Source organism: Parasteatoda tepidariorum, chromosome 6 (assembly GCF_982258835.1).
Source record: "Parasteatoda tepidariorum strain Cologne lab strain chromosome 6, Ptep-v5.0, whole genome shotgun sequence".
In the NCBI taxonomy this organism is placed as follows: Eukaryota; Metazoa; Arthropoda; class Arachnida; order Araneae; family Theridiidae; genus Parasteatoda; species Parasteatoda tepidariorum.
In genome coordinates this window covers 69453333-69597511 of record NC_141760.1, presented here as the reverse complement: position 1 = coordinate 69597511, position 144179 = coordinate 69453333, and positions in this window count along the sequence as shown.

The window sequence follows — 144179 nt, the reverse complement described above, 5'->3', positions numbered from 1 at the left end:
TGAAAAAGAGAAAAGAAATTAAAACTATTTACAAATATACATGGTGCAGAAGCTCAGGTGGCAAGTTCACAGATTCCTATTCAAAAAACAAGTGTACACTTTTTCCACACTGTGTGTGGAAAAAGTGTGCACTTGTCCAGCTTTGTGTGGAAAGTTATTATTTCATATAGTTATAGTTAGTATTCATGTATAGTTAGAATTCATAGTACAGTTATTATTTCATGTCATGTCATCCATAATATCCAGACTCCTTTGTTAGGATTGATGCCGCACGAAATAATCAGAAGATCGGATGGCAATGTATTAAAATTCCAAAATATTTAATTGAATGAGATTTAGGCTTCATAAAGACATTTTACTGCGTCGAATAGATAAAGAGTGCATTCGATAAATAATCGATAAATAAAGAGTGCATTTCTAGTTAATTAACGATACTAACTAATTATTGCATACGCGAAGTACTTAGTTTATTGTGTGAAATAGATTATTTAATGCTCTCATCTGTTAAAAGGGCTAGTCTACATTTAAAATATATTTCTTTTTATGTTTAGTTTTAAGATCCCTTCTATTCTACTTATTATTTTAGATGTTATAGTTATATATATATATATATAAATAAATAAGTAATAGCATTCCTGAAAAGTTATGAAAGTTCTAATTCGTTAAATTATGACGGGTTAAAATGTTGCATTATACTTTCAATAAATGACCTTTCTTTATAATTTACATGTTTTCGCAGGTAGTTAATACACACATGCACACTTTAAAACTGAAAATGGGATAGAACATTTGAAACACGCTCATTATAAAAATTATAAATGTATGCGCAATATTTAAGGCACTTGTGTTTAAATGTTTATTTCAAGAAATAAACACTTCTAAAGTATTATTGCATATTAATGAAAATACACATTCAGTAATAACATCCATAAAAAATATATATTTTGGTTGAGCAATATCATTTAATATGCATTCGCCTGACTACTGACATTACGGAAAAGTTTCAATTCGAAGTTAAAAGTTCATTAAATATGAAGACGTTAAAAAATATTTTAACATGAAAAATTGCTCAAACTTTAATCTTAGTTAAACTTTTTCCAATCATATTATGATATATCAAAGAGCATACTATTCGAAAATTAAAATAGCTTAAATCTTGTTCTAACTTACTATCTAATTTCTGTTGTCAGAAAACTAAAACCTCAGATATACTGTAATTGTATCAGGATTCTATTGTTCCTAGTTGTATCTTTCTGTTGTACTCATAATTTTAAATAATGGAGAACTTAGAGGAAATTTCATTGGATATAACAGCCCCTTTTATTTATGTTTTCTGTAGAACTTATGGTGTAATTTATTTTTCTTTTAACAACACCTTTGAGAGTAACTTCTAATTAAATGTTATCCTTTCTTAGTACTTTAGAAATTCCTATAAACAGCAAAGCTCGAATTTAATCAAAAGAATTTGTTTTACTTGACAAAGAAGATGGCCTTAAAAGATTTCCTATTGCAACTATTTGTCGCACTTTTGTGAGATTATCTTTAATACCATTTTCGCAAAATGAGCGAGAGAAAAAAAGAAGCAATTCGATTCTTTTGTTGGTAATTAAACTGTCAGTGGGGAATGTTTTTTTAATGTATTTTTCACTTGATTTAGAGAGTTTTTTTTCTTCTTTTTCTTTATTTAGCCGTTAGAGCTGTCATAAAAAAGCAGAAACTTATGTCGTTTATATTACTGCAATAGAAAAATGAGAAATTAAATAGCTTGGTGATGCTTAGGTATTCAATTAGTCTGAATACTTAATTCTGTACATATTTGAGCAAAATTAATTCAGAACTGCAATAGATATAGGAACAATAATAATCCCTCGCCTTCAAGAAATTACAATATAATATCGATAGTATTTTATTCTTTACGGTAGATTATATTAAGAATTAGCTTAACATAACATGGGATTTAAACACGGCTTGATGGATAAAATGCTGAAGTTTTGAAGTCTTTTGAATGGTTAATTAAATTTTAAAAATAATTGGATTAGAAATCTAAGGTTAAGTTATACCTAACTCAATTAAAAGTAATTCGTAGATTTTAAGCCCGCTTTAATTATAATTTTTTTGAAAAACATTCGAAATATAGATTTTTGAGATTTTTTAATTTTAGAATAATTTCATGTTTTGCATTGAATCTGCATTTTTTTTGCTAAATAGCATTTTGGAAAAGAGGGAGACTGCAGATGTTAAAATAACTTTTAACAAAGCAATTTTTAATTTTTTGTGTAAAAAATAGATACATTTTGGTTCTTTTACTATATGTCCTTTATTATTTTATATTTTCCCGCAATTACTATTAGAAAATATTTAATTACAATTTTTAAAATGGCAGCATCCACCCCACTACTAGCTTAGCTCAGAGCTAACACAATTGCTTTTTAGTATTTTTTATTTCTTTGGCTATAAATACAATGATAACAATGGGATTACGTTTTTTGTCGCATTTATACAAATACTTGATCTTGCCTGATTCGGGTAAAGTGATTTTAAATCTGAAACTAGATTTGCTTCTAAAGATACAGATTTTTTTAGATCATGTTTGTAAAAGTTTAAAAATCTCATATATAACAAGGGGCCGTGTAAATTCTGCTAAAAACTTTTAGGGCAGTTAAGGAATAACATCAGAATTAATATTGCATAAGAACCCATGACCGGAAGTACGCCGTACGTGTCTAGGGGCCTTTTCCTTATTGGGACCTGTTAAGAAACACATGAAAAAGCAGTTCATAGAAAGGTAAGCACCCCTAGTGGCATATGACGACTTTTATGAGCATAGGTTCCTATGAAATTTTAATTCTTGAGTTCTCAAATTATTTAATCTGTTTCATTAAAGGAAAATAAGTAAAGGTACAATGTTTTCTTTCTTATAAAGCTTAAATTCGTTGGGAAGCATAGGTTTTTAATTTTATCTCACTATTATTTTTGAAATAAGCCTAATTTTCTTTTGGAAAGTAAAATATTCGAAAAATCGATGTTATTTTAGGTTTATAAGAAAAATGTTACCATAATTTTAAATAAGTCATTAAAGCAAATACTTATTATTTCCTTTTTAAGTATTTAAAAAATTATTTTACGCTTACGCATTGGTGTCATAATTTACATAAAATATCTCATGGATTGTTTAGATACGATTGTATCAAAAACAATTTTGAAATCTTTCTTAATTTATTTCAATTACAGAATGTCAGTCATTAAAGACAGATTGCGTGGTGATTGATTACAATAGCTGTTGTCAACTTTAATAGAGTAATATTCTGGAATTTGATAACACGTAAAACAAGTACATAAATGAATTACTAGCGACAAGATTTTCACATTGTTTAACTGTAAAAAAGGCATACTCATCCCAGTCAGTTATTAACAAAAGAGGTCAATGTTACACCATCTCGAAATAATACCAATGAGATACTGCTACTGCATGGTCTGCATTTAGCACCGGCCACATTTACTTTCAAGCACGCTAGGGCCAATTTATCTGAAATTTACTAGAATTTTTAACCGCCAACGGGCATGGAATTCTGGTCTTTCACCCCAGTGAAAATTCTAGCGTCTTAACTCTAGCATTTCTTTTCAAAAGTCTCTCAATATATCATTAACGTTACAAGATTAATTAAAATAAAAGAAATAAGTGATCTTGTAATATTTACTTAATATTTATAATATTTACAAAAAGATAAATAAAACACATAGTGGATAAATGATCGATGAAAAAATTGGCGACAGACAGACAATCTTTCAATCGCCATTTGTTGCATTTAGTCACCTTGTGGCTGGTGTTGATTATCGATTTTGCCCTATATACGTTTATCAATATTTATAAAAGCTGAATTTTAATGCAATCTAGAGATATAATATTTTAAAAGCTTATAAAGGAATTTTAGAAAATAACTCTAAAAATATTCATGGAAAAGATATTTTATTGATAAATCAAGACGTAGTCTTTGAAGTTGTGAATAGGCTGTAAACAAAAGGTGTTTTCATAATATTTTATGAGCATAAGACTTTTGATGTATTTTTAACTTAATAGCTTAGCGTTTGCATGTAATCTTTTCTTTCGTGTTTCAGTTTTCATGCTTTGGAAAATTTCCAAATACTTACAAATAATATTTTGAAGAAAAAAATACTTACATCATCGTTCATCTTTTTATGGATAAAACTTTTTTTGTACTTCAAAATTTTTTATGAGAGTTTCTTCAATAAGGAAATGATAAAGCGCGTTAAAGTAGGATGCATAAGAAAATTCTTTCAAATATACTTTAAATATTTCTGTCAGGCATTTACTAAAATACTTTATAATGTAATAAGTTTTTTTAAAATAAATCAATAACTAGGATATCAATAGTCATTGATGAAATTACTTTCGTAACTGTAAACATTAGGATCATTTTCTTTTAACTAACTAATATCTTCCATCACTTCATTATGCTACTATTCAACTAACTAAAACTATTCTTTTGTCTCCAGTAAAACATTGCAAGACGCGTTTTTAATTTTTTTCTAATTAAAATAACTTTAAAATAAAATCTTAAAAGGAAAATTCTTTTGTTTAATTTTCGAAACAGCGCAACTCAAAGAATTATATTACACATATTGTTTTTCTTTTAACTTTAAATATATCTTAATTAAAACTTCCACCATTACTTTATGTAAATCAAATAATAAAAATTCTCCTTTCTCTTCGTTCAAACTGGCAAAAATATATAGATTTTTTTAACATTTTTGTTCCGATGTTCAAAATGTGCTGTGTTTTTCTTATTTATATGGTTTGAAGCGTAGACCTTTACGTAGATAGTGTCTGGTGAATATGAGACGAGTTCTCGGTGATTGCTTTTAGTTACTTGATGCCGCTTTCAGTTATGATAGTCCCCATCACGTGATTGCTAGTCAGTATTTGTTCTCAATTTCGCAAGCTTGTAAACCTAAGTATACTTTGTTTGAAACTGATTTATTTGACTGCTTTCTTTTATAGTTTTCTATTATCCTCCTTTTTATCTTTTAAGTTAAAACATTAATACAAGTTAAAATATTATTCAATTTGAGCTAATAGCAGTGACAGCTTTCATTCTGAATTCTCCATAATCCTTATTTTTGCATGATTTTGCATAAATTAAAATATTATTTAGTTTGAACTATAGTTTGGGACCGTTTTCAGTCAGAAATCGACACAATTTTCCTTCATGCATGATTACAAATTAAAATATTAAGAATTTGAACTAATGTTAGTGGCAGTTTTCATTTATAGTTCTTCATTATCCTCGCTTTTGCATGATTACTAAAAATTGAAACTCTATTTAGCTTGAACTAATGTTGATAACTGCTTTTATTTAGAGTTCTCTTTTTTTCATGATTTTTAAATTAAAACATTGTTTAGTTAGAATTATAGTTTGTGCCTGCTTACATCCAAAACTCTCCAAAACTTTTCTTTTTGCATAATTATTAATTAAAATATTACTCAATTTGAACTAATTTATGCTACTGGTTTCATTTAAAGTTTTCCTTCCTCATCCGTTTTGCATGATTACTAAATTAAAACGTAATTTTTTCGAAACTGAAAAATTACATTTAGTACACATCACATTACCTAATCATGAACAAGCACCTAGACACTTTTTAGGGCTCTATCTTTCAATGGTCATGATAGAAATGCCACGATATCTTGATCCTGGTAAAAATGCCATGCAGTTTTGACGACGTGAACAGTGCCTGAGTTGGTGCATCTCACTCCAAACTTCCACACCACAACAACGAGATCTCTTTCAACTACGACAGATTTAACATGCATCTTGTTGAGTATTTACGCCGGTTGTTCTGTAGGCTGATATTAGGCATTATTTTTATACTACTTTGGTTATTTTAAATAACAAAATTCAAACTTTATTGTTTTTTAAATAGAGGGTAAAAGATTCACGAAATAAAAAGAAAATACTATTGAGAAGAATAAATAGAGAAATTACATCGAGAATCAGCATTACCCTGAATAAAAATAAATATAAAATCGAATTGCAAAAATTGGTTCATTCATTCGAATTTGAATTAAAGTTCTAATTAAGCTACTTTTAAAGAATAAAATTTCCTTATACATTAATTTATATCTCGTTGAACTTTCTGTGGAATCATTATGATTGCGATAAATATCAAATTTTCATCTAAAAGTAATGAATACCTTTTATTGCTTTTACGAAGTAGAAATAATTTCAAACTAATTTGCATTTTCTTTTGTCATTTCAAATACAGTACTTTAAGCAGCTCAATACAATAGATTTTTTATTTTAGTCTAGAACAAAGACATTTATCATTATTGGGATTCATTTTTAGTAATTAAAACTAGAATTTATTTGATAAAAATGAATTAAGTTTGTTATTAACTGGAGAATTTTCATTAACTAAAGGATTACATCTTTTGTAAATCATTTTTAAAACAAATGTTCCTCGTTCTAACTAAATTGCTTAACTTGACTTCATAATTAAAAATTTTTTAACATTCAACAATTAAAAATTCATAATTTGAAAATAAATTTATTCGAATCTACTACTTTTATTCTCCCTTTATTTTCACAAAAAAGTTAATTAGAAATATTACTAGGTAGCTATAATTAAAACTTTAAACACATTATTATATTATTATATATTAGTAAACAAATTACAAACATATCAGACAGATCATAAAATTGGACCAACCACTTCAGAGGGGTGCTAAAAGGGATGATAACTTACCACAGAACATGGGGTCGCAGATTACGTTGAGATAGTATAAATTGCGAAAAACCCATGTTTCGATTTCACGCTGGAAAACAACTATCAAAGATACAAGCTTGTTAATTACAAAAAGGTTTATTTGATTGATTTTTACAAGAGTTGTTTGAAGTAGCACTCGTGGATACCATTGTACCATCTACAACGTTGTGGAAACGATTTTCGGAAGCGCTCGAAGATGTCAAATGAGATTTTGATTGTCTACAGAAGCGACGACAATCCAAGCTATGAGATCCTCCAGTGAGTTCTCAGACGTTAAAAACAAACTACTGATTGAGGTGAGTTCAAGGGAAAACGGATCGTGATCTGGCAAAAGCGATGTCCATGCTATGAGTTCGAAGCGTCCCATCCATTTCTAAGCAATGCAACATCTAGATTATTGCTCTTCTAAAAGACATAATCATGTTTGGATGACATACCTTTTTGCACATCAGTCGGTACACTTTGCAGTAATTCAGGGAAGACCTGTTAAGAAAACAAAGTATGTTACATTCAGGTAAGTAACACGGTACCAACAGCTAATCACCGGCAATTTCTGCTCATACGCTGACAATAAATCTTTGTTGAGTTATCCACTGAAAACTGGCATGGGATTTATCCATCAGCTACACGTTTGCATTATGGGAGTTGAAAATGCATTCTCGCGTAAAGATGGTTTCGTTAGTAAGTAAAACAGTGCCAAGATATTAATGATTAGATTTAGAATTCCGGTTTTGCACAGTTGGTTAAGGCCCCACGCACACCACTGTTTAGAGGGCCAGAGCTAGTGAGTTCGATCCAGGTCGATGACAAAACAACCGATGTAGGTATGTTGCAAGGTGTACGTTAAATCTGCCATTAGTTGTAGTGTGTAGTGTATTTTTACCAATCGTTAGTTGTAGAGTGGAAGTTTAGAGTGAAGGGTACCAACTTAGGCGTTGTCCGCGGCCTTTGACCAGAATCAAAATTGCGTGGCATTCCTATCATGGCCGTTAAATGGTAGAGGTGTAGAAATCGCGCTAGATGCTTGGCCATGGTTGGGTGATGATGATGATGAATAGGAGGAGGCGGTGGAGTAGATTGCGAATAGCGTACTAGGGCTTAATTTAAGTAGGACAAACCTCAAATCATTATTAATCTTGTTTCCTAAGAACCAGTTTTAAAATTAACTCAAGTCAGATAAATGCTCGATTCCTAAACTTTTTACGGAAAACTAAGCACTGCATAAATTCCTTCTATCCTTGGTTCTCAAAGAGGGAAATTCTAAGCTTCCATCGTCATAATTGCTTAAAGTTTTCCAAACAAATGCTTAAAAAAATCTTCCCCAAGGAATTTCACATTCACTAAGCATCCTGCTTGCAAGTTCTGTTATCTTTCCACATTTTTATTATTTTGTTTTATGTTCATCTTTCTTTCTTCATTGGAGCTGGTTGAGTCATGAGTAGTAATATGTATGCATACTATTTGTTCTGATTCTTTATAGCACTGAGTGCTTGTTAACCCCAATTTTCTAATGAATTACGGGTCAGTAATGCAAAAAATAATGATGACGTTAAAAGCACAATATGAAAAATCCACAAAATCATGTCTTACCAACGGTAATCACATGCACCAATATTGGGAAGTTATGGAAAACTTACCAGGTATTTCGATGGGTTTCAAGTGCTAAAATTGCTAAAATTGCTGTGAAAGTGCTAAAATTGCTTGTTCACTGCCTCTAAGGGTAACTCACACCAATAAGGGTAACTGTAAAACGTTATAAGGTAAGAACTTATGCCTCTCCCTTGACAGCATTTTAACCAACAGTCCTTATTAGTAATAGTTGAACGTTTACTGATTAAGTAACTGCTGTTTGTCATCTTAACATTTGCCTTTTTTTTCATCAGAAATTGTCAAAGTAACTGCAGTTGACGGAATATAACATGTAATAATTTATCTTGCATTCTGAAGTGATTCAATGTAATATGGAGGGAGATCACTTAGACACACATAACTTTAACTATTCTTAGTAGAAAAAAAATAGTGGATTCTCTAACATTATAAAACGTCGTATTTTTGTTTCAGCGATTTCTTTAATCTGTATTCATAACGCTTTTAAATTATCAGATTGATATTTATGATGCAGTTTGGAAATTAAGAAAAAAACATATACTTAATTGATTTGCGCAGTCTACAGGCTGTTTCGTTATTATTAATTAAGGAAAAAAAAATGCGTAAACTGTATCAAACTCTAACACAAATCATTTTCAAAATAGATCACTCTATAAAAATGACTGAAATCATCAAAATACAGCTTATTTGTCTACTAATGTCTGATTAGACGAAATGCAATCGCAGTTTATTGGCAACTGGTGTTTAACTTTACCCTGAAACAAATTAGTTATTGGATTATAATTTGCTAATGATTAGTTAAAGCTTGATAACATTTTTTAGGCTTAAATTATAATTTGCGACCTTTAATGTGGACATTTAAAAAAAAGATTCCAAAATTATACGGGATGGCTCAGTGCAGTGATTACAAACGTAGGCAGGTAGGGCACATCACCCGAATTAATAACTACTATATAGCAACCCATGGCCGGAAGTGATAATTCTAGTGGTGCTTCTCTATCATAAATTTCCTCTTCGTGCCCCTTAGAACTGGTACTTTTATTTTTCTAAACTATCTTAATTTTAACTGTTCTAATAACTATTGTAGAAATTGAATTAAAATTTAACTCAAATATATCAGAAATAGCTTTTTTAGTTGCAATTTAATGACTTTGAGACCAATTTGGATTTTAAAATTCGATTTCTCAGGAATTATCCAACTGATTTCGCTCAAATTTTTTATTGTGTTATTTAAAACTACATAAAAGTTATGGAAAAAAATGTATACTTTGAATTTCAAAATTCTTTCAGCTATTATTAAATTAAATTATATAAAAAAATAAATAAGTTTTAAAAATAATTTTTGTATGGTATTATTTTTGGATAAGCGGATTTTATAATTGTGTGCGAACATTTAATTCATTTACAATTTTATGCGCTTACAAATTTCTCGAGATATAGCAAAACACACAAAAAGTAAAATAAATATTAATTATTAAACTTCTGACCGCTCTCCTCACCAAACTATTGAGATCATATTTCTCTGATTGTGACTACCATCCAAATCTTTGGGATCAAGAATCCAAAATCATCGAAAAAGAGTTATGTTTCGTCAGAGAAAGGACGTTTTTGTGTCCGATTTCCTTAAAACATAAACTTAAAACATCGTCTTCACTAATTAATTAGAATATTTGAGATCGGGCCCTCGAACCATTAAGATCTATCCCTGGTAAGTTTATCCTGGTAGGATCATTAAATCAATTTAACTTATTTAGGGTGGTTCGTTTTCCTTGGTGACTGTACACTTAACGCTTCGGATTTAACACTTAATATTTTAAGTGTGCTCACACATCTTAAATGTGGCTGATGAGCAACTCGTTCTTTTCAATTTAAGAATAATAATCCGAAAAAAAGAACACTTTTTGTAATAGGTATTGCTGTGATATTACTTTTATTCTAGCTCTTTTAATAGGCACTATTTATACTAATATAGGTTCCATGATACTTCTGTACGTAGAGTGGAAATAGTTTTTTTTGCGGTCTACCTAATGATATAAGTATCGGAAAAAATTGATGAATATGGAAATTTTTAAATAATGGGAGTTGGCCTCGAGCTATAGAATTATGCCAAATAATACTAAATAGTGTTAATATATACTTTGATGAGATGAGCCTCTTCTTTCTCTGCTTAATCTAATAACGTAAGACAACCAGGAAGGGAAAATGATAATAAATAAAAAAAAAGGGAATTGTTTTAACTGAATTAACTGTGCCAGCATATCTCTGTCAGCTTTGTGCATGATTTCGTAGTGTTGATGATTACCAGTTTATTGATTAATTAGATTGCTTTTTGACCCGTAAAAAGGATGAATATTCAGCTAGTAACTATAACAACGTACTGATAAACTCGAAATAATATTTATTTCCAACGTGACTTTCCTCAGGAAAATAACAATTGAATTCATTAACAGGGCAGTGTGTCTGCGATACAAGTATTACGAACCAAAAACATTAAAACTATTCGTTAAAATTATTTAAGGGATACTATTTTCCTTCTATTATTTCAATTATTAGTTCTTAAGTGAAGGCACGAAAGCTGCTGTGTGCTCGAAATTTTCGATTTTTTCACCTTAGATTCTTTGTATATCCCGCGTCTTGAGCCACTGATTTTCTAGGGTTGATAGGTAACTATTTGTTGCTAAGCGCACTTACCTTATTCTTGCATCCGAAAAGTACTCAACTAGTGCCACTTACCTCCTTCAGCTGAGTATCTTTGGAATTATTAGAGTTAGTGAACTGCACCTCTCAAAGTGAACTGCACTTAACAGTTTGTCCGTGGATAGAACTTTTTCTTGATCATTTTTAAATTATCTTTACTGAACTATAACTTCTTAAGCTAAATGTTAATATTCTATGAATATGTTAAAACGTTAAAATTTCCAGGAATTGAAAAGGCAAAATCCTTCGCTTTTTTCAATAAAAAAATAGAAACATTTATTGTGAGTCAAAAATATCTTAAAACCCATTTCAGAAGAAGAGTTTTAAATAATTTAGCTAAGTGTTTACCTTGAGAAATCGATTTTCACTTCAAAATTTTACGACGAGTTTATCTTGGCTTTATAAAATTGAAAAACTGCGAAAGGAGTGCACAATCTTTTGATCGAAAGGCCACTTGCACAGCAAGTTAATTAATGAAGGGTCATGTACATTTTTAGTCATGTCAGTGGCAAATATGATAATTTTTATATAGACATTAGGGTTCAAAGAACTAAATTTTTTATCAGTAAATACGACAATTAATTTATCAATATATATATATATATATATATATATATATATATATATACGTTTTAGATTAGCACATATAAACTGCTGTTTGTAGAAAATGCAACACCATGAAAGAATCATCAGAATCAAATGAAATTTAATGCAGAAACGACTTGTACTGATACAAATAAATGATGAAATTTTCAAAACAAAAGAAACAAATTAAGCGTCCGAAATCAGTATTTGGTGCAGCCACCACGCGCTGCAATAAGTGCTGCTATACGACGTGGCATGGAGTCAAACAGATGTTGAATATCTGCTTGAGGAAGAGAATTCCATATCGCTTGTATGCGCAACCAAAGTTCGTCTTTGGAAACTGCAGGACGCGGATCACGAGTGAGACGCCGACCAACCATATCCCACACGTGCTCAATAGGCGACATATCCGGCGAATAAGCAGGCCAAGGAAGAAGTTGCATGCGTTGTGCTGAACAGAAGTCTCTAACAGTCCGCGCAACATGTGGGCGTGCATTATCCTGCTGAAAGATAGCTCCAGGGATGCCTTGAAGGAAAGGAACGACTTCGGGCTGTAGCACTTCACGGACGTATCTGTTGCTATTGAGATTACCCTCAATTCGTATCAAATTGGATCGTCCATGATACGAAATCGCACCCCAGACCATAACTCCGGGTGCTCGACCACTATGTCGTTCAATAATACACTCAGGAAGGCAGCGTTGACCGGCATAACGTCTAACACGAACACGGCCATCATGGGTCCACAAATTGAAGCGTGATTCATCTGAAAAGACAACTTGGTGCCAATCAGCTCGCCAGTCTCTGTGCTCAAGAGCCCACTGCCGACGCAGCCGTCGATGATCCGCCGTGAGGGGAATCCTGTATAATGGCACCCTTGCACGCAATCCACGGCGCAGCAGACGACGACGAATTGACGAAGCCGACAATTGTACACCTGTAGCAGTAGACCAATGTGCTGCCAGCTGCCTGGAGGAAGCTGTGCGATCATTCACCGCCATGCGGAGCAGGTGTCGATCATCGCGCTCTGACGTCACCTTCTGTCGTCCAGTGCCTGTTTTTCGAGTTGTTCGGTGCTCGTCGGTCCACTGCTTCCAAACTCGCATCACTGTGGAACTGTTCCGCTGCATACGAGCTGCTATTGCGCGATAGGAAAATCCTCCTTCTCGAAGGCCGATTATCCTCCCTCGTTCAAACTCCGTAAGTTGCTTGAATTTCTTATTCTTCCGTCGTGGAGGCATACTCAGGTCTCACTAAACGTTTGCCACTAACAAATAATCATAGACTATTTTCAACGTCCCGCTACAGCACTTTATTTATACGCTTTCAGCATCAATTCAGAGGGCGCTGCGCGCGCCACGCACGCGCGATGGCTCTGAAACTTTATTAATTTGCATAATATCCTATAATTGACATTTGCTGCGAATTTCATTTGATTCTGATGATTCCTTCATGGTGTTGCATTTTCTACAAACAGCAGTTTATATATATATACATATATATATATATACATATATATATATATATATACATATATATATATATATATATACATATATATATATATATACATATATATATATATATACAGATATTATATATATATATATATATATACAGATATTATTCCAGATATTATTTAGATTTCTTGAATTATTAGAGGTTTTAAAAGTTTGAAATAGATAACGTTTTCTTTTCAGATTTTTCCTAAGAAAATCACCAAAGCTAAGAAAAATGTAAAACAAAATAAATTACAAACAGTGAGCAGTTACAGTACGAACAGTAAGCACTTGAGGAAAACTCGTGTTTTCCTCAAGTTTTTGAATTTTTCATTTTGCAATAACATTATACTAAAATATCGGGATTCCAAATACCTTGTGCGAATGCATGACTGTCGAAATGACGAAAAAATAGCTTATATTTACGATGAAATGTGCCCAAATAAATTGTTTCAAATACTGATTATTTTAATTCGCGATTAGGAACTCGCGTGACGTATTAACACTGTAGTTAAAGTAATGAGATCGTCGAAATCTCAAAGCAAAACATTGCAATAATTAAAAAAAAAACCATTAAATTTATGATTAAATTAGCACAAATAAAGTGCGCCAATAAGTAATTACTAAAATGCGTGATTTCAAATTCGCACGTCGCAATAAAAATCAGATTTTTTAAAATTACACAAGAATGCATCGCAGAAACTGCCAAAACAACTGATTGAAAAACAACTTGTATTTGCAATGCAACCGGCACAAAGCGATGACTTAAATACGCGATTCATAACTCACAAATCTCAGTAAAAGTATCGGAATATTAAAAACCACAGGGTAATTAGTAATTATAAATGCCAAAAAACGATCGAAGCGTCACATCGATTTTGGATGAAATCGACAAAATTACTTAAATTCGAAATCCGCGTATTGTAATATCGTATTAAAAAAATTAGGTCTTTTAAAATCGCGAGAATTTCGTAGCAAGAGCCAATGAAAAAGTGATCGAGAAACAGCTTTTATTTACAATAGAATCATTGCAAATTGAGCACATTAAAAAGTGATGACTAAAATATGCGATGCAAAATTTTCGACATTTTTCAATTTTCTGAATTTTTTTAAAATTGCATTCAGAAGCTTCCGTGGGAAGCACATCAACCATCAACGGGCCGCAGTTTGCGCACCCCTAAACGAGTACTCAAAATGCATGTTTTTGTTAGAACCCTAGAAGATAATTATAGAAAATGTTGGAGTGTGCATGATTGCTTAATATATATAATATTTCTTTCAGGATGTGATTTATTTATAATGGTATAAATCTTTACAAATATCTAAAAAAAAGAATCAAGCTAAAAAAAATGATTTCAGAGGAAATATAGTGAAGATAACAGGTTATATTGTCAAGTGAAGCAAGTCACACTTTATAGTACAGCTGATGAAATTGATTAGAAAAGAAATTTACTTTTCTCAATGCCTCCAAAGGGAAACATTATACTCTTTTGCAGTACTTATCTAGTAGCAATAATAATTAAAACCTACCCAACCGTAAAAGCCACTTTAATAAGTCGCAAGGGCTCACTAAAAGCATGAAAAATCCTTTTTACAATTGTATTTTATTCACACAATCTTTAATACTGCGTTAAAAACCCTGAAGCTCCGTGTTACATAATTAAATATTACTTCATGATCCTGTTTTTTTAGGTTTCATTTTAAAGGCCGCAAGCAGTTGGACTTGACAAAGTCTTCTTCCTTAGCATATAGTTTCGAAAATTAGTTCAAGTGCTTTTCTCATTTTGAGTAATATAAATTTTAGTTACATGCAAAGTTAAATATTTAAAGTACAATAATATGGAGTTATTAAATGTATTTTCAGTTAATTTCGATGGCTACGTCGAAGAATACTTCAGATTTTCTATGTGTTTGCAAAATTTTGCTAATTGAATCCAGGAGAGAGAAAAAAAAATTGAAGGTAATTCTATCTCAAACGTGAATGCACTCAACTTATTAATTAAATGAGAAATTCTTGCTTGCATTTTTGTTTGCTGAATATTGCATTTTTAATTTATTTTGCTTTGAAGCTTAATTGATCACATATTTATTTTGCTTTGATGGTATGTCATTTAAGGTCACAATCATAAAATTAAACTGTAAGAAAAAATAAGGCTATGCAGACAAACTTACATCGTTCAGCAATATTTCTCGAGTTTATTGAAGTAATATGAATAACTTTTGAAAAATTGCTCATAAAATAACAAAGCAAAAAATATGACTTTTCTCAACTTGATCCTATTTACTCTTATTAAGACACAGAGCTTTTTTCAGGGTATTTTAAAATTGCTCATTTTCAAACTTGAAATTGTAGAAGCAAATAAGTGCAAATCAAGATATTTACGCCTTATTTTTTAAATATTTTTTTCTGTACATAACTTTAAAATTTGTTCAATTTTTGACAATATCAGTGTGACTTTAAATAATGCTTAAAAATTTGTGTGTGCAGTAGCGCATTTTCTAAATTTAAGAAAATATAGCAAAGTTTAGGTAGAATTTCAAAAAATAAAATTTATGATTGGTTTTTATAGTTGACTAAATATATACATATAATTATTTTTTAAATTATTTCCCATGTCTTGTCTTACTTTCCTTACAATCAAAAACAGCTTGAGTTTTATTAAAGTTCAAATTATTTAAAAAAAAAATACAAATGAAACATTAATGAGTTAAATTATTAAAATAACTGTTTTTATAAGCAACACACTTTATGCTTTTTCAACATGTTTTTTATTCAATACGCTTTTAGAATTTAACCAGTGGCTAGTAAATAATGAAAGTTCGGCACCAGCTAAATAATGAATTTTTATATAATTAGCTTGGTTGCTTTGAAACTTCTTAAAGAATTCACATTGGTCTTATTTAACTGTAGTGCTAAATATAACAATTGCTTTATAATGAGATTTTCCTCATATGTTTACGAAATATTTAGGTGCTTGCAGGTAATTTAATCCTTACTGTGAATTTAATCAGGGAAAACACCAGGCTTATTTACTTGCAACATGTATATTAAAGTATTTAAAATCCAAAAATGAGTCTTCAAATTTCAAGCATGCTGTTGAAGTATCAGCAGCCTACAACTCAAATGCAGATTATTTCAAATGTTTGCAAAATTGGTACTTATTCATTTCAGTCGATCTTGAGAAACCTACCTTACTGTCAGTAGAATTTATTACTATAACTAGTTAAACATCACAGGTCGTTAATAATAATTTGGTGTTTTTACGCACCCTCGAAACGAATAAGTTCCACAAAAATTAAGAAGGTTGGTATAAGTTTTTTTTAATGAATAATAATGTACTATTGTAGAGAGTGCGTGACATAATTTGTTGGAAAAGATATAATTTTAGTTTTACTTCGCGAGACTGATTAACATTCCATATATTTAAATGTATTTGAAATTTTGACATATGACCTAAGTTTTTTGGAAACTATTGTATTTAAGAAAACATTCTCAAAAGTGCGGTTTAAATGGAAGAGATAATTGAAAAAATAAAAAAGCTAAGCATCTCGAATGGGATAGAAAAAAATGAAAGCAAAGATAACGTATCAGCACTTAAGTGCATAAAACAAATTGTTGATGAACTATTGATTGCTGAAGAGGAAGTCGATTTCGAAAAAAAAAGTACTAACGATTTAAGATGTACACCTTCGCGTTTAAAGTATGTAGATGGTTTCAGGGAAAAAATAAAATACTCTGATGACTGCTATTCCGTTAGTAAAGAAGCTGATGCACCTATCCAACAACTTTCTGCTGTAAGAAATGGAATTTTTTCGCATTCTGCTCTTAGTGGACATGAGTCTAATTCGAATAGTTTTTTTGATTTAAGGCGTACACCTTCAAGAATACTACGACAAAATAGCACTACAGTTTCATCACCATATGATAAAAAAGCAGTGGCAATTACAGATGAGGTTATTGAAACTTCATCTGAAGAGGATTTGAAAAGGTCTGACAAATTCAATGCAACAGCCAAGATGATTGCTATGACAGATAAAAAGGATTTTATAAAGGAGGCCTATGATTTGCGAAATACACCATCGAGAGAAATTCGCAAAAATACAGATTCCAAAATTGAGACGACAAATGATTCTGTTGAAAACAAAGACTATGATTTACATCTTTCGGCTAATAATGAAGATAGCGCATCCAGGCAATTATATTTTACTGTACAAGATGGCAATTTTGGTTATTCTGCTGCTAGGGGAAATAATATAAATTTGAATAATTCCTATGATTTAAAACTTACACCTTCAAGAATTTTGCGAAGAGTTGATACTACAGTTTCATCTACATCGGTAAAAAATCCAGAGGTAGGTAAAGACGATATTACTGAAACTTTTCCTAAAGAAGATTTAAAAGGATTGGGGAAATTCGATGACTCACCCATTAAAACAGATAAGAAGGAATTTTTAAGAGAAACTTATGATTTACGAAGTACGCCAATGAGAGAAATTCGCCAAAAAACAGAAACTTCATCTAATACAGGCTCAGAAAATGAAGCGAGAAGTGAGTCACCTGTAAAAATAAGTAAACAAGAGTTTGTAAGGGAAAATTATGATTTACGTGGTACGCCAATGAGAGAAACTCGCCAAAAAATAGAAACCTCATCTAATACAGTATCAGAAAATGAAGCGAGAAATGAGTCACCTGTAAAAATAAGTAAACAAGAGTTTGTAAGGGAAACTTATGATTTACGAGGTACGCCAATGAGTGAAATTCGACAAAAAAGAGAAACTTCATCTAATACAGGTTCAGAAAATGAAGCGAGAAATGAATCTCCCATGAAAACAGATAAAAAAGAATCTATAAGGGAAGCTTATGACTTACGAAGTACACCATTGAGAGAAATTCGTCAAAAAATGGAAACTTCATCTAATACAGAGAAGGAAAAGGAAGCGAAAAGTGAATCTCTTGAAATCAATATGAATAAATGTGTAGAGAATCCGAAGGAACTTTCAACTGCCGATAATTTCTTAAGTAAGGAACATGTTTCCAAACCATTTGCAGTTTCTAACTTTTCTAGCAAGAAGGGTAAAAAAGTGCTTTTTAATGAAAACTCTGTCAATAAATTAACTGATTTTGTCATGTCTTCTCAGTTTGGCGAGAAAATTAAGAAGGGAGTTCCTAGCATTGATTTGAAAGAAAACCACTTTGAAGCACCTTTGTAAAACAGTTTTCCTAAAACATTTATTTCAAATAGTTGCTGTTAGAGTTTAAAACAGAGGAATAGAAAGAAATATTAACAGTGATATTGTTTACTTACGATATTCAATTCCACATGCTCCACACATAATTGTGTTTAAGTATTTTTTAAACATTGGTTTTATGGTGAAAATAATCCAAAACGGTTCGTGATTGATTTTTGTATTGTTACACATCATCTGATTTACACTAGCCCACTTGTTTTTTTACTTAATTCAAAATTCGGTTTTAAAGTGTAGCAAATGTGAAAAAAAATATGAAGTTAACTTGCCATTTAAAAAGCTTGACAAGTTGAAATGCTGAAACTTACAACAAAATTCTGACTCTTTGCTACATATTTTCAATTGCAAAATTAAGACTGTACGCTTTACAGATAAACATTTCTGTTTCCACTTATAATCCTGTTTTATGGTATATGATTCTTATAATAATATATAATATATCTTATATAATATGCATTCTTTCGTTTATAATTCTGTTTTATGGTATAGTTGTTTGTGATTGCTTTTACTGTTAAGGTTCTTTGTAAGTATGCTCGCACTATAAAATCTGTATTTAATTTTTAAATTCTGTTTTATGGAGTTGTAAAAAAGTTGCTTTTGATTGTAATGTTGAAGTGCAGCTGGCTATTTATTTTGCAACTAAAAAGTTTAGAAAGTTACTTCAAAGTTATGATTTTGCTATACATTTTTCAAACTACGAAATTCTAAATTCTTTCGTTGGGAATAAAATGTAAATTGTTTGGAAAGTAAAATTTTATTTTGTGTACTTGATTGCTTTTGTGTAAACTTTCAATTGCATCTTACAGTAGTTACATCCAATCGAACCACCTTATTAATTAAAGATTGGTTACGTAAGCATAATTATATATCTAGTAATTTATAAGTAAAGTAGCTATTGCTGTTAGTTACATTTACATTTGAATATTTACAATTGATTCGAAAACTTTTAGCCTCATTCAGTCTTTGTTGTTTTAATATTTATTTATGATAATTATATAAATATATACAAAAGAATGCGGATATAGCACTTTTTTTTTACGTTTTTGGCAAATTTTGCAGAATTTCATGACAATATGCTATTTCAATTATCTCGTATGATATGATGTTGTTCAGATGTTTATTTTCTTTACTTGAACATGAGTTTTACGACTTCTTGGTATTTAAGTAGCGTTTCTTTTATTTATTTTGTTTCGGTGTCTAATTTAGTGGTACTTTCGTATTATTGCCCTCGAAGCTACAGATTTGGCGGTTTTTAAGTGCCGCCACTCTACACCTAAACGTTTTGCTGCAAATCATAAAATAAAACACTTTATTTAAAATCAAAGTGGTCAGTCAGATTTTGGTGAAAAATGTGCCGATATAGAGTTTAACATAGATTTAAAACAAAGACGCATTTTCGTAGCACTAAGAAATGGCGCCAAAAATCAGCAAACAACAAGGCAACAAGGAATCCAAAAGATAACTGCGTGCGTACAACGGGGTTGTTGTGTGCGAACAACAGGATCGCTCTTTATTAGAGCATTTGCAACTTCTGCTGTGGTGGCGTCAGTACGTAAGTACAAATTTAGTTTATTCCGTCATTTGAATCCACCACTTTTGAAATTCCCTCTAGGACCCCCCCCCCCAAATAGGAGCATTTTTATCGTGTTATTTAACAAGAAATTATGTCAAATTAATTTCCCAATAATTAATTAATGTACTTCAATATTTTTTTTCTTCACTTTGTTCATGTTAGTATGCTCTATTGAACCAGTTACTAAATTTTAAATTTTAAGTTAGCAAGTTTTTTTTTTAAACTGTTCAACATTCAATGTATTTAACCCCTTCAAGACCATATATGTGATAACATGATTCTCCCTTTACAGCTCGCAATATCATAGATGAGCCTTTTTTTTTCTCCAGCGGCCCACGATCTCTCGGATGTGATCTCAATACGGCTCTATAGTATTACATATAGTATTAGTATATATATATATATATATATATATATATATATATATATATATATATATATATATATATATATATATATATATGCATCCTTTAGTATCTATAAACTCTAAGTTTGCGGTCTGGAGAAGGGCTTCTTTCTCCATCTGCCAGTCCTGAAGGTGTCAAAACTAAAAATTACTAACGTAGTATTCAACATTTTGTAACTGAATTCAATAGGCTATTGGTACTTTTCGGTTAGCCAGGTACAAACGAAAAGTCACCAAAAATGTAGACCTGAGCCAACATTTTCTAAGAACCTTTTACAATTTATTTTATTTTATTCATTTTTTAAAAAAACTTTTTTCTTAAAAACTGCTTTTTAAAAATTAAATAAAATAAAAAGGTAAAAATAAAATAAAAAACAAGTTGAATTTCCTTGCATTAGGCTAACCGAAAAGTTCCAAGTTTATTTTTACTAAAAAATGACACAAAATATATTTAAAAATGTTAATCAGTGTGTTAGAGATTGTAATATGTTTTTATAGTTGGTGTCACGTGACTCTGACAGCTACTACTACTTTCATTTAATTTTTATTGTTTCACTTTTGTTTTTATGTTGGCAACCTACTTGAAATGTTTTTGTGTTGATTATTTAGTGTTCGAATTAGTTAGGTTCTGTAAATATCACTAAATTTAGATTGTTTTAGAATTAATAAATGTTTGTTAAGTTTTAATTCGTATCTGTTTATTCATCTGTAGAACTTGTAGTTCAGTTGAATAACACAAAAGGGCGTCCACAATATTCATTTCCAATTATTAGCTACACAGTGTAATGAAAATTATGAAAATTTTTAAATTTTTTCTCCATAAGATAACATGGAAGATACAGAATCCTAAAAATATGCCAATAAACTTGTTTTCATAGACGATTATACTACTAAAGAATATTCTTTACTAAATTTTACGTGCCAAAAAATTTTATGAAAGTATTATTAACACTTGTATTTATACACATGTAAGGTATATTATTTTTCAATTTAAAATTTCCTTTTGAGTAATATACAAATCCATTTGCATTCGAGACTAAAAGATAATAAATTCTCTTAAAAAATTACGAGCTGTTTTAAAACAAGTCTAATTAAAAAGAACCAGGAAAGTTATTTTGCGTCAACGAATAACCTTAGAAAATCACTCGCTTGGCTTCAATAGCTGAGGCACGGGAAGTTTATTATTTTTTTCTTTTAGGAAGAAATAAATTTCAAACAGCAGATTATATACATTAAGAAGATATGTAGATCCCTTTCCAAATCAATAAAAAAATAGCACTTAACCTGTTTCATATAATTTTATTGTTTCAGTTACGCCAAACTTTGTTTCAGACACATTCCTCTGTTAATAAATTTAAGTTTTTTTTAAAGCAATATCTCGTTAAAAATAAATATCATTTTGTGCTTATGCAACTTTTTTAGTACATTACTGTTATTACTAGCTGAATACTCGAGTTGAAGCAAAACTTATTAATCAATAAATTTGCCTCGAGCAAACTGAAAGAGATATACTGACACAATCATTAAGGTTAAAATAATTCCAGTTTTTTTTAATTTCTTATTATTTGCTGCTCATCCTTATAACTTTATGTCATTTGATCTAGCAAAACTTTTTTTAGAAGATCGTCTTACCAAAAAAAAAAAAAAATAGTGCGTGGAGTCCCTCCGCGCGGAAGAAGTTAAACTTCGTAACCTGCGACGTTAATTGTAGAAGAATCAGCAGTCGTAGAAGGATCACTAGTTCTATTCAACGACTCTTTTTTTTCTGCTCCGCTCGCTTCCGTGCTCTGTAATAACGGTAATATTGCGCATTTTTCCCTCGTGGACCTCTTGAACCAGTGGAAGTGCTTGTGGTTGCCTCATCATCTTGCCATGGAATATGTATTTGTATTAATAATGTATGTGAATGCGTCATAATGTAATTTCAAAAGAGAAAACTTTACAATCAATTGATATTCACAAGAGACGTACCTTGACATAACCTTAAATCCGTCGCATTGTCCGTGGGATTGTTTTCACTCATTTTTTACAATTGTTATCCACTAAATTTGAAAATAAAAAGTACTATCCTATTAAATTGTATGTGTATCAAATCAAACTAAGAAAATATGGGTAGACTATATTTGAGGGTGCCCCTTGATTCTCGCCAAGTTGTGATCGCGGTTGATCGCCAGCTTGGGCGATTTTGAAACCCAATCATGATCCTGATTAGTTTAGATTTTAGCGTTATTTTTAAATGTTCAACGGTACATGTAATTTCAGAGCTCCGTTAGTTCTGCGCTGGATACCGGCTGATAACGTTACTTTTGAATCTAGTCAATAAGATCGAAGGTATGTGGGCAGTCATAAAAAGGGATTTAAGAAAAAAATGTCACTGCTAGTCCGGTATTACAGACGCCATTTTCGATTCGTATTTCGTCGAATTTATGTGGCGATCGAAGTACACAGATTCTATTCATGATAAATTTAGACAGTATCTAACTGTTATTAGATAATTCTGTGCACCTAAATCTGAGAATATTCAAGCTTAGTGAAGAAGTGAGTTGTTTTTTTCCTTTTCTTTCTGCGCCTACTCCATTAATTTTTTTTCCGATTCAAAATCCTTTTTATTGGGTTTATTAATTTAGCTTATATTGGGTTCATTGCAAGTTTTGGCCGATGTTTCGTTGAAATTTTCCAATGTTTTATTGAAATATCATTATGTTTTGGCCGACATTTCGGATACCACGGTGTTCCGCGCAAACAGGAATAGTGCCAAACAGAAGTCACCAATTTTGCCAAGGGGCACCCTCAAGTATATTTTTCCCGAAAATATTTATACAAGAACAATACTTTTATTACTTTTATTATTTTTATGCTAGTGAGAACCAAAACAATCTGGAAATGATTGAGGGAAAACTGGATCCTACCACGTGATTTCCTGGCCAATAAAAATGTAGCGTTAAACGTATAACGCAACCTTGTTGGAAGTCGCATAAGAAGTATAACTTCAATAAAGATTGATCACATTCATTATTATTTGGTACTAGTGGGCTGCGCCCCCTGCTCGCTGACGCTCGCCAACCCCCGAAAATTGCTATGCAATCTTATATGGTTTGCTTCGGAAACCAAGCTCGCTTCGCTCGCTTCTAACTTAGGTACATTGCAAATGCACAAAATTCTAAGATTTCAAAACAATCATTCAAATCCATACAACAACTTTTTTTTTTTTTAAAAAAATTACATCTTTTTAGTAAATACTAAGTCATTAAAATAAATTTGAATTCAAATAAATGACGTGTAATTCGTTAAACCTATTAGAAATGTGCTATAGTATAAAATATCTAAATCTGATATCTCTTCAAAAAGGTTATAATTTTGGCTATAATTAAGTCTATTAAAAATTAAAATAAGTGAGTTGCAATGCTAAAACCTGCATAAACAAATAAATTCTAGTAAAACAAATAAATTCGTGATATAAATCAAAAATCGTCAAATAAATTCGTAATATATAAATTCGTGAAAAAAGCGCTTTCGACAAAATACTAAAATAGAGATCTATCGACAAAGACTACTCCCTTCTGCCTTGCTTATGTTCGCCTTGGTTATTTCAGTTTCCGTTTTTAAAAGTGCTATATGTTGAGCCACCTCAGCTAGATTTGGCATGTGAAATTTTTAGCGGCAATCATTGGTCGATTTTCTAGCGTTGCCATTCGGGGAGTTATAATGAGGCTTTTTTTTGTCGCCGTGTAAGAGAAATATATATATATATATATATATATATATATATATATATATATATATATATATATATATATATATATATGTATATATATATAGGTTGTATTGTACAATGCTTGAGGTCCATATATTGTATAGGGTACGAAAACCCCCCCCCCCCCCGGAACTTTTAATCTAGTGATCGGATCTTTACGTTCTATGACTCAATCTCAATGGTGTTCGAGGGTGAGGGCACCTCAAACATGCTAATTAGTGGAGATGATATTTCAAGTTTCGAAATCCGACACAGAAACGGAACTCTCTGAATAAACATGCCATTTCCTCGACGGATTCGGATTTCTGACTCCCAAAATATAGGGGTATATATAGAGAGTATTTTGGAAGGAGACATGATTGGCATTCTTTTATTTGTAGTAAATTTATTTATTCAAAGATATTCTTAAAATAAATGATAGTAGTTAATGATCATTTAAGTTGATTTGAACACATATAATTAACCTCATTATTTTAAATTGCATACAATTTTAACTTTCAAATAGCGAAACTCATCATGAGGGATTTTTATGTTTTGAAGCAAAAATGTAAACCATTTTATTTCAACTAATTAGTTCTACTTATTTTCTAAAAATATTTTACAATTACGGTTAAGAGAAAGTTTTTAATCTTTCTTTTAATTCCTTACCATCGAATAAAACTTCAATAACTATATTGTAATAAATAAATAATGCATGAATACTTGAAATTAAAGCAATTAATTAAAATAATTTTTTGATATAATCTATGTCTCACAGCGATTTTAAATTTAGTTAAAACGAATAAAGTTCTCAAACCTAATTAGTTCATTTTCTTTAATAAGATACTTAAATGCATGCTGCTAGGCTTTTTATTTAGTATCATCACATTGATGCCTTAGATTTGTTTGAGTTTTTCTGCACATATGAAATGAGGATTTTTTAATTAATTCAAATCATCAAATTAATGCTCAAATCATGCTCAAAATCTATAAAAAAAGTTGAAGATATTTATTTGAAAGTATTAATTTAAACCTTATGAATAAGTTAAATTATTAATAAGCTTAGAATAACAGGATAGTTTTAATTATCAGTCATAGCTACTCATTCTGGCAATCTTTTATATTTATTTACATTATTATATGTTATGTTATTATTACATTAATTGATCCTTATAGTAATTAAATGAACAATGTGTGTTTCTCTTATAACTCCAGACCCATTTGCACTGCTTCCTAAAATTTGGACAGTGGGCAAAAAGAATAGTCTTTGCCCTCGATCATCCTAAAACTTGTTTAAAATTTTCAATAAATCATTCAGGGGAGACATTGAAAAATATAATTTTTTGATTGGTTTAGCATTAGCCTTTGCTTTAAATTAAACAACTGACGGTTCTATTTTTCGTCAAATATTTTAAGTGTAACATCATTTTATTTTAAAACCGTCGTCTTACAGCCGACCCAATTTTGAATTAAAGACTATCAATGTTCATCTCCGTAGCTTTGTAATTTCGAACCTCATCCAGACGACAAGGCAATTCCTGGATCAAGTATTGGAAGAAATTTGCTTTCGTTAAGGACTTTTTGATTTAACTAAGCAATATAAAATCAGTAGTAAATGAAGAAAAAAACAAGTTAGGTACTGCAAATGAAGATAAATTAATGAAGAAAGGATATTAAGTTGCAAAAGAGAAACGCACAAAAATCCCCGGACCACAAATTTTTTGATGCTTTATTAAATTTGGTATTATGGCAATCGATGCAATTTCAAGTGACATCAAATATAATACAGGTATAATGAATTATATTAGTATAGTAGAGGGATGGGCAAACTACGGCCCGCTGGCCAACTGTGGCCCGCCGGAAGGTTTTATCCAGCCCACGGATAGAATTTTAACTTGCCGATCCGGGCAAATATGAACAACATACATCCATTTTCTTGTCGACTTTGTTTAAAGCTATTTCTGTTCTTTCTTTTTTAACAAAGTACTGATGACCTTTTAACTTTTTCTATTTTGTTCTACAAAACATAAATTGATGAAAATAGCACAGACAACTTCAATTGGTAAAATGTTGAAAGCAGAAGTTCTTTATAGAATAGTCGTAGATTGGCTCCAACTAGCGTTTGTCTTTCTCGAGGAGCAGACTTATGGAATTGTACTTCACATGCGGCAGACTGTGCATTTTAAGCTCCAACGAGTGGACAATCTAACAATCATTTGAAGCAATTGTTTCTAAATATGCCGAAGTTTGAGTTTTGCAAATTATTACCAAAAGTTAGTTTCCAAAATTTAACATTTCATGCCCAGAAAATCAATGCTATGTTTGCTTAATCTTATATATGTGAACTAGAGTTTTCAACTATGAACCTTAGAAAAAATCATTTCAGAAGTAGACAAACAGACAAGCATTTAGCCTCGTTCCTTAAAATAAGCACATTTCACTTCGAACCTTCCTCAATATCAGGAACTTTTAAAAAGGAAATCGCAATTTCATTCATCAATATTTAAATTAGAACTTTAAATATTTTATATTTAACTGGTAAAATGTTTTTTTTTAATTTTTTTTTTATTTTGAAGCTTTTATTTGGCCTACCAAAAATTTTTTTCTCAATTTTTTGCCCTCGACCACAAAAGTTTGCCTGTCCCTGGTATAGTAGGTACCTATTAAAACTGGGTTAATACTGTGCAAAGAGTTTTTAACGGCCCCTCGAAAGTGATAAGTACAAGAGAAAATCCCTTGGTCATGGTAATTTTTGAGTATCAAGTGTTGGCCTCGAGCAACAGAATTATGCCAAATAATATTGAATACAGTAAATTTTTATTTTGATAGGATGAACTACGAAAAATAAACAAAATTGCAATTATTTTAGTTTCATTTATTGTCTGTCAGTCTAATAATACAATATATGTCTTTCAGTCATGTGCAGTTATTATTTAGTATTAATTTACTTATTACTTACTTTTTTTTACCCTGTACGAAGAACAGAAATTCAGCTAGTTATAAATGATGTTTTTTTTAATCTATAAATTAAGTTCTTGAAAAAAATGGTTAGTATGAAACTTAATAAATATTCAAACGCTTTTTTTCTATCTTATTTTCAAAAAGTTTATTAAAACAGCAAAACTCTATCTGAATAACTTTTCGAACTGTACGGAATAAAAAATATAGCTGTCAATTTTAATTAATTAGGCTTATTTATTTTCTAAAAATATAGTATATTCAGAATTAAAAGTAAGCTTAATTTAATTTGAAAGCTAATTTAAAAAAGATAGTTTGCTAACATATGCAGTTCATTACATATAAAAGTATAAAGAAGCACGTGTAATTATGTAATTTTTGTTCATCATCTCAAGTCTCTTAAATTCCCTTCTGCGTAGTTATTATTTAAGTTATCCTATTTAGACCAACATAATCTCTGTTTTAGTGGATAGATGTATAAAAAAAAAACTTCATAATCCATAAGAAGCATATATTTTAAAGAAATTTCCACTTACTACGGTAAAACTACCGTGACTGCGGGTGCCGGCAATTTTTGCCGTAGGATCCATTTTTACCGGGGCATGTTACGGAACAAAAAATCTGATATACCGTAATTTTTATCGTAATAATTACCGTAAAATCGTTGAATCACTTTCATTAAATAAATATTACTGTAAAATTGACTCTATAATATTTTGCAGCAAAATATAGATTTTACGGTGAAATGGACGGATGATGCATCCAAAGTGCTATATAGTACCATAATTTCTACTGAAATTTTTCACAGTGTATTAGAATATATTATGACATTTAAATGTGTTATATTATTATAATATATTATAATACTATATTATATTATACTACTGTAATACATTATTAATTAAATTTGATTTAATCATACAAATTATTATTATAAAACGCCTTAACTATTCGAGCCGCTATTCTTATTTTCAAATAGTTTATTTTCAAACTATTCTGTAGAATTGAGTTTAAGCTTAATTAAATATCGATCATTATTAACGATATCCCTTTAATCATCCTCTCCTCTTTTGTAATATTGCTTAGTTTGAGGGAATTTTCAACCTAAAAATCTATAAAAGGTGTTTTTAATATGTCAAGGCACACATTAGCATTTTGTCAATTCCATTTTGCTTAGACGTAGGAATTAATCGAAGTAAAAACTATGTCTTTCTTTTATTCATATTACAAATTTTAATATTTAAAAAAAAGTTTGCCTAAAATTCAGCTTGATTTTAACTTAACTATTATTTGTTTTCTTAGACTGTTTTCAATACAATAACAAAACTTTTTCGTTCCTAAGCGTTTGTGACCAATAAATTTTTTGTTTTTGTTTTTAAAAAACCCTAAAATATACAAGCCTGCACTAGCATGCAAATGTCTTTGGTTAAGCTCAAAATTATAGATTGCTAATTCGAAAAGCAGTAAAATAATGTAAAATTCTGTTGATAAACTTGCTTAGTAGGTTTACTAAAAAAAGTGTTATCCTAGAATAGCCAACCTCGTGGATGCTCTTTGAAATTTCGCCAAGTTGGCCTAGCTGGGACCATCAACTTTGCTTTTTGATTACTTAGAACCCCCCCCCCCCACAAAAAAAATTAAATTATTGCAAGTTTATTAAAATATTTTTAATAGTGTAAAAAGTTACTTAAATCTACTCTGATGAAAAAAAAATTACGAAATGAAATAATAATGATAATAAATGAAATAACAGTTAAGAAAAATGATAACGATTATTCTAACAGAAAGAGAGCACAAGCATAAATAGCGAAAAAATAAAATCTTTTATCTTTTTTCTAACGAAATTCAACTTTCGAGTAGGTATACATATCAAATAACCAATCAAGTGAAAGCATTTTTGTGGTGTGATCGGATGTTCGAAGCCCGGTGGTTTGCGCTCCCGTGCCACAGGTTCGACCCTCGATCTCGGGCCGGGCAAGGTTGTCTCAGCCCTTCATCCCTTCAGTGGGTCGATGACTGAGTACCAAGCATGTTTGGGAACTAAAAACTGGGGGTTTCGCGTTCGGCTGACCACCTAACCGGAACATCTGCTCCTGCACCTCAGAGCCCAAGGTCAAGAAAACTGAGATGGGCACAGTAGGCCTTGGCTCTCTATGGGCTGTCACGCCACTGAGTTCAGTTTAGCAGATCGGATGTTCAAAATAATCTCCCCGAAATATCTTTAGGAAACCTAGTTAGACGAGATTTCAAAAACTTGCTTGGCGAGTTTTCAAAGAATCGCCACTGAGTGGGCGTCTTTAGTGGGCAAAAATACAAAAATCCTGAACATTGGATCAATGGAAGAATGTGTTTTGGATTGATAAATCAAAATTAGAATTGTTCGAAACTGAAAGACATCAATTTGTCCAACGATTGGTTGTTGAACGTGTAAGTCATAATTGTACAAGTTATTCAGAGAAACACAGTGGAGGTAGCGTGATGATTGATTTGGGTCATTTTTGGAGGCGGAGAAACTGGTAAATCAGTTCTAGTGTGGTCTATAATGGATTAAAAATGTTTATCATATATTAAAACATCATTTGATGTTATTTGGTTTTCGTAATGTTGACAAAGGAGTTCTCTTTCAACAGGATAATGACCCTAACACACACTTTAAAATTTATGACAGCCATTTTTTTTAAAAAAAAGTTGCAAAAATTCTTTTAAGCCCTGACGTGGCTTCCAGGATCTCCCGATATGATTCATACTGAAAAACTATCGGATGAATTGAACAGAAGGTCACGCATGAAGGCTTCAACCAATGTAACAAAGCTCTGGAAATGTCTGGAGGAAGTAAGGAGAAATTTACGCTGTGAAACACTAGAAAAATAGATTTCTCGGATGACAAATTTGTAAAAGACACCCATCCGTGCCAAAGGGATCATATTGACGAACGTAAAAATAAAATAAAAAAACACATGTGTAATAGTTTGTTAAATGTTTACTAATGTAGTAAAATATTATTTATTAACATGTAATCAATAAATTTATTTATTTTACATGCATATTTTGATTTTTAGTGATAATTCACTGGTTTACCAAAAATTTTTGCGTGCTGGTGTATATATAAAAAGAAAAAATCAAAAAAGTAAAATAAAAAAAATATGAAACTGAAAATTTAATACATTTTATGAGAATAATAAAAATTATTGAAACAATTTTAAATAAATTTCACAATATGTATAGTTAAGTAACCCTTTAGAAGACATAACAGAATTTCAGTTTCTTTTTTACAATACTCCAATAAATGTTTCCTTGACGTTATAAAACGAATTACGAAATAAATAAGCTTGGTTTTAGCTTTATACAGAGATAAAAACATATGATGTAGATTTTAACATAATCATTTAAATCGGTCTACTTCAAGAGTAAAAGAAACGAAGTAGAGTGATTGTTAAAATATGAAAGCAGTAATAACATTATAGTTATAAATGGAATACTTTCACAGTTTTGTGTTATATGAAGCATGATAAACGAAAGAAAATGTATGTAATTTAACTTAAATTTCTTTCTTTTATCATGTTTCATATAATTCGTTTATCATGTTTCATCTACGTCTCCCATACTATTTAAAAATTTTTTTTATTCAAGTTCGTAAATTAATTATATTTATTTGTCATTTTTCATCCAGTTACGGCATGAATTGTTAGATGATAACGTAATTCCTATTTGCTCAATTCCAATTATTTTTACGTATTCTTTTGAAAGATATTTCTGATATAACTTTTATATTATTAATAGGGCAAATTAAACTTTAAAAAAAACCTTGTTATAAAGTCTCTTACCAAGTTTTCCATGTCAGTTACCCGTTACAATAACAGCCACGACATGTTAAAGAAAAAAGTTTAGACTAATTTTCCACAAGATTAAGACTATCTAATAAGCAAAATTATTCAGCTGAACAAAATGTAATAAGTAATAGATATTTTGTTATTGTGTCATATCTATTATAAGTGATAGATATGACATAATAAAAAAGTACATTGAAAATTCTTCACTAAACAACATAAAACATTCAAAATAATTGCTTATATTATTTCCACAAGATTTAATAATCATAAATTTGGGCAGCAGTACTTAGTTTTACAAAAAAATGTTATCTTTTATTTAATTGACATTTATAAAATTCTTGGAAAATAATTCAGCGAGTTTAGCTAAATTCGAAAGTATGACAGTGTAGAAATTTCTTTTCTGGAGAGCAATTATGAGATGAAAGTAGAAGAGTTTTTGTTTAGCTGGGTTTTTCTGTATGGACATGCACCATTATAATTTCCGTTCTAAAATTATGATAAAATAACCGGGAGCAGTCTGTCCATCCAATTAACTGTAAAGTTTACGGTATACAACTTTTTTTTAGCTTTACGGATTCGAAACTGTTTACTAGTTCGGTTCAAAAATGAATACAAAACTATACGTTTTTTTAACCATTTACAAGTTGCATGGTTTCAAAACTGTAAAAAGGAAATTTAACTGGACATTGGAGCTTGACTTTTCGTTACGTAACTGGCATTGTTAAGCAGATTTATGATGCTGCGATCTGTGCGTGAATGAAAATATCGTATTCTAATTGTCTAGGTTCACAAATTGGAGGGCACAGGTTGCTGGAAACTCTTCATGTGTTAAATGGAAGGGAGCAATTATTGTGGTGTTAGCTCTGAGAAGCAAACCTCTTTTTTGTTGATTATGAGATTGATGGATTATACTAGGCTCTAATATGTATCCAGTGGCCAGGAACTAAATGGCTACATTAAGTGGGCCTAGTAGATGCGATAAAATTCTGGTTGTTTGATCGTATTAAGGGAAAGCAGTTAATAAACGGATTTTCTCACATTTAATAGTTTAAATGCCGTCTTATTCATGATTATTTAATTGTTTTGTTTGAATGGTAAAATAACATTTAAATAAATTGTTATTTAGTCTTTTTTTGAATGTAAATGGTAAAAAAAAACCGTATAGTTTTGTATTAATTTTTGAACCATACCAAGATCTCATAGACGTTGAAGAAAAAAATATTGATTTTTAACGTTGGAACTTGTTTGCTTGAACTCCAATTTTTTTTTATTAAGTCTTTGTTTAAAATTTAAAATGAAAGTGAATTAGCAAAATGAGTTTGCTGTATTAATTAAAGATTAAAGGCAAGGCGATTTTATCTTCTCTTATTTTAATTATTTAAAATTTTTTTCAATAAAAATATAAGTTAATGATACAAATAAATGTAATATTATTAACATAAATAAAACGTAATATATAATAGGTAATAGCTGTACATAAATAATATTTATGATTTTGATAATAAATAAGAGTTTTCAGCAGTTCGTAAAAAACTACAATTAAGAAAATTTTTAACTTTTCTTAAATCTAAATATGATTTTCAAAATTGAAATTTGATCAACCCATGAAAGAGGAGTTTAAATTTATAGTATTACGGAATAACTTAAACAGGTATATTTTTTGTTTGAAAAATGAATAGAATATCAGCTATCTCTTAATAAAATGTTATCATTAAAACAGATTTTGAGCGTTAAACTTCATTTATGACAATTTAAAAAAAAAAAATAGCATTAAAAATTTTAGCCTTAAAAGAAAGTAAACTTTTAATTTAACGCATGACATTTTACTCCACCTTAACCCTATTTCTTTAGAACAGTAATGGAATAATTTGAAAAAGAAATTGTTGGCTGAAAAAATTTTTTATTTTTAATTTTTATTATACTCAATCTCTTATCGATATTCGCATCAAACGATCAAGAAGGTTTAATGTAATGCAGATTTTGATAAATGAAAAACTTCTGAGTCAAAATTATTTTTAAAGATGCTTAAGAAATGGTTCTTATAAAGCGTAATGATAAGATTCCAAGTGAACTATCATGCGTTTTTTTTGCTTGATTCGTGTTTAAAAACGGTATAAATGATCAAAACTATTTTTTACATTGAAAAATTTCTTCGAAATTAAAGAAAGAGACACGGAGCAAAAATGAATAGATATTTTTATCTTTTTTTTAAAAAAAACTGGCAAACGGGGAAAGTTTTTGAACTTCCAAAAGTTAATACGAAGTAATTTAATTTTTATGAAAAAAATACATTGAGGGCAAAAATTATATTATAGAAACTAATTATTTATTTCTTCAATATTTTTCATTTTATTGAGTTCTGTTTGAAAAATAATTTGATTGAATTTCATATTTAGATGATGAAAGTGCAGATCATTTAAAAAACGTTACTGTTGAAGTGTAAACGAAATAAATGAGATTTTACTTTGACTGTAATTATTTATTTTTTCTCTCCTTAAAACTAGGATTTTCTTCTCAGCAATACTGTGATTGATTACCATTCATAATATTTTTTTCTGAAAAGTTGATAGATATTTTTAAAAAAAATATCCTTTTATCATTTAAATAAATTAATACAATTTTATGAAAAAAATTCTTTTGTTAATATATTAATCGTAACAAAAGGAACAATAATTCAATTTAAAAAATAATCACCATTAGTTGAAATGAAATATAACCTAGCTAAAACAGACTGTTTGATTTAATACGAAGAAATAAATGCGAAGTAATTTTAATCACTAACAACGCATAACAATTAACTTCTGTCTTTCTCAAATTATAAACGGTTCTTTCTTGAATTAAATTTCTTATATATTTTTGAATATTTCAATTTGGGCGTTAAGCTTAATGTATGGTAATATTTAATCCTTTCATCTTTATTTTTTCTGTTGCTTTCGGCATCAAATAAAACACACATTTGTAAAATAAGGATTTTCAGATAGAGAAATAAAATTCCCTGCAAAAATGGATAGAAGCCCATTATTCTCAAAAACACTATGCATACATCCCAGATAACAAAATAAGGTTTGTTTCCAGCAAGCAAAAACCTTTTAATGTAAGGTTTGTAATGAGGTTTACGTGTAAACCTTCTATCCTTAAAACGAGATCTGTGACAATTTGCTCTATTCTACGCACATTACCTTAATCCAAAACCTTGGAAAACAATCTCTTATGTAAAAACCTTAAATCGAGGTTGACTTAGGGTTTTCAAGCGTGATAGAAACCTTTATTAAAGCTAGTCTCAAGGTGCAAATAATCTTAAATCTAGGTAATTTTAAGGTTTCTTTTCGCAAAATCTTGTATGCTCAGTTCAAATCCACCTTTGTCAAGAAATTTTAATGGACAATGCAATTTAATCTCATCGCTAGTGTGACGTCAGCTAAAACGTCATTATAGACCTAAAGGCCTGGTTTCTTAGGACAAGCGCCTTATCTGGGCGTCAGCGTTAAGTTAACGTTACCCTGACGCCAACAAAATACTGGTTTGTTAGCTCAAGGCCTGGTATCTTAAGAGAAGCGTCTTAACTGGGCGTCAGCGTTAAGTTGATATAGTTTTGACGCCATAAAAATACCTTTTTGTTAGCTCAGCGTGAGCAGTCGGTCCAACACAGACATTATCTCGCATTGCGCATGCGTTAATAACGTAAACAAATATTTATTTTGAATTTGTATTGATTTTGTGATTGTTGACCAGTGCTTTAAGGAACAAATAATGACTTTGTCCAAGAAAAAACACATTATAGCTTAGCTAAATGAAGAAGAAGAGGAAAAAGAAGCTATGTTTAATGTTAAAATTAAAATCTTGGCTGATTTCAATGCTCTGTTGTTGGCTGTTGTCCGCCATTGCTTCTGTTGTTAACGTCACGTTGTAATCCAACTGCAGTTGATTTGAACGGCAGTTGTCGAGCAAGCTGAGCGTTCGATGACGTATGCTGTGGGTAGACTATACTTGAGGGTGCCCCCGCCAAGTTGCGATCGCGATTGATCGCCAAGCTGGGCGATGTTGAAAACCAATCGTGATTCTGATTGGTTTAGATTTTAATCGTGATTCTGATTAGTTTAGAATTTAGCGTTGTTTTTAAATGAATTTTTAAATGTAATTTCAGAGATCCGTTAGTTCTGCTTTGGATACCGGCTGGTAAGGTTATTTTTGCTTCTGGAACTAAAAATGAATACTGTCAATAAGATAAATCTTAAGTTTCTGTACGATTTTAATAACAATGAAGAAAAAAACAGTGACTGACTGGTGTATGAATGAAGGTTTAATTAGTAATAGATATAAATGTCCTGTTTGTGGGTTACCACGGGGGTCCAGGCAAACAAGTATGGCGCCAAACATAAGTCGCCAATTTCGCCAAGGGGCACCCTCAAGTATATTTTTCCCGAAATGTTATATTTAACAAAGATTCCTTAATAAAAAATACTTCCATTCTAATAAATTGATAGTGATATGTCTAGACATTAGATTGAAATGAGACAGATAATAAAAAGTGCAAAAATTATTTTTGTATATGTCTATATTAAACGCCATATGTCTCGTACTTAATGATAACTAAAGTTTATATTTTTATTCATATGTTATTAGTTTTTAATGAAGTAGATAATGTTATATAAGTTACTTTTGTGGAAAAAGACGTTTTTATGAGTACTTTACATTTAAGTATTCATTGTTTTGAGTATTTTACTTACATTTTAACATTTACTCATTTTGCTTCTACTTGTTAAAGCGAAGCAGTTGTTTTTATTACTTATAAGCATTTTACAATCTTAGTATTTTTCGAAAATAAAAGTTATTTCAAAAGACAATAACTTGAGTATTTTTTGTTTCTCACTTTTCAATTCAAGGAAAAGTAAAGGAATAAATTGAATTTAAAAAAAATACAATAATAAAATTTTTTTTTTAAATGGTTTTTATTGTAATAATGTAATTTTAAGCACAGTGATGTATATAAATATTTCTGACAAATGTTTTATAACATTTTGACTTTTTTTCTGTAATAAGCATTTATTAAATATATTAAATGAGGCAATCCACCCACGTTTGCCCATAAAATGTATATGCCTTTAAGTGAATTTCAATAAAAGCATTTCTATTTAAATGGGATATTTTAATAAACGTTTGGTTTGATTTCATGTATCCATTATATAGAATATGCAAAAAAATAACCTCCCTTAATAACTTATGATCTTATGATTGGATCTTCACCTTCTAGGCTTCAAATTTAATGGTTCAAGGGGTGAACTCAAATATGCTAATTAATTATAAAAAGATGATATTTTAGGTTACACAATCATACACAAAAATGCAATTTCTTTGAATAAAACTACTTTTTTTCGACAGATAAGGTTTTCTGAACTGTAGGGATATAACTATAGGGATGAAAATATAGGGGGTATCCGCAATCTGGAATAGATAGCTTGGTTAGGATATCGGTTCAAAGCTTGGATCCCTTAATGTTAATTTTACTTTTTGCTTATATCCCAATATCTAGAGAAATGTTTAAGGCGAATTGAAAAATTTTTGAAATAATATGCAAAACTTAACTTTTAGTAAATATTTATTATTTTATTTAATTAAAGTTGGAAAAATTTTGAGCAGTAAGGGATAAACTTTTTTGCATGATTTTTAAGAATGTAACTTTGCGTGACAAAATACAAAATTAGAGAGACATCGGTTGAATAGTTTCTAAAAAAAAAAAATCGAAATTTAGAATGTCGAATTTTTATAATTCGATTCCTTAGGATCTATTCGACGCATTTCGCTTAAATTTTATATTTTGCCATATATAAATTACAAACTCTTAAAGGATGTAAAAGTTTGTTTACCTCAATGCTCAATATTTTTTCGACTATTATTAAAAAAATAATATAAAATAACAAATACTTAAAACATGTACTTTAATTTATTTTTTGCTTGTTACTATCCTTCAATGAAGAACCTCATAATTGTGTGTAAAAAAGTTCCTTTCGTTTTAAAAACTCTTGAGTTAATCAAACTTTTGACCAAACTTTAAACAAAGGGATCGAACTTTTGACCGCCTTCTTGACCAAACAATCGGGATCATATTTCCAACAAATTTTTTCATTTCATAACCATCGTTAAGCGAAAATCCAAATTTATGGTTAATGACTACCACTGTTCAAGTCCATAGCTTCGTAATTCTGAACCAATTCCAAAAGACAAGGGAACTCCTGGTTCAAATACTGGAGAAACTATTTATATTTCATAACTGTCGTTGAATAGCTGACCTGATTTTTAGGTTTACTACTATTTATGTTCAACTCCGTAGTCTTGCACTTTTGAACCTAATTCAGAAGACAAGGGAAATTCTGGATCAAGTATTGTTAGAAAATTGTCTTCGGAGAAGATTTTTTTGATGTAACTAATTCGCATTTGCATTACATGGAACGGAAAACCAAGAAAACTTCCCACGGTTAGTCTGATGGCAAGGGGACTCTAGCCAGTGATTCGTCTATCACTGGGGATATTTTACGTCAGCACTGTGGTCCGTGTGAGCCGGGTGCAGAATTCATATCGACGAGCCACTGCTGGGATTTGAACCTAGGACACCCCATTTCATATCCCAAACTATTAGAGTCATTGCGGTTACCTCTTATATTTTGAGGGCAAAGATTCCAAATCCAACGGAAAAAATGCATGTTTATTCAGAGAAAGTGCCTTTTTGTTTTATTTATTCATTTAAAATATCGTTTGTACAAATTAGCTTACATGTTTAAAGTCACACCGTGAACCAATGAGTTTGAATTCCAGATCATGCAGGTCTGATTATTAGATCAAAAGTAATTCTGGATGTTCAGTTTTTTTATTCTGTACTTGCCATTTATAAACCGTTAACTATGATATACATCGTATTTATTTAAGGCAGTTTTAAAATAAAAATATTATATTTTTATAGAAAAGAGTAATTGCATTATTGCCAACTTAAGACATTCCGTTATACTTTCTAGCTAAATTAAATCTTTTGGATAAACTTTTAATTCAAATTTCGATTATTAGTGTGATAAATTGATATGGTTGAATGGAGATTTTTCAAAAACATTGAAGAGTTGCTTAGTGTCTCAAAAATCGAATAAAATTTGAAGGGTATTGGATTTTTCGTTTTTGCTGTGCTTCACCTTAAAAGCAGATTGTTTATTCTCGCTAATTTTCTGAATTTTTTTCAAAAATCTCCAAAAGGTGAAGCTACTCGCTTTCATTCCAGTATACCGGACACATCCTGGAACTATAAAAATTTCACTTCTTTATGAGTTTGCTTATATGTGCTAAAAGGAACGTAAAAATCAGAAACTATTTTCCATGGCAGCTTCAAATTTAGCTATTAACTGATTAAAAATACAATAAAACCCGTAAAAATTTGCAAATATTGACTATTACACAGACCGGCTGGCTTTTCTTAAATGACGTAAGTCTTTAATAGGAATTTCAGTATATGTTTCGCGTCATCGCTTACCCGCATCTCCTATGGGCCACCCTCACTGCCATATTTCTAATGTATTTTGAAGTCATTTTTAATTTTTGTTGCACAAAAAGGATAAATATTTGTAGTAATTTCTGTTGTGGTTTCTTCGATTCAATTTGAATCGATATTAATATTAGCTTGAATTTCTCCGGCTATTGGATTTGATGTTAAAATGTCTGATGAAGATTTGCCGTCAGACGAGATATTTACAGTTTTTGATTTATGAGGTGAAATGAGATGCGTTAACGCCTCTAAAATGGCGAAAAATTTGGCTTGGAAGATAGAATTTCCAATTCTTAGTGTATTTTTTCAGCTAACTATATTGAGAAAAGCTAAATCTACTTCATTGCTTTGACCTGTCTGTGAATAAATTATCTTCGGAGAGGGGTGCTTTATTTTCGCTCCTTAATATTTCTAGATTTATTCTTCTTGGAAGCTACATTTATGGATGTTGTTTAAAATTTTTTACACTTTTTTCAATGACCTTTGAATAGTGATTTTTACCATTCAAAGTAATGTCTTGATTCACTTTTAGGAGAATGCGGACTTTTGCAGTGGCTTGTAAAATGAGGTGCTTGGGTGGGATATTGGAAATAACGTTTAAGGCCGTCGTGAGAGTCGTATAATAATCCCCTGTTATTAGTAATAGAAATTTCCTTTGGATGGATGTTAGTGTCCTTAATGTTTCTGGCGATGGTTCATCTGCCTAGACTATATTTCCAAGTGCGATTGCGCGAATTTCTACGGTGTTATATAACTGTGTTTTTAAGTTTGTGGTTGTGCCCCAGTTGCATGAGGAAAGAACAATTGTATGAAGTTGTTAGTTTTTTCCTTAATGTAGTCTAAGTGAGCATTCCGGCACTGTTTATGATTGATAATTATGCCTAAATATTTAAATGCTTCCTTTCTTTTTCTGTGATATTTAATTTAATAGTCGAGTTTGTTTTTAAGTTTTTGAAAATTGTATAAGAATTATTTTTTCTGGTTGAAAGTTGTAAATTGTATTTTCATTTCAGTCTATTGTAAGATTATTTGTTCGTATAAGAGTCTGATAAGTTTTAAAGCAAGTTCTTAGTAAGTCTTAGCTTCTTAACACTTTGTAAGGAAATAATTCTTATAAAGTATTGTATAAGCCTCAATTTACTTTCTTTTTCTTCAAAATAAAATGAAATCAAAGCATATTCATATATTTCTTTTTTCTTCTATGCAATTCTTATAAAGTGATTTTTATCTATCAGTGAAAAGAAATCTAAGCTTAATCTACGGAAGCTACGTTTTTTTTAATGTAATAAATGTGATTATTTTATGTATTGGTTGGTGAAAGTTCTAAGTTTTATTAATATTTCATATAAATTATTCCATTATCTTACTTTTAAATATAATGGGGAGAATATTTTAAGGGAAATTCGCTGCATACACGTAAAGATTTTAGAAATTTAAAATAAAGTATTAATTAATAATTGTATTCATTATTAAGAGAAAACAAGTTTAGAATCTTAAACACTATATAAGCATTATAACGAGTTCACTCCTCTACGTGAAATATACTGCATTAATTCTATTGCATTAATTCTATGAAATATACTGCATAAATAGATTTATTTTTAAAATTTTTAGTAAATTGAACATTTTAGTTATGATTTATAATTTTTTTCAGGGGATATTTCTTGGTATATACAAATCCCTTATTTTAAGCTTTTACTAAGTATTATCTGAAATATCTGCCAAACTATCAGCATGGATGATAGTTTGGCATATTGTTCTTTAATGGATGTTCTTCGAAGCTTTTCTCTAAAAATCTTGAATACATTTTTTTTGTTGCTTTGATTAGTTGATTGACAATGAACTTTGTCACATAAACAATAATTTACTTAAAATATTTAAAACTTAACTGTATTTGAAAAAACTTATTTTTAGAAATTAAATTTATTTTATCTTTATTTAATATTTTCGACAAAAATATACATGTTTTAATAATTTAACTCCTTATAACATAATCTATTGGAAATTATATGATAAACTGACTTTAATTATTTTCAGAATATTTCAGAAAGTTATTAATTAAAATCCTTTTTCATATTGATTAGAATAAAAGCAAATTTTTAAGATATTTTTAATAAGAAAATCAATTTTCATAACACTCTTATCAGTTCAAAAAATTATTTCGGAAGAAATGTTTCCGCTCTTTAAGATATTTTGAAAACATGGTAATGAAATTCGATAACTGCTGTCATTTGGAAAGATAAATTATGAATTTAAAATTCCTTGATTAGTTTTTATGACTTCAACAAAAATTTTTTACGAAATCTTTAATTTAAAGAATAAAACAAAAATAAACAAAACAAAGCATTATTGATTGGATGAAGGAATAACAACGAAGTATTTTATGAGAATTCACATTTGAAATAACGAATGAGTTGGAACGTAAAATAATACTCTATACAGAAAGTATAAAATTAATTTTTTGTTTATCTTTTAATATTTTTATATTTGCATTTAATCTCATCTTATTCATTTTATTATTACTTATGTCTGGAAATTTTCTAAAACTCAAAAACTTTAATAATATACATAAGACTCTTTGAAATTTTAAGAAAGTTTTCGCATCGCACTTTTTCAAATAAGTCTTTCTATATCAAAAAAAAAAAATTGTAAGTAATATACTGCCATAACATGCCATTGTATTGGATTTTTAACTTTACGTTACAACGTTATAGAATAAAAATAAATGAAAAAATGAGAATAAAAAAATACGATGGATTAAAAATAATATCATTCGATTGTTGGTTAGAGATTTATTAACTGCTTAACTTGATGTAAAAAAGGTCCGCAGAGAGAAAATAAAATAGTTAAAATTTAACTTGTTGTAAACACCATTTTATTATGAAAATGTTTTAATGATTTTTATAATGAACTCGATAAAATTTTTTTTTCACGATTCTTATTATGAAAACCATATTTATTTCAACACAAGTTTCCTTCGGAATCTTAATTTATTCGGGAATTACAGCAAATTTTATGTGTTTTGTTTAAATTTTATTGTTATAAATAATGACTAGTTATTCATTGTTGTGGGAAATTTATATTGACATAAATTTTGAAATTCTTAGAAGCATAGAAAAATCAACACTAAGAAGATGAAAATTGTTTCCAAATCGAATTGTTTCAACTATATTAAGTTGTTCGTTGGCTATCGTTACCGAGAAAAATTACATTGCACTAATTTTTTCTTATTTTTCACACTAAAAAAAAAGGATTTCTCCTAATTGAGGGAAAATGCACCAAAATAGCTCCGAACCAAATATAGTCAAATTTGAATACCCCATGTACTCTTTATTGAGTATAGTGACATGCTCAATATTGAAACAGCCCTGAGAATCAGTATTCATTTGTAAATAAAAATGGCGGAAGGTAGGGAAGTGTTGATCACCTATCTGAATTGCACTCTTCATTTGAAAAATAAATTTGGAAAGAACATATGAGCAGTAAACTTTAATCTAATTAAATTTTCATTTCGAATTTTTGATCGTTATAAACAAATAAATTTTGACCTTTGTCAATTTTGATGATGATTTTCCATTTTGTCATGATGTTTCATTTTTGACATGCTCAATATTGAAACAGCCCTGAGAATCAGTATTCATTTGTAAATAAAAATGGCGGAAGGTAGGGAAGTGTTGATCACCAATCTGAACTGCATTCTTTATTTGAAAAATAAATTTGGAAAGAACATATGAGCAGTAAACTTTAATCTAATTAAATTTTCATTTCGAATTTTTGATCGGTATAAACAAATAAATTTTGACCTTTGTCAATTTTGATGATGATTTTCCATTTTGTCATGATGTTTCATTTTTGAGACAAAGCATTTTGCTCAAAAATGGTTAGATGCTGTTTCAATTTTAAGAATGTAACTGCACTAAATACTATTGTAATAATATCTGCACTATATATTAATTCACGTAATTGCACTAAGTGCATAGATTTCGATAATATATTCAATTCGATAATAATAGTTTTTTGAGCTATTTCGACACATTTTTAATCATTTTTGAGAAACCTTTTTTAAACTGCATATTCTGTGTGATTTTTAATTATAATTTTGATTAGAGTTAACTATAATTTGAACAGAGTTCATTATTTTTCAAATCCAGGTAATCATAAATTTTTTGTGATCATAAAAGTATTGTTACATTTTATTATATATTTTATCAACAATATGTTTTTTTTTAATAATATTTCAAGAAAAAACAAAACAAGGATGGATTAGATAAATACATTATTTACTGGAGTTAGTGTCAGAACATCCTAACGATTAAATATAAAAAATTTGTTTCTTAACATTGAGAAGCTGAATTGAAACTGAAATTTGAAAAGCGTTACGTGAATATTCATTCTAATACATGTTATAATATTTTTTGATTTTATCAGTTAACTGTCCTGTTAAGCCTTTATTTTCAAATTATTGAGTGAGAGATTTTTTGTGCGCTTAAAGCGTAATAGGCTTCCATAATTAATATCATGCTTGCAAATTTTTAAGTTCATATTAGAATTATTTAATTTACGGTCTTCCGAATAAATAAAAAAAAAATTGAAAATTTCGAAAAACACTCTGAAACTTTTAAAATGTTTCAAAATGGTTTACTAGGGGCTGAATGACTATAAGGTTCATCAGGGCTAAATACTGAAGCTCTTACTTGACGTAAATCAATCAAAAATCAAAACTAATGAATATATCAATAACGATTTTTTGAAAATGGAGGATAAAAATTTTTTATTTTAAATTTCGAAGATGTTGTGTAATGAGTATTAAAGGTTATAATTTTTTAAAGACTGTTATAAAGATCGTGATCATCAAACAAAAAATGCCTCGTATTTTGATAAATAGTAATTAATTTATTTAAGACCTAAGTTGATGTCTGGTATATTGGGCGTCATTTTTGAAGGAACTTTTTAGTTTAGACATATTTGCGATACTTTGGCAGAGTTTTATTGCTGTAGTGGATGCTTTTTAATTATTAGTTTGTGGATTTTTAACAAGAAATTGTTTTGAAGTAGGGTTGTTTTTAACTCTATGCTTTATTTCATATAATCTATCATCCATCATCTCTAAAATATAAAGATTACATACCTTACTTTCTTCAATGCAGCTTCAAAATGTTTAGCTAATTTTTAAAGCTTTCTGGTACCAATATTGAAATTTAAGTAGATTTTACAAAATTCAAAAAATTGTTTTGAAAGGAATTTATTTACTGAAATAATTTTAACGTAGTTATCTATAACAGCTATGAGGTGACTATGATCCAAAGTGGGGGCTTGTATGAAAAATCTGATGCCAGAAATAATAATTGAGTGAAATGTTAATTAAAGGAGACTGGCTGCTAATACAATACTTAATTTGTAATACCTTGTATTCATTCACTTTGTAAAATGTTTGATCTCATATCATTTCTTATTTTATATTATTTATCGAAAATAATAAAACCAAGCATTTTTAATTGCTGAAAATCATACGAATGCTTCAAATATTTTAAACAATATGGCTTGACCTTGGGGAAATTGGAAACCATTGAATTCATTTCATGTTTAGTATATTTCTATTATTCTGTTCTTGAGCATAAAATAAATACAGACACATTTCTTATGACAGTTGTAATTCTAGTTTGTGTTTTATTTTGAAGTTTTTGAAAAATAGCTTAATATTATTGAAAACTAATGTTTCAAATATTTTATTAAGATAACGATTTATTAGGATAATAATAATTTATTATGAAATATAGTTGATGAGTCACATATCATAAATATAACCAAAGTTTATAAATAAAAACCTGTTACATTTTTGTACTTCATAAAAATATACAACACGTTAGATTCCGATCTTTTGAAGAGAGCATCTTCTCAAAAATATAATTTAAAGCACTTTTATTGATAAAATTGGTACGATTCCACCATAGTATGTGTAATTATAATATACATCCATTCATCTGCTGGATAGTTTAGGAAATGTTTGAGAATTAAGATACATGATTGAAGGCTTGCACTAAGATTTGATTTGATCGCAAACAATATTCAAATGTACACTGTTAGAATTTTCTTTCCGAAATTATAGTAAAATAACCAGCAGCAGTCTGTCCATTCGATTAATCGTAAGGCGCATTACGATTTTGAAACAGCTTACAATTAGTATGGTTATAAAACCATTGAAAAATATACAGCTTTTTTTACCATTTACAACTAGCATGGTTTCAAAACCGAGAAAAAGAAATTTGCCTGGACATAGCAGTTGGGATTTTCATTAGGTATGGGAAACGGAGAGTGCAGTACACAAATTTGGAAGTGTAAGAAACTGGAAACTCTTCATGTGTATGAGGGAATGGAGGAAATATTGTAGTGTCAACAATGGAGCTCGAATCCCAGTTCTGTCCGTCATAAGACCAACAGATTATCCCTCTTAGCCATAATATTTACGCAGTTGCAAGTACGCTGTTGCAAGTACGAAGTTGCAAGTGGCTGCATAAAGTGGATCTAGTTGGTGAGATAAAATTCTGGTTGCTTAACCGTATTTGGTGAAAGCAGTTAGTAAACGGTTTTCTCACAGTAAACAGTTTTATTACAATCTTATTTAAATGTATTTGACTGTTTTGTTTTAAATAACAATTAAATAACATTTCCATGAATTATTATTTAGCCATTTTGTTCAATAAATTTCTAACAGGTTAAGTAGGAATTGATAAAAAAGTAATCCAAATAAAACTGTAAATCCTTTATAACGAAAAGTTTGTCTTTTCTTTTATTTAACATCGCTGAGTTTCACTTTATCTGTAAGATGATGCCTGAATGAATTCAAAACCAAAATGAAGGGCTTATAAAAGATACATGCAGATTATAGAAATTTATGTTTTTGCTTTTGAGTTTATATACTACTTTTGTGTTTTAATAGAATTTCTGAAACATAGAAGTAGCACGCCAACAGTTTATATCGATAAGGAGATTTATATTTGAAAGTATTCACTAAGTAAAAAATAAAATATGTGATTAAGTTGACAATGCACTAAATTTCAAAACAAATTAAAACAAATTATGTGTGTTTAATGAATTTCTTTTAAAAATCTCCTTTTTTCTGCAACTATTTAAACAAAACAGTAAAATATGCATTAATTGTCTTAGCGCGATTTTTATAAGCACTGTTGAAATATAAAATTCACACGGTGAAGAAATTCTGGTAAAATTATCGTACTGTATAGTGATGTTAGTCCTGGTAAAAAAAACATATTTCTGGTTAAAAAGGGAAATATAAAGTATTTTAAAAATTAATTCTGTATTTTTTCAGTTCTTATGGTAATAATGAACCGGAGATTTTGCTTTTCAAAATTATGGCTCTTATTAGCACGTACTTAGTGACTTTAACTTATAACGCATAGTAATTTAACCAAATAAATGGTTTTTATACCATGCTCTAAGGATTCAATGATAAAATTACAAAATTGTACCATATTTAAATTTCTATCACACCTTATAATTTATTAAAATCTTTCTCAGAGCACTTCAGCAAAAGCGAATGAGCTTTTTGATGGAGCCAGATACCGCTTAAATTTTTTCGTATTCTGGTATGTTGGACCATACTCCTTTTCTCAGCCCAATAATTATTTTTTTGGCAGTTGCAAATTACAATGCTTATGCTTGAATGCATGGTAAAAAAGCTTAAAATAGAAGTATCCAAATCGTGAATTTTTTCTCTTGACTGATACTTATCCTGATAGATTATATTCAGACTTCGGGGCATTAAAATGCTTGGTGTGATATTTATTGTATTAGAATAAACATATTGTATCAGTATTAGCATAAAATATGCATAAAGTAACCTTTTAAGTTTTGTACGTCAGGGCCTGAAACTATATATGCACAGTTATCAAATTAAAAAGACACGGATTACCAATTATTTTTTCACATTGCTCGAGGGAACATTTTAATTGAAAATTTTCGTCAGTGCTGATGATAATTTAAATAAAAATATGCACAGAAACGCGCTTCTTTTAAATGAATATTTCTTTAGACATTTTCAAAATTTTAATCTTCGAACTTTGGGGATAGTTGTGACTTGGAAATATATTCGAAATACAAAGAAGGGCTGACTCACAATACGAAGTGGTAGGTGTTCTGAATACGAAAAGTGGTTTGCAGAGAATAAAAACTAGAGTTCCTTAGTGTTATTTCCATTTATTGCGTTTTTCGTCTAATGGCCGAATAAAAGCATTTTTTTGCACTTATTTGTAAAACACAGATGTTTATAGACAATTGTGTTTAAAAACTATTTCATAATTATTTTTATTTTTTTTGATCACTTATTATAACATCGATGGAAAATTACTAGCATAATGTAGTATACAATACTTTAAACTATGTATTCTTGCATTATGAAGCATATAATTTTCCTATAATATTTTAAATTATAATTTTCTATTTAATTCTAAGAATTCTTTCTTAAAAGTATGAAACAAGTACTTCTTGAATAATATACAAATTTGGAAAATTAGCTACTGTTAAAATGAAAAAAAAAGTTAATGGATACCAAATAAAATTGTTTTGAAATTTCAAATCACATTATCAGGTTCATATCCCGCTTATATTACTTTTTTACAAAAATTTAAAAAAGAAATTACAAAGGCTTTGTAAAATGTTTCGATAAAATGAAATGCAAATGAAACTTTTTTTATTTATTCTATTATATTAAAATGAAAATGGAACATCTTGAATAATCCAAAAGAGTTTACTATTACATTGCTTTTCTCCTGAAACCCTAATAAAAAAGTACATAAGGTTTTATTTTTCATTTTGTAATTTCAATTTTGTTTAGTATTAAAAACAACATGCATTGTTATACCTATGCTCATTGTTATACCATTACAAATGAAAATGGAACTTCTCGAAAAATCTAGAAGAGTCTTTTATTTCATTGCTTTTTTTCTGAATACCTAATTAAAGATTTTATTTTTTATTTAAGGTTTTACTTTGGTTATTTGGTATATTTTTTGGTATAAAGGTTTTATTTTTGACGTAAGGTATTATTTTTAATTTCAAAATCTCAATTTCGTTTAGTGTTAGAAACAACATGCATTGTCATACCTATGCTCATCGTCGTATCTATACAAGGGAAAATGGAACTTCTTGAATAATCCAGAAGAGTTTATTATTCCATTGCTATTCTTATCTAACCCTAATTAAAAAATACACAAGGTTTTATTTTTTATTTTGTAATTTCAATTTTGTCTAATATTAAAAACAACCTCCATTGTTATACCTATGCTCATTGTTATATCTATACAAATGAAAATGGAGCTTCTTAAATAATCCAGAAGAGTCTATCATTTCATCATTTCTTTTTCTAGAACCCAAATTAGAAAATACATAAGGTTTCATTTTTCATTTTGAAATCTCAATTTTGCTTAGTATTAAAAACAACATGTATTGTATAAACAAAAGCTTTAGAGTAAACTCATAAATTTTATTAAAATAGAAAATATATAGTAGCGTTTAACGGAACTGAAGAAAAAAATAATTGTCATTATTTTTTAAATATTGGATAGATAATTCAAAAAGTCTTTTATTTCTCATATTCTATTGTAGAAAATAAAATTTTTAATAAAACATAAACTTTTCAATACTGAAGAATTTTAAAAAAGTATTTAAAAATGTCCCTTTTTAAAAGATTCTTTTTGAAAAGAGCTTTACCATTAAAAGCGTTTTTTGTTAGAATCAAGTATAATTTTTTTGATATTTTTTTAAAATTTCATAGACTTTTAGTTTAAAGAATTTCTTTGAAGTAGTTAATCAAGTTTTTTTTATTTAATAAAAAAACGTTTCTTTATTGTATGTAATTAAATTAAATAGAAGGTTAAGAAGTTTGCTCGATTTTTGTGTTTAACATTCGTTACTAAAAAACTAAAAAAAATTTTTCGGTTAATTAAATATTATTTTTATATAATTTGCAACGATTATACATTTTATTTAAAACAATTGTTATGTATATACTGTTAAAAAGAAATTTATTGTAACAACTGTGTTTTGAGGTAATAAAACTAGGAGCTGCCTCAGTTAGTTTTGAGTCAAACTAAGTATATGCACTGTTAGAATTTTTATTCTAAAATTATGGCAATATAACCGGTAGCAGTCTTTCTAACCAATTAACTGTAAAGTTTATGGTAAATGGCATTTTTTATGTTAACTGTTTTGAAATCGTTTACAATTAGTATAGATATAAAACCAAAAATACAAGAAATACGTTTTTTTTACCATTTACAATTAGTATGTTTCGAAACGGTAAAAAAAGAAATTTATCTGGGCCTAGAATTTAAGCTTTTTGTTGGATAATGGGAAATGGATAGTGCAAGTCTCAAATTGGAGGGCGCACGACACTTGAAACTCTTCAAATGCTGAAGGGAATGGAGGAAACTGACGGATTAGCTATCTCGGCTATAATAGTAGTTGTAAGGAACTAAGTTACTTAATAACGTAGACTTACTTGGTACCGTAAAGTTCTGATTACTTAACTGTATTTTGTTTTACTTTATAACCATCATTAAACAGCCGACCCAGTTTTGGGCGTACGACTACTGAGATTCAACTCAGTAACCTTACAATTTTGAAATCAATCCAGAAGACAATGGAACTCCTGGATCAAGTATTGCGAGCAATTTGGCTTCGTAGAAACGTTTCTTGATGGAACTGTCCCGTATTTGCAATGCATTGAGAGGAAAACCACGGAACCCTCCCATGGTCAGCTTGACTGCACAGGGATTCTAACCTATGATCCGTCTACCACTAAGGATATTTTACGTCAGCACTGCGGTCATAGCGAGCCGGGTGTGGAATTTCAATCAACCAGCCATCGCTGGGATTCGTACCCGGTTAATGTCATTGGAAGGCGAACTGTTAATCGTTTGAGTCAACACGGCTCTGCTTAACCGTATACAATATCTCAATATCTCATCATTGGTACAATATCTCATAATTTTCTTTGGTGCTCTGATCCACTTTTTTACGTCAACTCCACGGTGTTATTTTTTCTGACACTTTTTATTTTTATTTGTGTTAAGCTTTCCTCTAATATATTTATACTTATCATATCTCTTTATAAGTATTTTTCACCTTGAAATGAAACTTTTACCCTTACGTGGCTATTCATCAATCAAGCTGAAGCCACTGTTTCTCTTTTTCTCCTTAATGCTTAGTTAGAGCTTATTTTCCAACTATAATCACTGATGTGATCTTAAACCTCTTATCTAATTCTTAATTACAAATATAATTATCGACTAATGATGTAGTGTATACTGTTTATTTATTACCTAGTGTAACTTTTCCCCAACACTAATTATAACCACAAATCCTATAGGTATTCTTTAAACCTTAAATCACTATAGCAATTACTCCTATGATTAAGTATTAACTTACCATGCTAGAAATATATGATACTTTTTTTTAATCGAGTGTAAAGAAATTCAATTATATATGTTTTCTTAAATTTTTGATAATTTTGGGTTAGTCGGACCACAAGCAAAAAATTGCCAAAAACGTAAACCTCCGCCAATTTCATTTTTATTTTTTTATATTGTTTATTTTCTTAATTTAATAAATATAAAATAAAAAAAAAGGAATTGAATAAAAAGTGAAAGAAAGTTGATTTTTCTTGTGCCAAGCTATCGAAAAGTACCATTTTTTTTAAAGTTTCTGCGAACGTCTATTTTGTTAAATGTTTAAGTAAATAAATGAATAGTAATAGAAGGTACAAAAGAAACGGGAAGACTTTACATTTTTGGGTGATGTTTGGCCTTCGCCCGGCTAACTCAAAAGTACCTAAATTTCATAAATCTAATTGCACAACAATTTAAACTGCATCTGATTTACAGTTACTCTGTTACAGTCGTTTTTCCTAATTTTTACTCGCCCCAGTCGTTATTCAAGCATAAAATAAATTCGTTTCTCCTTTTCCCCCTAGGGTTTTAACCTCATTACGTCTTTACACCACCTGCAAGAATGAGCCTAGCAGTCAGTATCTGTAATGGCATCAGAGAGTACTTTGGATCAAATGACTAAATTCCAATGATCAAATTATAACATAAAATAATTCATTTGAAGACAAATTTAGAATGACGACCATCTCAAATTACTCGCACAGCAATAATTTCTATTATTATATTATTATTATTTTTTTCCAATGGCAGAAATTGACAAACTCTTAACAAGAGGAATAAACATAGATAAGAGAAAAAAGTCAATGACTCATTAGCAGATGCCTAGCACTCCAATATCTGTTCACCTCGGAGTCTCAGTGTGCAGCCGAACATCCCATCAAGTGCTTCCCATCCATTAATTCGAATTTCCTACAGAGTGGTCAATTCGGATTCGTAAAAATACCAATGCGGTGGAGGTGGTGCCCAAGACAGTCATGACCCACCGCAAGTCTAATTGAAGAGCACTAAGCCTACACGGAACACTACACGAGCGAGGGATCACGATTAGAGTGATGCTGCATGCCGAAATTAGTAGATATTTTAGTCGTCAAAGACGTTACCAGGGTGCTCCACGGGGAGGTATATCTACTATTGCTCCCCATAATTTCTATTATAATTAACAAAATTTTTTCCAATGTGCAAAGCTAACCCCACTTTCCTACGCCAAACTCAACTTCAAACAATAAACTCTTCAATGATATCCGATCACGGACTGTTCTGATTAAAGCCCTGGATCTAGGGCTTTAATACCGATTAACCGCCTTCTTTTCCACGTTCCTAATATCACACTATTTGAGTTCGGTATTCTTCTGCTTACGCAAATCTTTCATATTATCGTTACTTCATATTTTATGAAGTTTAAACGAAGTTTAAATGTATTCTTTTTAATTCTTACAATTGTATCTGCTAATTGCTATCCTTAGGAGTATACTTTCAACGGAGAAGTCGAATGTTAAACATAAAAATATTTTTAATCGTTTAAAATATTATTTTCTGTATTTTTCTCATACATCTTATTCAAGTTACACATTAATTTATTAATTTTAAGTTTAAAAAATATTTTTATACCTTTAAAGAATTATAATATTAGAGCTGTTTTTACATTCATAATTTCAAAAAAACTAATTCAATAAAACTAGTCTATTCTAATACAATTATTATTTACAATAACAATTATACGGATGTATAATGATATAATAGTATTTATAAAAGCAGAAAGAAAAATTAAAAAAATTATATATATTTACTAAATTATATATTATAAAATTATATATAAGGGATAAAACAACTTAAACAGCTGAAGTAAAGTCAATAGAAGAAAAAAAATTTCCAGTTCAGGTCAGTATAAACATGACAAGAATTTTACTAACAATTTTATTAAAACAACTGGAATTTTGAACATATATTTATTACGTTTGTGATGAAGTCCAAAACGTTTATTTTGATGTTTAAAAAACGTTGTATTTTTCGAGAAATTTATTTAATAAAATCAAATATTTTAATTTAAAACTTTGAGAGATATATTAAAGAACTGCAAATTTTCTCAAACATCTTACTATGATCTTCCCTATTACAATAAACACCCACATTTATCAAATAATAGCTGATAATAATAACAAAAAGAAGAGTTTATTTAAATTATCGGATTTAGAAGCTATACCCTTATAGCCTTTAAAAAACTGTAATTATTCATATTGCTTTTACAATTAACCGATTTTAAGCTTTTGGTAGTAATACTTTGAAGATCATTCACTAAATCCTTGGATTACTTAGATTGCTATCTTGGGAAAAGGAGACCATTAAGAAGAGCTCAGATCTTCAATGTATTACTTAAGTACACTTAGAATGGAAATAAGTTTTTAAAAAATTAAATCTGACTCTATTAACTGTAAAGTTTTAATTTTAAAAATAATTCCTAATTTTAAGGCGGACATACATAAGCTGAAATATGTAGTGTTAATCCTCTTCCTCTCAAGATCATAATGCAGCTGCTTTTAATGAAAAAAAAAGGTTTTTAATTTTTAAAGGTAAGCAGTAACTCTAAATTGAAAACAAGTTGGCCTTTTATTTTTTTATCTAGTTTTGCTGCAAAGCAGCTTGAATGGATTATTTTGATCTTTATAGCATAAAGAGAATTCTAAACTACAATTTTTATAGCAATTTTTTAGCTTTGAGAGAAATTGATATTGATTGGAAAAAGGTATTTTTGGCAAGTATTTATCTTTAATATTGGCATGGAATTTTTCCTGTAGCTCTAAAAAAAGAGACACATTTTTGTAAGAGAATAAAAATTCCTTTTTTCTTTTAATTTGATACGACAACACTATTTAATTGTTCATTACATTTTGTTTTCAATTTTTTTTTATTTACTAAATTTGATGAGAAATAGCCATAAGTTGGTCTTTTCTTAGTTTTAATTTCTGGTATGGTAATTTTTTTGTATTTAAATCACATAAAAATCATTTAATGAATCTTAATCTCTTTTTTATCCAATAAAAGTAAATTTCTTTTTTAACAACAATTTCCCTTGAAGTTTTTGTGCTTATTTGCTAGCTTTGCGGAGAAATTGACATCCGTTGGAAAAATACAAAACTTGCAAGGAGTATTTATTTATATAATTTTATAGTAGGATAATTTACTGTATATTTACGACGAATATCCAAACGCAAATATATTTATTTTCTGAAAGGATATAACATTCGTAATTATATGAAAAATATAAATGAGTATGGAATAAAAAGAATAAAATATGAAAAAAAAATATTAAAATGAATATTAAAAAAGGTTACAGAAAAAACTATTGTTTAGATTTCCCAGATTAAAACAAAATAGTTCCGCATTGAACTAATCGCAAAAACACGGCTCCCAGTAAAATACAGAAGTCAAACATCACTGGTTGCGACCAGAGAGCGGATGGCTGACCACTTTGAATAGAAACTAAGGGTGTGCGCTATCGGTCCTCGTTAAACTGTTCTACCGTAATGTGTTTGACTTCGCTTGCTGGTCGTGACGCAACCAAAGCGAGGGAGCCATCACCTCCACAGAGATTCAAAATTGTGATGTAATAAGATTTTCAGGGATGTTTTTATGATCATCGCCATTAGCCCCTTAAGCAGCTTTACGGTCACGTAAATGAACGACTACTACTAAAATATACGACTACTAATATAGTATAATATTTGATATATTTTACTCCAGTCAAGATATCGCAATGCTATAATTATAGGTTTACACTACTATATATTTATAATTACAGGTTTTTCTATACATTTATCTAAATTTTTAAAACAAGATAAATTTAAAAAAAAATATTTAACTAAAACAATATATAAAAGAATGCATTCAAATCAAAAATATACATAGCTCAGAATTCCGTATTATATATTTTCAGGGATGTTTCTATGATCGTCGTCATTAGCCCCTTAAGCAGCTTTACGCTCACGTAAATAAACGTCTACTACTAAAATATACGACTACTAATACAGTAAAATATTTGATATGTTTTACTCAAGTCAAGATATCGCAGTACTATAACTATAGGTTTACACTACTCCAGTCTATTTATAATTATACTACTACTATTTATAATTATTGGTTTACAATATATTTACCTAAATTTTTAAAACAAGATAAATTTTTAAGAAAAATTAACAAAAATAATATATAAAAGAATGCATTCAAATCAAAAATATACATAGCTCAGAAATCCGTATTATATATTATTACAATAATCTTGTTTTTATTTCCTTAACATGGGATCGTTTTTAATATACAATTTCTTTGATGTATTATATTTTTCAACTTAATATTTTTTAATTTTAATAATTATAGCATTTGTTGACTATACATTAGACTCGGCCCTTTAGTCACAATGTCAATACTTTTAAAAGCGAAGAAAGTTACGGGGTAAAAATGTCTTGACTGAGAATTTCTATCAAGACAGGATAAAATGTCTCAAGAGACAACCGTTTCTTCATCCTGATGAACTCGAGGTTATAGAATTATCTTTTGGAAATCCTGAGCCAAGAAAATAGTTTGCAATCAAAGACTCCAGAGAAATCTCTGTAGTTTTTCTTTTTGGAAGTTCGTTTCGTTATTTGGAAACTCTTTAAGTAGTTTTGAAAACTGAAAATACAAAATAATTACGTTTAAATAACAGTTTTCTAAAGGGTTTCAAAAAATTTACAAAACATATAACAACAATAAAAGAGGATACTCAACCAAAATTTCGGTTCAACTTTGAACCTTAATATTGGTATATTGTGCCGTAGGTTTAAATTAAAGTTTTCTAAAGGGTTTCAAGCAATTTACAAAACAATTAATAACAATAAAAGAGTATACTTAACAAAAATATCAATGCAAATTGAACCTTAATATTGGCACAATGTACCTTACGTTTAAACAACCACTTTCTAAAGGGTTTCAAACAATTCACAAAAAACTTGATACAAATAATAAAAGAGTATATTCAACAAAAATATTATTTCAGCGCTAATATTATTACCTTGAATCATATGTTTAAGTAACACTTTTCTAAAGGGTCTCAAAAAATTTACAGAGCGCATAACTGTAGAAGAGTATATTCAACTAAAATATCGGTTCAAATTTGAACCTATATATTGGTACATTGTACCGTACGTCTCACCAACACCTTTCTAAAGGGCTTAAAACAATTTAGAGAACACTTAATAATAATGAAAGAGTATATTCTAATATTATTTCAACGTTACTATTGGTATCGTAAACCATATGCTGAAAGAATAGTTTTCTAAAGGGTTTCAAAAAATGTATAAAACACCTAACAACAGAAAAAAAGAGTATATTCAGTGTTCAACATTAATATTGGTACCTTGTTAATATTGTTGGATACAATGTTGATATTGGTATCTTGTGCGTGTGTGAGTCGTGCATTTAAAGAATAGTTATCTGAAGGCTTTCAAACTTTTTATAAAAGACTTAAGAAAAATAAAGCAGGGCATCAAACAAAAATATCGGTTCAATGTTGAACTTCAATATCGTTACTTTGAACCATAATGTGGTATAACTTATCTATGAACTAAACATTGTTAAACTAAGCCATGTTTTCGCTCAATTAGAACCACAGTATTGAATAATTAACTTTGATTAGAATAATGAACTTTAATTATTTTTTTTTATGTATACATTACATACGCTTTATTTCCTTCAAATCGATTCAGAAAAAATCTTTACTCCATAAGGTCGCTTTTGGTGATCCAAATCTTAGTTTTGCTAAAAAGTTTAAAATAAGTCTTATCTTCTCTTAAAAAAAAATTGTCAGTTTTAGCACTAAATGTAATGGACAATGACTGATAAGAATTTTTCGAGCCTTAAACAGACCAAACTGTCCAAAAAGGAAATAAAATAAATATATTTAAATTTTTTGACTCATGTTTGCAATTCTGTCGTTCATTGTAAAATTGCAGTATTTCTTGATAAATAAATTTCGAAATAATGAACTTATTATCAAATTTATGTGAAGGAGAAAAAGTCATTGTTTTGTTATCTTCATAGTCATTGTTGTCATATTCGAGTAGTTCAGAGGAATCAAATACCACCGAAGACATTCAAAACAGTCCTGGTAAATTAGTCGTTCTTAAATTCAGTTATTGTTATTTTCTATTGGATAATAATGCAATTAAAGTTGATTCATTTTTATTATGAAAAGAAAACTAAATTTACAAGTATAATATACAATTTAGTAAATAAATGGATTTTTTGAAAACATATCGATACATAAATTTTCAATAAACGAAGCAAATAAATTTCAGCGAAATCTTAGAAGCGTAAGCATTTATGCATACATAATTTGTTTAAATGGTAATGCATACTTGGTAATGTTTAAATCGTATCAATACTTTAAAAACGCTTAAACATTCTTTTTATTACTCTTAAAATGCTTTAAATTATAAATATGTACCAAATTACAAAATTTATGTTTAAGATTAAACTTAAAAACGTATTGACAAAAAATTGTTTCTCCTAAATAGGAAAATAATAGTTCATAACTGAAAAATAAAAGTATAGTCGAAGAAAATATCTAATAACACTTTAGAAATAAGGAAAAAATATATTTACTTGCAAGAAATATTACAATCTCTTTTTCGATTTTCTTAGCTCATTTCGTGTCGTAAACTCAAATTTTAATTAAGAAATGCAAAACCTGACATTATGTATTAGATATTTTATGTGACAAACATATGCATAAAATGTCAGCTAATATTAGGAATAAGGTTTTTGATTAAGCAGCTTTTAATTGAAAAAAAAAACAAAACAGAATGATTTTTGTCTAACTTTGCCTAAGTAATCTGTGCTTAAATTAAATGCGTTTTGAAGTCTGGAAAATAAATAAAATTTTTTTATACTCTTTAGGTACATTAGTCTTAACACTCAATTCGCGATTGTCAAAATAATAATTCAATAACACTTTAAAATAGAGGAAATAATATATTTATTTATAGAAAATATTACAAGTTCATTTTTGATTTTTTAAATTTATTTCGCGTAATAAACTTATATTTTAATTAAGAAATGTTAAAACAGGCATTTTTTCGATTAAATACTATCTATAATAAACATGTGAGTAAAATGCAAGCTAATAATTAGAATAAGGTTTTTGATTAAGCCGCATTTAATTGAAAAAACTTCAACAAAGTAGAATGAGTTTTCCATGTTTAACTTCAATCAATTAAACTGTACTTAAATTAAATGCATTTTAATGTCCTGAAAAAAATTAAATTATTTTTATACTCTTTAAGTACAATAATCTTCACTTCAGAGCCAATTAATTTTTAACGCTGGTTAAGTTTGCTCGTTAATACTTTTAAATAAAAGACAAAACGGAAACAAATAGCAAAATATAAATTCTTAAATTTGAAAATAGTTTATGCTACAAAAGAAATGTTGAAGTAGCTAAGTGTTTTTTAAAGTGAAGAAGTATTGGATAGTGTATAACGATTAAGGATTTAGTTTAATACTTTAAAAAGGGAAAAAAAAGTAACGACAACCTTTATTGGAAAGATTTATTTTAATATTATCTCTTAAATAAAGCAAAATTTAATTAAACTGTTAGTTTCTCTTTATATTAAGAAGAAACTGAGAAAATTCTTAAATTTAACTTGGAATTGTTATTTAAAGTTCTTTTTCTTTAGTTAAACTTTTTAAAATAATTAATATGATCGCTTTATATCATCTGGACAGTCTGTAATTATTTTAATGAAATTATCACAATAAAACTTATTCGAAGTTTACATAAAATGAGACTCATATTTTTTTTAAAAAAATATTTCCATGCCATGTCAGTAAAAATTAAAAATATTTTGATGTCAAAAAAAAAATAATTTTGTCGAAAACACGGAAAAGGCATGAACAAAAGAAGAATCAACAACTTCGAGAAAAATAAGCATCTGTTTTAGTCCAAAATACTATCTAGTCTATTGTTTATAGATTTATAACTTGTAATTTTTATTATGCATTTCTGGGGAAAATTTTATTAATGCACTCAACTCATCAAAAACAATTTTGAAAACTTATGTAGTATTTTAGCTAACATAATTCAATTCAAACCAGTTTTAAATGAAAAAAGTAGGTGTCTTATTTTCTTAACATAACTGTTTATTCAAAGAAAATTTTAAACATTTTTAATAACATTAATTTTGTCAAAAACACCAAAAAAACATTCTTAAACAAACCTACTTATTTTAAGCATTTTCAGGAGGAATGAGCATTAATCATTTAATAATTTTAAGTATTTTCAAGATTCAAGAACATCATCAAATTTAAGGATCCACAAATTTTGTGACCATAGGTGTTTTTTCAATGTGGTCATCATTGCGCACATGCCACTTTCACTTCCCATACATTCTGATGCTCATTGATCTGATGTTAGGGGGAGAGGAATGAAAACAAAACTGATGCACACATTGTTGTTCCTTGGATTTCACCCAGTTACCTCCACGCTTTTATTTTAGGATGACCTTTATCGTACTGTTTTAGCTTAACCCTCTCCAAGCATTTATATATTTGCAAATATGTATTTATAATGGTTATAAAAGTTGGTAGATGTTAACTACGTAGCTTATGTAGAAATAAAAGCAGCTAACTGACAAAAAACATAGTTAATAATCATTTGCAAAATAAAATAGAGGTTTCAAACTAGACACATTTCATCATATATGACAATTCCTTTGGTAAAATTACGATACTTATGGTAAAATTAAATAATATTTCCTCATTTACACAGAAACGGCATGATATTAAAACTATATTTTACCAAAAGTCATTACGGAAATGCTACGGTAGAAAACACGGTAAATTTTCCCACATACTCGTAGTTTTAACCATATTTTTTTTTTACCGTACATTACTAACAAAATGTGAATATTAGTGACATTATTTCATTTTTTCTTATGTCATTGTTTATTAGCAGATTGAGAAGGTGAATTAATTGTAATAAAAGTGCATGGAATTATGAACCATGACCAGTTTTACAAGCATGACTTTTGTTATTATGTTATTCAGCAATATATACACATACATTAGATATTGCATGTGAAAGAAGCTAAACACCTTAAGTTAATTTCACTAAACAGACTGACTAAGAAGATTGCAATAAATTTCACCAATACGCAACTCTGGGAATAGCACTTCCAAAGTCACAATGCAATCGTCGGACTGAAACATTTTTGCTCGTAAAATAATATTGAAGTTGAATGAACGAAGCATTTTATTTGAGTTGGATTTTAATTTTTTAGTATGCTCTTGTGCCTCATTAGAGAGAATTAAGTGGTCGAATAAGTTTTAATCGTGCCTTTTTATTGCTTGAGTTCTTGTAAAAGATCCTAATAGCTCCCATAGGGGGAATTCCGATTCCAAATAAATTCTTTTCACTATCATTTATCCATGTTCCTGCTCTGAATTTCTTATTTCATTTATGTATATAATGAATGAAGTTTATTGTGTTCGAAGTTTATATATATATATATATATATATATATATATATATATATATATATATATATATATATATATATATATATATATATATATATATATATATATATATATATATATATATATATATATATATATATATATATATATATATATATACTAGCTGTACCCTGCGTGCGTTGCAACGCTTTCAGTTTGAATTTAAATTTTGTATTTAAGTGTGTAAATGTGATTTGTGATTATGATTTGAATAGATAATTTTATTTAATGGTGAAAAAACCAGTGATAGTCTCAACAGTTAATTCTCTAGGATATCGCTAGTGCATTTTCAAACAGACATGTATGGTGATGCACACCGACCATGAAACATATTTTGGATGATGATCTGAAATAATTCTGGATCAATGGCGTCATGAATATTTCTGCTGATATGAGCTGACCAATTTGTTCTGGTGTGAGTTTTTCAATAAGCCAAATCATGTGGCAATTCTCTTTTTCTGCCGAATGCATCAAACACCGTGTCTCTCTAAAAACATGACTTTTCGCAATAAAACCAAGTTTAGAGCTTAATATTTGTTTTAACTCACATGTGATAATGCATCATGAAGATCCGATGATGTTTGCCTAAGTTACTAAAGCTTTTTAATTTTAGCTCAAGCAGGATTGCATGTGAATGTAATAAATAACTCTAGCTGTCCATATGCGCACCGATACTTGTAGCAGCACCGAATGAAGTCATTTGGAAACACGGATGTACTGACCTATATTCGCCAAGAAAAGTTTCTATTGATTTGCTTGACCCGATAACAACGTTGATAATGACTCGGCTGGCGACGTTAAATCTGGTAGTTACACTTTGCCTCCAGAACAGCAAATTCCAGCTGTTTCATTCTTAAATTTGAGAGCAATACAAAACATACATAATTGATCCATTTTTCCGATGTTGACGCTTGGGTGAAAGACTATAGTTGGTTGTCGGATCATAGTGAAATGCACTGAGATTCAAATCAGAGTATTGGCAGCGTCTGAATAGCGAAGTGCGTTCTTGATTGATTTTTATTCTTGCATCCCGTTGCTCTGATGTTTCCGACGAACGGGCTTGATAAGTGCGTAGTTGATTTGTTAACAGTCTTCTTTCCTGTTTCTCAGACGTTTCTAAGGAACGGGCTAAAGCATTGTGTTCTCGATTAGTTTCAAGTCTTTCTTCCCGTTGCTCCGATTTTTCTGAAACACGGTTAGTTCTCTTCTTGCGTGCTTGAGATGTTGATCGACTAAGAGCGATTCGTTTAGGCGGCATATTTTTGCAAATATTCTCTTTCAAACAAAAAGAAATGTAGAAGTTGACAGTGGTCGCAAATTTGCTAATTCGAAAATTCACGTATTTATTTTAAATAATAAAAAAGCAATAAAAATGAAATAAATTAAATAAGAAATATAATAATGATAAAATTTAAAACAAAAATCTATTTTTGGTAAAAATATACTTGTGGGTGCCCCTTGACGAAATTGGTAACTTATGTTTATCACCATTCCTGTTTCCGCGGAACACCGCGGTAACAGGAATGGCTGCCAAAGCATAATGATATTTTAATAATACATTGGAAAATTTCAGCAAGACATCGGCCAAAACTTTATAAAATTGCAATGAACCCAATGTAAGCAAAATTAATAAACCCAATAAAATGCATTTTGAATCGAAATAAAAATTAATGGAGTAAGCACAGAAAGAAAAGGAAAAAAAAAACATCTCACTTATTCATTAAGCTTGAATTTCCTCAGTTTTAGGGGCACAGAATTCTCTAATAGCAGTTAGATACTGTCTAAATTTATCATGAATAGAATCTGTGTTCCTCCATCGCCACATAAATTCGGCGAAATACGAATTAAAAATGGCGTCTGTGGTATCGGAATGGCGGTGACATTTTTTTCTAAAGTCCTTTTTTTTATGACTGCCCACATACCTTCGATCCTATTGATCAAAAGCAAAAGTAACCTAACCAGCCGGTATCCAACATAGAACTAACGGACTTCTGAAATTACATATACCGTTGAACATTTAAAAATAACGCTGAAATTTAAACGAATCAGAATCACGATTGGGATTCAACATCGGCCAGCTTGGAGATCAACCGCTATCACAACTTGGTGAGAATCAAGGGGCACCCTCAAATATAGTCTACTCCTATTTTTTAAATGAAGTAATTAAAATGAATGTGAATTCGCAAACTTTGTAATAATAAACAATCTAATAGTTTTCAAATGACAACTGTCAGCAATGAAAAATTGCATACTAAATTGAGATTAAAAGCGTGCAAGATGAATAAAATTTGCTTTTGCCTTGATTTTTATTAAACAGTTTTCACAATACTAAATCCGTGATACGACCAATAATTACGAAACTTATTCTCGTTGATTTTACGTGCTTGTGCTCACCTGAAATAAAGAACCGAATTATGATTAAATATTAAAGTATATGTAATTTACTTTTCTAAAAGAATAGAGCTATAAGATAGAAAATATCACTGTTGTTATCTTCAAGATATTTGAAAACTGATTCGTGTACAGCAAAATTTAAAACAATGGCTAACTTTTAACCAATCAGAAAATTCCATTTCGATTTTCGCTGATACCGCTGGAACGGTTTGTGGCAGAATGTTCTATTGTGAATCTAAACCATTCTCGAATCCTTCTGAAGGTACACAGAAAATTTCATTTAAATCAATCCAGCCGTTTAGGAGGAGTTCAGTGACATACACACGAACAGACGAAATATATATATAAAGATATATATATATATATATATATATATATATATATATATATATATATATATATATATATATATATATATATATATATATATATATATATATATATATATATATATATATATATATATATATATATATATATATATATATATATATATATATATATATATATATGCATACAGGGTGTCTCAGTTAAGCGTTTCAGAACTTCTAAGAGGGGTAGGGGGCATCCTGACGACTCGAAATCATATAGCAATGTGGGGTCGGAAATGCTTTCCTGAAGCGGTGACGTACACAGACGCACCATAAAGAAAAGAGACCGTAAGTGAAAAATCGCTATAATAATACATCGAAAGAATTATATGGTACATGGGCCAAAGTAAGTGTTCGAAGTTTCTGCCCCCGGCTACAATGCACACCTCACATCTCCGGCGCATGGACATTCGAACATTCTGCAATACTCCAGGCATATCTCGCAGGCAGCTACTGCGATTCTTGCTACCAGCATTATCAACAGGGGTGTCATAAACCAGTGTTTTCATATGACTCCAGAAGTGAAAACATGATAGGTCGGGTGACCGAGGAGGCCATATAATTTTTTCAATGTATTATTATAGCGATTTTTCACTTACGGTCTCCTTTCTTTATGGTGCTTCTGTGTATGTCACCGCTTCAGGAAAGCATTTCCGACCCCACATTGCTATATGATTTCGAGTCGTCAGGATGCCCCCTACCCCTCTTAAAAGTTCTGAAACGCTTAACTGAGACACCCTGTATATATATATATATATATATATATATATATATATATATATATATATGGATGGATGGATGGATATAAGATTAAATAGTGCGTTGGTCAGTGTCGGATATTTTCTGAGTAACTGATAGTTAGTGACTCAAATTAAAGCCAAAACTTGTATTTGTTCATTTAGTTATTATTAAAAAGATATAAATAATTAATCCAGTATTTGCAGTCCAGTTTAGCAATATAGCTTAAGCTTGAGGTTAAAAAAATTCCTTTAAAATTGTAATATTTTGAAAATTTTGGTATCAAAGTAATAATAATGGTCGCTTGTGAGGTTATATTTTTAAAAATCTAATACACGTTTCAAATAAAAGCATATTGCGAAAGTTATAAAGAAGTATATTTTGCATATTTTATACGAATATATAAAATATTCAAAAATAAGATAGTTATAAACAATAAGAGAAAAATGAGAGCGTTGGTCAGAGTTAGGTATATTGCATATATACAATATTAGGGTGGGGGAGGTGTTCAAATTAGTGCCATACTGTAAGTATTTTAATATTTGCAATATATTTTATTATATTTATTACAATATGGGTGAAATAGAAAATAATCATGTATAATCAGTGTCCATCAATTCGTTAATATAATACTTTTAGTAGATTTATATTCATTTCAATTAATATTTGTTCAATATTCATTCGTTAGATGGTCTAATGTAAAATATAAATAGTTTTTACTCAATATAATAATAAAAACCGAAATTATAGCCAGGTCAAATGTCGGTATACTTAAAAATCTGTTATGAAACAACTGAAATTGAATAGAATCAGATATTACAAAATGAAATTTCAGTACAAGAGTCATATTTTAACCGCCATAACAATTATAAAATAATAAGAAAGCCCATAGAAACAATTTTTAAGGCTTACTAATTAAGATTTATTTCAAATGTGCAATAAACTAATAAATTTCGGTGTAATACCCTAATAATTACTAATGTTCTAGGCATTTGAAGATTATGGTAAAGGTTTGTATGCATTCAAGATTATTATGTATGCATAAAGAAAATTATAAATTCCCTCAAAGAGTTAATTTAGTCTCAAAAGGAAGTCTTAATACAAAAGACATCGTAAATTGGAGACAGTTACGAACATTATACTAGTTAAAATCAGTTACAAAATGTTTATAATCAATATAAAATAAATTATTTTAAAGAAGCTCTAACATGACGCGATAATAATTAACAAAATTATAAGTATTTTAATTAGTTTGTTGCCCAATAAACCTTAATAGAATGTTATAAACCAAAATAAAGATGGTTTATCAATTGAGGTAACAACGTTATCAAGCATAAATCATAGTAAAACATAAAGAAAAAACAAAATTACGAATTAAAAAACTCGTTGAGGCATGATTTTTGAAACAATATATATTTTTGGGGAAAGTCATGTGGATAAACAGAAATACACGCAGAGAACGACCTCGAAGCAGGCTGAAGTAGATTTGAGAATCAAAATCCAGTCATATGATTTGACAAGTCAATAATAGTTTTTGAAATGAAATCATTAACTTTTACTACGATTAGTAGCATTTTGTTTAAAATCATAAGCATATTTTAATAATTGACCAAAGAAAAATGTATTTGATTTACTAACCATTTCACTAAAAAATCAGGTAATTAAGGTACAGGAATGAAACAAAAAACTGGAAGTATCACAATAATTTGGGACAACTAAAAATCATGATTATTCGATGAAAAGCTCAATGAAAAGTACTTAAATGTACACATACGAATATTAACAAAGAACAAAGATAAATCGTTCTTAATAAGTTGCGATTTTTTGGAGTCATGTGCATTATTTATGGCCTTTGGGCCAAATTTAAGTAACCTTTCCTGTGCTTTAAGGTAATTGCTTAGGGAAAAATAAAAATAAAATTTTAATAAATGAACATTTGAAACCCCCAAAATAAAACAACGAAGAAACATTCTGAAAGCACAAGGCTACAATTTAATAAAGCAAATTTTTACATTTTTTTTAAAAAAATACTTTACGTATTTGTTTAGCGAATCTTGATCTTAACAAATGAAATTTTGGTGACAATGGACATATTTTTTTTATTGATTTTACAGAAAATCAAGTAGTACAAAAACAACATATTTTCTCTCTTAAAAAAATCAACAAATTAAGACGTAGATACAGGAGCAAAATGATTCCACAAATGGTTAGAATGGTTAAACGTTTCCATCATTAATACAAAAATTCTTAAAAATTAGGAAAGACTCATTACAGATGCTATATTCAAAATGACGAAAATTACAAACCAATTACATATTTATAATACCAATAACGGGATGCATTTTATAGTCGGGATTTTGAAACAGATTGACACAATTTGAAAGCAAACAACATTTCCTTCATATTAAATATAAATCATTTAAGAAAAATAATAATTTACTTCATACAAAAGTTGATCCGATATAAACCGCAAAGAATTTCGTTTGGTTGGCAAAAATTTAAATTGTAAAAAAGAAAACATTTTACCGGCGATAAAGCCTAAGAGGGAAAAACCTCTTGGCTATAAACACCACACGATGACGCTAATGATATCTGGCTGAAATTTAGAGAAATTCTGTGGGTTTTATGAAAGAAAGATATTGTGCTAAAGGTACTGTAGAATATCTGTTGAAACAAGAGGTTTTTATAGAGTTTAGTTGCTTTCAATAAGCCAGTTTCTGCTGCAATGAATTGACTGGCGTCGTAACCATAGTAATACCTTCCAGGCAAACAATCTGAAATTGTAGAAGAAATGCAGTTGTATCTGGTTAAGAAAAAGCACAACCAGGAGTTCTTCTTTCAAAACTAGATAATTATTTAACTTAATTATTAATATTTGATTCTTGTACCGCCATCAAAAAACTTAGAAGAATTAAAATATTCTAAAAAAACATATATTTTCACCCTTCCTTATCACACTGGCCTATGATATTTTTTTAACAATTTACACTTTTATATTAAGGTGGTACTTTATTAAAAAAATAAAATATTTACTGTTTATTCATAGAGACAAGAAGAAAACTGGTTGTACGTTACAATATGTGACCTTTTACAGTACCAACTTGTGAAATACTTCGGAATTGGCGTTTTCCCCTTAAAAAATACAAAACAAAATTTAATTCTTCTGTCACGGTTGCACAGGACTAAATGCTATTTATTTCATAATAACTTGGTAACTATTTATGTTTTAGATTTGTTTTTGAAATATAATGCAGCACTCATTCTGTTTTATGAGTTTAATTATATGTATTCTTCGTGTTATTGCTGTCCAAAACTTATTTCAATTTTAATCTCATTTTACCATTTCAACTGGCTTTATTACAAATGTCAAATATTTGTTTAAAATTCGGTTGCATATCATACAGAGCAAATGAAATATTAATCGAAAATCTAGAACTTCGAGTATAATATATATTAAACAACCTTCTTAAATTAAATAAATAATGAAATATTTCTAGTTTAAGCAAATATCAGATCCCATCTGTTTTACAATGTCTATTTAAATAAGAAATTTTAACTATATGATATAAAAATTTTAAAATAAACGTAATCAAAGGTAGAGATACTTTGATTTTTTTTAATAATTTACTGATAGTAAAATTCAAATTGGATAGAATTGCTTGAATAGTTCGTTAAACTTTTTCCTTATATCTATGCAATTTCAATTACAGTTTTGTTTGATTTAATTTCAAATATAGCGATTATAAAATATATAATAAAACAGAAAAAAGTTTAAAAGTTTATTATATTTTTATAGGTTATTATATTTAAAGTTACAGTATTCAAAGTTTATTTTCAAAACGTTTTTGAGAATAGCATATCTTAAAATTACAAAACTTTTATAATTACTATTAAAAAGTATTACTATTTCCTTCAAAATATATACTACTTGATTTGTTTTAAGCCTTTCTGTATTCTATAATAATTTGAAATAAGGAGTTATTCGAAACAAGTTTCTATGTAATTGGACGAATGTAATGTATTCTTGTGACGAAAAAAATAATTCGAAATTGTAATTATGTACAGAAGAGATGGCTGGTGTTACAGAAAAATCTTCGAGTGAATTACATACATTTTTAAGCTTTACAGCGCACCTATCTTTACTTAATTATAATAAATAGACGAATTTTAGCAAACGCAAATATTGAGTTATTTCTCTTGTCTTAAGTAATTTGTTAAAATTGTTAAAGCAATTTATATTATAATTTAATATGACTTTTATTTGTGAAGTATATTATTTAATAAATTTATAGATTAAAAACTAAATAGGCCTCTCCTTAAAAAGAAAACTCAAAATTGTATATATGTATAATTGTATAATATATTTTTTGCTTGTCAAATAATTTATGCTAATACAAGTTCAATTAAACATAGACATCACGTTCATGAGGAAAAATGTTCTGGTCATTGCTTACTGTATTTCAATTACTAGGTTTTCTGTGACAAAATATAAGATTCTTAAGCCTTGTACTAATTCACTTACTAGCTCATTCTTTAATACTCCAATTCACTTATTAACAGATTCCATTTATTGAATCATTCCATTCATTGAATTACTCCATTCAATGATTTTTCTAATAACTAATTTATGCCTTCACTCTTTCATCAGCATATCGAATAGCTAATTTACTTCCTTTTTTCAATCGTACCATTTTTTCTTTACCTCGCAATCCAGGAACACTCTCAGTAATTACTACATTAACGTGTATGAGTAATTACTGCAGAAAATAATTATTAACAGTAACTACTGCACAGTTTTTACTGCTCTAATAATTTATAATAGTGTTGGAAAATAATACAGTTATATTGTATTATATCCTGATCATTAACAACCATATCTCAATTTCTAGGTTTTCCGCGATAATGTATACGATTCTTATTGCACCATTTTTGAATTCACTTATTCACTGATTCCATTCCTTCAATCATTCCATTCACTGACTTTTCTTAAAACTAATTTGCGCATACACTTTTTAATTATCTGATTTGTTTTACATTTATTTTATTATTTATTTTATTATCTGATTTATTATTTTATATTTAATAGTGTTTTTTTTCATTCTCCTGCTATGTCCAGAATCAGTCAGAGTAATTCTAGGCATGCATTAGATATGCACTATTCATAAATATGTCTTGACGATTCCTGTTAAATAATACTAGTTTCAATCCATATTGTCTTTTCCCTAACTAACACTAACCTATTACAAAGTCACTTGCATTAGTTTTATAATGATTTATTTTGTACAAAATTTTTATCGATAATATTTAGGATTTATTGCTAACCACTGAATTCTCAGAGCAAAAATAGCGATTATAGAGAATGAAGCACCATATTATCTTAATAGCAGTACATTCACTTTTGCTCATGAAACTGAAGTTTGCTCATTGAGGAATTGAAAAATTAAACGCTTAAATTAATGGAACCTAAATAATTTAAAATTTTATTAAGTACCATGCAGGGAACATATTATTTTAATGAATGTCAATTCTCACAAGTGAAAAACAAAGTAAATTTTGCAAAGTGTTTTACTTTATCCTCCATTTACATAGAGAAATTCAACATCGCAAAATTAAACAGTTTTCCATAAACGTACAGTCCGCAAAAAAAAACGAATCACCCTGAATAACTTTTGTTCTAATGATCGGATTTTCACGAACTAAGTGTCAATCTTAATGGTTCCTAGAGGTGACCTCAAATATGCTAATTAATTAGTGCTAACTATTAATTAATATACTAAATCAGACACAAAAACGTACTTTCTCTGAATAAACATATAATTTTTTTTACATATTTGGAATCTAGACACTTGAATTAGGGGGGGGTAGACAAAATTTTGAAAAAATTGGATCGTAAATTGGGTCGCAATAAAGGTTTATATATTTGGCGATAGTTCAGAAAACCGCCAAAAAATGTCGCCTGCGCAAATGAAAATTTTAAGATAACCCATTGACTAATTCGGAAGAGGAACGCTTAATTTTACTAGGTTGCTAGGCAACCATGCTATGATTGTAAAAAAATTGAAATAATGTTGTGTGATTGCTCAGAGAGGTTTAATTCATTCTTAATAGAAAATATCTCGAAGTTTCTGGGCAATGGACAATTTTTAAGCTGATTTCTCTCTAAAAAGTAAAAAAAAAAAAAATTTTTTTAATGACCTTTGAAAAGAAAATTTGAATCGATTTATAAATTATTTATGATTTTCTAAGTTTTTAGAATTTAAATACATGAACTTTTTATCTGATATTGTTTAGATTTTGCTGTTTTTGCTAAATTTATTCGAGGATTTCATACTAAAATCAAATTAACATAACTTATTACAGCTATATACAAAATTTTAGGGATAATCATTTTTACAGCTTTAACCCCTAGGGGACGGGTGATTCATGAAAGCATTCGTACAAAATCAGAATCAGGATGTAAATAAATAAATAACGGTAGCTTAAATGCAGGCGTCGCTAATTTCACAGACTTACTTTGCCTTGAATTTAATTATTGTTAGTTTAATCATATATATAATCAATGTTAGTTCAAAGTATAACTAAATAATTTTATTTTGAACTAAGTAATGGTGAATTAAGTAAATCAAACAATTATAACCCCGCCCACAAATAAACTGCTAAAGAATTACTTTGATTACCAGTTTTATCTTTTTACCCTGGTTGTTACTGTTTTATGCTGTCACGTATTTGTGACAGTCGGAGCGAAAGGGTTAATCGAATCTTCGAGGCAAAACATTTTGAAGGAAAAAAAAGTGCTTGAAAAAATAAATGTAGATTGTATAGTAGTTCTAATGCACATTCACAAGGTTTTCTGTAATTTACGATATTTTTTTTCTATAACTCAAGGAATTGCTGAATGTGTAGGGGCATTTTAAAGACATTGAAATATGTTATGTTTAAGAATAAGATATTGAAATAATATGTTGCATATTGTATGATTTGTTGTTTATAAAATCACGTCATTCTGCTAGATATTTAGGTTACATGGTTTTCTTTGGATAAAGATGATTAGCAAATTGCATCCTCGTGTTTCGATGCATTCTGAAACTAACGTTCGCAAATTCACCATACAATGTCGCAAAGCATATTCTTCAATTACGATAAGCTACATTTACCACCAAATACTGCTACTATGATTATTTTTCTTATATATATCTGATACACTCCTTTTAAACAGATCCTTAAAATACAGAAAAACTTAGAAGATAAAATATTTAATTTCATTAACTCAAAATATCCGGTCTCAAAATTTTAATTTTTAAGTTAAATATAACTTTAACAATATTGATGCCATTACGTTTTTAAAGACCACATGAATCCTGTTAAAATATTAAAATGCATGTGTTTACTTTAACGAGTGTAAAATCCTTATCAAAATAATGATCAAGAACTAAATGTAAAACAGTATAATTGACGATAAAAACTCAACTGGCTTCAAAACATATGAAGAGGGGAGGTAAAAGGGTTCAAATATAATCGCCCATTCTCAAGACTAGTCAGGCTTGAATAACTTGTGACTTTCATTATTGGACGCTCAAAACCTGTCTACTTTTATTATTATCTATTATTTTTTTAAATCAATGAAGTTTTTATATTTTCGATTCAGTTTCTTGGGATTATCCATTTAGTTACACAACATAATAAATTATTTCACTCGATATTAAAATAAGTTTTGAAAAGGTATACTTTATGTATCGATGCAAAAGTTTATTCTACATATATTTTAGGGTATGCTTTCGGAGTATTTTGATCGAGTTTATTTTTACCCTTATTTGCTTAAAATTATTAAATAATTTGCTTAAAATAAATCATTCAAGCTACATGATTTAATGCATTTATAGTATAATAGTAAACGGGACTTCCATCGCATATTCTTCACCTTAATACCGCTATCATTAAATAAATGGAATAAGCTTAGATAAATAATAAAAGCTAATTTTTTCCCAGTTTTAATTTTCAAGGAATAATATGTTTCGATCAAACAAACTTCATTCTGGAAATAGCGAAATTATTGAGTAGGTCCCATAGAGCAATATCATTCTTATCCTCTTTTGACGAAATATAGGAAAAATTAGTTTTCACAGTTTCTGTAAAAAGTATGTTAGCCTTCTTGCCACGTTTTTTTAACTAAAATAAGTTCGGAAATTGCGTATTTTTTATAAAATTTTTTTAAAATCAGATGACTCTAAAATTGGCATGGCTTCGGAATCTTCTTACAAATTTCAATTTTTAGTATTTCCTACTTAACGAAGTAAGGCATTTTCCTGATAACAAATTATACTACAATAATATCTTGGGAATCGTGCTAAAGTAAAAAATTAAACAAAATAGTTTAGTATATTATCAGGAAAAAAATCTACTTGGTATCATAAAGAAAGAGTAAAAGATAAAATGAAATAATTAGTGAATCACACGTGATCAGATAATTAAAAATTTAATTTCACAATTAAGATGTTAGGACGACATTTAAGATACTGAGATATTTTAAGACGCTTAAAAATTTGGCTACGTATTCGACAGCTTTTTATGTTCTGTATCTTTATACTCTTTGTAGTGACTTATAAAACATCAAAACTATATTAAATAATCTATGTTGAAGTAACGAGAAACAAAAAAAAAGACAACCAATAATTTATACTCTTTTTTCAAAAAAAAAAATAGTATGCTTAGTAAATAATCAGCTGTTTTGCATTAAATAATTTTAAACAGTGGAATGTTTTTAGTTTCTTAACAAGGTTTTATTCTCAGCTAGCAGACAATAATTCATTTTAAGCAAACTTGACTATAATTTAGAAGGGAATTTTACTTTAAAGAAAACCTAAATTAAAGAACTAATAAAATTGATTAGTATATTAATGAAGAAATAATAAACGTAAAAGGATAAAGAATAGATTCTTAAAAATGTCAAAATTTACTTAAATAATTGGTAAAATAGTTCTGTGAAACACTTGTGAAACACTTCCGGAAATTTCTTTTAAGATTAAGACGATATAGGATAAACCAACCAGTGATGAAACACACCCCAGTAAAGGAACATTTCATAGATATTTTTTAAAAATAAGATTTGAAACGTTTTAATTTAGACTGATTGGTAACAGTAGCTTACTACCTAGCAATAGGAAATCATCTAACAATGCATAGAGTTACCTGGTCTTAGAGTCTTCTCTGGAAAAAGTTTTGAATTTGTTAGTATCTGTTCAACGCCTTGTTTCGTTGACACAATTATAAGATCAGTGGTGATAGTTATCAGTTTAAAGTACAAATAATTGCATATAATAATGCTTTCTTACTCATTGTGAAAAAGATAATTCAAAATATGGTAATTGAAGTTACGTTTTATTTATTTCAAGCATCATAACATTAGCAAGTACTGAGATTAGGGGGTGCTTATTAACTGGATTACCAAACGATGAAAAACCAATGAATAAACAAGTGTTCATTTAGTAGGATTTCTTCAAGTTAATGAAAATAAAAGAAAATTTTTAATTTTTCTGTACTTTTAGTCATATTATACATCAAAATTATGTTGAAAGTACAAAAAAGAACTTCTAACCAGTGAAGGAACAGGCATGTTTCTTCACTGGGAATAGATTTCCCAGTGAATAAACAGTATGTGTGAAATATGATTTTACATGGATAATTAGTAGTTCTGTGATATAGAGGACCCCTGTAAATTCAGTTAAATGTTGTATGAATAAAAAAAAAATTCATTTCAAAATGTAAATTTAATTGTTAAATTTGTTTAAAGAATTATAATAATAATTTATTAATTATTTATCGTTATAAATGTAGTGATAAGTTATTACATCATACCTTAGACACCTTAATAAGCTATGTTTACTGACCAAATATAATAATAAAAGCTTGAATAATAATAATAAAAGCCTTTGTGCTAATAATTAGCTAATTTATTATCTTATTGCGGTCTTTAACGTCCAGACGGAAACTGGTAGGAAAAATCCATTTAAAAACCATCATGCAGGTGAAAATGGGTGAAGTTTTTTTAAGGCGACATCCACCGATAACTCAGTGCAATGCGAAGATAATTTCGAAAGGCAAAACTTCCCTTAGAGAATAATATTCGAAATACTGGTTTTAATAACTTTAAATGAATCTTTAGGAGAGAAGTAGCCCTGGCATCCTTTTAGAAAGTGATTGCATTTACAATGCGAACGAAACAAGAGTTGAATACTGCCCTTAAACGGGAAAAATCCTTGGCCCTAAAAATTATAAGGATTTATAATAAGTACCTAAGAAAGAAAAAGTACCTCCATTGGTAGTTTTTCCTTACTGAAGAATTCTTTGAGATATTACAGAATCAGTCCCTGCTGTATATTTCATTGAAAAAAGCGATTCATGATATGAAACAATGACCGCAGCAACATTTTACAAATATATTGCAAATGCTTCTACACATGGCGAATTAAAAATCCTATCAAATTCCCTATTTTCCTTGTTTTGGATAGGTATAAATCTCATATCAATTTGAAACTGAGCAAGTTATGTTGATCGAAACAAATTTTCTGGTTTAGTTTTCTACCTAATTCGGGGAAATCTCCCGTTAGATCTTAAAGGAATTGTAAAGCAATATATCGAGAAAATTTTACATCCATTTTTAAATAAGATTTTGAGGCATCAACTAATGAAGTTAAAATGCTTTTATGAAATGCGATATTTTTCCATTCGATGTAAAAACGTTGACTTTAACAAATGCATGCAAAACAGACACCAAGAGTTAATGAGCAAGACAACTTATCAACAAAATGCATGCTTCGAGAGTAACGATGCACTATTTCTTCAGAAACTTGAGAAGGAAATCTCACAAGTTATGTTGCAAATTTTTAACGGAACATTGACGACAGAAAAGTTTAATCTCCCAAATATCCAATAGCCTGTGCTTTTCTCAATATTGAAGAATTTATTTCAAAAAGAACATTTGGTTAATCAAATTTTGGCACTGAAGCTGATACAACTAGCATTGACAATGAAAGTATCTTGAAAACTGATTTTGATATAAGTCCTCTTGAGGCATTGTTAGTTGCAAAAACAATTGATTCCATAAGTAAATGGTAAGTACTGCTGAAGACCCACTAGATATAAGTCAATGAAAGATGGATTTTACTCAAACTTCGAAACTCCTTCTTCTCATTTATTATCCAGTGAGGAATTCTAGAAATGGTACTGGAAAATCAAAAGATAATTCGAAGATACATTTACATTGGCCAAAAATTTGGAAAAAAGAGGAAGGTTAAATCAAAAGAAAAAAATTACTTTTTTGAATTAACTTCAGAAAAAGAACGAAAATTTAAAGAGATTGAAAGAGCTGAAAAAAAAGTTAAAGCCGAAAATATGACGAAGAGAAAAAAAATACTTAAAAAGATTAAAAAATAGCTTAAAAAAATATGGGGAAAAGAGTAAGCAAAAAAGTGATCTAATTATAATACAGTCAAACCCCGCTATAGTGAACATGCTTTATAGTGAACTCCCGGATATAGTGACCGAAATGTCCGGTCCCGTGCCTTGCTATACCCGTATAATGTTATTTTTTGTGGATATAGTGAACCAAAAAAGTGACGAAGTTGGATATAATGAACTTTTTTCTGTCTTCAACTAATTTTTTTCTTCATTTTTTTGTAATAATTTTGAAATTTTTACTTCAAAATAAATACATATACCGATTTTTAAAACCATCTATAGGTAGCGATAAGCATTTTTTTCTTGTTTGCTTCCTTTATCTTACTTTCCCATCCCTAAACAAATCAAGTAGATGTTTCCTACCTAGGCAGATGATGCACCTGTAAGGTGTCAGAGGAATCAATATGCATTTTCTGTCAGAGGGAATGACTGAATTTGACCAGAATTCATTATTGGTCGAAGAGTTGGACACTAATATGCGTTGATAAGGCCCTTATTTCAACTACCTTTTGCTCTCAGTGCAGTTAAAAAAAGCCTGCAAACAAGTGTCTCAAATTTAACTATGGCGAGCAGTAAAATGTTCTCCATTGATGATAAAATGGGCATAATCAGAAAAATTTAAAATGGATGTAATCAAGCTGATATTTGCAGGGAATATAAACTATCCAAATCTACAGTTTGTAACATATGGAAAAATAGGCAATTAACAATTTCTGCTCATGAAAAAAATTTAAATGGCAGAAAAAAGTTGAGAAAAGCAGACCACAAGGATATTGAAGAAGCATTGCTGAAGTGGTTCCGCATTCAAAGAAGCCGTATCTTCCAGTATCTAGACAAATGTCGATGAATTTGCTAAGCGATTTTACGAGATTACTTTTATGTGCTCGAATGGCAGGTTAGACAAGTTTAAAAAGTGGACTAACAGAAATTCAGGAAAAATTATCAGAGAATCGGGAAATGTTTCCATATCTGATGTTGAAGACTGCTCAACAGCTAAAGATTAAATTTTTTTTTTGTACGCAGGACGAAGAGTAATAAAAAGTAAAAAATTTTTTGCTACCACATTATATTTTTCAGTCATTTATTTGAATAACGTGTAATAAAAGGGAGGAATTTGGGAACTATTAGTTAAATTGCCCTCATAACGAATATAGTGAACTCTCGGTTATAGTGAGCCAAAATTTCGTTGCCTTAAAGGTTCACTATAGCGGGGTTTGACTGTAATAATAAAAACATCATTGGATTACGCAATGATAAATATTCATAATTTAGAACTGACTATTAAACTGTGAGAAAAAAAAATTTAAAAACATTTTTTTTTAAAATTATGTATTCAAACATATTTTACTTTCCATTCCATGACTGAAAAAAAAAAAACATTTTCCTCGTGAACTGTGAAAATATGTTGTAATTCCAAAAAAAATCTTGTTTTTACACATTTGTGTGGCCTATGGATTCCTAACGAGCATCAAACATTCTCTAAATTAAGTGTTTATTCATTGGTAAGAACTGTTCCTTCACTTGGTTATCTTGCTACTTATTATTTGAACCACCAAAAGCTTGAAACAATATTATGTAAGTTATTTAATTTTTTTTACATAATTTGTATTTAATAACAAATATGTCGACACCATCATTTAGCTAAAATTAGAAATTTCGAAATTTTTATGATTTTTTCTTAAAGGCAAGCTAAGCTTAAGTGTTCCTTCATTCGTTAATTTATCCTATAAGTTGAGAAATTTGCGATGTTGTGAGAGATGCTAAAAAATGTTGACTACGTATTTTTATTATTATTTATAAAATATATATTCAAGAAATTGATAAATATATTATTCCAAATCTATGCATACGTATGCAGATTATTGAAATTGTATCAGTTATTGAAAAACAAAATAAAAAAATAAAAAATAGTCACATTAAATAAGCACAATCTGGTGTATAATCATATTATATCAGAAGATCATATTATATCCTATTTTATAAAACTAGACATTCCTTGAATAAAGTGTTTTTTTTTTCAAAATGTTTTATTCAAATTTCTTTAGTAAATAGCAAATAAATTATTAAGCGACTAAAAAGGAAACATTGTATTTTATAGTTAGAAAGAAATAAAAATAAAAAGATTATCAAACGATTATTAGCGAAAAAAATATGAATGAAATTTTACACTACGCGCGCGAAGTGAAGTTCCTCGCAAGTTTATCACATTTTAATATTAATCGCCCCATTTAATCATTTCCTTATTGTCGTCAAATTATTTTTTTTAAAATAATTAATTTTAGTTTTTCTCAGCTTCTAATGAATAAAAACAGTTGAAACTTTAGATTTTGCAATTGAAAAATATGTAGAATAATATGGTATAAAAAAATTCATACCTTATAATTCAAAATTTTTTCATCTTCAATTTAATTAAATAATAAAAAATAATTAATAATTATTAAAAATTATTTTTTTTATGAAATTATGTTTGGGTAAATGAGTTTTATGAGTGGGTGCAATTTTCTTTAAATTGCTTTATTAGTTTTGAAAATATAACTAAAAACGTAAAAAGGGAAATTAACATTAAGGGGTACGAACTTTGGATCGCTCTCCTGACCAAACTATGAGGACAATATTTCCCAGATTGCGGCTACCCCCTATATTTTGAAGGTTAAAAATCCAAATATGTAAAAAAAAATGTATGTTCATTCAGAAAAAGTACGTTTTTGTGTCTGATTTCGTAACTTAATTACTAGTTAGCACTAATTAATTAGCATATTTGAGGTCACCCCCAGGAACCATTAAGATTGACACTTAGTTCGTGAAAATCCGATCATTAGAACGAAAGTTATTCAGGGTGATTCGTTTTTTTTTTGCGGACTGTACATTTGAGTAAACATCAATAATGTAATGTCATATTTCTAATGTTAAAAAATATTTTATACCTTTTAATAAAACTTTTCTAAATTCAATTTACAAGTTTTCTTCAATAAAAAACTACTATCGATTTACTCACAAGTCCAAGAGAAATACCAATTCAAAGTTTAGCCATATTACCACTGAAGTGAAGCATAACACAGTGATAAGTTTCTGCAACCTTAATTCGGTGCTAAGTTGAACATTGCTTTTCTATCGTATAATCAAGTTCAGGATGGAGAATTTGCACTATAATATGGGTTAAACTTCGCAAGTTGTTAAAATTTCTGTTCTAAAATTATGGTAAAATAACGGGCAGCAGCCTGTCCATCAAATTAACTGTAAAGTTAATGGTTTAGGGCATTTTTTACCTTTACGGTTTTGTAATTGTTTACAATTAGAATGGTTATAAAACCATGAGTAAAAAATTATGTGAATTTTCAACCATTAAAAGCTAATATGGTTTCAAAAACGTAAAAATAAATTCAAATGGAATTCGGGGCTTGTCTTTTCGTTAGGGTAATGGAGAGTGCAGGACGCTGGTGAGTTGAAGAGAATGGAGGAAATGTAGTGGTGTCAAGACTGGGACTCGAATCCCGTTCTGTCACTCATGAAATTGACAGATTAGCCCTCTCGGTTATAATATCCACCCAGCTGCAAGGAACTAAGTGATTTTATTATTAGTTGGGTCTAGTTGGTGCGATGAAATTCTGGTTGGCTAATCGTAATAGGTGAAAGCCATGAAGCGATTTTTCTCACAGTCAACAGTTTGAATACTATCAAATTTATGACTATTTCTCCATTATGTAAGAATATGGTTAAATAACAATCAAATAAAATGTTATTTAACCTTTTTCCAAGAAATTTCCAACTGTGCATATTATTCAGGTTGCGATAAATTTTGATATTTTGAGTGATATAGTGGTTCTACACTAAAAATGTAATTAAAATATTAAAAAAAAAATCATTAAGAAATACTAAAGGTTATGTTTCGTATTCGCGGGAAATAGTTTTTTCTAATGCATAATAAATAAATGAATAAAAAAGCAGAAACAAATGTATATGAAAAAAGAAGTGACCTTTTAGAAAATACGGATTCAATGGAAAGGTTTAGTGTTTACACGGAATTATCTTTAGAAGCCCAAAGCTTTCAAAGTTGTTTGCAATCAAGGTCTCTGGGGAAATTAGTTTATTTTCTCTTTCAAAAACAGTTTTGTTGCTTGGAACCCTTTAAGTGATTTTAAATTTAGTATTGAATAATTTTTACGCATATTTGAATTTAAGAGTAGAAATTAAATTGCGATAATAAGTAAATATTATAAATTATTCCCTAATCCTTAGCACATATTAAAATGAATTATATTTAAAGTATTAATCTAGTAAATAATTGAGACCTTATTGGAAGGAATTAGTGTTATAATATAAGATACTTTTAATTCCAATACCTTAATTTGAACTTCTTTTCTCAAAAACAAGTGCTGTTATATAAATATAAAGTAAATAATGTTTTTCTTTCGTTTGCAACAAACATTACATGAGTACAGTAAACGTTTTTTAATCTAATTGAGAGAAAATTTAAACTGCGTACATAATAGTTTTCATTCCTAAATCTTTATTTTGCAATTTAAACAGTTTAAATCCAATGAAAGATTTACTTTCTATTTTTTCTACAAATGAAAAAAATTTTTTTAAACCAAATATCTTTACATTTTTAACATAAAATTCAAATATTTTTAATCTGTAACATTTATAGAACATCACATTTAAACAAAAGCAAATCATCATACATTATTAAAAAAATTAACTTTTTCTGTAATATAATGAAAATGTGTGTAATGTAATTAAATAGAATTTCATTTTGCACTGGCTGGTTTTTATTTTAAACCTATAAAGTAATGAATAATCCATCAAACATTGCTAATTTTTTAAATGATAAGCAAGAAGAAGTTTAATGATATTTTAATAAATTTTTATAAAAACTATAAAGAAAGCGAATTTTAAATAGTAATATTTTCTTACAAGAAAAGTGGTCTTAGGTTTCTTGCAAAAATGTTCGAAAATACTTTCTTTATATGACTCGCTAAAACTTAAAAATCTGACCTTAAATAAATTAAGATATTAGTACAATAACTAAATTTAATTTCTTTACCTTACAAATAAAGTTATGGATATACGTATTATGGATTATAGTATTATGGATTATAGTATTATGGATTAAAGTATTATAAGTATTATGGATATAAATATTATGGATAATAAAAAGAAGATCAGCATGGTGAACGGGAAAGATCGACATTCACTAACACTCCCACTAATCACAACTTATATATAGTTTGTTTACCAGGAGTTGGCACTTGGCTCCGCCTTCATCGCGTGGTATCCGTCGATGCTATTTTGCCTTTTTTGAGAGAAGGATGTGAACAATCCTGAACAATGTTGCCGTTCGGCGATCATATTACAAAAATTTTTATTTCGAAATTTCCATGTGCATTTTATTAACATTAAATATTTATTGATGATATTTCTCTCTTTTAAGTTGATAGTTTGTCCTTTTTGATACCTTTCTGATACATTTGGTGAGAAAACAGCAGATTTAAATTTAAAATATATTAAATTAGCTAGAGCAACGAAAGGTATAATAGCAGATGATAAAGTGAAGTAAGTGACTGAAAAAGAACTGTTTGCGTTTGGCGCGCATTAAGGGCAGTCTCAATTTCAAGCGCGGAGATGTTTCTCCTCTCACTCCCACGTTGAAATGAATTCTGAATCAGATAAGGTGGAGCGAAGTACCAACTCCTGGTGAACGAACTATACTTAAAACCTTGGTTCTAAGATTCATGAAACTGATAAATATTATAGGTTTTGCATTCAATTCTAATTTTTTTAACGGTTCTTGCGAAGTAGAAATTATTCTTATTTCCTTAGCAGGAAAAAATTAAGAAACATTTTATTTTATATTGCAATTTGTGTCAATAATATAGAAACAATTTATTTTTAAATATCAATTTGTGTGAAAGATATTGCAATTTTAAATTCTTATTTTTTTACTTTAGGTTACATTCTGTTTTGTGACGTAAAAACTATAAAACTTAGAAACATGAAAATCGGAAGTTATGTAGAAATATGTGCAATAATTCAATTCAATGAAAAGAAAAATAAGATTCGATTAACAGTTCGAAAAGTACAACTCTTCAAGGCGTTTTTATGAGCTCCCTAGTTACTTAAAAGTTTTTCTGACCTGACGATTTTTTGCGAAATTTTTTCCACCACGTTTTTTCTTTTGCTATAAAGTTCTTTACCCACTGCTATAGAGAAATATATTTATCTTATTTTTCAAATTCTGTTCGTAAGCTCGTGCAGGAAAAAAAAGATTAAATATAATGAAAAAGATTAAGAGAATGAAAGATAGGATGTTGTTAGATATTGTAGATTAATTGATGAAAAATTCATCATTTATATCAATTTTTAAAATATAGATTACTCAAAAAAGGAAAAGATTAAAAGCCATTTCCAATTTAAACTGTTAGATAATATAAAGTTATCGTTATACGGTGTTAACAAGTAAATTTACTACACATTTATCACTTGTTATTACATCGCACATTCTGTATTACAAGAATTAAAAATTTTCAAGTACATGTTGAATTTTTTTCAATTAAAGGTAATTGTTCTTTTTCGTTACCAATTCCTTTCATGCATAAACCATTGCACGCGTCAAATATCAACCAGAGTAAAATGAGCTGGGAGTGAAGCCTATGCTTCAGTCAAAATTATTGCTTTATTTTTCAAAACCTCAAACTAATAGTAAAATGACTTTATTCAAAATACTTCAAGGTAAGCTATATTTAACTTCGAATTCATAAAATTTTTTTTCCTATACATTCTAATTATTTTATGGCTTCTAATTAGCAAGAGACTCGTCTTAAAAGTTTTCAACTTTACAGCATTTTCTCAGTATTTCTTTTTAATGCTCCGCTACAGATTAAAAATACTAAAAGCAAGGTGATTTTAAGGCTTTTAAAGTAAAAATTATGTTTCTAAAACATATATATTTATCAGCTAATTTATTCTTTTCTTTCATGTTACAGTAACATTAACTCTTTTGAAAAATTTAGAAACTAAAGTCCATGCAATTAATACATTTTGTAAGCCAGTAGTTATTAATGAAAGGATAATGAATTCTTTTAATAAAAAATAAAATGTAGTTTAATATTATCTGTAAAAGAATTTACATAGTTTATTGATAATCTTCGTAATTATAAATTATTTTGAATGCTAACCATTCCATTTTCCTACAGAACTGTAATTAAGCTTTTATTTTTGAAATAACAAAAAATACTAATTCATTAGCAAATAAATGACTATATTTTATCTTATAAAAACCCCATATAATGCTTTTAAGTTGATCTCAAAGAATCAACGTCTTTTGTATGGTTCCGGTTATTGGGGAAAGATATTTTTCAGCATACACCTTGAAAAGTATCGGATACGATGGAAATATATTCATGAGATGTACGTAATATATATTATAAATGATAATCTTTGAATTATAAAAATCATGTGTTTGCATCTAGAATGCGATTTATAAAATTTAAAAATTCAAGTTTTAATTGAAATCCTCTGAAACCTAACTCGAAAAAACTCCCAAATTTAACTCGAGACATTAGGAAGTTCAAAGGAAGTTGTATGCATTATTATTTTGAATAATTTATAAAGTTACTGAGAGAAATTCTTTTATTATATATAAATCTTTTATTATATATATATATATATATATATATATATATATATATATATATATATATATATATATATATATATATATATATATATATATATATATATATATATATATATATATAATAAAAGAATCTTTTATTATATATATAGCATTTCATAGGCAAAGATGTTCCTTGTTAAACCTTAGTGAATTATTTGCATTTTTTAGTACTGGTTTGCTTGTTTAATTTTTTTCCTTAACTGCTGGTTCAACTATATCTGTCAGAAAGATCCCCATGCTTCTATCCATGCGATTTTTTTTTCTCCTTAAATTTTTTATGTTCTTTTTGTTTAAGAGTTAGTAATTATAATTGATCATGTTTCGTATTTATCCCTTAAACTATTGCAATTTAGTGAGCAATGTAAGGATAAAAACCTGGTATATAAGTATTCTAAACCAATCAAAATAGATTTAAATTTCAAGATTTTTTCTTATTAAAATAAATTGAATATGCAATGAATTTTCAGAAAAAATTGGCTTAACAAAACGTTAGACACAATTTTTTATTCTAGTAATTAAATTTGAAACCAATTCGATTATTACTTGAAAGGAATTATAATCATATATTAAGTATTAAAAAAAACATTTTGATAAGAAAATTTTCATTAAACTTACGAATTTTTTTTAAAAAAATTTGAAAATTTGATACAAAAAGATCCTAAACCATAAAGTTTTTTGTCGTATGCCTGTTTAGACAGTGGGGGTGCGATTGTTACTGTTTCTCAGTGGCACCATCTATGGCCAGGAATTCTACTTCTGCCACGCCATTCACACAACCACAACCCGTTTCGGGTCACATTCGCACACAAAGGAGAAAGGACATAGAACACACACAGAGAGAAAGGAACATCCATGCCTTTCCCGGGATTCGAACCTAGAACCTTTCTGATGAAAAGACAGTTCCCTGCCCCCTACACAGGCCGGTCCGCTACAAAGTTGATCTAAGAGCAATTAGGAAAAAAAAAATCTTTTTCTAAGAATTGTGAAATTATTTGAAGAAAAATTATTTGAATTTGTGCACTAAGTTATTAACCATTTTATGTAGTATAAAATTTCCACGCACTTTTTAAGAATGCGTTTTGAAAAAAAAAATGTAAAACAAATTGAGAATCCAATTACACCCTAAAAAGGTTAATTGACTGAATGTAAAACAAAAATGAAACATCCTTAAATTAAAATGAAATTCTTTAACGTGAAAGTCTTAAATTCAAGCTATCACTTTGTTTATAGGAACTAAATGAAACAAAATCAATATTTTTTGATTAAATGTCTAAAAAGGTGAAAAAAACGTTTTTAATCGAAATATCGTAAGAGAACGAGCTTCTGAATATAACGTGGCAAATCAACGCTAATTCCAATCTCTTAACTTTTCTTAATTTAATTTTAGTATTTCTTGATTTTTAATTATTCAAAATTAACATGTGTTTCTTTAGTTTATGTAAAACTACAATTTCATATAATTTTTATTTTCATTTACTGAAATGTCGTAAGAAATAAAAATAAGTAGAACGTTAAATAAGTAGAACATTTTTTTTTGCAGATGATCGCACTCGTTATAAGTATTATCTCGATTTTACTGGCTTCATTACATTAACATATACTATATTAATACTAACGTTTCCATTAAATTTGATTTTCGACAAATGCTTGTTACAAATAAAATTTTCTTTGAATTATGTATTTCACAATAAAGCACGCCATGCCAAACAAACAAATTTTCTCAAAGAATTTAATTAAAAGTTTAGTTCCTAAAACTTTTCTGGTAATTGGATCAATATTTCCTTAAAGTAACTAAATAAGCAAATTAAATCAGTTTTTAAAATTGCTAAGTAAGTTCAAAATATTTGTCTAAGAATTGTTAGAGAAATTGGGAACGTTTCTGTTAATTTATTGTAAATCTAGAAGAGGTAAAAGAAAAATGAATAGTTTCTATTAATTAAATTAGAATCCTCTTTTCGAGTTTCACCTCGTATATTCCCTTTCTTGAAACAGATGGAATAACAGGAATAAAAAGATTTGCATACCTGCAGTCATTAAGTTTAATTGAAAACAAGCTAGAATAAGATTCACAATTAAAAATGAATTTATCAATTTTTAACGGCTTCCAATATAAATTTTTTTTCACTATTACTTTTATCCTATTTCTTTAGAATAACAAAAAATATTAAGTTTTACTTCAAATTTCGTGAATAATTCTTCTTAAGTTTATTTTTTTAAAATAAGAAGATATATTTAGTAAGTATAACCATCAATTACTTTCTTTCTTTGATTTCAGAAAATGTTTAAATAAAACTAAATTAAAAGTATCATTTATTTTTTAACGATTAGTTTTGCCTTGGAATTACAAAAGAAAAAAAATTGCTTAAAACTTTATGAATAAGTTCTTAAGCTTTTCTTTTTAAATAAGAAAATATATTTAGCAAGTATCACTTTCAATTATTTTCATTTACAGATTAAAGAAATGTTTAATCAAAATTTAATTAAAAGTATCATACAAAACTTAATCTCCAATACTTGTTTAATTATCCGAAGTCTTTAAATAATATAATGGTTAGAAAAATAAGAAATAATTTATGGAAAATTTGAGACAAAAATGGTGATAAAAGGAAGTTCAGATTTATAAATTTTACTGCGATTTAGTTCAATACATTTTTAGATAATATTATGAAATTACTAATTTTTAACTAATATTTGCTTAGTTTTCATTTTCAAATAAGAAGATATAATTTTATAAATAAATGTTCAACAGTTCACTCAGTAATAAAAAAAAGTATTAAAAACTTAATTTAAAACTCTCATAGAAATCTTAAGTATTGTCCTATTTTCCCAGGCTTTCTGATGATATATTAATTAAAAATAAAAAAATAAGAAATTAATTAATAAAATTTTGAGAAAATTAGGATACCAATGGAAATTAAGGAGAGCTTAACAATCATAAATATTTATGTATTATTAAAATTTATGATAATAGTGAAATGATTGTACTTAATTTCATATTTAAGTAGTTTTCATTTTAATTTTGCTGAAAAACGTTACACATAACTACTCAGTTTTGTTCTTGAAATGAGATAACATAATTTATTAAATGAAAGTTTTAAAACAAATCAATTAGTGATTAAATTTTTTTTTCTCAATTATTTTTTTATTATAATGCATAAATTTAATCTTACAGGGTCTTTCTTCTTTTATTGATTATAAAAATTAAAAAGTAATAATGAAATAAAACATAGATTTTAGGATAAAAATAGTGGCAATTATGAAATGAAGTACAAAATAAGATAATAGAAAAAAATAAGACGGAAAATCCTTACCTTTCCGCATCAAGTATTTCAAGCAACAAAAAACAAGTAAAATACGATGCCAAAACAATTTTTCTGTAGTAAGGTTATTCTTATTTTTTCTAATGCTTTCATTTCAAATTAATATTGGCATTTATAGAATCAATAATGAATGATATTAAAAGAAATACTTAGAATGGCTGATGTTTCCAAGACAACAGTGGACACAGTTTTTATTTTTTAAATCATTGAAGCACAGTCATAGTCCATTGAAGACACAAGAGCGACATACCTTCTGCGTGTAAACATTTCCTAGTAGCATTTTCCCCATAACTTCGCATTTTTTTCTAATACGGTTGAATACTCTGGGTGAAGAATAGTGAGAATTTTTTAAGGAAATTCTTGGAGCGTTAACGAATATATTTACTGAGTTTTGAAAAAAAAACTACTTTTTTAAATTTATATTTGGTAAGATGAATATTTAAATAAACGTTTATGAAATGGTGGAGAGAAAAACATGGAAACTTTATGTAACCAAACTTTTCTTTTTATTTAAAATATGTTAGTTTACGTACATTAGTTGTGAAGAATGGATACATTACAAAATTTTTAAATAATTACATTTTATTGATAACTTTTTCATATATTGCAAAATGAAATAATGTAAAAAAAAAAAGATTTTAAAAATTAGATTTTTTAAGTAAATTGAAAAAGAGGAAATATTTGTATTTTTATCAGACTTAAAATAAAAATCTAGGGTATGTCACTTACAATAGTTAAGTTCATAGGTTATTACCTACTTAAATTTAGGTAATAGGTAAATTTAGGTAATTTGCAAATCAAGTTTATTACTCTGAGAAAAAAAAGTAAGGTCAAAACTACCATAAATTGGTAAAATATACCGTGCTTTTAGCAGCAAGGGAACACCAAAATGCTCGGTAATTGATTTACTGATGCACTTTGGTAATTATTTCAGTGAAATTAACAATAAAATATGGTTTTATAATACTTGATAAAATTTAGTAATTGTGGAGAAATTTTTTAATTTTTATGATATTTAAAATCATGGCATAAAAACCATTTATTTGGTTAATATTACTTTTCAGTTTTGTATTTTTTACTAAATGTGTGGTAATAAAAGCTATAATTTTGAAAACCATAATTTCCGGAAAACCGTTACCAAATTAACACAAAAATTTCCAAATAAATGGTTTAAATACCGTACGTATTGGCTTTATTAGCCAGGATTATAGTTCTTCTTACCAGAAATATCAATTCTATATAGTATGATAATTTCCCCAGATTTTTTTCCCTGTACCAAGGCAATTTCCAATGTTTTTTGATTTAAGACTTACAAAAATTTATTTGCTCTTTAAGTCTACATAAAAATAGTAGTTTTAAAATATTTTTATTTAAAAAGTTCTTTATTTTTACTTTCGTTTCTTTTCTGCCAAAAAAAGTTTAAAATGGCAAAATTTCAAAATTGCAAAAATTGAAATTGCAAAAACTTGACCCCTTTGCTCTTCATCTAGTAAATAATTGTTACTTGAAGATCTTTAAATGAAAACTGAACACCCTAATCAGACGGAAGGTGAGCTAAATTTTCGATTGTCCTTAACGACGATATATATCCCTTTTGTAGTCATAAGTTAATGATTGAGTCTTGTATTAAAATACTACACAGAGATCCTGCTCAAATTTCTAGTCCAAATATAACCAAAGTTTTGATTATAATATTTTTTTTCTGATAATACAGCAATAAATTCTACTTTATCACACAATCATGGCCAAACATTTAGCCACTTTTTTAGAGCTTTATGTCTTGATGTCCTTTTTAACAATAAGAATTAGTGAAATGACTACTGTCTTAAACTGTCTAATCATCTTAGCTTACTGTCTTAAATCATGACTGTCTTTCCGTTGCGCTCAAATTTCCAGTTTAAAATTGAACTTTCCTGCTAGTCGAAACATTTTCAAAATTTTTTATTGAAGAGAGTAAATAAAGATATTAATATTTATCTCCCTTTGCTGATCATATGACTGTACTAAATGTTAAAAATAGTCAAAAACAACAAAATAAACCAGTTAAGGGATCTGGAATTAATAGCGAACTTGTATTGCCAATAGCCACAGAGCTCTAGCTGATGTCTGAGTGTTCTAGATAGTTGGAAAGAGGTCAAACTTGTTATTACGAGATTCAATCTTTCGAAACGAACGAGTTTATTAAATGTATAAATAATTAGTATTAAACTATAAACTGCGCTTTTTTAAAAGTTAATCTCATAGTTTTATAGAGTAAAATCCCAATGGTCCGTAATATTTTAACTGTAAACCTTTTGAGCAAACTATGTTTTCATTTTAAAAATCGAAACATTTTCTAAAATGTTTACTACGTAAACTGTAATAAACAGCATTTAATAGATTTAACTAAGCTTCTTGAACAATTTTCAAGAATCTTAACATCCTATCAAGAGATTTTCTTCTCGTCCTGAGAGACACGTGTAGTTTGATGTAAGAGACACTTGATATTTGACATTCCGGACAGGAAAAAAAACTAAGACAAGCTACAGATTAGTTTAGGCTACGGAACAAAGTTTAAAAGAATTCTGAACCTTTTAATTCCGTTCGAAATTAAGGACTCTAAGGAAAACACTTCAGTAATATTGCAAATATGCGTCGACTTTTAAAGACATTTTATTGGAACGAACAAAAATGAATAACTTTTCCTGATAATGTTTTTTGAAGCACTCGATAAAAAGGACTGGGTATTAATTTGTTAATAAAGCAGGTTGATCATTTCAAGATCTTTCAAGATGAAAAAAAAAATGCTGATTTATCGATATTTTTTATCAACACTATTTTTAATAGTTGTGATGATTATGAAATTTTATACCCACTTTCAGTTTATTTCATTCTTTCAACTTGCTTAAAGCTTGTCAATATTTGTCTGTAAAATTAGAGTTTATTTGTCTTGAAGCATAAAAATGTTCTATTTTCATTTCTTCGGATTTTCAAATCGTATTAATTAAACTTTATAATAATTATTAGACACATAAACAATAAAATATTATTGAAGAAAGTGAGTACTACACATAGTACACTTCTAGGTTCGAACTTTAACAATAATATCGTGCAAATGTGTTAAAAACTAAAGTATTAAGTTGAAGAATATTAGTATTGTGATACCACAATTGGCATTACATATTTATTTCCTCTCCTTTTAAATATCTTTGACTATTTAAGCTTATTTTTATTAATAGAATTATATTTAAAATGAATCAAAGACTTAATTTTTTAAAACGAACATAAAATAATTATTTCTTCTCGTATAGATCAATGTAACGGATACTTTTTATTTCATTACTAATGCAGACTTATTAATTCACTGTCGCCTCTAATCGAAAACAAAAATCTATTTATAACTTTTTATTTTAATTTCTAACCGCAAAAATGTTTCAGTTGTATGGTTGTAATAATTCTCATAAATTTGTTGGCGACTCGTGATCGCCAAGGTGTTTTCTTAAATCCAATATTAATATGCTGGTTGGCTTTGTTTTGGCTATGTAATATTTTGATATTTCGCCAATGTTGGATCTCCTACCCATGCTTCTGTGTCCGTTGGAAACAAATTACATGTGCTTTTTAATTTGGCTTTTGATTAAGCAGGTCGTGGGGGATTTGTCTCCCATGGCCTGTCCTTATTAATATTATTATGCAAAATTGATTCAACTGAAATTCTTATGGATAATATTTATATTTGCTACCTCGAGCTTTGCAAATATATTAAATAAAAGCTTTATATGATCCGGTTTTCATTTTCAAGTTTTCTTTTCATCATCTCCTGATTTCAGCATCAATCTTCAATTTGTCAATACCAATACACCCTCCTACAACTCCTGCCTATTCCATCTTAACATTATTGGCACCCTTGGCATTATAATAGTTACATCTCCATAACTATTATAATTGGACTATATTATTGAACTATATTATTGTAATTGATAGATAAAATATAGACAAAATATAGACTAGGGAAATATAGTTTAATAAGCAAATAGTACATAATTGACACAGAACTAAGAGTGCACACAAATATACTTCAAAAATTTTCAAAATGTCTAAAACTGTACATAGAGATTTCCATTTAGTTTTCAGAAATCATTAAACTATTGCTCATTCTTTTTATGCATTAAAATATTTCCGAATATAACATTAAAAAGTGTTTTTCTTCAGAAATGAGAGAAAAGTGATAATAAAATCTTTTAATTTTTAGCGTTTTCGAGAATAGTAAAATATCAATGACAACCATGACTTCAGTTTTTGGTTCAACTGAAATAGTTAATGTTAATCATAGATTTTTTACTCCTCTCGAAAGCATGCCAGAAAGTAAATAGTTTTACTGAAATTTGAAAACTTGTATGGGTAAAAAAAAATTGCAAAATTTGCTTTGAAATGCTGAACTGCATTTCATTTGTGTTTAGGTTCACATACATACTGAACAACTAGATAGTAATTCAATAAAAAATTAAGAAAATCGATACATTTTTATAGTGAGTTCCGTATAAGTATTCTGAACTACGACATTTATAAGCTGATATACTTCCTAATTATATGGGATATTTTTTAAAAATACTTTTAAATGTCTCCCATGGTCACAAACAAAAAACATTATACAAAAATATAATTATTTTCTCATTTAAAAAAAAATTATCTCATATTTTAAAGATTAAAAATGGGGAAAATTCAATTTTTTTAAATGACATTTTATTTTCATTTTTGAATATTTTTTCCTTTACGGAAAAAAAAAGAGTTTACAAAATTCTGTCTAGAAAATGTTTTTCTTTCTCTATGAATATGGAAAAGAGAGCAATCTATATAATAAAATTTTAAAAATTTTCTTTAGGAAAATAAAATTTTAAGTCTGTTTTTAAATTATAGTATTTTTCTTCAGAATTAAATTAACTTAATTTTGCAATTAACTCCCTTATTATTTTATTTTAAATAAATAAATTATTTAATTTTAATTTTAAATTATTCTATCAGTGATATTTGGGTAAAAAGCATTAAAATAATTTATCGCCAATAAAAATGCATATCCCATTCAATGATTCTTTTATTTGACTTCTTTCTCAATTATCTGCAGTGACTACAAAGAAATATAATTGAGCATCTTACCCTAATTGTACTAATTCGCTTAAATGGTGCATCTAACAAGAAGAGCAATTTTCCAAATAAATAAATTTTAAATTACATCATTTTGTAATCACAAAAATTAAATAAAATTCATCCTTACACTGAGAAAACCTCATTTAATTAAATTCAGATTTAAAAAACCAAATGAAAGAAATGAAGTGCTTTCCAAAAGTGAATTTCTATTCTTTTAAAAGCAAAATAAATGAGTCGAAAAGAAGTTCTGAAGATTTATCATCATTAACTGAACTTAAAAATGAGTAAAATTTAATCAAAACTTTAAAAAAATGTCTCCGTTCTCAACAAGTACAACTTAAATGTACATCTGAAAGTTTTCGAAAATGCTTTCTTAATTGCATATAACAACTAAAAACTCAACTCCAAATAGTATTTCATTCAGAATTTTGTTTTCAACGAATAAAATAGTTGTGAGCAAATGTCATTAAATATGAGTGAAGTGTTTCATTTCCTAATAAATGATTTATTTTTGCTAAATTATTTGAAGGAATCACTTGTCTGCAATTTGTTTTTTTTTTGTTAAAATGACTTTAAAGAGCTAGATTATTTGTGTAATATCAAATATGAATGAAAATAGGTACAAAAACTTTAGCTAAACCTAAATTGTTTATGAACTAGGAAGCAGATTTAAACATTAATACTTTTGTTTAAAATTTTATTAAGCGAGACTATTCAATTGAAAATATTAAAAAATAAAATTAACTTTTGATCCAAACATATACTCTTTTTCTTTTTCTCTAATCAAACAAAACTCAATGTAAAGAATCTCTTAGTATAAACACTTAAAATAGCTAATTGTTTGCGCTTATTGGTTTAAAATAACATTTTAAAAAATGTACCTAAAACAAGCATGTGTAAACGAAAGCATATTTTATTAAATCTTTCTACCTACATGGTATAATCTCGAATCATTTATTATTTGTTAAAACTAAAACGAATAACTGTGGATAATTTTTATTTAAAATATGACTCTGAAAATTACATCTTAGAGTAAACAGATATAAAGCCTCTTAATTGGATGATTTTCAAGGTTTCATTTTTATTTTCTGATTGCTGTAGCATTGAAAAAGAAGAGGTCTGAGAAAAGTTTAAAACAAAGAAACATAGTAACACATACAGGCAAACACAAACGAAAGTATTTTTGATGGAATCTCAAACTTTTAAATCATGATCAAAAAATAGGTTTGAAGTTAAAATTCTGAATATCAGACTTTACACGAGTAGTTTTCAAAACCCAGAGCTTCCAAACTGATGAAATCATTAAATTCTCTAAGACTTACTTGTATACGGCATAAGTATTTTACTGTATACTTCGTTGTTTTTTTTTATTACATCATCATCAGTTTCAGAATCTACAAAAGTTTTGACACACACTACATCACGATTCCCAGCAAGAGTTCTTGAAGTATGATGAACAAAAATATATTTCCACACGTACAACCACCGACAGATATCATTCTACAAATGTCAAAACGTGTTTCGCGCCTCCCATGAAAGTGTAAACCCATCAGAACCTGAGTTACAAATATTTCACGAATCCATTTTTTTCTTTCATTCTTTCTGATCTAATAAACGAAAATGAAATAGTTTTTATGATAGGAACCAAAATGTAGAAAACTTTTCTCTGAGTTTTTATTAAAGTTTTATGAATGTTCTTAACCAGAGATTATGAGCTATAGTAAAGCTATTTGGTGTTGAACTAAAAATAAAATCATTAATTTAATGTTAAATAAAAATACATTAATATTTTCGTATTTCCTTTATTTATCATTGGAATATCCGACTGCCTTCAGAATGCTTTTTTTTAAGAATCCCTGTATGAAATATATGCTCAGTTATTTTTCATTTTGTTTCGTTAATCAACAAATGTATTTTAAAATTTTTGCAAGAAAAGTTATTTTTTTAAAATTTTATAAAAATAATAAATGAATAAAAGTAGAATTTCCCCTTAATATCAAAGCTTTGAATTGTGAGAAAATTAAACTTTCATATTGATATCTAAAAAATGTTCAGTTAATTATTTTTTGTTCAGTTAATTATTAAATGTTCAGTTAATTATTTTTTGTTCAGTTAATTATTAAATGTTCAGTTAATTAATTTTATATTTGGATTGTTTTAAATTGTAATTATTTCGAAACCGATATTTACGTAACTAATTAAACGTTGAATAATTTAAAAATATGAACGATGATTTCCCCAATGCATTATGAAAAAGATTCAGCACTCAGGATGTCGGTTCATTCTACCGTAAAATACATTTTCTGGAACATGTTACGGATAAAAAACTTATATACGATATTTTTTTTACAGTAATACTTAACGTAAAACTACTGAAGTACACTAATTAAACATATATTAATGTAAAATTTATCATAAAATATTTTACGGTAAAAATAAATTTTACTAAGGATGCGTCGAAAGTGCTGGCACTTTACAATATAATTTGATCCAGAATTTTTACAGTGTGAACGTCATTATACGCTGCATAAATTTTCTCGGAAAAAATAGTTAAATAAAAATTTATTTAATTTTCATTTTACCATATTCAAACAAAGCGGTCAGATAACCATAGTTACGATGGTAATCAAACAGTTAACCGAATACCAATTAAGTACATTTAAGGGACAGAAGATCATTAACCTGAGAAATTAAATTAGAGGATCAGGGTTTGAAAAAAATAACATTATTGTTTTGACTAGTAAGCATGGTATCAAGGAATTTGTTTGAAGATAATATAGTTTATTAGTTTATTCGTAGATAGGTTGTGTAAATAAGAATAGTTATTTTTATCTAAATAAGTAGAAATTTTTAATTTTATTTAATGTTATTTAGTTTTGGTGAGGTTGTGGTTTAATAAGAATTGGCTATTATTTGAAATCTATATACTAGAGAGTTTAAGTGCAGTGAAATGATAGTTTTCATAAATGAGTATTAATTTTCCTGGTCCATATGGAAGCTAATAACTGTACTTGTTTTTGGTTAGAATATGTCTCACCAATATACCGAAACCACTTCATTAACGCAACCATACCAAAATTAGGCTAATACCATCGAGGCACATTGGAAGAAGGGACAGATGGAACTTAGAGCGAATTATAAGTTATATAGAAAAACCAGCCAAAGAAAAGGCGCGTTTTTCTCCTGACGCAGGTATGAAAGAATCAGCTCCGATTGTGCTGATTAACAAAAAGGATGAAACAGTATTGAAAGGATTAATCAAAGCTGGAGAAATGAGATTGATTTAGGAACAAATATTAAAGATTGAATTTTGAGAACAGGAAAAGATTTCCAGATGAATTTCCATACTAACTGGAATAGAATTTTATTTTATGGTTCATTTATTAAATTACATAGTTTTAAATAAAATTGGGCATGTTTTTATCTTAAATTATTCATCTATCTTAAATCAATAACCAATCGCAAGATCATAATGCCGACTCCCGGCACAAATATATTGTTTCGATGCTTTTTACTTTCTGAATATATTCAATTTTACTACCATCTTTTTGTTTTATGGTATTTGCATGGTTTTTATTACTTTAATATTTCCGCTATTAGATCTTTAATATCATTAATACAATATTTCTGTGTTTTTTTATGCATTAAATACACACATTGTTAGAACGAAATTTAGAACTCTTGTATTTATGTAATTTTGATTACTTAAGTAAGTAATAAAATTTATCTTGCTTTAGAAGTTTAAAAAAAATTCTGTTTATTATAACACAATTGCAGATATTATTTTGAAAAAAAAAACAATAGGCCACAAAATGAGATGCAGAAAACATGTTTTAAATTCAAAATTACTTTTAAGATTATTTTTTGAGGTTTTGTTTATTATATTTCTCAAATCAGTAGTTTGATTTTAGTACAAATTTCATTATTGCATTTTTTAATATTTTCAGAAAACATTAAGAAACTTTTTTTATCTTGCTTAAATTTGTATGAAAAATTTTTTGATAAATAATGAAAAATAATAATACATTATAAAAAAGTAGAGAAACTGCCTTCTTAAAGTTTATAAAAATTTTTTTTGGTTTCAATTATTTTTAAATATTATTGTTGAATGCATAACCAAAGCAGAAAATACAGAAATATAAAGCATTAGATAAATAAGGCTACAAATGAGAGCACAACTTGTAAATATAAAGTAATTTTTCAATTGATCTTCATCTAAACTTTTTGTTTTATAATAATTTGAAATTGAAGTCATTACATTATTAACCTTTTCTTCTGAAATGCCAATATCAGTATTATAAGAAATTGTGATTAAAATTGTGCTCTAAAAATGTGTATTTCTTTATGCCAGAATTCCATAAACAAAGTATCACATAATTTAGGGAAATAAAATATATTATACAAAAATGCTTATTTGTAATTAAGGAAATAAAATATTTTATGCAAAAACACTTATTGTAATTAGTTTCAATCGGGTCCATTTATTTGGCTTAAATAATCTTTAAAATATAAATAAAGATATTTGAAATCAACAGAATATTTTACAGTAAAAAGATAATGCGTTAGACGTAATTTCATATTTAAATTTTTCAAAAATGTATCAATTATGTTAGCGCTTTTCTATCAAAATTTATTTAATATTTTTGATTGGAAAGTTAAAGCTTGCACTGTTTTTTCTTATTTCAATGGAAATTAAATCTGCCAATTTAACGCTTTATACAGCAACAAAATCAATCGCTATATTAAAATTAAATGGTAATAGGTGTACTTACAAAAACTCAAATGAAAGAACTTAATTTTTAAATGCCTTAAGAATTAATCGAAGCAATTATGATTATACTGCCTCTATTATGAAACCTGAGCATAAAATACTGATTAATTAGTTTAGAAGGATATTAATATTTTAAGAATTAACTATATTTAGTGTCCATTCATTTTTTTACCCAAAGTGATGAAAATTTAATAAAATGGAATGCGGCAAGTTTAGGGAAATAATTAATGCAGTATTTAATAGAATTTCAATTTTTAATTTTACCAATTTAAATTCGTTAAAAATGGAGCATTAGAACAAAAACAATATCTTTAAGCTGAAACATTAAATAACGCTTAATTTATATCTGACATTTCTCAGAGAGGTAAAAGATATTTAAAATACTATGACTAGTTTTTTAGTACTTCACAGATTCCGTTTAAATATTGGAATACGACATTTAAAATTACGCACTTAAAAATATGCAAAAATTGTGTATCTTTGAATTAAAAAATAATTTGGAATTATTTTATTTAAAATTTTATAATCGGTGCTGAATAGCCAACTCTATTCTGAGTTTACGTCTACCATTGTTCAACTCCGTAGCCTTGTAATTTTGAACCCAATTCAGAAGACCGGGGAACTCTTGGATCGAGTATTAGCTTTAGTATTGGCTAGAAATTTGCTTTGTTGAAGAATTTTCGATGGAGCTAACCCGCTTTTGCGTCACAAGGAGAGGCAATCCACAGAAACCTCCCACGGTTAGTCTCATAGCAAGGGGATTCTAACCCCTGATTAGTCTACCACTGAGGATATTTTACGTCAGCACTGTGTTCGGTACAAGCCATGTACGGAATTCTTTTCGATCAGCCATTACAGGAATTTGAACCCGAATCCCCTCATTGGGAGGAGAAATGCTAATAAAATATTATTTTCATACTGAATTACATTTAGATAAAAATAATTTTAAAATTGAGCAAAAAGCATATTTTAATGTTTTAAAAAGTGCAAAAGGTATAGTTTAATTCCATCATCGTTTAATTAATGTGAAAATAACATTGGAGGTACAAAATTTTCGACCGCTCTCCTATCAAAATTTTTGTTGTCCTATTTTCCAAGTTATGGGGCCACCCCTTTTTACTTAGAAAATACTCTATGGTTTTAGAATCCAAATCCATCGAAATTAAACAAATGTTTTTTCACTAAAAGTATGTTTTTATATCAGATTGCGTAGCTTTAAATATTTTCTACACATTTTGTGTAGCTCTAAATATTTTCTATTTATAATTTTCTACACAAATTAATTGTAACATTTAAGGTTTCCTCGAATCATTAAGATTTCATCTCACTAAATGAAAAGCCAGTCATACGGTCTTAGTTAAGGAGTTTCTTTTTTTTCTTTTAAGAACTGTACAAAAAAATATGCAAAATTATTTATTTAAAAATGAAAAAAAAACCTCACTTTAACAGGCCACTTGTTGAAGTAAGCATATGGGCCTTAAAATTAAGAAAAAAAAGGTTTAAGGCCTTAAATGTATGGAACATTAATAATTGTACAATAAAAAAATGTATGGTACATGTTCAATCAATAAAGTTTTTACTTTTTATGCACTTTTAAATTATTATTTTTATTAAAAATTTCATCGTGATGCAACTATATTTTTTTAATATTTATTTCTGCACAATCAACATGGTTTATCAATTTTAAGGACTATTTTAATGAGTGTAAAATAGTGTTTTTCAATAAAGGTTTGAATCAAAGTACAATTTTGCAGTTCCTGTCCAATAGCTTAGTTTTAAAACAATTTATATTAATTTAGTGAACAGGAAACTACACATTGTTGGAAGGGATTTTTGATTAAAATACTTTAATGATATGCACTTCGATTAAATTTGTCGCAATGTTTATTTGAAGTGTCCTGAAAGAATTTAGTTATACGAAAACGCATTTTAAATTCTTACGAAAAGAGAAGAATTCAAATTTATGAAATATTAGGAATATATAAATTTAAAAATTAGTTTATTAAATAGAATTCAGATAATGTAATGTAAGTCAAAAAATAATTTTACCATTTAATTTAATTTCCTAAACTTACATTTCAAGCTTTTTGTTCTTGTAAGTTAACAAGATTTCATTTTTCAATCATATTTTCTCTTGATTCAGTTAATTTGTGTTTGTTTTCAATTGAATTTATAGTTTTAAGTACTTTTTCTATTTGAGATCACTGGAACAAACTTTTCTTGAGATAAAGCATATGAAGAGTTGTGAAGCTTGTGCAAATCAAATGATTTTGTCCGATTCCTGCTAAGTTACAGATCCTATATATTTTTTATCAGAATTGCCAAAAAATAAACTTCTTTGCTATTTTTATATTTCATGATTCGTATTTCTTGGTCAGATGAGGGGTCTGTTTATTTGGAGTCACCAGGAGAACATTTTTAGAATTTGATTTCATTGTAAAAACTATATATCTCCATCATGGAACTTGAAATCGAATTTTATATGAACTTATTATTTACCAAAAGTTTTCAATAAAATATTTTTCCTACTAAATACGTTGTAAAAATTATGGAGTAATACCAATCCCAGTTTATTTTAAAATAAAAACAAATAAATAAAGAAAAACTCCTCAAATGATATATTATTTCAAATTAATACCAAATGTAGCGTTCGTAGAGAACAATTTCCGAAATCATACCACAATTCACAACCTAATATTTATCAGTCACAAATCACTGGTAATTATATTTTAAATATCTTAGCAACAAAACATAGTTATTTAGCTGCTTATGTTTTGTTTTTGGTAAAAATATTTTTGAGACACTACTAAGAAATAACTATTTTTAGAAGTTCGTGCAAGTGGTGCGATTTAAGAAACCAGTTGGCTATTTCATACCACCAGCTCCCCAAACCGTACTTACCTTGAAAATTTGAGCAAAAATGTCTAAACAAATAAATAGAGAATAAGTAGTTCAAAACAAATGTTTAGTATTAGAACGTAAAATACAGTTACTATATTTTCAGAACTGTTACGAGTTCAGATAATGGCATTAAAAGACAAAGAAAGTGCGAGGAAACATGACAGTTTGTTACTAGAAAACTCAAGTAAGACTTTTATATGGAAATAAAAACATAATTAATTATAAAAACAAGCATTTATAAAACAAAACATTAAGTTCAGTATTTAATAGGAGTATGGTTTAATTATATTCAAGATACAACATACAAATTTTTTTATTCAAACCTCTGTGGCCTACACATTTTTCATGAATCCAAGTCTAACACAATAAGTATTGCACCATAACTTCAACTGAATGAGTCTCAAACACAAGCAAACATTTGTCAAGTCTTGAGAAAGGGTGCCTGTTTTGAGAGCTTGAAGCATGTCGACTACTATTTCCATCTTCACATTTTCGAAACAGAAGTAATTTTTAATCAAATAATATCAGTTTCTTAGGATTTTTTAATTAATGCACCTATTGCTTCAAATCTTAGTTGGATTTTAGTTTTTTTAGTGTTAGTAAAACTAAATTTGAAGGTTCTTGATCTAACGTTTTTAATTTTACATTCATCTACAAATTTGTAACTTTTTCCTTGGCGAATTTAAGTTCTAGTTAAAGTTCCGGTTCCAGTTAATTTTTTAAGGGCATCTTGTTAAAACTAGAGCTCTTTGTGACTGATTAGCAACTTTTTTTTCTTTTAGATATTGGAATTATGGAAATTTATTTAGCTATTGAAATATTTGGAGCAGATAAAAGCATTGAAGCAGATTGGTCTATTAAATCCTAACCAAACATAGGATTACTTGCTTCACGAGGAGGCTTAAAAAGTCAGCCCGATTGATTTGGGTCCATGCTTACAATTTCATTTAGGGAAAGTCTAGTGAAAAGAAATTATAAACTTTGGTGTCACTGACTAATGAAAATGATGGCGGCTACTTTACACTAAGTAGAGCAAAAGAACACTGTTGTCGTGAAGCACATATTTCCATGAGTTATGTATGGTGTTTTACTTCACCACTTTAGTGTAAAGTAGTTGCCACAATTTTTGATGTTGGGGCGGTACACTAAAATTTTTTACAGATTTTTTACAGAAACCATAAAGATTGCAATCATTTTAAATTAGTGGTCATGCAGGTTTTATTTCATTTTATTGTATTGTAATAGGTTTCATTTTTACCCAGGGTTCGTTACCCAGGGTAAGGAAATTTGAAAAGTGAGACTTTAGGCATTACTGAGTTCAACTCTTTCTATACCTTTTAAACCAGTAAGCAACTCTTTCAAAGATAAAAATTTCTAACTAACACTGCTCCAAAGCGTTTGGTTTCGATCGAATTCCGCATAAAAATTTAAACCGGATACAATATCTCATTTGTCAAGATGGCCTCTCCCTTTTAATCCTCTTTTCTCCAATTAATCCTCTTTCCCCTTTTCTCTCCAGGCGCACGTACTAGATGTTTACCTGTGCTTTCCTTATGCTACAGTGCATAAGGAAAAAAATGCCACTTGAAATACCAAAGCACAAAATTTTAAATGAAAAGTAGTTGAGGATGAAAAAACACAATTAAATCCCCATAGGATAAAATAAAACTTAGTAAAATATTTCCATGTTATGACCTAACTTCTGTCAGTTGTAACTGATGTGTCGATTACCGGCAATTACAGGACACTATTTAATATCAAAATTAGCTTCCATAATTTAAAGTAAAAATTTAAAAAAAGTTAAATAAGAATGCAATTGTTTTTTTTTTGAGGGGGGGGGGAGAAGAACAAACCGCTATTTTCTGAATGCTTGTTAGTGAGTTGTCTTGTTTTTCTTCAGAATTCCTCTCTAAATCTGTTTTTATGCAGCCAGTTGTTTTTAAAATTATTTCAAAAATGGTTTACATATCTCATAATATGTTGAAAACCACCTAAGTTGACTTAATGCCATAGAAATTTAAATAAATCAGAAAGGGACAGTATTTCTTCCCACTTCATTTTATTACTGCTGATATTAATTTCATTTTATTAATTAGATTATAATTTATGTCTTCTATATCTCAAATTGCGAAAGTGTCACAAGATTCACAATCAGGTTCAGAATTATTTACTTTAAAATTGGGCAAAAAAGTAGGAATGGCTCTGAAAAAGGTCGACCAATTACCATAAAGTTCATTTGTTTCCTTAAAAAATCCTTATTCTGCTTTTTTTAAGTAACTCATTATCGATCATGGATATTTAAATATAGATCAGAGGCATTTTGGCAAATCGGAATTCTACCTGTCATACAATGTTCTAGAGCAGGGGTGGCGAACCTCTATGCACCAACGTGGCATTTTTGTTAAAAAAATTGTTTGACGTGGTCATAGACGCGCCGTCAAATAATTTTGACTTCATGATTATTGGGAAAAGAATAACACTAAATACTATCAACTCTAAACTCTTTATTTACATTGAAAAAAAAACATTTGGCAATGTCTCAGTTATACGAGTAATTCAACTTAAAGTAGCATCAGTGTGACTTCTGTTGTTGCAGATTAGATGACAAATAACTTATATTATGTAGTAAGATGTTAGTTTAAGCAGGACTGTTATTTTTTTTGCTAGTTATTTATTGTAAGCTTGTTTCTTATGGTTATTAATTGTTTTTTAGCATTAATTGTTAATTTTTTATTAATAATTGTTTATTATTTCATGTGTTTTTTGTTAATTTTAATTTAATTGTTACATATGCTTCATAGTGTAATACCATTTGTGTAATAACAAATGTGATCGGTGGCGTGCCCGAAATATTGTGTCGGGTGCCATAAATGGCACGCCTGCCATTGGTTCGCCATCTCTGTTCTAGAGTATCAAGATCACGGTATTTTTAATTGCCTACTTTTCCTTCACATCAGGGATGTATTTCTTAAGGACTGTAACCAGAGAGCCACTTTCGATTGTTTCACTATATTGCGAATAACAAGACTGCCATGCTGAAATTTTTAAAAAAGATTTGCAAATTTGGAATTCAAACAAGTCAAAGAGAACAACAAAACAATGTGTGAGAACTAGAACCAGAGTCGAGAAACAGCTTAGATGATGAAATAATTTTACTTGGTTCTGAACTTGTGTTCCCTGAAACTTTTTTTTTTCGATATTAACAAAAAACTATTTTTAATGTTTTTTAGCCTTAAAATAATGTGCTTACTTTCCTTAACTTTCCTCTAATCCATGACTGTAAAACACTTCCCTTTTGGATTTGATTTTAGATTTTGTAACTTTGATTGCATTATTGATTTAAATAAATATTTGTTTCGGAGACAGGTCACGCTGTATTCTTCATGCAAGTCAGCCAAGTGTCCCTCTACAGAATATAAATATTATTGTATAAGATATTTCAAAGCCATGTTTCAAACTATCCTTAGTTTTAATTTAATTCTATTTCATCGAAGGGCGTGTTTGCTTAGAGTCTATAAATAGAAAAAAAAATGTTTAGCAATAATGTTCGTTTATTAATGAGCCTCAATAACCATTTTTTTCCAAAAGAATTTAATGCTAATATATGAAAGAGAAATTATATTAGTGTTTTTCTTTCTTCTCCTTTTCTTCTTTGTCTTAAAAGAATTCTTGTTTGGAGATTTTATTGTAAACTCTTATATAAAAGAAAATCAAAGAATAAATGAGTAACATAAATCTTCGAAAACCTATGTCTTACAAAAACAGCAGTCAATAACCTATACGTTAAACTGAGGGTGTTATTTATCCTCAGGATTACGGTTGTTCGTTTATTAAAGAGTATCAATAGCTATTTTTTTTTCAAAAAAAAAAAAAATGAAATGGTAATGTATGAAAGAGAAATTATATTAGTGTTTTTCTTGCTTCTCCTTTACTATTATTTTTTAAGGAAATTCTTGTTTGGAAATTGTATTGTAAGCTCTTACATAAAAGATAGTCAACGAATGAAAAAGTAACTTAAATCTTGCAAAAAATCTATGTCTTACAAAAACAGCAGTCAATAACCTATACGTTAAACTGAGGGCGTTATTTGTCCTCAGGATTACGGTATCTCTTTTTTCCAAATCCTAGGATAGGCCGATAGCATCTATTTACCTTGCGACAGTTTCAGATTATATGTATATTGTGTTCTAAGCCTGCATTTTAGCTCAATGATTTCATTGAATTTGTTTTCTAACTGTTTTACGTTTATGTAATATCAAATAGCTTTTAGGAACACAAGTTACACAAAGGAAATTTAAAAAAAAAAGGTTTTATTCAAAGTCAATTTGTATTGCTTACTTTAATATTTGGTTGAAGCTGTATTATTTCTTAGTAGTTTATTTATTAAGTGAAACATTTCTCATTAAATGCAACATGCACTTAAATTTTCATTGAAATTCACTTTTTTTGTGATAAATGTTTTGTTTTTGAGTGATGTAATATCTTAAAACAATAGAAGAGATACTTTCAGTTTTTGAAGCTTTTTTTTAAAATTTTCTTACGAAATATTTAGAGAATTATTTTATAACTGGGGGAATGTTAAAAAAAAGGTATCATTCAAAAACAGTTTTTATTGCCTAATTTGATAAATTGTTTAAAGCTGAACATGCACTTAAATTTCTATTGAAATCCAATTTTTTGTGTTAAATGCTTTGTCTTTCAGAGACGTATTACCTTTCAACATTAGAAGAAATACTTTCAGTTCTTCTTGACACTTATTTTTTCAATTCTCCTAAGAAATATTTAAAGAATTTTTTTACAAATGTGGAAATGCTTAAGACATGTGATATCTCATGCTTATCAATAAAATTTGCAGCTTTAAATGGCTTGAGAGACCGGTAATATTTATGAATGAGAAACAGTGCCTAGTTTAATGGAAAAAACGGCATTTTAAATGAAAAACTAAATAGTTTGCCTTATATTTTTTAACTATAGTACAAATATTCACTAAAAATAAGCAAAAGTTTTGGAGAAATGTTTAATTATTGAAAAAAAATACGGTTTTTAAATTGAAAAAAATTATTAAAAATTGCGCATGTTATGGGAGCAATTGAAGTATTCCTTTTATACTGTCCATGCATGGATAAAATTTAAAATAAATTATCCTAATTTTATCGAGAATCGTATTTGATACCTTATGAAAACGTCCTATTTAAATACCTTGAAAATGTATAAAGTTTGCATCAATTTTCGAGGTAATTTTTGTGAATTTTGAAGGAAAGTTGTGCGGGGTAAGGGGTTTTCTACAATTTTCATTTTGCATCATAAAACAAATATTAATTAATGATTATACCCCAAAATAACTGTCCGGGAAACAAAATATGATGGTATAATTAAAACAAAACATGCGAAATAAAACATATTATAATAGGGCATTTATCCCTATAATGTATATGACATTTTTATTAAATGTTGTTAATAGTAGTTGAAAACATTCTGATATCAAAGTTTTAAAGAAAATAATACCACCTTTCATCAAAATTCGTTTTACTTTTACATGATTTTTTGAAGACATTTTTATTTAAAAATACATTTACAATTTTGCTAATCTTTATTTTCTGATTCGTTATAAACATCATTAAAATGCTATATTACAAACGTTGTTAGCGAGTTCTACAATAGTACCGAGATTGTCAAAATGAGGGTCTATTTTATTTCTATGCTGGAGTAAATAAATTACAATATTATTTTCTCTAATGCTACATTACAAAGTTTGTCCTTGAACTGTATTTTAGTTTTGATAAAATTTTGACTCGAAATCACGTGATTTATGACGAAACGCGAAATCTCAAATATATGATGAAAAGCCTTCCTTAACTCGAAACCACATTGAAATGCATTGAGAGAAACTGGAAAAACAACTAGATGTTGTTGTAATTCATTTACGTCTCCCTAGGGCTGCACAATGGGCTATTGGTGACGGTCTCTAAAAAATCCCCGAGGAAAATATGCCATCGTAATTTTGATCTTCGGCAAAGGGGATGGCTCTCCTGCTTTGGTAATCCGATGACCTGCGGGCGAAGTCGAGCACTTTACGGAAGAACAGTTTAACGAGGACTGATACCGCGCACCCTTGGACCCACCGCAGTCTGATCAAAGTGGTCACCTGCTCGCATACTATGTCTTTACGATCAGTCCACTACGGGACACTGGAAGATGGAAAATAAAGCGACGAAATGAATTGACCAGATGTATGGTGATGAATGACTCGGCCTCGTACCAAGAAGACACCCGGGTTCGAATCCCGCTTCTAGAAAAGTTGTAATTTAGCACTCTGCTCCATCTGCCTTTTTTTTTGTTGATGGTTCCTCTTTAATTCATCTAAAAACTTCCTACGATAAAATGATAATTATAAAAGTTCGATACTTTAGGCGCTACGAGGATTTTTTTTTTGTGGAAAAAAATAGAATGATGAAATACTTATTCGTTAATTTTGAAGAAAATTTTCTCAAAGAAGTGACAATAGCTATTTCGTCTCTTCAATGAAAAATTCGCTCGGAGCATACACCATGAAACAGTTTCGTCAAAAACGAAGAAAGTTTCGAGAAATTTGAGCATCCATTTTTTACAGTGTAATTTCTAAACAAGCGAAATAAATAAATTGCGAATGAACCTTTGGATAAGGAGAGAAAAGAAACAATTTTACTAATTGAAGAGCTAAAACAATAATGATAATCTCTTTCGTATTTCTTAAGGGCTTAACTATCTCAAGATAAAATTTCAATTAATAACTACAAGCCTAAATAATTGTTAAAAACCACTTCACCGCGAATCTCTTTGTCGATAATTGTTTCGAAAATTACTTTTTTTATATATTGTCTGAATGAAACAAGAGGCTCCAGATGTAACTTGAACTAACTGTTATAATTACAGCTTTATGATTTTCCATTTCTGTATCCTACCGTATATTATTCTAACGATTAATGGAAGAGAATGAAACAATTACTTTTCAGATCACGTGGCTACTTACTAATGAATGTAGTATCGAGAATTAAGTGCTGCTTTTAACATAAATGTAGTAATTATGTATTCGATTTGAATATTGATATGAACAAAGTTAATAAATGAAAGGATAAGAATAAAAAAAAAAGATTTTGGATGTATTTCTGTATTTTTCGATAGATTAAAAAAGGAACTAATACATCTTACAGGCATACCAATTTAACATTTGTAATTGTTTTAAACATGAAGCATACTTGAAGGAATTTTATGCAAACTGTATCATTGAAAAGTTCGCATTGTAATTTTAAGTTCGCATTGTAATTTTGACATAATGTCAAAATTAGCGAAATTAGTTCATTGTAATTTTGACATATTTTAAGACAAAAGATGGCGAAGAAGAGTCATCAACTGAAACATATGCTTTGGTAATGTGGATCCCTTTAACATAAGTGTATTGTTTATTTACTGTATTATGAAATAAATGAGTATTAAATAAATAAATTAGTATTAAACAATTTTATCAGATTTTCGCAGAAGTCATCTTTAAGTATCTATTGCTATAATTCCAAATAAAAGTGTCCCGCAGTGGACTGATCGTTAAGACATGGTTCCCAGCAGATCACCGAGGTCAAGCATCACTGGCTACGGTTAGTGGGCGGGTGGGTGACCACTTGGATCAGCCTGAGTAGGGACCGAGGGTGTGCGGTATGGGTCCTCGTTAAACTGTTCTACCGTAAAGTGCTCGACTTTGCGTGCAGGTCGTCGGGCTACCGAAGCGGGGGTGCCATCCCCTCTGCAGAGGATCAAAATTGCGATGGCATGTCTTTGGATCATCCTCAGGGATGTTTCCCAGACCGTCGCCAAAAGCCCATTGTGTAGCTCTAGTGCGACGTAAATGAACAGCAACAACCAAAAAAAAGTATTAATTACTTGAAATATTTTTAATAATTTTTTTTTTATATTCTAAAATTCAATTTCAAAACCAAATAAGAAAGAATTACTTGGTCTGACAATTAATTATCATGTATAATTATAATATTTGATTAAAAAAATAGCAGTTTTAGCAAAATAATTTTAAGGTATATAAAAGAGATATACAATTAGTAACAAGAGGATTCAATATTTTATTTTTTTACTTTCATCTAATTATATTAATTCTGCTACAATTTTGCAGATTGCTATTGCAGACTGCCTGGTGGCTGAGTGGTTAAGATGCCTGACTTTAAAGCTGATGGTCACGAGTTCGAATCTCATTCGACATGGGTGTCCCTCTTTCTGTGTTTGTCGTGTTATATGCGAATGTGGCCCTTCCCTATAAACGTGTTTCTGTGGCAGTGTAGTGTGGTAAATGTGGTTTGCCTGAATAACTCATGTACTCAGGATCCCACCAAGTATGCTTCCGGTATATATTGAAAAAAACGAGGGAGTTCAAAGTAAGCGATTTGAAAAAAAATAATATTGTATTTGCATTTTTATTTCTTAATAAACACAGCTTGCAAATTTTATAAATATAAAGACTTCAAAATATTTTAATTTTGTTAAAATAATTATAATATATGCAATAGGTGAACATCTCGCATGGTAAGTTATTATGTGCCAAAAACTTTAGGTTTGAATCATAGCATAGTCATGAACATCGTAGTCATTTTCCCCTTTAAACATCTAGACATTTTGTTTTGTAAATTCATCGATTAAAACCTCAGCGTTTATAAGCGAGTATCATATAAGCGCTTATTGAAATAGAGGTAAAAAAAATTATGAAAATCTAAGACAAGAGTACCTAGACAATTTCAACAGAAATACGAATCTTCATGCGGAAATGTACAAACTTTGGATCACTGTATAACATATTAAGCTGGGGTAGCCGAAAAACAATGAAAGGAAATTATAAAAAGGAAGATGCAAGTTTGTACCTCGAAGTTACAGAAGAAATTCAGAGCCCAAAAATGTTATTCACTCACTCAAAAATGGTTCTTTTTCAAATTAGCTCGTGTATGGTCTTCGTTTGAAAGTCCTGATTTTTTTTCCAGAGAAATAAAATAAAAATTTATCTCCCTGCCTGATCGATGTTGCCCACACTATAGAGCGTTTGGCAGAGCGACGTAGCTGTTCTGCCAAATGCTCTTTAGTGTGGAGTCAGCGAGCTCGATTCTCACCGTAAACCTGAACGTATCTTAGTGATATCTTTCTCCTCTTGTTATATCTGGTCTTCAACTTGACAAGTGCTTATTCTTTGCAATGAGCACACAAGCTTGCACACAAAAAGTTACAAAGTTACAATAATTAAAAAAGAATAATAAGAGTTTATAAGCAATTATTTGTAAGGATTCATACCTTCTTATTTACTTCTTTTTCACTTCTAACATCTAATTTTATAGGCTTGTGTCCTCGATACGAAGAATAACTTATAAGCAATTCTTTGCAATTATTAATTATTTGTAATTAAAATTACGTCAATTTGAAGAATAGCTAGATTTTAAAAATAGCAAAAGATACATCCAGGGTTGCGTTTGGATACGAACCCGCTACCTCTATGCTTCAGAGCATTTGTTGAAAAGACAATATTCCTCGGTCATGGCCGTCCTTTGTGTATTAATCTAGTTTGGATATGGATGTATTAAAGAGTAAATAAATAAATAGCTCTGCAACAACCATTAGTAATCGAATTGCCTTTTTTAAATTCAGTTGTAAATATGCAACGTTGATTAACGATTTATATTAATAAATCCTGGTATGGAAAAGGGGGACATCTTTACGCTTTATATGAATGAAGATAGCTACCGGGAATAAAGCATAAACAATACTGTATAAGCAAACATGCTTTACATTACTTAAACGTACTTTTATGTATACTTCTTATATACTGGTAAGAAGAATCTTCACAAGTGTTCATCCGCATAAGGATCGCATTCTGCATTTGGACGCTGGTAATAGTTCTTAATCATAAAATTGAATCAATGTTTGGAGTATGTCTCAATTTAATGTGGTACCAAACATAAGTACTTTTTCGGGTACCAAACACAGGTACTCAGATGTTTTTACCACATTATCTTGTGTTCCAGTTTGATCAGTAATGATTACACTCTGATCAAAAGAGTCCGTCCTGATCAAAATTATTGAAGCTTGATTAATCTAGTTATGTGTTTTCTTGTGAACTGGCAAGGTAGATTTTGGTCATGAATAGGTATTTTAGTATTTTTTAATTGTTCATAGTGCATTAGGAATAAATTTTAGTGAAATGTTTATATTTTATATTTTTTTCTTTCTTTTTAACTTTTTGGTAGGGTAAACAAACCAGTGAAGGAACACTTAAGCTTTGCTTGCCACTTAAAAAATCACATTAATTTCAAAATTCGTAATTTTAGTTAAATGACAGTGTCAACAGACTTGTTACTAATTGCAAATTATATATAAAAAATTGTAGAGAACTTACTAATATTGTTTTAAAGTTTCGGAGGTTCAAATAACAAGTAGTAAGAAGACCAAGTGAAGGAACTGCTCTTACCAGGGAATGAACACCCAGTAAAAGAACACTTAATTTTGTTTATTTTTTAATGCTCTTTATGAATTTATAAGCCATACAAATATTTAAAAACAAGCCCATTCTTGAAATTATAACATATAAATACTTGGAAAATGTTAACTTTTTTTTGTAATCATGAATTGAAAATTAAAGTGTCAACATATTAACATATACAGTTCATTCACTGGGAAATCTATGTCCAATAATGGAACATGCCTGTTCCCTCTCTGGTTAGAAATCGTTTTTCGTATTTTCAACATACTTTTGATGCGGAACATCACTAAAGGTGCAAAAAAATATCTTTTATTTTCATTAACTTGAAAAAAACCCGGTAAAGGAACACCTGTTCCTTCACGGGTTTTTCATCGTTTGGTGATCCAGTGAATTTTCTCAGCACTTTATTATGCTATGATGCTTGAAAAAAATGAAACGTAACTTCAATAAATTTATTTTGAATTCTCTTTTTCACAGTAAGAAAAATAAAACTATTACATGCAATTGATTCCATTTTAAACATATAAATACAAACACTCACCGTATAATTTTTTCAAAAAAAAAACAAGGTGTTGCAGAGATAATAACTAATTCGAAAATTTTTCCAGAGAAGTCTATTTGACCAGGTAATCCAAAACATTGCTAGATGCCTTCGTATTGTTTGGCAGTAAGCTATTGTTACCAATCAATCAGAAAAACTTTCAAATTCTTATTTTTAATCAATATGTATGAAATGTTCCTTCAATGGTTGGTTTACCCTATATTAAAATATCTATTTTTGAGTATTGTATTGAATTACTCTAGAATCAAAATTTTGTTTACATATATTAGAAATTAATTTGAGGTGTAAAAATTGAATTGGATAAAAGAAGAAATATTATGCTGGGAGGAGCACGGAACTAATATGATTCTTTATGATCTATATGATCTTCCCTTAGAATGCATATTAATTTTTCTTTATTGTGTATTCTATAATTCAGTTATCTGAAAAATCGCTTTGTTCAATTTCTGGTCAGTTCTGGTCAATTTCTTACCCAACTAGTGCATAGAGTTTCAGAAGTTTTATTGAATTTATAATTTTTTTTAGTGGAAAATAAAGAAATTTGTATATTTTTATAAAATATATATTTTGCGTACACATCGCATTTTTTATATAAATGTATTTGAAAATATTTTAAATTAATTTACTTAGTTGCTTAAAATAAATTATTTATAATTATCATTTATAAAATAATAATTTCAAATTAAATTTTTTAACTTTTTTTATTTTTACTGATCAAATTAGATCAGTAAAAATAAAAAAAATTAAAAAATTATAATGAGTAATATATGAGTAATATTTGAGTTATTATTTGAAAATTTCAATTTCCTATTTCTTTGGGGAGTAAGTGTTAATAAAATAAAGCTTCAGAAACAACAGTCATAAAAAGTACAAATGCAGAATGGAATAGTAAATTTATCTTTATATTATAATTAACTTGTATAAAAGTAGTTAAATTGCCTATATATTTGGAATCTTTAGATATGTTTTTGTCTTTTACTATTATAGCTTTTTTTATTAATGTAAAGTTATGAAATCGACCACGTAAAAATAAGTGAATAAATATATTCATGCAACAGAAATTTTACTAAGAATGATTACGAATTATATTCATCATATAATGGAGTTGTTAATTAATACTTCACAAAAGTGTGAAACATTTTTCGAGATTTTCTTGACGTTAACGCTAATCTAACTTTTTTAAAACTTTTAATAAAAAATCAATACAAATTCAATCGAAACACGTTTGCCGAAGATTGATGCTTCGTATAATTGTTTTCAGTTAAAGATTTAAACCATAATTTCTGGTTTACTTCGACTTAGGTAATTTAAGATTATAAGAAATACAACTAGACTCCCAATCTTTCATTCAATTAGTTTGTCTTGCAATATGTCACTGAAAAAAAAGTTTGATTGCTTCAAATTCGATAATCACGTAAAAATAGAAAGAAAGAAATTTATTGTACGTTTTTATTCCTTAGAAAATGTTCAATTTGAGAAGAAAAAACAAATTTCAATTAAAAGACGTTTCACTAAGAATTTTTTTAAAGTAAAATCTTGTATGAGTAATCTAATTAGGAAAGCCATATATCTTTGCTAAGTGAAACTATTTCTTTGTTGGTATTTTTTTTTATTTAGTATGAAATATATAAAATTTTATTTCCGTTTAGAATGAGTTATTGTTTTTAGTTAAACAGTGATATTATGTAAGTATTAATAATAGAACTGTATAGAAAGAACATATAAAGTTATATAAAATTGCAACCCTAAATTACAACTAAGGTTTATTTAAATGTTTGACATATAAAAATTTCTCAAATTTTAGAATATCTAAAGACATTTTTGTCAAAAATAACAACACAATTTTGTCTTTATAAACCAAGGTATATTTAAACTATTCATCTGGTAAATTTCTTCGTTCATATGGTAATGGTTTACAGAAAAATCTGGTTTTCAAAATTATCTTTCTTATCACCGCACATTTACCAAAAAAATATAAAATTGAAAGGTACCAAAAAATGGTTCTTATGCCTAGTTCTAAAGTATGACTATAAAAAACTAAATTTATCACATTTACCAAATATTGTCACAAATTATGAGACCTTGTTTTGTTAGTTTAACAAAATTTTTAATTTTACTTCCTAAAGCACCTCGGAAAAATTACCGAGCTATTTAGCGTTTTTATGGAACAAAAAAAGCTATAAATTTTATCATATTCTCTTAATTTTGAACATACTTTTTTCTCAGAGTGAATGCCTATTGACAATAATAGGCACTGAAATAATCAGAGGATTTAAAAGTTACTTGCTGAAGTATTATCCACGATACTCATTACTTGTGCATTAATCATTGTAAGTCGATTTTACTACATAATTAAGATGTCAAATAGCCAGTTAGCAATCTATTTTTAAAATTTATACTCTGATTTATTATCTATGTTGCAGCGATATACGCATTTTTCAACTGCTCTGTTTTCTCATGTTAAATATCTAGTTTCTTATTCAGTGGCTTTGGAATTTGAGTAAGGCCTAGACAGTTCAGTGGAGCCTTTGAATCCTTTGGATAGGTAAGATAATTGCAAATTTCATAATCACACTTTTTTGAACGCCAATGTATTAATTGTAAATAATAGTTTGAGCAAATTTGTATAATTCATTATGGCCACCTTGAAAAGAAAAATAAGAATGTGGAAACGGTGCCTAATATGCATTATCTAAAAAATTTCAAGTACTAAAAATATTACAGGCATCGCTAACTGGTTAAACAGTAGAATATAATTAAACACTGGATTATCTATTATAACTATAATTAGAGAGAGAAATATAAAGTAATTTTAAAAATAGATATATGGTTTCACTCTAGTCAACAGTTGATATTCTTGTTGTTTGAGAATGCAGCAGTTTCTCGTGCATTGTTATGTCCCAAAACATATTAAAACCACATAAGTTTTGTTCTTTTGTTTTTGTGAAAAATCATCCAAATTTTTTGCAATAGAAAGGAAGAGAATATGGGTTTTGAACTTCTTCAAACGTTTAAATCTTTGGGATGCAATACATTTTCTTGTCAACCAGCAAATACTTTTTCTTGCTTCGCTTTTTAACTTGTTCCCCTGCAAGCGATAAACGCAGGGAGCAATCCCTCCATATTTCAACGTCAGAAAACCAACATTAGTAGAAAATTGATAAAACGTGCGATTTACATTTACGCACGTGAGTAACTTAAATGAAATTTTCAATTTTTTGGGGCAAAAATACCGTGCTTATTTCAAAAATATTCTTTATAGATTTGAAATTGGAATGTAAAGTTCCGTAATAAACAGATATTCAAATTCAAACAAACAAAAAGCTAAATTTTGTCTATTAATGCATGTATATGAGTTGCAAAATTATACATGTTTGATTATGGGACAGAGAATAGACAGATTAAATGGCGATCCATTTTATCGCCTCCCTCATAGATTATTTAGCATTTCTCCATCATCTTTTTAAATTTAAAATTGCATTGAAAAAAAAAGTATGTTCAAAACCATAAAAATATGGTTAAAATTTTACCTTGTTTCTGGTTTATAGAATCACCAAAATGCTCGGTAATTCTTACCTAACTGGTTTAGTAATGATTTTGGTAAAATTAGCATTAAAAATGGTTCAATAGCATTCGATAACATTTGGCAAATGTGGTAAAATTTGTAATTTACCACATTTGCCAAATATGTACATATTACATATATAATTATTGGGACAGCAATGTAATTGCCACATTGCTGTCCCAATAATTATATATGTTTGATTGGGACAGAGAATAGACAGATTAAATGGCGATCCATTTTATTGAATCACTCATGTATTATTTAGCATTTCTCCATCGTCTTGATAAATTTAAAATTGCATTGAAAAAAAATATGTTTAAAACCATAAAAATATGGTTAAAATTTTACCGTGTTTCTGGTTTATAGAATCACCAAAATGCTCATTAATTTTTACCCAAGTGGTTTGGTAAAATTAGCAATAAAATATGGTTTAATAGCATGCGATAATATTTTTCAACTGTGGTAAAATTTGTAATTTTATCATGATACCTAGAGCATGTCATAAAAACCATTTATTTGATTAAATTAACTTTACAGTGATAATGAGAATTGTAATTTTGAAAACCAGAATTTCCGTAAACTGTTACCATATTAACGGGAAATTTACCAAATGAATGGTTTACATACCGTATATTTCATTTTATTAGTTAGAATTAGCGTTTTTTTTCCTGAAATGCCATTGCCATGCATGGTAGTTTTGCCAGAATTTTTTTCTACACATAAAATGCCGGCCTTTGTTTCGTTTCGCTTGCTTTTTCTCTTGCATTGAACCCAATAAATCGAAAAGCTTCAATTTCCTACTGCTCTGGAATTCAAAAGAATATATCTATTCTTTTTCGAGTAAACTTCATTAAATTTATGTCAGGAAAACATAAAAATAAATTTTCTGTATATTTAAAATGCAAGCAAACTATAAATAAATGCAAATCGTGATTTATGAGGTTACAGTGGATTCTTAGGACGATTAGAGGAATGCCAATAAATATTGAAATAGTGAGTGATGGTATAAAAAGTTCTCTTTTATTTTAATATTAATGTAACTAAAAAGGATGTATTAATCTTTAAAATTCCAATCAACAATAACTCAAATTTATTTTATCAGACGATGGGAAACTAGACATAAGAGAGTCTACTAAAAAATTTTTAACATCTTCCAGTTATTAAAACTGAAACAAAACTATTTAACTTTAGTAAATTATTTCGGTAAGAAATCCAGATTAAGTTATTTAACATTGTTCTCATGTTTGAAGCTTCGTTGAAGCATTGTTTTCATTCGCTCTAATTTCACTAGTGGACTGTGTGACGGGATTAAACAGGGGTTAGTGCGTTGGTATCTCAGATTCGGATTGAAACTTTATGATGGCTGGGAGGTAGTTGATGGTAGTATGTTTTCTATTTTTTCCTATAACAGATTTTTAAGTAGTAGTATATTAAATTTTACAGCAAAATTAAGTGTCAGTGGTATTTTCACAGTAAAATTTATGGAATTAGGCGATATCCAAATAAAGAGAGGGTTATGATTCTACTGTATATAAAAAAAAACTAAAACAATGTAAACGAGGATAGTTTTAGCGTGTCAATAAAAAAACGAAAGTATTGTCCAATTTTAATCTATTGAGGAAAGTATGTAAATAAAATGTAAAAATTAAAAGTGTAAAAACAGTACGATTAATAGCATCTAAATAAATATTCATTGCTTAGGTACTATGGTGAAGAAACTTTTTATTTTCGGAACATAATAATAAAGGAATAATTTTTATTTTAAAGAAGAGATTAAATTTGTATTGCATAGGAAAACAAATTAGGTTATTTTTGGATTTCATTATATTCAGGTAATATGTAAATAAAAAAAAATGAAGCAGAGTGAAAAGATAATGTCATATAAATAGATATATAATTGTTTCGGTCTTGCAATGAAGCACCTTATTCAGTGTTAAAACGCAAAAAGAAGACGAGGTCATTCTTCTTTGCTCCTTTTGCATTTTGATACCGAAGAAGATGTTTCATTTTAGTATTTAATGTCATATAATGTCATATGTAACTGTTTCGATACTAAAATGAAGCACCTTCTTCAGTATTGAAACGCAGAAAGAAGAGGTCATTCTTCTATGTTCTTTTTGTGTTTCGACAGAGAAGAAGGTTATTCATTTTAGTACCGAAAATGTCACATTATGTATGTAACACCAATTGAGCTCTTTCCCAGTTGTTTTAACTTTATTTAGATAATACAGGCGACATATATTAAAGTTTGAAAATACTTTCAGTATTTTATTAACGTGATGAAAAATGTATATGTATGCAAGTTCAAGAATAAAAAAAAATGTTTTTTTTCAAAAGATATGTGTATCCTCAATATTACATGGAAGCGATCATAAATTTTCATTACATGTCTACATTGATTTTATGTACTTTAAAAGCTTTCCAATTTGAAAGCTGACATTTTTTGAACATACGCAGTCGCAAACTTTTCAAATTTAGCGTAAATTTAAGGATTTATCTATTATGAATACACAGTGTCAAAAAGCAATCTGTTGAGGAAATTAAAATTGACACATACGTAAAACATCAAGAATATAAAACATTTATAATATTTTCTATCATTCTTCGACTACTTAGAATTTTTCTTTTATTATAAGCTGACGGTAAACAGCAGCTTTGTTCTAAGACTTAGTTTGTTTTAAGAAAATTTTGTTTAGACTTTTATTCACATCGATTTAATAAAATTTCTTTCTTGGGTATTTTTTCTAAACATTATTTATTAAAATATGGGACTCATAAAAATTTTTTTGTTTCTGCACTGTTGAAAAATTATGTTTTGAAGAATTATAAGTATGGTTTAATTTTAATTTTGTATAAAACTATCCTAGATTATATTGAATCTTGGATAAACCTGTCGATTTCTAATATTTAGTTTTTTTTTTAGACTTTGAAGCATATGAGCTTCTACAGCATCTTGTTATCTTTTGTTATTTTGCTTATTCAACAAATATATATATATATATATATATATATATATATATATATATATATATATATATATATATATATATATATATATATATATATATATATATATATATATATATATATATATATATATATATATATATATATATATATATATATATATATATATATATATATATATATATATATATATATATATATATATATATACAGGGTGATTCTAAAAAAGATTGGCAAAATTTTAGGAAGTGATGGTACACACAAAAACAACGATGAAGTTAAGTTATAAAAGCAAATCTAATGGCATGTTTAATGGCAACGACTATGTACGCAGTACAACGGCGAAGAACAGATAGGCGAACATTCTGAAACACACCAGGAATATCACGAACTTTCCCTGCAGCTGACGAAAGCTTGGCGACAAATTCTTCTGCAGACTCAATGGGAGTCTTATACGTAAGACGTTTGCATCAAAGAAATTTCCAAACGCGCCAGCACCTTTACTTTTTGTTTTTGACCATGCATTCTTTGATAAAAACTGTCTCCTTGGGGGTGTACTATCACTTCCTAAAGTTTTGCCGATCTTTTTAGAATCACCCTATATGTATATATATATATATATATATATATATATATATATATATATATATATATATATATATATATATATATATATATATATATATATATATATATATATATATATATATATATATATATATATATATATATATACTGTATGCATATTATGTATGTAATTACTCATTTAACAGAGTTAAAAATTTTGGATAGTTCTTTCAATTTCCACTGTCTAAATTTCAATATTCTAAATCACGAAGCACATCTTAGCTTTATCAGCAATTTATTCAAAAATAAGCTACCATAAACCGGGGTGAGTCTACCCATCCAGGGGCGAGTCTACTCATTTTAGTTTTATTTAATTTTCACTATTTTAAATTGCAAAAAAAAAAAATTTTACCGACGGAGGACTTAGTTCAGACTCTAAGGAAGATGGTGCTGTAGTAGTTTGATCCGTTTTTATTTATTTGGTGTCTTTTTAATCAACCTGTTCAAACGTCTTTTGAGAGATTTGTATTGAAAATCTGCAAACTTTTAGTTGGTGCTCCGTAAGTATATTATTATTATTACTATTTTCACTTTGGTTAAGTGATAAACTTATCTAAGACTAAGATTACATTAATTTTATATGAAAAAACAAAACAAAAAGAATGTAAGTTTTGCTGTTGTAAACAATTGTATTTAGTTTTAATAAAGCATAATAATATAGTTTAGAACTTCGTTTATATTAAAATTAAGTCAATTTAAATGAATTTGAGAATATTATTTTAATTCTGCATTGATAAATTTATCATTAATAAGAAAATTTATTTATAGGTTAAATATAAATGTAAATATAAAATATGTTTATTTTACCTATTTTTCAATTTTTATATTACAAAATTTACTTTTTTTTATTTAATACAAGTTAAATAAATTATTATTTATAAATTATTATTACCTCCCAAAAGAATGGGAAAAGAATTTTTCATGATTCCCAATGTTTGAATTTCGATTTTGGTAATAATCTTTAATTATTTATATTTATTAATTATTTAATAGTAAATTTATATTAATTTTAATTTATTTTTATCAACAATAATCAGAAAAAAATGTTATTTTATAATGTTAATGATTATAAAAACAAAACTGTGATCAAAATGTGATAATCGATCAAATACTCAATTTGTGTTATTTTAAGAATAAGAAAATGGAATATATAATAAAGTTATGAATTTTACTTCATAAATATCCTATATAATAACTAAAATAACATTTTAATAGTAAAATTTGATTATTTACAATGTTAATATTCATTTTAGTAGAATGGGTAGACTCGCCCCATACGGGAGATTTGTCAGCAGTTCTATAAAAATATACAATAACAGCGTAACTGTTAATATTTTCTAAAATCGATTTCACAGCTTTAAAGAAAGATAAATAGCGATTCTGAAACACCTATTAAAAGCCTTTTTTCTTTAATATTTACAAAAGTTTGACCACTTGAAAGTTGACAAACTGAAAAAAGGGGTAGACTCGCCCCGGTTTACGGTAATTTAAAAGAAATATTGCTTACAAATTTGGATAAATCTTTTGTTTTATAATACTTTGCGTGAAAATTTTACAAAAACGCACACACATATATATATATACATGCATGTTTATATATATATATATATATATATATATATATATATATATATATATATATATATATATATATATATATATATATATATATATATATATATATATATAGCACAATAAAAACAAAGAGAAAAATGTCCTTACTTCCGTTTTCTTTTTGTGTTCGTTTTAGTTCGGCTTTGTTTTTATTGTAAATTGCAGCTTATGCGCAGTTAATAAAACTTATTAATTATCTTCGTTTTTCTCTTTGTTTTTATTGTGCTATATATATATATATATATATGTATATATATATATATATATATATATATATATATATATATATATATATATATATATATATATATATATATATATATATATATATATATATATATATATATATATATATATATATATATATATATATATATATATATATATATATATATATATTGTTAAAAATTTGGATAAATCTTTCGATTTCTAATATTTTGTATGAAAATGTTGCGAAAACATTTTTGTTTTTTAGTTCATTTTGATTAGCTTTTATTTTTATTGCAAGAAGCCGAGAACTGTGCATCGAAGTTTAGTAAATTTGATTAAGGTATCTATTTAATTGTTTTAATAAAGTCGTGGTACTTTTTTCATTTTACACAGCTTATAATTGATTTGCATGACTTTAAATCAAAATTTTCAAATTTAATTTTTGTTTTAATTTTTATCGAAAAAATGAATAAAAAATTGTTTAAAAAAAAATAAAAAATTATTCCTTTGCACACATTCCTATTTTTTAGTTTCGAAATATGATTCTCTTAACATATTCTAAAAAAACTATTTGTTTCATTTCCATATTTTATTGCTTGTTTATGAAATGGTTGAATGGAAAGCTAATTAATATTTTGCTTCATGAAGCGAGAGAAAAACAGACTGTTCAAAACAAAGAACAATATTAATAAATAATTGCCTTAAACTCATTCCAGATCCTGTATGGATAAAGAATTTGACTAATTTGCCCAAGACTTAACTCAGTTGGAAACAATTCGTTTACGATAGAAGCATTTCTTGATGTTAAACATCATATGATTTTTTATCATGAAGTCTTGGGTATACAAAAATAATAGAAATGGGGAAGGAAGAAAAAAAATGATTACTCGTTGTAAGAAAGAATCGTTTAATTAGTGAGTTGTATAACAATTGTTAAAACAGTTCACCATCTTTTTTTTAAGGTTCATGATGGTATACTTATAAGCAAGAGTAAAAAAAAAAGTAATGTAAAAAAAAGAAATGTTTAAGATCGTTAACAATGCATATTTGTTCAGTAATGACTCAAAATTCGGATAATCATTAATATGCTATTTGAGAATCTTTTGAATACGTAAGATAGTATTTTCAAGCTTTTTTTATCTCTCGTTTTGAGCAGAAAAGCAGTTATTAGCTTTAAATAATGCTTATAATCTGAGTAAATCAAATTCTATTTGAGGTCTGTAACAAACTGTTGTTATATTATTCTTATAACATTGCAATGTACACCGAAGAGCCATTACATTATGAACACCCTACTAATAACATTTAGGACCACCTTTAGCACCCAAAACTGCTAGCACCCTCCGTGGCATTAATTCCACAAGGTTCTGATTGGTAGTCTAAAGTATCTGGTACCAAGTGCTCACCAACTGGTCCAGCAATTCCCTCACATTGCGAGGGGCTAGCGTAGCAGCACGAATTTGGTTTTCCAAGTAGGACCACAAATGCTCTATTGGATTAAGGTCAGGTGAATTTGGGGGCCAAGATAGGACTTGAAAGTCACTGGAATGTTCCTCGAACCAATCCATGACGATTCGACCCTCATGACATGGTGCATTATCCTGTTGGTAAACACCATCCCCAGCAGGAAAAACTGTTGCCATGAATGGGTGAACCTGGTCTGCAACTATGTTCAAGTAGCTTACTGACGTCAGGGATTGTTCTATGAGGATTATTGGTCCTAATGTGCCCCATGAAAACATTGTTCCTTGGCGAGAAACCCTGAAAACCTGGGCAAGCCCATTGTTATAGATGGAGGGTGGTCATAATGTAATGGCTCTTCGGTGTATGTGTAAAGTATATTTTTATAGGGCAGAATGCTAAGTAAAAGCTTAACAATTGTATGTTAGTACAAATGTACTATCTAGCTAGCACGAGAACTCCTTTCGAGTACTGTTAATTGATATTTTTCAAGGCAAAATCTCATATATTTTTGAGAAATTTCTGATTTATTAACTTTTCATTTTTGTTTCTTAAAAGGCATAATTTAACACTGAAAAGATTGCTTATACCTTATGATTCAGAAGTTTAGAATTTTATTAAATTAGGATCAAACATAAAACTATTTTTAAATATTTTTGACAGAAATTATCCAGAGGTAAGTGAGCTTAAACGTTAGTATGAAATATCGATTGCTGTAATAACTTTTAAATCGAAAAACGTAAAAATAATATTGTTGAAATTATTTTGGGACTCAATGGAACCTCGAAGTATAAAATATTCTTCCTATATTTAATAAATTTAAATTTTAATTAGTGAGGAAAGTGTAATGTTCTACTATGTTTTATATCTAATTTCAAAATTTGTGTTTTATTTGTAATTTACACAAATTACTTAACCTGCTTTTAGATGAGCTTCTCAATGTTCATTAGGTAAAAAGTTAGAAATGCCGAAGCTTTTTTAAGGCACTGGATTAATTAAATTAAATATTACGCTTTCCTGCATTAATTTCGTTACTAAAATGCGAATTTTGTTCTTCGTAAAAATGTTTACGAGTGTTGATCACCTGAAAACTACCGTAATGGAACACAAATATTATAGTAGTCATTCAATGTTTGAGTGCAACTTCAAAGAGAGCGTATTAATTCAATCACCGTTGTAAACATTTATTTCTAATTTTTCATCTAAGCAATATTTGACAGTTACATTAAAAGTTATATATATCTAATTTATTTTCGTAAATTTCAATTCGGTTGGTTCTAAAAATTAGTTGAATTATTTATCTTCCTTAATATAACTTAAGAATATTTTACTAATTAATTTATTTTTTAACATGTATTGCCAAGTTAGATATTGCTATATCTATTTGCTGCATATATTAGTTATATATTTTGTTGCAGAATCTTTGATAGAAGAATTTGAAAACAGATTAATTGAGTTATAAAGGATGTATGTTTTTAATTAGCCTAAAAGCATACGTAAAGTACATACAGTCTTTGGAATAAACTTAACTATAAGGTCAGTTAGAAAATATTGAAGACTATTCCTAGTGTATGACAAAATGGTGGAATTTTCCAGAACCCTATCTTTCTATGCACATGGCACGCAAAAACATAAAGCACAATAAAATAAATATTAGCTTTATTAATTTTTTGAAACCTTGTAATGTAATAGTTGTATATACTCGTTGATGATATTTATCGCATTAATTTTTGGGTCTTATCACAGGTTCATTTTCGAGCAAAATTATCCCCCATTCTCTTAAACAACGTTTATATTTGAGAGTTTAAAACAGCAAATTTTACATAAAATCTGAAGTACGCTCTTTTTTTTAATTACAGCTTTTTAAATTGATATTCAGCTGGAACTTATGTTTATATATGACTCTGATTACATTGGTTATTTTAAGCATTTTTTATGCATTTCTTTTATGCAATTTCTTTATGTTAACAAAGTGATTTTTCGTAACAAAATCTTATTTTACATGAAAATAATGAATGAAAAAAACAATTCTGTATGATTCGGTGAAATATATTTCTTTAATTTTATTACTCGCTGCCCAAATATAACAATTATGCTAACGAAAATATTTCCCTTCAAGTTGTTTTGTAATTATATCAAATATGGGAAATGAAGCAGATGTTAAACATTCTTCACGACATAAAAAATGAGATGTTTAACATCCCATTTTTTATGTTATCTTGATGGAGAATATATGATGAAATATTTAAATGAGATAAAAAAGGTTGTTTGCTGTTATACAATTACTTATTACGTTGGAATATTTAGTTTAGGCGATAGAAGGGAAGACGTTTCTTTTATGTTCTAAGAGTAAAAATTAAATTTTTATGACACATACAGCTAAATATTTAAAGTATTATTATAATAAAACTGCTGCTTAGTACATTTAGATAATTGGTGTGCTCTTAAATGCAATTTTTTATTACAAAATAGAAATAATTTGCTAATAATTCTAAATGGCATAATACTTGCACAGTATTTTCTTTCAAAAATGAAAAAACATAAAATTTATAATTATAAGCCAGAAGATTGTTTCATTAAATTAAATTTTAACACAATAAGCACATTGAACTTATATTGGGATGGACCTTTTACTTTAATCACGATCCATCATAAAAATGACAAAACAGCAATATCAGAAATTTTCCAGAAAATTTACGTTCATAAATTTTTAAGCTAAATAAATACACTTTAAATATTTTATTTTTATACAATATATGCACATAAGACTAACTCAGTTTAATTGACAAGTTAAATTTTTAAATAGTTCAGATTTTAATAATTTCTACCGTTTAAGCTAAGTAAACAGACTTTTCAAAAATTAACTTTTTTACTATTTATAGGTAAGACTCAGCCTAGTTAGCGTTGGTGTTTGAATACTATTTTCTTCTTCTTTATCAGGGCATCAGCCCTTTGTAGGCCTTGGCTGCCTCAACATCTGACAAACACTAGCACCTCCTATCCATGGCAACTCCCAATTTCCAATATTTAGGGTTTTCAGGTCATTTTAAATGCTATTGAGCCTTCTGGTAGGGATCTACCTCTGGGGCGTGACCCCTCGGGGTTCTAAAAGGCGATGATTCTCATTGCGCTATTTTCAGGGCTTCTCCATAGATTTAGTCAACTCAGTCTATTACTGTGGATTATTTGTGTAATTTCGGACTGCCTATAGAGTCGGTAGATCTCGAAGTTATTTCTGGTTCTGAGTTATGGCAAAGATGGCTCTAAGGATATTTCTTTCGAAGGTGTTCAGTGACCTCTCTATATCTGAATTAAGGACCCAAGTTTCAGTTCCATAAAGCAGTACAGGAAGTATGCGATTTTAAGAGATTTAAGACATGAGATTTAAATACTATATTAGTAGTAAATATGCGGACCGGCCTGTTTAGGGGGAAGGGAACTGTCCTTGCATCAGAAAGGTCCTGGGTTCGAATCCCGGGCAAGGCATGGATGTTTCGTTCTCTCTCTGTGTGTTGTATGTCCTTTCTCCTTTGTGTGTGAATGTGACCCGCCCTATAAACGGGTTGTGGTTGCGTGAATGGCGTGGTAGAAGTCGAATTCCTGGCCATAGATGGCGCCACTGAAAAACAGGAACAATCGCACCCTCACTGCCTAAACAGGCATACGCCCTCCCCCACTCCCAAAATAGTAAATATGGAACATGCTGTGCATAAATGCCTTACTTGAAAATATTAATAAGATGTTGACAAAACTATCACTTGGAAGTGAAAGACTTAGGGAAATAAAAGGGTAATTTACGATTTTTTCAAAGATAACACTTTTACTTCAGTTTCTTGGAATTACTTCAAATAAATTAATACAAGTTATCGTAATTACTCCAAGACAGTAGAACAACATGCATAAATATTAATATCAATTGCTACGTGTGAATATGGGCATTTTTGTACCGAGAACGATTTCCAGAACATATACAAGATGTGCTAATCTTATATTGCTTCAAACATTATTACATTATTCTGTTTTTTACATAAAAACGATTTAAATAATTCCAAAGGAAATAATTTGGGCAAGATATCGGGAAAGTTGGCATTGTGCATACATACTTCGATTTTGATACTCAGATATACAAAACAATTGTGCATTATAGACAATCTATGCTTTAAGGTAACAAATAAAGTAAAAATTTTAATTCGAAAATTGAGTTACAAAATAATGATTTTATTAGATTCTTGTCTTGAAGAATCGATTAATAAAATGATATCTGTAATTAATAGTACATACTGTTAATTAAGTAATAGAAGTTAGAAAATGGCACATAACAACAAAATAAACGTTTCATTTTAGAAAAATAGCATTTTAGCAGCGAATAGATTTGATTGAACTGGTGACTTTAATGTTCACGCAATATTGTCGAAATTATATAGAGATTGAGAGAGAAAAATAAAAATTTTGAGATAATAAAGTAACAAATGTTCATTGTCTTAAAAAAACTTAAAAATCCCGATTTTAATGAAAAGATATTTAATTGGAAGAAACGGAATGGAAATATATTTCAAAATTTTATTAAAACCATTTTTTAAATTTTTTTTTAAAAATGCGTTACGCTTAATTTTTGCTTTGCAACATAAATACATTTATTTAAAATAAATCTTTTATGAATTTTTTTTATAATGTAATTCTGGTGTAATTCTTAATAATATTACAACAGTCAAAATGAGTAGCCAAAAATATTCTTTAAATAAAGTTGAATTTAAAAAATGTGCAATTGAAGTATGATGGCTGTCACTTTGGTTTATCTTATGATGCTGAATAATGTGTTAAAGTTGATTCTCTTTTTTCGCAAAAACTTCAAAAGAAGGTTTATATATGAAACAAAATAAATTAGTTTATTAATCAAATTAAACATCAGCTTACGTTTGAAAACCTGCAATCTACCTTTAAATCGATATCCGATCAACAAAGAAATTTATGTCGATTGAATTAAATCTAATTTAATTAAATCTAATTTAATTATCCTCTTTAATTTTCTTTTAGCTTTTCTTAATTATCTGTATAGTTGACAAATTTATTTGTTGAATTACAGTTCGTAGAACCTAATCAGATTATTTAAATCGTCTCCAGAATTTTTTTTTTCTTTTAAAATAATTATCTCTATAATTATTTGACGAGTTGTTTAAATTCTTAGCATAGATGCCGTTTTTTAGGTAAGCGTTAAATTCAATTGTATTAAATAAAAAATAAAAAATTGAAGTAGAAAACAATTTGTTTTCTTAATTAGCTTTATTTTTGATATTTTGTCAGTAAAGTAAAATCGGAAGCAATTGCAAAGATTATTCATACATTTAAAATACATAGTCAAAGATAGATAAAATACATAGTCTTTTGAATTATTTTAACCAATTTCATTAAAACATTTTATTTTGATATTAAAAATAGTTTTTATTAATGTTAGCGTTATTATTAAAAACAATTTTGTTTGTTATAAGTATGTGGAGATGTTTATATTTTAGATCAAATGTTTTCTTACATTGGTGAATCAAATAATAAAAACTTCTATTTATCAATATTTTTACGTGAAGATATTTGTTGGATAAACAATTTAATTAATAAATTAAAAATTAATTTCGGAGATATTATGAAACAATGCATAAATTAAAAATGACATTAAAGATATATATATATAAAATATTCTGCACTCTCTTAGAACTATTTATTTTATTATTAGCTCCGTATTTTTAAAATTGTGGCTACCTATTTTCTCATTTTAGAGTGAGAAATTGAATCCCACTTAAAAAAGAAAAGGCATGATTATTTCCAGAATGTGCTTTGTAATTTTATTACGAAATTATGAGTAGTATTAATTAATTTTTAAATTTAAATTGTGCCAATCAAACAAATAGGAATGACTCTGAAACCGAACAATTGCCCTTGTAACCCATTTATTAAATGAGGCATTTCAGGATACTCATTTTTTAGTTCAGTGTATATACCATGACTTTATACGTTTTCTCAAGCAAGAATACCTTGTCTATAACTAATGGAATCAGCTGAAGATTTTGGAGAAAAAATAGTTTTTAATTAAAAAAAATCTAGGGATTTTCTTTTACCTGAATATTTTTAAGAAGTAAGCTTCATCTTATAGTGATAGTAATTTGTTCCTTTAATGATGATAGTTTCGCTTAATATAAACAAAAAATTTCGATTCAAAATATTTTATTTATTTCCAAAATTGATAGTTTAAAGGTAACATTTAGTGTAAGGATTTTATAATTTGATTGAAAATAACTATGAATCATATTTAAAAATATATTTTTCGAAATATTGAGATAATTAATGATGTAAGAAAATATTATTTAGAATGACGCTTTTTGTTTTGATTCCTTTTATATAGTTTGGAAACAAATATTATTTCTTGAATTTACTCAGATAACCCTAAATTACTTTTGATGTAATTACAGGATGTTCACATTCTAGGACTCAATCTTAAGGGTTCGAAAGAGGAACCTCAAATATGATTATTTATTAGTGCACTCATACTTCGAAATGCGATATCAGATGCAAAAATGTACTTTCTATGAATAAACGTACGTCAATGAATTATGATTCAATGGATTATGATTTCAATTAATTGGATTATGAAACGTCAATGGATTATGATTTCAATTAATTGTATTATGAAACATCAATGGATTATGATTTCTGACCTCCAAATTATAGGTGGTAGCCATAATCTGGGAAATATGGTCCCGATAGTTTGGTTATGAGTTTGGACCCCTTAATGTTAATTTTAATTTTAGCATATTCCTTTATATATCGAGAACTTTTTAAGCGAATTGAAAAAATTTTGCGAGCACTTATACAATTTTTTTGTCCAAAGATAATTTCATGCAAAAAATTACTTTTATTAAATAATAACTATTTATATTATTATATTTAATATGAATGGAAAAAAAATTAATTGTAAGGTATAAATTTTTTCCATCATATTAAATTATGTAATTTTAAATGGCAAAATACAAATGTTGAGAAAAATTGGTCTAATAGCTCCCTAGAAATCGAATTTTAAAAAGCTGCTTTCTCAACGCACATACGCACAACTCACATACAACGTACGAAGCACGTATACGATTTTTTTTTCTATATCTTGCTTAGAAAAAAAATTGGTAACAGCGTTTTGAGAGAAAAAGTTATTGCATATTATATAACTATCGTAATTTTTTCTTTCAATCTGAAGGAATTTTAAGTGAACATTTATTAAAACTTGATAATCGTTTGTTGCTTAAAGATGTCGATGACCCGAAAAATATGATTATTATATCCTTAATTATTTTTTTTATCTCAAACTAAGTTTCTGTCAGATTAGGGGTTTTATATTTTTCAATTGTTTTGCTGGGGACTTAACTTAAATGTCAGATTTTATAGCTGAAAAAAGTTTTAAAGGTGCAACTATTATTTGCAATTATTAATATCTTCTGAATAAGTCCTCGTTATCTACTCTAAAAGAAAATCCGTTTTTTTTTTGTAATATTAGTTCCCCCATTTATGTTACTAACTACTTTCTTTGGCATCATCTCTTAGCGTCATCAGCTTGTCAGTTTAAGCTGATCACGCTGCAAAGGATGAGACTGCGAAGTTTTCTAGAGACCACTATCTATTTAACAAAGTATTTTACTGTAAATATTAAATAAAAAGTAAATTAAAAGTAATAAAAAGTTAAAATTATCATGACAAAAATAACTGATGATAATCAAAATATATTCAACAACTAATTGTATTCAAGCAAGATGTAAAAAACGATACTGTTCAATCGGGCGTGTTTTGTTTCAATGTGCCATTGTGATATATTTTGTGCATAATTAAAACTGTACTATTCAAGTAACCCTGAAAGTTATTCACTTATTATTTTTTTTAAATTGACGAAAACAAGCATTCAAAAACGATATCTAATACTTTAATTTAATTTACATGCTACATATATAAGTAAATAAATCTAATAAGTTATAAATAAATGATTATTTATCTCACGTAAGCGAGCTCCACTACCAGACTGTCAGCTGTATCTTCTGCAATTTATTATCCATTTCTTCTTTCTTTTCAAATTTGAAGGAAATCTGAGTATTCAAAAGCCTCTTTTTAAACTGTTTGTACAATTTCCCTCAGTACAACTACCCAAATAAGTAATTTTAGGTATCCAAATAGCCTTCAAACTCTCAAGCTAATACTAATATAACGTAACTTGTGAACTTGTCTGCTTCAACATGGCGGATAGTTCAGCTCTCATAGTGTAGGAGCCTTAAGATGATGAGGAGCCTTGGTTTTCAATAACTTATGTTAGTCTACATATTAATGTCTAGCAAGCTTTACTTCTGCTCTGAAACTATGAATTTCGAGATATTATTTATTATTGAAGGATATTTATTTTTTTCTGTTGTTTTCGTATGCGATTGTTATTCAATATTTTGCAATCATGCTGTTTACAGGACTGCGCATTTTTTAAACCTAAAACAGTGGTTTTCATCAATGAAATTCCCTATTTCCCGGATCATTTAGCACCGAAAAAATGTGATTGTTTAACAACCACCCATTGACAATTTGTAAACTACTGAATAAAACTTTCCAAATTAGTGCTCCCATTCTTGAGGTACTAACGGACATACTATTCTATAGATTTTCTCCTTTATATATAATTATAGAGAGAGAGAAGTTAGGAAAAACATTTTCAAATGTGCATGCTGTTGAAATATATGTGAAAAAAAGAGATTTTTTTTAAATACATTATTGGCGTGTTTTTTTAACTCACAATTTTTACCGTATTTTTAACATAAACACACATTTAAAAATAGCTAAAAGAAGAAATACTGATTTTATTTATAATAATTTGTGTTTTTTAAAGGTTTTGATAACGTTTTTTTTTTGTATAGATATATTTTAAAGGCGATGAAGAATGGAGGTATTTTTCTTGTTGACATAACGTTCATAAGCCATAAAAAGAATCAACATTACTCCATGAATAATTCATTATACAGCAAAAATATTGTTTCAAACTTCAAACATTAACGTTAAACAATAATAAGAAAAAAAAATTTTAGGTAGTTGCCTAGCAACTTTTATGTATGTTTAAGCTATAAAAGGAGAAAAGACATAAGAAGGAAATTACTTTTAATATAAAGAATTTTTTAAGTGAATTATCTCAAGCACAAAAACTGTTTTCATGTGAGATCTTTATAGTTTCATAAACAGTAACTTAGAAAAATACCCTTTTTGTTTAAGCATAAAGAAGAGTATGAATACTTCTCAATTGTTTTTTCTTTGAAAAAACATATTTCAATAGATTACTTACGAATAAAAATATAATATGGAGTTTACTGTTACGCATACTTAAATTATCCTCGATGATTCTCTTTGAAAAACATGAATTAACTTGTAAAGAAATCTTTCCAAAGTTTTACGATATTTAAATTCTGTAAAATTTGATACTTTTAAAACAAAATATATTTTACGCACACATGATATAATTTTTTGCTGAAAATTTAAATTTACATTTATTTATATTCTAAGTTACCTTTTATTTCCAAAGATGATCTTCAGACCTTTGTTTAGAGGATTGAAAAATATTTGTAGAACTATTTGAAGGATTTGAAATTAAATAATTCACAAAATATTGAATCAAATTTTTCACTGGGCTTGGCGTTCACTTTCTAAGAAAACATCTCTGTCAGTGATTTTTTATTGTGAAATTAATCCATAATGTGTAATAAATGTAAATGGAAATAAAGATTAAGAAGATAACCTTTTTTATCATTGTAAGGAAAATGACGGGAAAAAAACTTTTATCATTCTTTTTGTTTTCAGTTTATGGAAAGAGAATCATTAATGAAAAAAATCAGTGTAAAAAAGCATGAGACATTTCCAAGAGACTACTGTTATTCTATTACAGTTTGAGGAGCATAATTTTTTTTTAATTACGGGCACTTGAAACTATTGTCCATTGGCCACAGAAAGTGCCAGAACTGCTAACTCTCTTTTCTCTACCCAGTGGGCACCTGTGGCGAAGCCACGGGGGTGGAGCAGCGTCGCCCACGTCACACTACCACAACCCGTTTATAGGGCGGGTCACATTCACACACAAAGGAGAAAGAAGCATCCATGCCTTGCCCAGGATTCGAACCCAGAACCATTCTGATGAAAGGACAGTTCCCTGCCCCCTACATAGAAAAGTCGGCTTGAGCAGCATAATAACTTGCAGCATAAGTTTAAGCAACATAATAAATCAACCAAAAGTTCATTACTATGAAAACTTCTTAAACAATTAATGAGCTCAGTACATATGTTCTGTAAACTTCAGAAAAAAAGCTCCTGCAATTATTTTTAGACTAAAGCATATTCTTTGTAAGTTCAAAATATATTTCACTAGTTAGATTTATTAAGAAAAGTTAGTTTTATTAAGAAAAGTTAGTTTTATTAAGAAAAGTAAATTCATGCTAAATTTTGTTCTAAGGGAACGGAAAATAAATTTTTATTAATTGTTTATTTGACGAATAAAATCCAGGAAATGTTAAAAATCATATCTATATTAAGGTAGTGTAAAGTAATAAATAAATTACTAAGGTTTAATAGATTCATAATCACCTAAATAATAAAAATATACAATAGATGCTGCTAATATTTTACAACACTAACTTTAAAACTAGTTTATGTTGAGTTTTTTTTCATATTTATTTCTTATATTAATTTCGACGCATTTTATAAAGTGGAAAAAAATTAAAGTGCTCATGTTTTTATGAAATTTTTTTTTTAAAAAATTAACTTTACTGTAAAATTACAAAAAAAATATCGATCAAAACTAGATTTCTCTAATTTAAAAGGACAAGGTTAAGAGATAATAAGAAGAGTTTGTTGATAATTTTACGGTTGCATTAAGATATGTACAAACTTGTTCGAATGTTAAAATAATTTCAATAAAAAAATTTTACCCAAAAAACCATTTACCAAAAAGGAAATAAATTTACTCATAACCTTGTTTTAAGAGAAAAGTTATAAATCTTTAAAAATAAACTTTCAAATGAAACCTTACAAATGTTTTAAAAATGTATGGATGTTCGGAGAGTTTTAAAAAGAGAAATGCAATTACCACTTCTAAGTGACAAATGATGGATAAGCACCTGAATCTAACATTAGTTTATTTGATTTGTTTTCTCAAATCGATGATTTGAATAAAAATATGTTGATTTGAATAAACATGCAGCCTAAAAATATTTACCGAACTGAATGATTGATGAGTCTGTTTTATCATATAAAATTGTTTAGAGTTTAAAAAAGATATACTCATCGGATTTTTCTATAAAAAGTGAAAACGTAGCTTTATCTTCAATTTACATTTGTTTCTCAAAGTTCTAACATTTGTTTTAAAATCATAAGTAGTTTATGAACTTTTTTGAACAAAATTTTCCTTACATCTATCCGAAATTCTTTTTATATATTTAACTTCTATTTATTTATTGAATAAAGAGTAATTCATACATTTTTACTTTCTTTTTTATTTGTTTTTAGAATGAGTTATTCTGTATAACATTGAAAAAACATATTGATCTAACACAGCTATCCATTATTGTCGGTGCATTTTTATTAGACGGAAGTTAGAGTTAGTTTTTTCACATTGTTTTCCGCATTGTTTTGGTTGTAATCAGGATAAAGCTAACAAAAGTCATAAAGTATAGTTTTTCTATAAATATATCTGTATCCCTTAACTAAAAGTAACCGTACCACCGTTATTACATTTTTGATTTTAATTGTTTTCCAAATTACGATTTTATTACTAAGATAATTTTTTTAATGATCATTAAAACGTAATTTGATGCTACATTTTAGGATAAGTTTTGATACAGGTGTCTAATTTTGATAACCGTTTTGAAATTGTGCAAATTACATTAATATTTTATTGAAGACTGATGGTATAGGATTTTTTAACTGATTTTGAACTTAACGATAAATTTCATGTACAAAATGATGCAAGAAAAAATTGTACATATGCACCGGTTTGGTAAACCCAACTAATAAATTAGAGCTGTGAACTTACCAAATTTTTTATAACAATATATTTTTAATTTTAAATGATATTTAAAAGAATATTTTAAGAGAATTACTTATGCTCTCTAATAAATCTTAATAAAATTATAGTGAAAATATTCGGGAAAATAAAGAGCAGGAAAACAAGCGTAAGCAAATGGAATTGTTTTCAGTACATATTTTTTAGGTGAAAAATTTCCCAATAATAACTTATGTGAAGCAATAGTCCGCATCTTAGAGCGGTGGCGAACAGGGCCTTAGCCCCCAAGTATATAAAAATATGAATATAGAATGAAAATGAAAAGTAAGTAGTTTTCGTTTCCATTGATGCCGATTTAAAGAAACTAGAGTAATTGGAGCTAAGAAGAACGAATATGTAATATAAGTTCGGCTTCTTTATATATGCTAAATTCGTAAGTTATGGAAAAGTATCATTGCCTTATACAAATATAAATATGTTGTTGGAGAAGAATTTTACCATAATAGTTCAAATTCTAAGAAAAAAATCTGAAAACATGTGTTACCACTCATTAATTACAAAAAGGGGGTATTGTGTTTTTATTTTTTTATCAAAATAATGTAAAATATGTCATCTCAATGATGTATCCCAGAAACTGTCGCATGTAAAATTGCTTCCATTCATTTGTGTATTAGACATTTATCGAAATGAAATTGTGCAAATATTATTTATTGCATTAGGCTAACCATGAAAAGTTGGTTGAAAAATTTTGATCAATGCACTGTAAAAAGCTCCCTATGAAGTGGGGTAAAAAGTACTAACGCAGGAACCTGGTAAATCCACAGAGACAGCCTTACACAAGCTAGTATCTAAGATTGAAGACACCCTGGAGAGAAAGGAAATGTACCGGGAGCAGGTACTTTTAACAATAAAATTCATTTTTACCAGAGCATGTTACTAAACAAAACATCTGATATGCCGCAATTTTGGCAGTAGCTACCTTAAATTCAAAAATAATATTTATTTATCTAGAGTAATTCAGTGATTTTACCTTTGTAAAAATTAATAACACAACAGAATAACAGGTATAACAGAATTTTTGTTCCTTAATATGTTACGCAAAAACGGATTTTACGATGAAAAGTACCGGTACCCTGATTGCCGGTATAGTTCGTTCACCAGGAGTTAGTGCTTGGCTCCACCTCCTCGGACGCAGAGTTCATTTCAGCGCGGGAGTAAGAGCAGAAACATTTCCGCGCTTGAAACTGAGACAACCCTTAATGCATACCAAACGTAAACAATTAATTATTTTTCAGTCACTTACTTTGCTTTGTCATCTGGTAGTATACTTTTCATTACTCTAGCTAATTAAATATATTTTAAATTAAAAAACTGCTGTTTTCCCACCAAAATTTCTTAAAAAGGGACAAACCATAAGGATTGCGAAATAAATATTTTTGTCCTACCATACCAAATAGCAACCTTGTTCAGGATTGTTCAAATCTTTTTCCCAAAAATAGTGAAATAATATCATCGGTGACGAAGTGAAATAATATCGCCATGTGACGAAGGCGGAGCCAAGTGCCAACTCATGGCGAAAGAAACTATACCTTTTACCGTAATTTGATACAGAATTTTTTAGAGTGTAGAGCACTGACTCTTACTTTAGGTACTTTGATTTAGACAGTTTTAAGAAATAAGTTTGATTTTCGGCCTGAATCATGTAGTATAATTGTGATGCCACAATTGGCATACACATATTTATTTTCTATCTTTTAAAATATCCTTCATTACTTAAGCTTATTTTTATTAATAGAAGGATTACATTTAAAAATAAATCAAAAACTTAATCTTTTTAAACGAACATAAAATATTTATTTCTTCTCTTCCAGATCAATGTAACGGATACTTTCTTTTTATTTCATTATTATGCAGACATATTAATTCACTGTCGCCTCTAATCGAAAACAAAAATCTATTTATAACTTTTTATTCTAATTTTCCAACGGCTAAATTTTTCGGTTGCATGGTTATAATAATTCGCATAAATTTGTTGGCGACTCGTGATCGCCAAGGTGTTCTTTTAAACCCATGTGGATATGCTAGTTGGCTTTGTTTTTGGCTATGATATATTATGATTAATCGCCAAAATTTTGGATCTCCTACCCATACTTTCTCTGTCCGTTGAGAATAAATATATTCACTTTTAATTTCAAATTTGTGGTGGCTGGGAGCCCTTTGGGGCCTCCCAGTCTCAATTTTCTAACCGTCAGAAAGGATGTTCTGGCTTTATGATCTCTCAATAGAGAGTATTCTTATTTCATCCCTTTAAGGGATTTCTTATTTTTTTATGAAGAAATGGCCATTTTCTAATTCACAAAAATTGTGCTTAATAAAATCTAAATTTACATTCAACGATTTGTACATTATTTCCTGGAAACTCAATTGTTCAATTCATTCATTAATGGCCTACTGAGGGACTGAGGACCTACTTGCTACTGAGGGAGCAACAAGTTTCCCTCACAAAATTGGTGCCAAAGACAGGGAAACGTATCTTTTAAGAAAATTGGCCTGCATCATCACTATACCAATACAAACTCCACCTCACCTGATATTCCACCATCTCAACATAAAATTGGCATCCTGAATTCATCCTTCTTCATAATAATATTTTCTTATTGCTTGGCTAAAAGATTGTACACGTGAGAGATTATTACTATGTGTGATCTAAAACTGAAAGGAAGAGCAATCGATGAATCGAAATTAATGGTATTGTATAGAAAAAAATTCGATGTTTCACTTTCTGATAAACATTTTGTTTGGTTTTCTACAACAAAACCTGACAATTTCGACATTTCTTTTTTTTTGGTACTTTTTTATAAGTGTTACAAAAAGAAAACCACATTTATTTGATTGTTTTTTTAACACTAGATAGCCCAAGGAAGTCATTTTGACTGCTTTTTAATTTCAATTAGAAAAACAATGATGCATATAATGACACAATTTCTCCGAATTTTGTGACTTTTTGTGCAACATAATATTTTTTTATTGTTAATATTTACTAATAACTTGTTATATAGCTGTAAATAATGTAAAAAATTAATTTTAAACAAGTTTCTTTACACATTAGTTATTGTTTCGCAATCCAGACATTTTGACTGCTTTTGGGCAATATTGGTATATACTAAGTTTCAGCCTTTCCAGTATTAAAACATTCTTTAAAAAAAAATTTAAAATATATTCAGGATCAAAGCTTAAACCCGACGGGGGGCATCCGGAGAATACTGTAGACTTTAAGTGCACGGACGTGACCTCTTAGTGAAAAAAGAGGATTCAAAAAGGTAGTCTTGGTGGCGATTCTTGGCAAAACCAGAAGGCCTCAAAGAATTTAGTGAAATCTTAAAATTAACAATAGTAGTTACTCAGAAAATAGAATTTAGGAGTTTGAGTGTTCAAATATAATTGGCAAGGCATTGAAAAAAAGGCAACAAACAAATTATGATGATGAAAAGTACCGGAATTTGTCCAAAGCCCATGAAAACAGATTCAATTTCAAAGAGAAGAGTTACGGCAAGGCAGCAGTAAAGAAAAATCCTCAAACAAGAGGAAGCTCATTACATGAATAGTCAGAAAATTTTACAAAATTTTGAACAAAAAATTTATCGAAAATTCGAAAATCATTTCTAAAGAACACAAATGCAGTATTTGCGAAGGCTACAAGACAAAAATAAATAGATAAGTAAATAAATAAATAAATATATAAAATAATAATAATAATAATAAAATTACTATTATCATATCAAAAAATTTTAAAATTGGTGACAAATGCTTCACGATATTGTTGAAAATTTTAAAATCAACTAAGCTGGTTATTGATAAAATCTATAGTTAAATATTGTTATATATTGATATAGTTATAAATTGATAAAATCTATAGTTAAATATTGTTATATATTGATATAGTTATAAATTGATAAAATCTATAGTTATTGATGAAATCTATAGTTATATGTAGTTATAGGGTTGTTCAACCTTTCGCACCACAGATCTACATAAATGTTTTAGGAAATTTCTACAATTCACACGTTTACTACATAAGTTCAGCCAAAAAATATAATCTTTATCACGTAATAAATGCGCATTAATTTTAGCGAGCGTTAATCAACTTTTTGATTTTTAATTTGTTCGTATTTTGTTAAAAATTGAAATAATGATAGAGTATAATCAATTTATTGCCTTTTTTCATTTGTCGGACCATATTAATTAGAATATTGAGATACATTTAACATAATACAGTACAAAATACTCTTATTACAGGCAATAAATGCTTTTAACAGTGTAGTTTTTGACATTGTCTTCTGCATAACTAAAGCATCAAAATCATGTGATCATGTGGGATATCTGTAAATACTTTTCCCAACATCCTCAAAATGTTGATCTGTCAGATTTGGTTCGTTTTCATAATTACAGTCTTAGACCATATTACCCATCGTAGAAATTCATTATTTAATCATCATCACTGGCAAGAACAGCCCAAGATGGGCCTTGCTCTTTTTGAAGATTCTCTTCCATCCTAACATATTCTCAGCAAAGGTTTTCTACTTCATACAGTTCATTGCGCGGAATTCTTTGTCGACAGAATAGGACCATCTGAGTTTAGGTTTTCCGTCAGGTCGATTTCCAGATCGCCTAGTCATAAAATTTCTTTTAGTTATACATTCATCTTGTGACCTGATTTCATCATTATTTTTCTTTGTTTTTCATTATTTTATAAATTTTTGTCCAAAAAACAAATTATTCCATCAATCTTATCAGCCATGAATTTCACACTACTATTTACTATCTGAAATAATATTTATTCTACGGCCTTTTTACATTTTCTTATAGTACTAATGTTTATTTTAATGGAATTTGGAAATTTGATGAATAACTAAAATTTTATCATTGTTGCACTTATATCCCGATGGCACGTGTTTGAAACGCTGTATAGTCTATTATTGTTGTTGTTGTTAATTTACGTCGCACTAGAGCTGCACAATGGGCTATTGGCGACGGTCTGAGAAACGTCCCGGAGGAGGATCCGAAGTATGCCATCACAATTTTGATCCTCTGCGGAGGGGATGGCACCCCCGCTTCGGTAGCCCGACGACCTGCGCGCGAAGTCGAGCACTTTACGGTAGCACAGTTTAACGAGGACCAATACCGCATACCCACGGTCCCTACGCAGACTGATCCAAGTGGTCACCCACCCACACACTGACCGCAGCCAGTGATGCTTGACTTCGGTGATCTGCTGGGAACCGTGTCTTAACGATCAGTTCACTGCGGGGGGTGTATAGTCTAATCTAATACGATTAGTATTAATATAATGAGCATTCATTATAATGCATTAATTCAGTTATCTTACCACCAAATTTTATCTTTTTAGTTTTCGTCTCAATCATTTTCATTCTAAAAATGATTGTCACGCGTTTAGGGGTCAGTGATTTTAAAGCATTCCAACGTTCTACGTCTATAACGTTAACATCTTGCGGTTTACAAGAATAAAAGAAAAATTAAAATTTTAATTTACAAACAAAGCTTATTTTAAGAGCTAAATTCGATTCTAAAACAACATAAGATAGCTATTTTATTCTTAAAGCTATTTTAAATCTTTTGAGTCGATAAAACGTAAAGAAATAATTAATTTTATTAAAATAGATGTCTACCGCCGAAACATTTAAAGTTTATTTACCGAGAGAAATTCAACGCCATTGGAAACAATAAATCAGACTATTGTTTGCTTCCTTAATTGAAGTAATTTATATGAAATCTTAAAATAGTAATTTTGTGTAAAAGCACCTAAAATAATTAACAGTTTTGGAAATCTGCGCAAAATGTTTGAATCTGCATTATATTTACATATTTTAAGAAACAGTTTGCTTCATTAAAATACTGAGCAAACCAAATTATTTTCTTTATAATAAATGATTTTAAAAGGAGTATCCTGTTTCTTTTAATTAGATTCATTAATTTTCAAACAGCTAATGTGAACGAAATTATTTGAGTCATTGACTAAACTACTTTCTCTAATTAAATTCTCATAAAAAAGTTTCGAAACATTGAACGTTTAAGGGAAAATTACTGATTCTTATATTTCCAAAATGTATTGTGTGAAATATAATTAGAAACTGAATATTTTAATTTTATTCTTAATACGATTTACATACATGAATGTTAGTACTTGGAAGTTATTTATTTTTATTTCTAGCAATTGTTTATGAAACATGTTACTTAAATTCACTTTCTAAAAACTATTTTAAGAGTGCTATTTGCCTTACTCTACATTTAGAATATTGATATTTTTACTATGTATAACTTATTTTAACTTATATATAACTCATTTCATTTCATCTTAAAATATTTAAAGAAAAATATTTTAAGCTGAAATAAATTAAGTTATTATATCATAAGAGTAAAAAAAGTACATAAAAGTATCACACAGTTGGAAAAAAATAAAATCATTAACACGAAATAGCAAACCAAATGACATAGTAAATATGCCCTTGTGAAAGCACTACAGGAACTAACAAGAAGGAAAAATATTAACACGACAGGAAAAGTGGATGTAAAATGCATAAAATCATCAGATGGGAAACATAATTAGGATAGTTGAAGGTTCGAATACCCAACAATTATGTGGGTCCGAGAATGTGTAAAAAGATAAAGAAAAATAATAGCTATGAAAAATAAAATAAAAATTGAAAAATAAATATATAAACATTAAATTTAATAAATTAACCTTAATAAAACGATTGAACTTGTAGACGGGTTCTTTCAATGTAATCCAACCAAACCATGAATATTTGGTTAATAGCTTAAAGCTACACATTACTTATCCTCGGATGGCATTACTCTACAGAATTGGATACCTGTAGATAAATCCAATCTGAATGATTGATTGATTGATGTAAATTTTTGGCGCAAGAGCCATGGTTTGGCTATACCGCGCCCAAACCTAGGTAAAAATTACTGTAGCTTTGCTAAAATCAGAACAATTAGGCTGAAATGAGCAACTTGTTCAAAATTAAAACAACTGTAGCTTTGTTAAAATCAGAACAATTAGGCTGAAATGAGCAACTTGTTCAAAATTAAAACAACTAATTTAAAATTTGTCATCTAGGTTATATCTAGAACTAAATCAAAGTGTAAAATCCGATATGTTTGATGTACAGTACTAAATTTGGATGAGGTGTGTCTCCAAGTAAAAATGATAAAGTCGGAAAGTCACAGTTAAAGTACTGTCGTCTTTTAGATTTAAATTTCATACACTGGGTCAGAAAATGTTTTACTGTAAGAGATTCTTTGCAAAAATTGCATTGTGGAGGTGCTTCATTTAAAATGAAATATTTGTGTGTCAAGCGGGTGTGCCCAATGCGTAGTCTGTTGATAAGTACCTGGGTTTTTCTGTTGTAGTTAGTCAGTGGTGCAAATGGTTTAATATCTGATTTGATCTCATGTAATTTGTTGTTTATTTCATTATTCCAGTTGGTCTGTCTGAGTTGGGTAAGAGAGTCTGCCACTAAATTTCGAATGCTAGGTGAACAGTGTGGTTTATTTGTAAGATTGTGAGTCGATTTGGCTATTGAGTCTGCTGTTTCGTTACCCTTAATGCCCATATGTCCAGGAATCCAATCAAATATTATTTCGTAGTTATTGTTAGTGAGTTCAATGTATAAATTTAAAATATGTGGTATAATAGAGTGAGGTTTATTGCTGAAATTTTTTAAAGCATCGATACAGCTTTTTGAATCAGAAAAGATAAACCAATTTCTGTGCATTTGTTTCGAAAGAAATTGAAGAGCAAGAAGAATGGCGCAACATTCCGAGGAAAATACAGAAAAAGTTGAAGGTAGTTTCTCTGATAGTACTCCCGCACAGTGCACTACAGCACTAGCATAAGTCCAATCTGAGTATCATTATTCAGGAGAAGCTTACGTAAAGTCTTTTTTTTTTAAATAAGTATATCATTTGTGCAAATAAATTAAATGCAATTAATTTGAGATATAATCAAATTTCTAACAGACATATAAGACTTTCAAAAAATTAACTTGTTGACAGGAAATGAAAAACGATTTCATTTATCAAAAACATCAATTTAAAGGTTAGATGAGTCTAATATAATACAGTACAGAGCCCGTTATCCGGAAATCAGAAAACAGCAAAACCAAAAAACCGGAACGAAATTCGATAAATTTTCCGCCATTTTTTAAAAAAAATTTTTTTTTTTTTCTTCATAAGATTTTAGGATTTTTCTTTCTTTTTGAAAAGATGTTTACCTTACTATCATTTTGGAAATAATCATTAGTGTATTACTTCGTTTTTTCTTCTTTTTAAGATTATTTCCAAACATAATTTTTTTAAGTTGGGTTTAACAATAAAAAAAAACGGCTTTTTGTAGCGATTCAGAAAACCGGAAAAATCAGTTATCCGGAATAGCGATGGTCCCGATCGCTCCGGATAATCGGTTCTCTACTGTATATAAATAAAGAAATTTGATTGATTAATTTTAACCAGAGCTAATTTTTCTGGATAAATTTTGTTTACAATATTAATAAAACCTCTATTATTAAAAATAATATAGTTATCAATAAATTTGAAGCCATTCCTGATAGAAATCAAGGATTTTTTCTTATTGACGTGTTAAAAAAGGTAAGCAGGAATGCTAGAGAAATTGGCACCTTGTATGCCAACTTTCTGCAGACCCTTACATATACGGATAAAGTTATTAAAAATACAAAAATTAACAATATTTTGAAATTATTCAAAATCTATATCTGGAATATTATTGAAATCATAGAAGCATGAAAAAAGAACATCTTTAAATTAGCCCTGTGGAATACTCGTAAAAAGGTCCTTAAAATCAAAAGAATCAATATGTGTAACGAAACTATTTTTTATAAAGTTAATTACTGTTTCATTGTTTTTAAAAGCCCATGTAAATCCTGGATCATGTATAGAATTAAATAGAATATTGAAGTATTTTCCAAATAAGTTACCTGGTGTATTCATATAGGTATTAGCTCCACAAGGGATAAATCAAATTTTAATAGGTGTCTTATGGAATTTAGTGGTGATTGTAATATAAGGTAGTTAAATGTTATTTTTAGTCCAACAAATTTTATTTGTAATATGAACGTTAAATTGTTTTTGACAATAGTAGCTTCAAGAACATAATTTATAAGTTTAGACTTGTCTTAAATTTGTCTAATAGGTTAAGATATAAGTATTTGTATATAAAGACATAATTTACAAAGGCTTTATCTATAAGACGTGTGATAAAGTGTTTCAAAAAATCATTGATAAGTTTTTTAAGCTTAAAATTGTCGAATTTAATAAGATAACAATTATCTAGAAGAAATTGTTTACATTCGAAATAAATTTTAATTCTATTCTAATCTATTTCTAATCGATTAATCTATTTCTAATAAATAAAAAATTTACCGGTGCAGAGCGAATTCTAGATTTTTTAAAAGCGAACGAGTCAGTATGTTCTAAATGTTGAAAGTAATGGTTTGATACTAATTTTAAAGATAGTTCTAAATTTAGTATACTTCGAAATTTTTTTGCAGAGTCTCCTTATGATTAGAAATATTTATGCCACCGGTCTCAATAACTTTAAAGTTATTATAAATAAAAACTGAATGCAAGTCAGAGTGACAAATACATTCGAAATTGCTGATTTGTTTAGTTAAATTTGCTCAAAATTCATTATAGTTGAAGATTTTGAAACCAAAAGTGGTATCATATTTTAAAGCCTTTTTTATATTAAAATTGTTAATAGGAAATAAATTACTTAAATTATGAAATTCAATTCAATTTTTCAATCTTTTATTGTGGTTAATTTATTAAATTTAATGGTTATAGAGTTTATTTTTAAGTTTTTGTTTTATTTTTTATATTTGGTTATTATTTTTCTTCACCTTTTTACACATTCTTGGACCCACAACTGTAGTACTCTAACCATCAACTTTCTTAATTCTGTTTCCCATTTGATGATTTTATGCACTTCCACTTCGATTTTCTAGATTGCGGTTTATAATCTTCGTCTGATTTATTGTAGAATTATTTCGTTTTTCTTGGGGCAGTATGGTTATTTGAGGTATTATATATTTCCATAAAATAGTTCCATAAAATCTATATTAATATTGGTTGAAATATTAATATAGATTTTATGAAACGTGTTAACCTTTCATCATTACAAGAAAGTATGTTTCCTCTGAAAAAAAAATATTGAAGTTTTTTTCGATATAATGATCAGTTACACATTTTCAAATTTATCAAAAGAACGTTTTCGTTGAAAAAAAAAAGAAAATTTTTCTATGTAGGCCATAATATGTTAGGAACAAGTCTTTAACATTTTTAGTTTTTACGCTGAGATATAAGAAACAAATCCATGCTGAACTCTTATTTTGATAATTTGAATACATGAGTAGTTAAAAAATAAAATCAATATTTTCCTAGAAGAAAAATTAATAACGGTCTTGATTGTATTTCTTTTATAAAAAAAAATGGTTATCAATTCGGATGAAATCGGTTTTTCTAACTACTATCATGTTAGTAAATCTAAGACATAATTTTAATAATTCTTTATTAAAAAGGCTTTTCACGTTATCAGTTTATTTCGGATATTGTTAGATGAGCAAGGTTTTCATAACATGCGTGGTTCGCAAAAATATTTTTAGTCTGAAAAATTAAGGTGGTTTTATGAATTAATTTAGTTGTGCCTGTTTCCAAAGTTTCGCGGATATTAAAAATTGATGATGTTTCTTCAATAGTGTATAAAAAGCATATTTTGTGCTATGTTCATTTTTCATAAAGAGCATCGTGAGCTAACTTTATTTTCTTTAGCGCACATTTCAAGTTATGCATATTTCGTTTAAATACATATTTTCAATTATGATTATTATTTCAAATACTTATTTCAAGACATACACATTTTCTTAATTGCTCATTTTATGCTTCCGTTTTTTAACGCTCACTTCCAATTACGTACATTTTGTTAAATACATATTTTGAGCTATAGTTATTATTTCAAACAATAATTTAAATCAATATCGATTCTTTTAATTGCTCCTTTTGAGCTATTAACTATTTTTCAATTACGAGTAAATGTTGAGCTTTGTCCATTTTTAAAAAAAAAATACTTTGAGCTATGATAATATAAAATGAGTTATATTCATAATAAAAATTCTCTACCAAAAGGAAAAATAGAATGAGTTTTCTGAAATAGAAGAATTATTACGACACACAATATTTATAGTAAAACAATTCTTCCTCTACAGAATCTGGAAGTAAAAAAAGCATTGTAAATTTATTTCTTCAGCAATATCAAAATTTTATAATGATGATATATTCTATCGACTATCATATCTAACGTAAATTTTTATATTTTCTTTTTAAAAAGTTTAACGACCAAATACTAAGTAACAAAAGAAAATGCCAGGAGGCATTCGATTTCAAAAATTTATTGGTTGGAAGATATTTATTGGAAAAAATGTTTTTCTAACAAAAGAATGCAATGTCCCAGAAGAAAAAGAGTTGGTTTAATTTTGTTTAATTATAAAGCCAAATATTACACACGCTAAATAAAACTTGATAAGAATCAGCAATGGGACGTAACTTTAAAAATAATACAGAAATAAAAATTTTAATAAAAAACCAGCAAGATCTTAAGGTTTTTAAATATTTTCTCATTAAATTAAAAGCTTTGTTGAGCTCCAATTTCTTCAGATTCATTTATACTTTTAATACTATTTCCATAATTTGAATAAAAAATGTAATTTTCTAGTAGGTTTTTTAATCTTTCCTTTCGCTGTTTCTAATTTCTAATATGAACTTTGATGTATTATGAGAAACTCCTTTTCATTTTAGAAATTAAATATACATTGAAGATTAAATGCACTAATAGTGGTCCATATTTATGGCTTAAACAGCTTCCCAAATTTTACTTTTACTTTAAAAAATTTGCATGTTTCACAAAAATAAAGCAACTGGTTTTAGATTATCTAGCATTATAAGTATATTCCTTCAGCTATTTGCTTTGTTTCATTTAATATAAATAAAACTTCCATTTCATTTTGAGATTTTCTTTCTTTGTTAAATTTGCTATTAATTGAAAGTAGTACAGGTGCACTGATCTTAAATAAAAGGATATTTGTTTGATTATTTTTTGTTCAAATTTTCAGACTTTTGACTTAGTTTTAAAGAGGCAATTTCGATTATGCTAATTAATTAGTAAGAGCTACTGATTAATTTACGTAATCAAAAAAAAAACTACTTTTTTTGAACAAAAAAACATTTTCCCAACAGATTTGAATTTTTTCCCAGCATGTACGGGATTATGTATTAATGAATCATGCTTACAATAATTTTAAATGCATTTTATACATATTTATATATTAT